Source organism: Neofelis nebulosa, chromosome 12, assembly GCF_028018385.1.
Source record: "Neofelis nebulosa isolate mNeoNeb1 chromosome 12, mNeoNeb1.pri, whole genome shotgun sequence".
Lineage (NCBI taxonomy): Eukaryota > Metazoa > Chordata > Mammalia > Carnivora > Felidae > Neofelis > Neofelis nebulosa.
In genome coordinates, this window is record NC_080793.1 from 69,972,169 (window position 1) to 70,116,347 (window position 144,179).

At 41.6% G+C, this 144,179-nt stretch overlaps 1 protein-coding gene, 1 non-coding gene and 1 pseudogene across 3 annotated transcripts; all 3 read left to right on the top strand.

Moving 5' to 3' along the window:
• LOC131490776 (dual specificity protein phosphatase 5-like) overlaps positions 1 to 8,048 on the top strand; it is an 11,800-nt pseudogene extending 3,752 nt beyond the window's left edge.
• An 8,440-nt stretch (positions 8,049 to 16,488) lies between these two features.
• Positions 16,489 to 74,398, top strand: SLC28A3 (solute carrier family 28 member 3). 2 transcript variants are annotated; one of them, XM_058695576.1, is made up of 18 exons: positions 16,490 to 16,713; positions 37,669 to 37,752; positions 42,555 to 42,637; positions 45,766 to 45,857; positions 47,269 to 47,458; positions 48,547 to 48,691; positions 49,926 to 50,039; positions 51,113 to 51,190; positions 53,355 to 53,435; positions 54,842 to 54,922; positions 57,458 to 57,583; positions 59,163 to 59,293; positions 60,452 to 60,620; positions 60,999 to 61,196; positions 67,311 to 67,392; positions 68,338 to 68,436; positions 68,677 to 68,797; positions 69,899 to 74,398. In XM_058695576.1, exons 1-18 carry the CDS (start codon positions 16,636 to 16,638, stop codon positions 70,023 to 70,025), a joined length of 2,079 nt encoding a protein of 692 aa, XP_058551559.1. In that variant the 5' UTR covers positions 16,490 to 16,635; the 3' UTR covers positions 70,026 to 74,398. The 2 variants fall into 2 exon arrangements, 1 of the variants encoding a protein (XP_058551559.1); XR_009251770.1 differs by lacking the exons at positions 67,311 to 67,392; positions 69,899 to 74,398 and having other exon boundaries at positions 16,489 to 16,713; positions 68,677 to 68,788.
• On the top strand, positions 39,551 to 39,655 carry LOC131492255 (U6 spliceosomal RNA). Its single transcript, XR_009251962.1, has one exon. It is a non-coding gene; the product is annotated as a U6 spliceosomal RNA (small nuclear RNA).
• Positions 74,399 to 144,179: the final 69,781 nt, after the last annotated feature.

The following is a 144,179-nucleotide window of genomic DNA, read 5'->3' on the forward strand; positions in this document are numbered from 1 at the left end:
TGGATGATTTCAGGAGATACCATGCATTGATCTCATCTAAGAAACTGAGTCACGCACCGATGGCAGAGTAAAAGGAACCCAGCCCTAGGGACACCCCAAGGGCGGGTAGGGGAAGGGGAGTCACAAAGGCAACTAAGAGGGAGTGGTGAGGGAGGAGGACCGAGGGAAGGGTGGCCAAAGTGCAGGGCAACTGGGCCAGGGAGGGCAGAGAGCCAGTATCCGGCCAGGGAGGGCCAAGGCTTCACGGATTTGCAAGGAGAAGTCGCTGGTGACATTGGTAAAGATTCTGTAATGTGATGAGGCACAAAGAACTAAGAAGTGACCTGCAGATGAAGTGGGTTTAGTGAGTGTAGACTCTTCTCTCAGCTGGCGTCTGATTAGATCTGAGGTCATTATTCACAGAACGGCACCGAGCACCCTGCACACTAACTGCTTCCACGGGCAACACATGACCGGTAACCAATGTTAATTTCAACAGTTCAAGCCTCTTAGGAAATGAAAGTCAGGTTTAAAGTGAGAATACTTTGAAGAAATAGTGAGGAAACAGAGAGCAGTGAGTGGAGAAGAAAAACAAAAGGTACAAAGAGATATGAGTCACAGAGGGAATTATGACTCAGTCTATGTGCATTCATGAGTATTTTCCCTCTAAAGACTAAAAGCTGAGCTCTTTGCTTTCCTATTCTAAATGTGAAATCAGAAATGAATAAACATGCTTGGAGGTGTCATTGAACTTCAGAGACAATATACAAATAAGATGTAATTTCCTCTCAGCAAAGATAGTAGAAATGCATTTGGTTTACAAACTAATTGAAGGAGGAAAAAACAGCTTCAAGATACACACTCATTTAGAGGCACCTGGGTGGCTCAGTAGGTTAAGCATCTGACTTTGACTCAGGTCATGATCTCAGGGTTCACGAGCTCAAGCCCCGCATTGGGCTCTGTGCTAACAGCTCAGATCCTGGAGTTGGCTTGGGCTTCTCTCTCTCCCTCTCTCTCTCTGCCCCTCCCCTGCTCACACTCTGTCTGTCTCTCTCTCTCTCAAAAATAAATAAAAACTCAAAAAAATTTTTAAGATACACACTCATTTAAATAATCCACATCTGTAGTGAGGCTAATCCACTAATCATCCTTGTATACATAGATGGCAAGGGTGATTACTGAAAGATGGCAGCAAGGAAACAATTGAAAGAAAGAAAGAAAGAAAGAAAGAAAGAAAGAAAGAAAGAAAGAAAGAAAGAAAGAAAGAAAGAAAGAAGAAAAGAAAAAGAAAAGAAGGAAGAGGAAGAAAGGAAGGAAGGAAAGAAGGAAGGAAGGAAGGAAAGGAGGAAAGAGAAGGAAGGAAGGAAGGAAGGAAGGAAGGAAGGAAGGAAGGAAGGAAGGAAGGAAGGAAGGAAGGAGGGAAACTTACTGTATAGAAAGGTATGAAAAAGCCTGTGTCTTGCTTCCTGGAATTCATGCTTCCCGCATATAAATTATTAATTCTTCCTAGAACCGCAAGGAAGGGCTCTTTTTTTTCCGGGATGTCACTGAGGGAATCATGTGAACACTCTGCGCATCCACACAGCAGGTCTCCCCTCTACTCCTTCTTGCTCATGGTCTCACAGTACACTCCACACATGGGCCCACGTTGAGGGAGTCTTGGGAACACGGCAGAACTCCTTTGATCAAGACTGCAAGATTTCTTTGCAATTATAAAATCCTATGAATCTTTTGTTGATTAATTTATAATGACTTATAACTATATTCTTTTTTAAAAAATTTTAATGTTTATTTTTGAGAAAGAGAGGAAGAGAGAATGAGAGTGTGCATGTGCAAGCAGACGAGGGGCAGAGAGGGAGGGAGACAGAAGATCTGAGGCAGACTCCGATCTGACAGCACAGAGCCAGCCCCATGCAGGGCTCCAACTCACAAACCCTGAGATCGAGACCTGAGCCCAAGTCAGACACTTAACCGACTGAGCCACGGAGGGGCCCCTACTTATAACTACATTCTTAATTCTAGGAACAATAACAGCTAACACTTCAATAGCCCTTAGTTATGTGCCAAGCATTCATCTGGGCACTTTCCGTATAACCTCAGCCCAATCTTTATAACATGAAAAAAGAGAGACTGGCTGAGTCACTGGCCAAGGTCACACAGCTAATAAGTAACAGAACTGGAACTGAACCCAGGTAATCTGTTCTTAACCACTACCTCCTGTTCTAATCTATATGCTTACCACACAGAAAGTGCAAAAGTAAAATAATAAACACCCATGTTCCCACCAGCCAGAACTGGCTACTAACATTTAAGCCAGTTGGTACTATAACATTCCTTTTCTAAAGAATCCAAACAGTGGGGTGCCTGGGTGGCTCAGTCGGTTAAGCGTCCAACTTTGGCTCAGGTCATGATCTCACAGTTTGTGAGTTCAAGCCCTGAACTGGGCTCTGTGCTGACAGCTCAGAGCCTGGAGCCTCCTTCGGATTCTGTGTATCCCTCTCTCTCTCTGCCCCTCCCCCACTCATGCTGTCTCTATCTCTCATAAATAAACAAACAAACAAAAATAGAAAGGAAGGAAGAAAGAAAGAATTGAACACACAAACAATTCTGTTGTCAAGGACCCCTTGGCCACTGACCCATCCTTCCTTCTCGTGCTCTGCACTTATTGCCACAAATTTAATTCATATTCTTCCAATCTGATTGGTAGTGGTGCCACGGGCACTTACAGGTGAAATGGTCCCCTTTATTTTCACCCGACTGCTGCCTGTCTATTGCTTAAAGACCACTACACTGCAACCCCTCCCACTCAAAACTCCTGCACTTGGGATTGCATTTGAACCAACCAAAAATGAGAGCCATTCTTGAAGCAAAGATTGAGATCGAACTAAAGTACAAGGACTAATAGATAAGGCTCCATCTGGAGAACAGCTTTTAATGCTGAGACGGATTGTGTGGTAGAACATTCTGGGGGGACAGGGGAAAAGCAAGGAGTCCTTCTACAGATGTTTAAAGAGCTGGACTTCCGTCTCTGCCCTGAAGGCTGCCCACCACAGACTCCCCCATCTCAGGCAACTGTGACTCCATTCAGGAGCTCAGGCAAAATTTTCTGCATGACCTTTCAGCCCTTTGTCTCAAAGTCCATGTCCCACAGTTCAGGTCAGAGATCTTTCTTCGTTTTGCTCGCTGATGCCTGCCAGGGGTCTAGAATGGTGAGTAACTCATGAGTAACTCTGAGTAAATATTCGTTAGGGAGTTGGAGATGTCAAAGGAAGACAGGGAACAGCAGGAAAAGCCCAAGTCTTCAAGGCAGACGGCCTGAGTTGGGTTGTCTGGGAAAAACCCAACCTGCTTGGCGGTGTGACACGTATTACACATACTTACATCAGGCCTCACCCACACTCTTAAATAGCTCTGTTGTTTCCCTGACTCAAAACAGTCTTGGGTGGAGACAAGTGAATATACCCATTTGACAGGCTGCAGACATAAGCCCCATATGTTATAAGAGCAATCAATACCCATGCTAATAACTTAGTAAGGATTTGTGAACAACTAAGATAATATACGCCAAGGACTACCTGTACGCCAGGTACCGCTGTAGGTGTGGGGATGTATGAGCCAGCAAAATAAAGATCTCTGCCTTCGTGGAGGTTACAGTGTAGTAGGGGAAGCAGGCAATCAATGTAGTCCTTGTACTGTTGTATAAGGGGATAAGGGCAAGGGAATTTTTATTCTGGAATAAGAATTATCATTAAAAATTTAAAGGATTTTTCTAATGTTTATTTTATTATTGAAAGAGAGAGACACAGTGCGAGTCGGGGAGGGGCAGAGAGAGAGGGAGACACAGAATCCGAAGCAGGCTCCAAGCTGAGAGCACAGAGCCCGATGCGGGGCTCAGACCCACGAACTGTGAGATCATGACCCGAGCTGAAGTCGGACGACCAACCAACTGAGCCACCCAAGCGCCCCAAATTTAAAGAATTTAGTAAACAAATATTTGTTCACTCAATCCTGGAAGGGATAGAATCAAGGCAGCCCTCAGTTTTATTTTGGAAATTTTAAGAAAAGTAAGGTCAGTGTGCTGTCCCCTGAGTGGGGGAAACATTACATTTTATCTTATATACGTTGCCCCCTGGGTCACGCTGAATAATACCTTCCTACCAGGTTTGCGTCATCTTTCTCCCTCACATGCCACACGCTCAACACATCGTCCACTCTGCCCACCTCTTTTCTAGGCTCATGATGAGGAAACTGAGTGACTCACTCAGGTTCTGCAGGTGGGTTAGTGATGAAAGAATATGGAGCCTGGGTTCTGACATATTTGTAGGTTCTTAAAGTATCCCCTGCTAGAAGTCTAGAATCTCATGGGCGGGACTGGGTTGGGTGAAGGGAGAGGGGAGGTACATAGGTATAGATAGCCATTATGGCTACAGTATTCATTTATTCAGGAAATAATTATTTACAATAATAATAAAGCTAATTTATTGAGTGTTGTAGGGTCCAGCCCTAGTCCAACAATTCCACAAATATACTTTTTTTTAAGTGTATTTATTTAATTTGAGAGAGAGGGAGAGAGAGAGATAGAGCACATGTGCCAGCAGGGGATGGGCAGAGAGAGAGGGAGAGAATCTCAAGCAGGCTCCGCCCTGTCAGCACAGAGCCCTATGCAGGGGTCGAACTCAAAAACCATGAGATCATGACCTGAGCCGAAATCAAGAGTTGGATGCTTAACTGACTGATCCACCCAGGCACTCCTTCACAAATATTCTTATTAGATCTTCACAAAACCCTATGAAGTCTAGGAAACTGAGGCTCTGAGATGTTGCATAAATTGCTCAAGATCCCAACCCAGAAGTGAGAGCATCAGGAGAAAAACCAAGCAGTCTCATTTCAGAGCTCTTGAGAAAAAAAGAAACCGTATGCAAATGCAAATGCAAAAAAAATACATATGCAAAAAGAGAAGTGATAATACACACTTCATATTATCCCACATCAAAGGCTCATAATAGCTGGCAGACCCACTTAAAAAAATGATAGACCCATTTGCATCAAAACTGGCTTGAGCTCGGGGAACCTGGGTGGCTCAGTCGGTTAAGTTTCTGACTTCGACTCAGGTCATGATCTCATGGTTCATGAGTTCAAGCCCCATGCCAGGCTCTGTGCTGACAGCTCAGAGCCTGGAGCTTGCTTCGGATTCTGTGTCTCCCTCTCTCTCTGCCCCTCTCCTGCTCATGCTCTGTCTCTCTCTGCCTCTCAAAAATAAATAAACATTGATTAAAAAAAAAAACTGGCCTGAGCTCTATTCTGCTACTTCATGGTCCCCTGTGCCACTATGTCACCTGCACGTCGAGACTTTGGCTCCATACAATGTCCAGCACTTCACCAACTATCCACCAAATAATTTAATGCCAACTGATCATCCTTACTCAAGGAGTCTCCAGATCACACCTTTTGAATCTTACCATTCCTCTTATATATGATGCCTGCATTGTTATGTAAAGTATAGCTCAGCTGGGCATTTGGTTACTTACCTTGAAATGCAATTCCTGCCAGACAATATAAAGCCTTCCTTTTTCCCTTAACTACTTTCACAGTAAGGAATTAATCCTGCTTAAGTCACAGCAAATATGAGAGGTGTTTTCTAGAGTTTTCTTTTTTAAGAATCATTATGGACTCATGAATTTTCATGTATTTGATGCCTTTCCACTATAAACATTGCTCTTTTTGGTGTTAAAATCGCCTTGACTTGACTTTTTTGGAACCCTTTGCAGCTCACTCCTTTAGACACACCATCAGCCAGGCTTAAAAGCTTCCTTGTTTCCAGCACAAGTTTTAGGTGCACCTGTCAGGTTCCTTTCAGGGGGATAACATAAGGAGTCAAGATCCAGGCCTTCAGAGCTGCTATATAGCTCCTCTCTGCTGCCCCCAGGTTGGGTGCCCGGACAGGGGATTCTATAGTGCAAAAGACGGTCTGAGTCCTCAACTAGAGGTGGGTTACCTAGAGGACTCAGAGGTCTAAGACAACCCACTGGGGAGCTGAGGACCCAGCAATGTGAAAGAACCAGTCCAAGTTCAGGTGAAAATGCTCCAAGACCAGAACAGAGTCCAGAGGGCCTGGAAGATTTGTAAGCAAGGATGAGAATAGAACAAGGACGAGTCAAGGCCCAGGCCCTGTTCCTCCACCAGCGGAAAACAGTGGGGAACAATATCTCAGTGTGTGCAATCCTCAGAAGAGGAAGCAGGGAATAGGATTACTTTTGTTTCAGTTTAGTCATCAAAATCTGCACCGAATGAATGAGTAGAAGTTACCTGGAATTTCTGATAAGTTCTGGATCCTGCTAATGAATGTTAACAAAGCACATGATAAGTAACAGACTAAAGTTAACAGAAAAACTCAGAAACTGAGGTTTTCTCGCCTGAGTTTACATAGTTCTGGCAATTTGTGATTGTGATGGTTTCAATGCATATGTAGAATATAGTCCTTTTCTGCTCATACGTTGTTTCTAGCACAGCAGGTCAAATAGAATAAAATATCAATATTTCACAGTGTCCCCAAATAATAATACAACTTCAGATGTTCTACTACCTGGTTTAAGAGCTTCAATACTATCTCAAGCTTCGCCAATACATGAAATAATTGGGTTGTGATAGGTATGGCTGAAAATGTAATTGAGCTCAAGATGTGATTTAAACATTTACTTTTACACTGAGAGAAAATGTTAGAACAACTTGCATTTGGGCTACCCCCTTAAGTTCTTTAAATTCAATGCCACCAATTTGAAATTTAATGTCACTGTTGGCATTTCTAGAATTATGAGCCATACCACTTGACCAAGTAATGACAAATATTACCATTTCAGGGATATGTTATGTAAGAGGAAACCCCATACCAAAAATCTTAACCTCCATTAATAACTGAATTTTTGATGTTGTCATTAATATGTCTATCCCAGCTCTGAACTAGAATGATAAAATTTGCATGGAATCTGTATTTAACCACATAGGAAGAAATATGCAGGATAATGTATAGATTCAAAGTCTTAAAATATATATATCAGGGCTTCTAGGTGTGGTGAGCAGCTAGTCAGTAGCTGAACATGTCAAGTCTCCTTGGTGTTTCCTTATTTTTTTTTAGTAATCTCTACCCACAACGTGGGGCCCAAACTCATGATCTTGAGATCAAGTGTGGTATGCTCTGCTGACTGAGCCAGCCAGGCACCCCATCCTGTAGCTGAATATGCCAGGCAGCACTGAACTCCATCCGCTGGCTGCAGCCCTGAGGACTTCCTCAAAGTGGGATGTGAGACCTTTTACTCAGAATATCCTCAGTGTTATGTGGATGTTCAGCCCATTTCACAAGAGAAGATTGCAACAAGAGAGACCTCATCAGCCAGTGTGGTCAACATCAGCTGAAGGGCAGCCTACTTGCACTCTTGCCTTTTCCTCAACCTCGAAAGTACCTACCAATGCATCCAAGGGCAAGGTCCTCACCAACCTGCTTAGCATGCATCCAAGTACAAGGTCCACACTAACCTGACTACCATGCCTCCAAATGCAAGGTCCACACCATCCCCCACATCACAGTCTTACTGAATGTCTCACAACAGAGCCCTGAGGCCAGCATGGTCCACCTACACTACAAATGGATCCCTGAGGAAGACAGCTATGTGGCTGACATTAGTTCTCACTTTCAAGAAGCATAGACTTCATTGGACTGTGTTTGGGGAAAGGGAGGCAAGGTTCGTGTCCATTGCAATGCCAGGATCTCCTGTTCACCCAACTCTGCATGGGTTATCTCCTGAAGACCAAGTAACTTGCCTGAAGGAGGCCTTACATTATATCAAGCAGAGAAGTATGATCTCACCCAACTTTGGCCTCATGGGCCAGGTCCTGCAGTATGAATCTGGGATCCTGCCTTCCACAGCCAGCCCCAGGCTCCCTCTTCATTTACAGACCGTTTGCAGTCACTGAGCCCTGACGTGCAGAGTTCCTACTGCACACACCCTACCTCGGTGCTCCACCAGTGCCCACCCACTCAATGGGAGTCCATGGGCACAGACACATCCTGCTAAAGCTAGGATGGGGGGACCAGCCCAGCCTCAAGAGCAACTGTGGTTTTCTTTCTCACTCATGTACATTTCATACCTGTGCAATACTAAAGACCTCACTCTGTTCCCCTGCCCCAGTGGGATAGTGAGCAGTCACCAGGCTTGCAGTCAAACTTCAGACTAACCTCAGGGATAGGTCCTCAAGGCTGAAGGAAGGGCCAAGTCGCTATAAGAGCACAGTGAGCACTGACTCCTGTTCTTCCAGCCCCCTGCATTCTCAGGGCTGCCCAATCTCTGCACCTAAAGTTACCTTCTCACTCCAAGCATAAGGTAGCAAATACCTGCAGCAACAGGGAAGAAAGCAGTTGCTAGACCAGGAGAAAAAAACAGTCACAAGAACAATTCATTCTGAAGGAAGCATAATTTCAATCTCAGTTTTTAAATTTGGCAGCCTCGGTATCAGTCTCTGTTGCTTCAGGACATAACATGATCACCATCCAAGAAAGTAATCCTACAGGGTTTATAGGGACATCATTTATATGCTGATTTGACCCCTCAAATTTTTTGAGATTCCCTTTTGAGTCCAACAGAGGCAGTTGGTTGAAGTAGCAAGACATTGACATGCTGAGTTTCCTTTTCCTTAGAGGCTCTTTCCCGATCTTGAACTTTGGCATAATTCTCATTCACATTTGGGCATTTCTCTTTGCACAACTCCTCAAAGACACTCTTGTGTCATTTGAAGAGCATTCTTCAGACCATAGACCGAAAACGATCCCTTTGAGGTGGCGGCGGTGGATGCCAAGAGAAAAAGGGTACCTACTGTGTATTCCGGGTCAGTGGTGTTGAAGACAGAAATGACAGGTTTCCCCAGCTTATGGTCCTGATGTGCTTGTCCCATCTCCTGTGACACACTTGCTTTCTTCCCTGCCCCTGGGGGTCATCTTCAAGCTACTGACTGCGGCACTCACAGATCTCACAGTGTGGTGCTACTTTTTTGTCTGTGGGCTATTTCTCCAGGGGAAAAGGCAGTCATTTCCTAAAATCCATATGAATGGGAAGAAAAGCACTGTTATTGGTTTTTGTTTTCCATATGCAAAATAAAACTAGTAAAAGAGGAAATATATATATATATATATATATATATATACGTATAAATATATAATTAACCATTTCACTGTCTACATACATAACTGAGGCTAAATTTATACATTTGTATGTATGAATAATTTATAAAACATCTATTTTTTATAACTTTTTACTACTCATCTCAAACTTACAGAAAAGTTGCAAGAATAACAAAAACTCCCATAACTTAATCAGATTCACCATTAACACATTGTCTAATTTGCTTTTTAAAATTTTCTCATATACTCATATATGTTTACCTGTCATTGCTTTTTTTCCTAAGCCCATTCAGGAATAAATTACAGACATCATGCCCTTCTATTCCTAAAGACCCAATGTCTACCTAAAGACATTCTCTTACATGACACAATATAGTTATGAAGATGAAGAAATTTAACACTGACACATGCTGTGACCAAAATTCAAACATGGCCAATTTGTCCCTGTATTGTCCTTTCTAACACTGGTCTAGGACCCACTCTAGGATGATATGTTGCATTTATTCACGCTGTATCTTTGGTATCCTATAATGTGAAATGGCCTCTCTGCCTTCGTTGCCTCCCAAGACCTTAACAATTTTTAAAAATACAGGCCAGTTATTTTGTAAAATATCCTGTGATTGATTATAACATCCTTATTATTAGATTCAAGTTATACATTTGGGGCAGAAGTATCACAGAAGTGATCTGTCTTCTGTGCAGCCTATCAGGAGGCACGTGATGTAGCTTTGTCCCATTCTTCTTTTTTTTTTTTTTTTTTTTTTTTTTTGCTTTGTCCCATTCTTGATGACCATTTGGTTAAGATGGCATCTTTCAGGTGTCACAATTATTAAATTTCAACATTATAAACGCTCTTCTCATCAAAATTTTCCAGCTAGGTTTAACACCTGTTCATGATTCTTGCCATCATGGTTACAAAATGATAAAGAAAACACTTTTGAGTGTTTTCTTTTCCAGAAATTGCAATGTTTCCCCCCCCCACCATAACAGCCTTGTTTAGCTAACCATCCCAAACCACCCGCCATTCCCTCATGAACTGTGTCTTGTTTTCTCACCTGTGAAAAGGGACAGTGAGTGTTTCCCACAAGAGAATGACCAGCACTGTGGTCCTTAGAGAGTGATACCTAAGTGTTCGAACCTTGGGCTGGGTCCATGGACCTTTAAATCACACAAGATCAACTCACCTGATCACATCAAAAGAATGCAGCTGGCACTACCGCCAACCACTCTTATGGGTGAGAACTGGGGAAATTTTACACACAGACCCAGCCCAGTATGAAGCTTTTCTGCAGACCACTCACACAGCTGTGTCTTTCTCTGAACTAACAGAATAAAGGGGAAGATGTTTATCTCTGGAAATCTCAAGACTCAAGAATCCTAGACTCAAGAATGGGCTTCCTGGAGAGCCTTTGGTCATCCACAAGGGCTACGTTGCCATTACCATAACCCAGGCAAAAATCACTGCTTCTTCGTCACTCTCTTAGTTAACCTTATTTAACCACTTACCCTACTAGACACTTAGCAGGCTCTAGAGGTCCACTCTGAGTTGCTTTCTGGGAAGCGACTGGCAAGTTTTCCTTGGAATCTTGAGAATGTACACTCTTACTCTCCAATGTGAACCACTTTCCACAGCAGGCCTGTTGTAAGATAGATAGAACTATAAACCTCATTTTTCAGGTAACCACAGATGTTTAGAGAGATTACTGGTAAGTAACTTGCCTGAACTTCTAGCTAGTTAGTATTAGTAAGAATCAAAGCCTTGGTTGGAAGCTGAACTGAGTCTGGAGTCTGCACTCTATTTTTTTTAATGTTGTATTATTATTATTTTGAGAGACAGAGAGACACAGAGCACAAGTGGGGAGGGGAAGAGAGAGAGACACACACACAGAATCCAAAGCAGGCTCCAGGCTCTGAGCTGTCAGCACAGAGCCTGATGCAGAGCTCGAAGTCATGAGCCATGAGATCATGACCTCAGCCAAAGTCAGATGCTTAACCGACTGAGCCACCCAGGCACACCCAGAGTCTGTACCCTTAACTCCTATGTTATACTAGTCCAAAATAAACTCATAGATTGTTCTTGGAGGGGCCAGAAGCAGGGTGAGCTGAGCAAGGTGCCTAGGATGCCAAATTTAAGAAGGCTGTCACTACTCTCAGGTGCTGATCCTACACTTGCAAGGCACTGAGAGGAGTGCCTTGTTAAACTTTGTACCCTAGGCTCTTTGTTTACCTCACCCCCCTCCCAGCCCTGGTTCTTGGGGAGAGCTGGCCAGTGTGAACTCATCTCGCTAACAACTCATTGTGCAACTCACAAGTATCTCTGGGCTACACGGAATGTAAAGGTTTCAGTTTTCTTCCTTTGAGCAATGGACAAGCTATTTAGCCTTGAGCCTATTCTGTCCCAGAGCACTGAAGAGAGAGCAGGGACTAAGATGGCTAAAGCCCTCCCATAGCTTGTAGCCCAAACATTCATTTCCAGTGGAATCAATATGGCAGGCCAATACTTGGGCCTTCTAACAAATCTCCTCAACTAAGCATTGGCACATTTTTTGAGGATTTCAAAGTACACAGATGGATGAAACTCTGCTATCATGACAACCGTATCATTTTTCCATTTTATTCACTTTTTTGCATTTATCATGGTTGTGGTTTGCTTTCCCCACTGATAGAATGAGCACTTTTGGGTATTAACTCAGTTGTGCTTCCCCTGAGTTTTATTTCTTTACAGAACTTAGAACTCTCGATAGAGGCAGGGTTCAAATTAGACTTTGCCATTTATTAATGTTCTTGGAAAAATCAATTTGTGTCCCTGAGCCTCAGGTGTTTCATCTGTGAAATGGGGATGTTAATACCTCATTTGCAGGGTTGTTCTGAAGACAAAATGGAAACAACATAAGTACTTAAAAGGCACTTGGCAGTGCTCCACAGACACTAGTTCTCTCCCTTTCTTTATTGGTCTGCGCTTGGGCCAAGGTCATCCTTCCCAGGATTTTAACTAAAGTGGTACAGACATGGGCACCTGGCTGGCTCAGTCAGGAGACCATGTGACTCTTGATCTTGGGGTCATGATAGCCCACTTCAGATCCTCTGTCCCCCTCTCTGTGTGCCTCTCCCCCATTCATGCTCTCTATGTCTCTCTTCCTGTCTCTCTTTCTCTCAAGAATAAATAAACATTAAAAAATAAAATACAAATACAAATATAAATTAAAAAATAAAGTGATATAGACAGCCAAACAATCTTAAGTCACAGGTATTACTCAGGTTGCATATCTTCTGACCGATCTCTGACTACTATAAATGCTATGGCTGGCCTCTTCTAGTACCCCGAACAGTGGGAGTGTTGAAAAGCAAAAGGGATTTTTTTGTTGGAAAACGTCCCAAAGTATTTCTTATCTCAAATATACATTATTGTTTTGGGTTTTTTTTTCTCATGAATGATCTGAATAGTTAGAGTCGGTTAATTAGGTCAAGCTTTGTAAGCATCCCAGGATTACATTTTTGGTTTATTAAACTATAAAATGTATAAACAAATGTTAATCTGTAATACATGAAATGTTCCTTGGTGGAGAACAGCAGGGAGCAGATAAAACTCATGCTATAACATATTATACATCATTCTTAACATGGGACAAATGTTACACACGATTTTTAACAATTAATTTTACTCCTTTTGGAAGCACTGTCACCAAAAGAGTGACCTTAGTATAGAATTTCATGCACAAGGCAAGATACATTATCATGTATTTCATTTTCTTTTTACTTTCATTTTTTTTTTAATTTTTAAAAAATATTTATTTATTTTTGAGAGAGAGAGACAGAGCATGAGCAGAGGAGGGGCAAAGAGAGTGGGAGAATCAGAATCTAAAGCAGGCTTCAGGCTCTGAGCTGTCAGCATAGAGCCCAACGTAAGGCTCGAACTCACAGACTGCGAGATCATGACCTGAGCTGAAGTCGGACACTTAACCAACTGAGCCACCCAGGCACCCCATTTTACTTTCATATTTTTAATAAATTTGGAGGAGCTTGAGGTTATTTTCATTTGCTTTTCTTGAATGAGCTTGTCCACACAACCCATGGGTTTTCAGTCTTCGGAAGCCAACTCTTGGGGAATGGAATATAGAAATTATTTGATTAAAAATCCCAGTAATTTGGTCGCTATACAATGATTTCAAAGTTTAAAATTGAGTTTGAGGGACACTACGAAAACAGCTGAGACTCAGAAGAGTTAAGGGATCATTCCTTTGGCCTTTGGCACAACTTATTCCTTACAAATAATGATTCTGCATGACTGGGGAATGATTTAAAATGTGGTCTTGTAAAGTTGAAAGGGTCCTTCACCTCATTTTCTGATCATGATTTCTATGTGCAAATTGGGAAAAATGAGCCATCACTTCTACCAAGGTACCAATCATTTTAAGTGATAGCCCCATAACTCAAGTTAATTCTTAGGCTGCAAAGAAAGTCTGAATTTTCATTAGTTCTTAAAGATCTTAACTATAGGTTTCAGATAGATAGCATTTTAAGTCCAAACTTCCCTGTAACTGACCATCATTTTTATGTTTTAGCATCACAGTTGTATGTATAATTTATTCTAAGTAGGTCTCCATGTTTCCTTTTCACTGGTGTAGATGGAGTATGGAAGGGGCAGGTCACTGTGTCTTTTAATCAACACTATACAGTGCTCTTGCTTGCACAGTGATGTGTTCTCAAATACTCTTGCACTCTTCAAACTAACGGGCTTAACAGCCTAGGGACAGAGAAAACACTGGATTGTGCATTTTAAAAGGTTCATAAAAGCGTATCGGCAGGAATTTCAGGTATTTGAGCCAAGCTTCTGCACTTATAACCGTAAGTGACAATAAACGGGGGTTTTTTCCCCTCCAGAGAGTAAAAATCTTCTGTAAACCTGAACCAGATTGAGTCTTTGAGTTCATGACAGTTCTTGATATCTAACTTCAGCAACTGGCTTTTTCCAACAACTTTACAATGAAAGTTTCCCATATCGGAGCACCTGGATGGCTCAGTCGGATAAGCATCCAACCTCAGCTCAAGTCATGATATTGCAGTCCGTGGGTCCGAGACCCACATCAGGCTCTGTGCTGACAGCTCGGAGCCTGGAGCCTGCTTCAGATTCTCTGTCTCCCTCTATCTCTGCCCTTCCCCTGCTCTCTCTCTCTTTCTCTCAAAAATAAATAAACATTAAAAAAGAACTTTTAAAGAAAGCTTCCCATATTATCTACTTTCTGTTTATCTGCACCCCTCTTGATCACTTCCAATGGGACTTTTTGCATTGGGTTACATGGCAACAACTTATTATGGCATATCACAATTATGGGGGAGAACTGGTAAAAATTCCTAAGTCTCCATTCATCAGTGAGAATCATTAAAGAAGGAAAGCATAAAGAAAGCTCCGATGGTGTTGATAAATGGTGAGAACTTCGACCAGGGTTCCACAAGCACACAGTGAGAAGTCAGAGATCACCTTTTCCATGCTGCCAATATGGTGGGGATTTGGGGAGAGACTGACCTGACCACCAGTCTGGTGGGGGTGCTATGCTTTCCTATGTAGGGGGCAATATATCACCTGCTCAACGACAGGTGTACCTGGCCTCAGGGAGAAATCCTGTCCCTAAAGCACATGCCCACTACTGTTCAGAGATCATTGTGCCTTTTCTTTTTAAGGTTTTAAGATAAACATTACCTTATCACAATTTTATTATGTGCCAGGCACCATTCCATGTGTTTTTAAGTCTATTATCCCATTTTGTCTTCTCAGTAATATACAGTGTGAAACAGAACTATTATGTCCATTTCATAGATGAGGTATTGAGGCACAGAGAACACAGTACCTTGCCCAAATTCAACGTGGTTAGTAAGTCAGGGATCCACACAGATTTTCTGTAAAGAGCCAGGTAGTGAATATCTTGGACTTCCAGCCATGCAGTCTCTGTAACAATCACCCAGCTCTACTCTTGTGGGGCAACAGCAGCCATAAATGATACACAAGGGGATGGGCATGTTCGTGTTCCAACAAAATTTTATTTCTGGGGCCTGCAATTTGCATGTGTTGTATAGTTTGCATGTGTCATGAAATATTCGTTCTTTCGAATTTTCCCAACCACTTAAAAATCTAAAAGCCATTCTTAGCTCTTGGGCTTTATGTTTAAAAATATGTCACTGGCGGGGCACCTGGTGGTTCAGTTGGTTAAGCGTCCGACTTCGGCTCAGGTCATGATCTCCTGGTTCATGAGTTCTGGCCCTGCTGTCCCGGGGCTCTGTGCTGACAGCTCAGAGCCTGAAGCCTGCTACGGATTCTGTGTCTGCCTCTGCCTCTGCCCTTCCCCCGCTTGTGCTCTGTCTCTGTCTCTGTCTCTGTCTCTCTCTCTCAAAAAATAAATATTAAAAAAATTTTTAAAAATAAAAACTAAAAATAAACAGCTGGCTGGGTTTAGCTCTTGAGCTGTGGTAAGTTGTAGATCCAGGATTTGAACCCAGGCAATGTGGTTCCAGTGAGCTTTTAATTATTATATAGTCTATATCATGATAATAATAATAAATCATGGTCTTTATAGAAAACTCAGCAAAGAAAGAGCAAATAAAAACCAGGCATAAAAACCACAACCCAGAAATAATCATAATTACATTTGATATTTTCTTCTATTCTTTTATCTACTGTATGCAGTATTCCATTTATTAATTCTAGCTTTTCACTTATCATTAGCATTTTTCACATTTCCTCAGAGGCCACACAACTATATTCATTTTAAACGTACTAGGGGAAACTGCTATTTGAAAGAATCTTATAGCTAATAATTTCCTAAAGTGAAGAATCCTTTTATTAAGTGAGCAGTTGGTCACGTTCCATTTATCTGCTGCATATTTGCATTTCTAGGAATTGGTTTTTTAAAAGCAAACCGATCTGTAGACAGGGATGTAGTAAAAAGACTTTGAGTTGACTTCTCACTGTCCCTTTATTAGCCAAATGACCCTGAGCAAATTGTTGACTTGACTTTATCACATCTCAGTTTTTGCTTGTCCTGAAGATAAACCAAAACAACCGTATACAAAGTACTGAGCACGGACCTAGCAGAGAATAGTGGTCAATTGGTAGCAGCCAGCCCTTATGTTCCTTGCCACCCCACACCATTCCTAGTCCCCAATACCACCCACAGGAAATAGATTATTTCACTGGTGGCTGTTGAGAAAGTGTCTTTTTCTGCTCTGTGTACTGAGTTTTCCAAAGTAAAAATGGGCCAGCAATCCTAAACGGGAAGATTAATGAGGTGGGTGGACCTGAACTGGAGGCCTCACCCCACCCACCTATCACTCCTGCTCCGCCCCACAGATTGTTAAGTTTTCAAATGTAAGCCGTGCCCAGGTTCCTACAACAGCAGGTGGCATTCTGACATCAGCAGAGGCTGATGTTCCTTCAGGTACGGAGGAAACTCTAGACCAGACACCTGAAAAGAATTCAGAGCCCAACCAATGCCATGAGCAGCGAAGACTTCGTGGAGCTGAAGAGTAGGACGGCCGCCAGAGCGGAGGGCTACAGCAACACTGGCTTCCAGGTGAGCGGAAGTTTTATCTTGTGTTTGAGACCAAGTAAGTGGACACAGTGCTCATTTCTCGCAACCTTGGCAAATTCCCAGACAAAACCAGTGGGGTTCTTGGAACCCAATAAGAGTTTTTCATGACACTCTTTAAACCTATGATTTTTTCCTTTTGGGCTGACAAACCTGAAAAGTCTCTTTTAGTACAACTTGTTTTGATCCCTAACTTGCCCTGTCACTTAGAAACAAGATTGTCTTCTCAGGCTTTTGTTTCAGGTTCACAAGCCCTGCCAATATTTTCCAAAGAGCTGGTAAGAAGGAAAGAATGGAGAGACTCCAGATCCTGGATGTAGGGAGCACTTCAGGCTTTCTTTCTCTTACACCACCTCCCAAAGCACCTGTCAGATGGGAGCCTGGGTGCCCGCCCCAGTGCAGCCGGGTTATGCAAACCAGTCTCATGTCATCAACCAAAACTCACTGAGTGATTAATGCTGCTTAACTTGGAACTGGGTGCTGCAGAGGCCTAGAAAGAGTCCTGTCACAGGGAAACACCAGCCTGTTCTGACTGGCTCTGGGATGAGAGTTTTTCAGGGATGTCCCTAGCTATGCTTCCTTTCCTAAGCTGACTTGGCAGCCCAAACAGGTGTCAGCAATCTGTTGGGATTCAGAATCACCAAAAAGGCAAAACAAACTTTTAGGCACTAACAAAGGAGGGAACAAGGAAGGTAAAAGAGCTTTGGCACAAGTCCTAAATCTTTTACCCACATGTGACTGTAACTTCCTTGAGCTTCAGTTCAGTTGTCTACACAGTGGTCACACTGAACTTCATCTCATAGATCATAAGTGTAAGGGAGGAAAAGTCTTTTCCTCTACCCTCTTAGATTCAGCACCTGAGATCTGCAAATTAAACTGAGAAATGGCAGATTAACCAGAGAAGGCTATACAAATTTTATTAATATTCTTCATTTTATATTCATGCAGCTTCACAGAAAATAAATGAAAAATTCAAAGAAACATTAAGACTCAGGGTCTTATGTACCATTTTAACAAAGGACAAAAAATTGTGGAGCAGTGATTAGACCAAAAAAAGAGAGGTTAAGCTCTTAGGGCCAAGAAATTATGGGAAAGTGATGAGGAAAGACATGGGGGCAGCTAATGGGAGATAAGGTTTGGCAGTGAGGTTTATGCAATCTTAGCACCATCTCTGTTTCCAGTGACAAGTGTTGTTCTCCTCTGCCTGTTATGGGACACCTACACAAGGGAAAGTTCGTCCCTGCTCTAGACAGAGAGAGGAAAAATGAAGAGCTCTTTCTGTGTTTGTTTTTTCTCAGTTGCCTTCAGCTCAAGATAATTCTCATGCCAAAGTGGTAGATTTGGGGGCAGCATGTCCTGATTCCCCTCATAAGGGTTAAATGAGAAAAAAAGCATAAAGCAGAGGGCCTTTTATGGCTCAAAAGAATAGAAGGGCTAGAATGGAATAGAGTCAAAGTGAGTATGACAGCAAGACAAAGATGTCTGCAAGGGAGGTGGGTCCATGTCACCAGCAACTGGTAGCCCAGTCAGTGAGGAGGACACACATCCACCAAAGATAGTCCTCTTTTCTATCCCTCATTCTCTTCCATGAAAAGAAAAGGAAAAGAAAGGAAAGGAAAGGAAAAGAAAGGAAAGGAAAGGAAAAGAAAGGAAAGGAAAGGGAAAAGAAAAGAGAAGAGAAGAGAAGAGAAGAGAAGAGAAGAGAAGAGAAGAGAAGAGAAGAGAAGAAAAGAAAAGAAAAGAAGAGAAGAGAAGAGAAAAGGAAAGAAAAAAGTACTTCTAGGTCTCAGGGTGCAGAACACGGCATCTCAAACCCAGCAGAATACCACATACCACCACCAACGAGCAGAAACAAGGTTATTTCTTCCAATGCCTGCTGCTTGACAAGAATTTCCAGAGACACATATTTACTCAGCAAAACCATTAACTGCCCCCTAGATAAGACCACTGCTGGAAAGGGATACCAATTCAAGAAGGAATAATACACTATTCTTGCCCTCCAGGAACAAGGCAGGCAGAAACCAATAAGCAATTACGTGTGATGTAAAACAAAAACAAAAAACAATGCTGGAAGTTGGCACCAAGTACATTATAAATAAATAAGCAGGTGGAGCTGGGTTGACTGGGGAGTCTCTGAGGTGGGCAGGGATTTCCTGGTTGAACAGGGAGGGGTGTCAGCAGAGCACTGCAAGCAAAGAGAACTGTCTGCACAGGACCAGAGGCCTGAAAGAATATGTATGCTGGGGATAGAGGAGATGAGGAGCAGGGGCTCCAGGGAAGGTACAGGGGACAGGCTGGCCCCAGATCATGGGGCCTCCAAATGGCTAAGGCATCAGGAAAGAATAGATCAGAATTCACACTATCAAGGGGTGCCTGGGTGGTTCAGTCAGTTAAGCATCGGGCTCTTGATCTCAGCTCAGGTCTTGATCTCAGGGTCGTGAGTTGAAGCCCAAGACGGGCATGGGGCCCAACACGGAACCTACTTAAAAAAAATAATAAAAGAATTTACACTATCAAATTATTGATACCCCCATTGAAGGTGGACAAAATGGAAAGAGATTTATGTGTGGTTGGGACGCCATTTAGGAGGTTGGTATGATAATCAGATTGTAGCTTAGAGGTGGTAACAACCAGCACTGGACAGAAGTACCAATACTCGTAGGAGGCCCCCTTGGCCATGCAATTAGCATTGAGTCAGGGTGAGTTAAGAGCTGCTCTGCCGATGAATGTTTCCATTTTCTCCTCTCTAAAGCAGGATAATAATACCATATCCTGGTGTTGAGAGAATTAAGTGAGTTAATACATTTTTTTTTAAGTATGTAATATATGTTTTAAAAAACTACTGTTCGTTCAGGCTGCTATGACAAAATACCACAGACTGAGTGGCTTATAAACAGAAATTTGTTTCTCATTATTCTGAAGCCTGGAAATCCAAGATTGTGACACCAGCAGAACAGTGTCTGGCAAGGGCACACTTCCTCATGGACAGCCATCTTCTTGCTGGGTCCTCACATGGCAGAAGGTGCAAGGGAGATCTTTGGAGTCTCTTTTATAAGGGCACTGATCCCATTCATGAGGGCTCTGCCCTCATGACCTAATCACCTCAAAGGCCCCACCACCTAATACTGTCACATTGTGCATTAGATTTTCCAAACAGGAATTTGGCAGGGGGTGGGAGGGTAGGTAAGGGGACACATTCAGACCATAGCAAGTGCCTAGCATGCAGTGTGAACATAAATAATAGTATGTCTCAGTGCTGGGGCAGATTAAAGAGAGTCAACATTTCTAGCCTGAGATTTCAACTTAGAAGTGATTTTCTTTATGTAGACTGGAAAGACAGAAATAGGGCTGGAGCAAGGAAGACCATGAATTCATTTTGAGGTTGTTGGTTGAAATTAGGGTGATTTCATACCCCTAGAAGAAAATGGAGAGGAGGCAGGAAGCTCTAGGGATAAAGGCACCTGGAATCCCCTGGAGGGAACATCATGCATTTGGGGGCTGATCACACAACAATGAGCCAGTGGCATGGATGACACCAGGAGGAAGGAAACCCAGGAAGCCCCGGTACTTCAGGAACTGGAAAGTTAGAGCAGTCAGAGGTTGGAGCAGAGAGGCCACAAGGAGGGAAAGGGGAGAAGCACCAGGAGAGGGAAGGGTCTGGGGAAGCCAAGGGAAGAGAGAACTACAAGGTTAACAGCAAAGACAGTTCATGTGATTTTTCAACCAGGAGGTCACTGGTGACCAGGGGTGGGATGGGGGGCAGTTTGTGTGATGAGTGGGAGCTGGGAAACTGGGGAAAATGAAGTCAGAGAGGAAGTTCCCCTGGTGGAGAGAAGAGCAGGGAAGAGAGGCTCAGAAGAGGCAAGATTGGGGCTGCAGGCAGGGGGCTTTTTTATTTTTTAAAAATTCATTGTGAAATATAACATGCAGAAAAACACACAAAGCCAACTAGACAGCTTATTATAAAGTGCCAATCCAGATCAAGAAATAGGACATTGCCATCCCTCAGCTCTGACACACCAATCCTGCACATCTGTCACAACTGCCCCTGCCCACAGGGGTGACAATGACCCCAACCTTATGGTAATTACTACCCTGCTTTGCTTTATATCTTAACATATAGTTACGAATCCCCAAGCACTGTTTTTGCCTATTTTTGAACTTTATATAAATAGAAAGTTACAGGAAAATTCTTTGCTTATTTTAAAACATTTATATAGAACTAGGCAAGACAAATCATTTTGTACCTGACTTCTTTTGCTCAGTTTTGTATTGTTGACACTCAGCCATACTGTTGCATGTAAGTGGAGTTCATCCAATTTCACTGATATACGGTGTTCTCCATAAACATTACACAATTTATCTGTTTTCCTGTTCGTGGACATTTGTGCCATTATCCTTGGAGCTTTTAGGAGCTTCTAGAAACAAATGCAACTATGAATACTCTTAGACATGTCTCCTGGTGCATATGTAACAAATTTATTTGGGGTTACATTTAGGAGTGGAATTGCTAGGTCATGGAGAATGCATATATATTTTCAACTTTAGTAATAATGCCAGACTGGTTTCTTAAGTGGTTTTACTAATTTATATTTCCATCCACAGAGTGTAAGTGCCTATTACTCCATAGCCTCACCAATAGTTATCTGGCTTCTTAATTTCAGTGATTCTGGTAGATGTGTAGTGAGTAGTGTAACATTGAGATTTCATTTTAATTTTCCTATGTTATTGGCCACTAGATGCCAACTTTGTGAAATGCTTGTTCATGTCTCTTGCCCGTTTTCTCTACTGGATTCTGTCTTTTTCCTACTGATTTGAAAGAGTTCTTTAAATGTTCTGAATATAAGCCCTTTTCCAATTATATGGTTTACAAATGCCTTCAACCACTGAAACTGTCTTTCACTCTTTAATATTTAGATGCACAAAAGCTAATTATTTGGGGTCCATTTATCAGGGGTTTCTGTTTTATATATCCTGTTTAAGACATCTTTTTCTACTCTGCAAGATCATAAGGATACCCTCCCATATTTTCCAAAAGCTTGTTATTTTCCTTCTACATTGAGGACTCTACTCTCCCTGAAGTTAGTTTTTATGTATAGTGTGAGGCAGGCATCAAGTTTTTGTTTTTGGGGGTGCCTAGCTGGCTCACTCAGTAGTGCATGTGACTCTTGATCTTGGAGTTATGAGTTCAAGCCCCACATTGGGTATAGAGATTACTTAAAAAAATAAAATCTTTAAAAGCAAAAAAAAGTTTGTTTTCTCTACATGGGTATCCAATTATTTCAGTGTTGCTTTAGAAAATATAAATTTTCCCCACTTGACAAATACCACATTTATCAAGTGTCCATATTTAGGGTAAGTCTTTTTAGAATAGGACAACCAAAAGATTTTTGCAAAGTCAAAGGAAGGAGAAGGATCCAGAGAAGAGGAAAAGAGGAAAGCAAGAGAGTCCAAATAAAGCTCAGAATTTCTAAGGGTGAAAATTCAGGCAATTTTTGAAAGAATACTTTTACTAAATGATGTTTCTTAGAATCCCAAATGAAGTTTCCTTCTGCCTATGAGTAAGTATCGATTGTACCACATGTGGCCCTCAGAGCCACAGAACCCATGCTCACTCTTAAGCCAGCTGGGTGTGGACCCACTTACAAAATTTCAAGACAGAACTCGATGGGAAATACGTCTCCACTCTGCACACACACACAGAGAAAAGCTGACCTATTCCAGGAAATGTCTGGTGAGTCAGTGGGGTTTAAAGAGTTTGTTAAATGGAGGTCTCAAAATTTGGGAGGTCATTTAAGTCCAAGAATGTTTGGCCTAGATAATTTGAATAGAGAAATTCAAGGTTGGTAGTGATTATGCAAAGTAAAGAGGAAGAGCATTGTTTCTCTCTAATCCCCTGAGGGAGGTCAACATGAATCACACCAGGTGGGTGAGGGGTTTCCACTAATTCAGGACAAGTTTGGCTACAACTATCTAGATGTGTTTCTTCCACAGGTGAGTTGAAACACAGAAAACACATGACAATAATTGTCTTTGTGAAGAAGGTTAAAAAAAAATTTTCTCCTCTATCCTCAAATCAGGTCATACCTAGACTTATTTCTAACAGCCTAGCTGACTAAGAACTCAAGGCACTTCCATGACATCTTAGAGGGGAAAGATTTAGGGATTTGGTTTCTTCCACAGTCCCTGAATTTATTATTTTTCACGGTGTCTTAACTTAAAATGAAGGTCGTGGCACCAACTGACCCATCTCATCTAGACATTGTTGATGTTGATGAGAAGCTGGCCCTGGACGCTAGCTGAACTGTCATGTGTCAAACTGAAAAAAAAAATCAGAAGTGGGAGTATTTGGACTTTTATACAGAACAGATTATTGTGAGCAGGAGCCCCAAGTTTCTATCGTGCTACAGAAGTTTAGAACTGTGTCTTCAGATTGTAGATTTAGGCAGACGTAGTATATGATTTTCACTCGAAGCCGGGATCTAGATTTGGAGGCATCTAATTCTACTCCACACGTGGGCAAAGGTATTTGACCCAGAAGCCACTTACAGCCTTGGCGTGCCTAATTGTTTCTTCTTTTTCCTGGAAAGGAAAAAAAGTTAAAAAAGAAAGAAAGAAAGAAAGAAAGAAAGAAAGAAAGAAAGAAAGAAAGAAAAGAAAAAGATGACATGCATGCCTTGTGTCTTCTGGAAGTAAATAAAGACAAGTTTCTTAGGAAAACACTATGAGTCACACGGTGAGAGAGCCTCCTGTGGGTGTTCAGGAACAAAGTAGATGATTACCAGGAATGGTTCAGTTGAGAAACAGGGAAATGTAACTGAAGACTTCTCAATGTTCCTTTCAATCCCCTAGTTCTGTGATTTCAAGGCTTTGCTTGCTTTTCCTCCAAGAGCCAAAACCCATTGACATAAAGCATGACATTTATTGACTCAACGAAAATTTATTGACAGTGTGCCAGGCATTATGCAAAAAGCAGGAAATAGCTACCATTTGGTTAAAATTAGTTCACAATGGCAAATCAGCACAACACAGTTTATAAAAAGTGTTACTCATGACACAAGATGGTGGTCTCATCTAGACAGGGAGTTGGGGAATATTTCCCAAATATTCCCAGTGAACACTTCCAGGCTTTAATTCATTAATTCATTCAACGAATATATAGTGAGCACCAACTCAATGGGCGCTAGGCATAAGGAAAATAACCAGTAAGACACAAATAATTCCACAAGCTACCATATCAAAAATTACTTTTTTCCATATGGCACTATGTGGAGAAGTCAAGGCCCCAGATGAGAAGATATGCAACACATGTACAGGGAAACAGAAAAGTAGTAAAGAGAGACAGACAGGAATAGAGGCCAGTTCTGATTCACCTCAAGACTCTTCACTGATTTCAAAATCTTGGTCCCAAGAATCCAAAACCAATGATAAGTTTAGGTTTAAAACTGAATTTCTACTCTCTGCAGATTCGGGAACATTCTACAGTAAACTAGCCAGACAGATGATAAGGGGTTGTAAGCAAAGTAATGGTATAAACTCCTCCATGAAACATTGTCAGAAAATAGCCCATTAATGTGAGGCGAGGCTTTTTGCACCATAAGAAAGTGTCAGTCATAGTTAAACAGAAGCCAGGATAGGCATACCTGCTTCCCTGTGGATTCTCCAGCTGCCTTACTCCCTCCACCTGCTCAACTGTGGGAACATTACATAGTTCCAAACAGCACAATCTATAAAGTTGTGCAGCTGTGCCCCAGTGGGTCCTACTTGCCTCTCAGTGTCCCTCCCTTCTTACAACATTTCTAGCTTTTAAAGTTTTTATTTTTCTATTTTCAAATTACTGTGTCCTAGTTTCTCATACACCTGAATCCGTTGCTTCAGAAAACATTTTGCAAGGAGGAAGCTGATTAGAGGGCACTGGCCTAACTTGTGCAGTAGGAGGATTTGAAATGTAAATTACTTAATTAAGGGCCAGACCCATGCAGATAGAGCAGGTGGGAGCAAAGGTCTTGTTACATGGTATGCTGGATCCAGCAAGGAAGGGAAAAAGAGACAAAGACACACACAAAGCCAACAGAGACATTTCCAGGAGCCAGCAAACATTAGGCTTCCTGTTGACCCAGATGGCTACTTCCTTGTTTCCCTGTAGAACATGAGGTCTTGAGGTCAGAGAAGAGGGAAGAAAGAAGTAAGAGTGCAAGCATTTTGAAAGCACACGTGGAAGAAGACGTGGTCTATCATGGTCCAAGAACTGACTGTACTGCATGTGACTTTGATCTTGGCTGAAGATAACAAGGGGCCCCTTCTTAAGGAGGAAGTGGAGAGGAAAGAGAGAGGTGAGCTTCTGAGAAAAGTCAGACTGGGAAGGGGTGGGGGTTAGCAGGGCACAGGTTAAAAGTCACATAGTGAATCATTATGAGGAGAGTAAAACATAAATTCTTTGGGTGAAGAGTTGAGGCTTCAGAACCAGACTGCCATTAGGCAGTTACCTAACTTCTGCATCTACTTCCCCATTCAAAAATAGGTCCATAACACCCTGCATCAAAGGACTAAGGGGAGATTAGTGGAAAGCACTAGCGCCTAGCAAATGCTCAAGTATCAGCAACCATTAACCAAACCATTTAGTTGGGGATGCTATTTTGGTGCAGGGGTCAAACCAAAATTTGAAACCCATCTATGAAGGCCACCTCTTTGTATAGTAGATACTGGAATCTACTGATGGATAACTATGGAAGACACCAACAGGCAACTCTGAATTGTTTTAATGGCTGTCAAATGTAAATGTCAAGCCCCTTGGGTCCCTGCCAGACTGAGAGACCTTGGCTCCCTCCCAGCATCTGTGTCTCTTCCAAAGGACTTTTATAAAGTTATTTTTCAAATACTTTGGTTCATTATGATTCATATCTTACTTACTCAAATGCATCTCTTAAAAAAAATTTTTATGGGCTCTATCCATGTATTTATAATTAATTTGTATTTATTTAGTCAGTGCTCTTTGGGAAAAGGTGCTTCATGACCAAGGTGATTTTAGGAGTCGCTAAGAAGCAATGTTTTTCCAAACGTAAGCAAATTCAAGTGTCCATGGTGCATGTATCCTCTTTCATGCCTCACTATTAACTATTGTGGCATGAAACAGTCTGGTAAGTCTGATAATGGTCTGATGAGACCAGTACTTAGGAAGTGACCATGACTTCCCAAAATGACACAAGAATAAGGCAGGCCCAAACAAATAAGACTTCATCCTGCAGGTGATTTAGGCTTTGGCATGAAATGCATTTTCATTAAAAAAAAAAATCTATAATAACCTTTGATCCCTTTAGGCAGACTGGCGATTTACCTATGAAAAACAAATCAGAGAAAGAAATGAGAATAAGAAGAATTTTAGTTTCAATTGACAGAGTCAAAGAGATTGTATCTTTGTTTCTTTATTTTTTTTCTCAACTATAGGAAGATGTTTTGCTGTTAAGAACATTTCTGTTTCCCTCATGCATCTTTGGAATTTCAGACACAGCCAAGTTCATTCTAATCAATCTGTAAAAGCATTATAAGGTGCAGGACTTGAACTTTTTAAGTCTTTATCATGATTGTAAGAAAATAATTAATTGTGTTATTATTATGGTTGGCATCTTCTAAATTCCCTGAGAACAGAGACCAGCAACCAGCATAGGAACCATTGCCTAGTCCATAGTAGGTACACAAAAAATATTTGTTAGAGGAGTGAATGAGAATGCCTAAGACAGAGCCCCAAGGAACTATATGTAACATTAAGGGTTGAGTTGAAAGGCTGATATGGTACAGGAAATAGAGAAGAAGTCTGGGTGACAAGAGGAAACTAGCAATGTGTGATATCACAAGTTGGACAAGAGTATTTGAAGGAGGAAACAATCCCTTGTGGATGATGAAAACTGGATTTAAGCACATGAAAGCCATCAAAGACTTGGGCAAGTGTGATTTCCATGGAGTGGTAGGAATGGAATACATATTGGAATGAGTGGGAGACAAAATGTGGCAAGAAAATGGAACTAGTGCCTTTATCTGGGCTGCTATAACAAAATACCACAAGCTGGGAAGCTTATAAACAACAAACATTTATTTCTCACAGTTCTGAAGGCTAGAAGTCCAAGATCAAGGCACCAGCATGGGCCCATTCTAGTGAGGCCCCTCTTCCCAGTTCATAACCAATGCCTTCTCACAGTGTCCTCATATGGTAGAAGGGGTCAGGGATCTCTGTGAGACCTCATTTCTAAGGGCACGATTCCCATTCATGAAGGTTCCACCCTCATGACTTAAACACCATCTCCTAGCCCTGACAGGCATCATCTCCTAATACCATCATCTTTGGAGGTTAGAATTTCAACATGGTGAATTTTAGGGGCACACAAACATTGACCATAGCAGCCAGCAAGTGCAGATGGAAGACTGGTTTTTAGTGGAAGGAGAAAGGATGCTTATCTATGAATTGATAGAGATGCAAATACCAGAGAAGCAAGGGTTAAGTATGGCAGTGTGTGAGGAAGTGCAGAGCACTGTGCCTGGCCCAGTAAGGAAGGAGTCCAGGCATTGTTATATTATTGCTCTAAGAACAGCTTGTCCGGGCTGAAATCACACATTTACCAAACACAAATTATCAACACAAATATCACAGCTACAATAAGAGTGAAAGGCAACCAGGCAGGAGGTCAGTGGTGTCTTGGAATGTACAGTTCTATCTTTATATGACTTTTAGGTAGCTTCAGCTCTGGAAATACTGCATGTAAAAAAGAAATTAAAAATATACATAATGCATTTGTAGAAATTTAACTCCACTGTTGTGGTGATGACCTGGTTAGGATGGTGATGAGCACAGCACTCCATTACCAAGGCATGTTTCCCTCTTTATTAATTAGTAAGTAATCTGTTGGCGGGGTGGTAGGGGGGCGGGGTGACATTTAAGGCTATGTGAATATCCAGGTCCCCAACACATTTCACCCAATGGTTTTTGCATCCATGGATGACCCTTTCCTGAATCAATTAGTACTAGGGAATTGCAAAATGGGAGTTTTCATTTCTTCAATATTCCTTCCCTGACATTCTTCTGAAAAGAATAGACTTATCTTTGATCATATTTCTCTATCTGGATTAACATTCCCTTTCTTTTATTACATATTTTATAATCAATTACCAACATTTTTTGCTTCTTGCAACATTATATAATGATTTTTAAACATATAAGAAAGTTGAAGTGATTTCATAGCAAACACCTATATATCCACCAACTACAGTCCATAATTAATATTTTACCATACTTGCTTTCTCATGTATTTTTTCATCTACACTCTATCCCCCCATTAGTCCATCTTATTTTTTGACACATGTAAGTTGCAGACATTATTCATATTTTCCACTTTTTAGTGCTCAACTTGTCCTAAACTTGGCCAGTGATCGCAGAATGCTTTTTGATAAGGATTCAATTTATTTATTACATACAACCATTCTAGACAATATATGAAGTAAACATTTGTAGTATATAAAATTGTGGCCATGTTTTAGCATATTAATGCTTTTAACAGATGGCCAGAATTAGAAGTGGGGCCAAGCGTTGGCCTTCATGGTACCTGTATCTTACAGCCTTAAGTGGCTCCACCCAGTGGACATTTCATGCAGCAACTGCTAGTGTCTGGCCTACATGAACGTGTCTGGTCTGACACCAGAATTACATTGGAAGCTAATCTGCATTTCATCTTCTAAACATAACCCAAGACTCTAATGAATTCTGATAGAAAAACAACTACTTTTAGAAAAGCATATGACATCAGCCCCGGTTAAGCAGGATACTTAAACATCATTCATTTGCGGCTTATTTCAAAGCAAAGCTTATTTCAAGCCTTTATTCCTGGATATTATTTGATTTCCCCCACTGGTAGATTTTCTGGACGATAATAGGGACAGACCCAGAAGTAAAACCAAGATATCCAAGTGCAAGTAAGAATAAAGGTCCATATTCTCCCAGATGTACTTATGGTTGCTTCATAACTAAGAGATCCACAAGGTGGAAGATGAGTGGGGATGCCTTTTCCGTGGTCCTGACAGAGAAGAATATGCTCCATCACACAGACCAAGAGGAGGTAGAACCGCTTGTTTGAAATGAATGCGAAAGGTGCAAAAGAACCGTCACTACATTGAGTTAATATATACAAGTAGAAAAAAAAGAATTGATATCTGTTTCAAATATCTCCAAATATAATTTACATCCATGGCATTGAAATTAAGGCAGTCATTCACACTTGCCACAGGACCTTGTTGGGTTTTTTTTCTTGTTTTTTAAAGTGTTGAAAAAGATGTTTATACACTATCACAAATTAATTTTAATACTTTAATTACTAGGTTTCAATAAAATTATTTCCTTTTTAATATTATATTTAATTAATATAATAAAGGAGTCCACAGGCTCCATCAACTGTCCTGCTTTGGGACACTTCTGAGAAGCTGCATGTAGCTTCAATCACAGTGGCAGAATTCAACCAGAGCCACAGGGAGGTCAGAAATGTACCTCTATTCTGTGAAATCTCAGGCCCAGCTAAAATTCAGAGCCCTATATTTAAAGGAAATAGAGAAAGATAGATATCAGGGACACCTAGCAGTCTTGGCCACAATATATTTTCTATTGGAGTTATATAATTCAATAGATGCTAATCAGATTCATATTATTTATTGTCATCTTGGTCTTCCTTATTCTTACTTTTGCCCATTTGATCTGTCATAGACTGAAAGAGTTCTATCAACCTCTTTCGAAATGTGTTTCTAGATATTTCTTCCTCGATTCCCTTTACATTAATCTACACCATTTGTACACAGATAGCCAGGCTTCTCAGAGCATTAGATTGTACTCTGACCATTGTTTCTTTTGGAACACCTGAATTGCTTTTTTTTAATCCTGTATTCAGCCTTGGTCAATTACGATCCTGACCACTCCACGTTTTATCTTTCTGAGTCCCTGAGTCATTTCCAGGACAGAATCTCCTCAGTTTATGATGGGATTATGTCCCAATAAATCCATCATAAATTGAAAATATTGTATGTCATGAACGCATTTAATACACCTCATCCACCAAACATAGCTTAGCCTACCTTAAATGTGCTCAGAATCCTTATGTTAGCCCAGAGTTGGGCAAAATCATCTAATACGAAGCCTATTTTATAACAAAGTGTTGAATATCTCCTGTAATGCATTGAATACTGTGAAGTGAGAAACAGTGGTTGAATGGACACAGAATTGATTGTGGACGCTAGTGATCTCATGGCTGACTAGGCAATGCCCAGCATCACGTGTGAGGATCATACTGCATATTGCTAGACCCAGAGGAGGTCAAAATTTAAAGTTCAACGTACAGTTTGTACTGTAGTAAATGCATGTCTCTTATGCACCATCATAAAACTCAAAGACATCAGAAGGTGTCTGTGTGTGGTTACGTGTCCTTATTACCCCCTCTGACTCCATCGAATCCATTGATCTGCCAGATGGGTGTATTTGTTCTTAGCTCCTCTCATCATATTTTATGTTGTGCTTTGTAAAAATCTTTTCACATATGGTTTGCATATTCTTTATTTTTGTTCGTTTTCTTCTGAAGATGTATTTTTTTGTTGTTATCTTAATGGTTCCTTTTATAATGAACTTAAGATTATAAGTAATCACAAAATTAGTATATTTTTCTAATTTCTGGGGGTTTTTTTTCCTTCTCTTCCACCACTTGATTTTAGCGGAATATATATATTTTAGCATTTACCTTTCCAAAACACTGCTGCTTATAATGTCGTTCAGCTCTCAGAAATTAAAAGATAAGAAGATTGGCCTGTTCACCCTATCTTCTACCTTTTCTTTTATTTTCTTTCTTCAGCTAAGTGTTCTGAGTATCTTTTCTACACTGTGAGGGGTTAAAATGTATATAATTTCTTCTGGAATCTTAATCCCTGGATTAAGGTTTTAATTCATTAAATAGATTCACAACATACTGTCACTCCTTTTGCCATAATTTTTCATTAATCTTTTGTTTGGCTGAAGTTTCTCCCCTAGACGTTTCTCTAAGAAAACCGTGGAAGCCATTTCTAGGAGTACTTGCAGGCTTAAATTTATTTTTATAAATCTGATCATTCTAAACCTTCCCCTAATTTTTCTCATTTGGGTACAGAGCCCTGCTTTTCCCTACTTTCCTGTACTCAGGGGTTTCACTAGCTCCTGGCTCACAAAGATCACAAAGGGAGAATGTTATCAATGTTCTGTGGTCCTGCTTCCTTGCACCCAATTCAAAGCCCCCTTCAGATCATTCAGAAGTGACAGAGAATTATGCCAGGGAAATGTGATGACGAACTACAGGCTGAGCAGGCATTTCCCCTCTCGCCGTACTGCTGCTCCTTAATCCAGTCCATAAACCCACACAGGCTGGTGAGAAAAACAGGAACATCTCAGGAAGGAATGGTCTAGCTAGTGCCCATGAACTACATTAAGGATTCTGTAAACCAGAGACTCGAGGCACAAGGCTACCTGAGCCAAAAGGGTCACATGCCATACAATAAGTAAAGATCAAAGACTTCTGGAATACCACCTTTGAAAATGCCATCATTCCAAGGCAAAGCCCATGCAAGTTAGAGGGAACATTATAGAGTAAATGGCCTTAAAATGTTTGACATGAAGTAAAACATAAATAAAGGGGGAGCTATATTCCCAAACAATGAGAAGAGATTAGATTCATGCAACAGATGTTGACTTTTATATGCCGAATTTCAACCATCGAGAGCAAAGTGGCTATAAATGCCCCAGAGAAGCAAGTAGGTAGCAAACTCAACAGTAAAACTAATATAAAAGTCAATTGACAAAAGTCAATTGCTATATATGGCACTAGGTAGGTAATGAATGTTACACTCCTATATGGTGATAAATATGGCTTCAAGACATTAAGCTTGGAGTTGAACCCTGAAATGGCAATGGAACCCAAGCCTTTATCACAATGCAGCACCAATTAGTATAGATAATTTGTCAATATTCCTGAAAGCAGTCGTCTTCAGGTTTTTGGTGAGCTGCTTCCTATGATCTATTTATGTTGCATTTTGGAATTTTAAGTTACTATTTGAAACACTTGCTCCAGCTAGTCCCATTCCATGTTCATAGAAATGGAGACAGAAAAGTTAAATCAGTCACTTGAAACTCAAAAAAAAAAAAAAAATTGGAGGTGTATTTCTGGTACCTTCATTCAGGCATCTCAGGCATAGAATATTAGAACATACAGTAACCTTCTTGGAGAAGTAGAGAAAGCAGTCCCATACCATTTTGTCTCTACTTAGTTGTAGAGACACAATTATAGCTTCACTATAATAAGCCTGTAGGAATATCTTTCCCCAGAAAACAGTCACCAAGCACTTCTGTGCTGCCATTGTGTTATATACATGGTATTCAGCAGAGAACAGGGGACAGAGAATCCGGCTTCTCAGCTTAAAGTCCAATGGGTATAATATAGATTTTTACATATTTACACAGTTCCAAGTTTTCCAAATGACATCCATAGCAATATTTTAAGGCATCAGTCCTCAGAAAGTATCACATTGACTGTTTCTTAGGAAGATTGCTTTAAAGATGTACAGAGATGGGGAGATAGGTAGGATGGATGGATAGATGATAGGTAGATAGACAGATAGATAGATAGATAGATAGGCACACACACATACACACATAACAAAATAAGCAAATCTGATCACCAACCTAAATCTGTTCTGATAGTATAAAGCCTTCCAACCAAGGTATTTTAGCAAACACTTTACAAAACTTGCTGTGAAGTGTCAAGCTCTAGAACCAGTTAAGGCTCTTCATAGTGGGGTGCCTGGGTGGCTCAGTAGGTTAAGCATCCAACTCTTGATTTCAGCTCAGATCATGATCTCACAGAGCCCTGAGTCGGGCTCTGTGCTGATAAGTGCTTGTGATTCTCTTTCTCTCTCTCTGCACCCCAACTCAAAATAAATAAATAAACTTAAAAAAAAAATCTCTTCCGGGGCGCCTGGGTGGCGCAGTCGGTTAAGCGTCCGACTTCAGCCAGGTCACGATCTCGCGGTCCGTGAGTTCGAGCCCCGCGTCAGGCTCTGGGCCGATGGCTCGGAGCCTGGAGGCTGTTTCCAATTCTGTGTCTCCCTCTCTCTCTGCCCCTCCCCCGTTCATGCTCTGTCTCTCTCTGTCCCAAAAATAAATAAAAAACGTTGAAAAAAAAAATTTGAAAAAAAAAAGAAAAAAAAAAAAATCTCTTCCTAGTGACTCCTCAGGGTCCTTATCAACATCATATTTGCCTGATGAGCCATTCCCATCTGTCATTAACCAACATGATGTATGTCCCACCAGAACTCAGGATGAAAGTCTCTCCAGGGATGAAGGTGTCTGTTCTTGCCCCAGGCTCAAGCCCATCAGTGTCCCCCTCAGCAAGACCAACCATACCGTCAGAGCACACCAGGCCAGAGTAGTTTCTGGAAAGAAGGTTGAAGAAAGTCTCCCCTGGCAGAGTGATGTTCAGTCTGCAGCAGAGAAACCCCCCGCCACAAAAACTGAGAAATGGAAGCCACATTGTGCAATCAGGGCCACAGTGGGAGGGAGAGACCAAGTAAGCAAAGCAGACATGGTTGCAAGAGAAAGTGTCAGACTAATCACGGAGACAGACATGTCCACAAATGCAGAAGTGCCCGCTTGTGTATTTAAAGAATAGCATCTACTTAAAACCAGTCTATAGGGTGAGAGGCCCACTATCCTGGGTTGAGAAATGACCACCAAAGCCTAAATATAGTTTAAAAGTGGCCACGAGCATTTCAGGAAACTTTCAGCACCTCTGTCAAGTCTACCTGGTCTTGTCTTTTCTTTTCTTTTCTTTTTCTTTTCTTTTCTTTTCTTTTCTTTTCTTTTCTTTTCTTTTCTTTTCTTTTTTTTTTTTTGAGTATACACAATGTTACACAATGATACACAATGTTACATAAATTTCAGGTATACAACATAGTGATTCTACAAGTTTCTATATTATGCTATGCTCACAGGTGTAACTACCATCTGTCACCATTCAATACTATTATACTACCATTGACTGTATGCTGTACCTTTTATGCACATGACTTATTCATTCCATAACTGGAAGCCTGCGTCTCCCATTCCTCTTCACCCATTTTGCCCAACCCCCCACTCTGCTCCCCTCTAGCAACCATCCGTTTGTTCTCTGTATTTATGGGTTTGATTCTGCTTTTTGTTTATTTACTTATTCATTTGTTTTGTTTTTTAGAGTCCACATATAAGTGAAATCATACAGTTTCTCTTTCTCTGTCTGGCTTATCTCACTTAGCATACTACCCTGTAGGTCCATTCATGTTGTCCCAAATGGCATAATCTCATCCTTTTTATAGCTGCATAATATTCTGTTGGCTATAGATATAGATGACGTCTTCCTTATCCGTTTGTCTATCGATGCACACTTAGATTGCTTCCATGTCTTGACTATTGTAAATAATGCTGCAATAAACATAAGGGTGCATATATCTTTTTGAGTTAGTGTTTTTGTTTTCTTCAGATAAATATCCAGAAGTGGAATTGCTAGATCTTTTTATCTTCATGAGGTCCCAATAGTTCATTTTTGCTTTTAATTCCCTTGCCTTTGGGGATGTGTCAAGTAAGAAATTGCTGCAGCTGAGGTCAGAGAGGTTTTTCCTGCTTTCTCCTCTAGGGTTTACCACTATCTCTTTAGACATTCCCAAGACCAAAGGGTCCTGCCCTGAGGTCTAAACTCTACAGGCATGATAGTCTGGGGCTGGACGGTCTGAGTTCAGATCCCATCTTGGCTATCCTGGTTATATAACCTGAGTCATGCAATGCACTTATGTTTGCCTTAGTTTCTTCATCTGTAAAAATGGAGATCATTGGATCACAGGACTTCAAAGAGTTTAACCTTGTGTCGTGTACCTACTATGTATTATATCAATCCAGGTGCAAATAAAAACAAAACCAAAAGTAACAAGGGAGAAGCTTGTATCCTGCAGATAAAGGTCGGGAAGTAGGTAGTATAGAGCTGGAGTGGAAGCACTACTCTGGGTTTTAGGAACCCAAGAGCCCTACAACTCACTCACTGCTCTAACATCCCCAGGATGGGGCTCTTGTGTTCATGTTCATGGCCTGGCTGGAGCCATCCACACACAAGGCAGCATGATGTAGGAAAAAATGTAAGGGACAAAGAGCACCTGCCAGCCATCTCTTAAGGCATATTCCTGAGCTGCCCCACTCAGGGTACCACATCTATTTGTACTTCATTGGCCAGAATCTAATTATAAGTGGAAATGTCGCCATTTTTCTGGGTGGCTACATGTTCAGCTATAATTCTATAGAAGGGAAATACCTTAAGTAGATGGGGAGGAAATGGTTTCAGTGATTTCTCATGTTTTAGAGGTTGAATGGCTTAGAAACTGAAAGGAATAAATAAATAAATAAATAAATAAATAAATAAATAAATAATTTTAAACATCTCTGTCCATCTGTACTCACTGCAACACCCACTGTGGACCTGTAGTTGTTCGAACAGCATGGAAAGTTCAGGATGGAACCCCAGGCTCAAGGATCTGCCATTCAGAGCATCTCAAGCCAGAATGGAGTACACCCAGCAACTAACCTAACAAGAGAAATTACATGGCATGCTGTAAGCTGCTTACAAATACTCATACACAACACCACAATATTGTCACCCATTCAGTGGAGTGACAAGCTTGCATTTAGAACACAATATTCATTGTAGTTCAGTGTACTAAGATATCTAGTAATCTATACTAATGTATCTAGTAATCTGAATTGCTAAGTAGATGGTCAAAAACAACAGGCCAAGAAGTAATTATGGACCGACCACCCATTCAGGCCCTATGACTGCAATTTGACAAGAAGCAATAAGACAAAGCAAAACAATGTCTTAAGGGTTATTTTTCTAGCGCCAATCAACACCCACAACACCCCCATGGTTTCTGTTGGAAATCCTCAAATGATAGACATTGTTCTTCCTGAAAACGTTAAAAAGCCAAGGCGTACACTTTACCAGAGGTAAAACAATCCATTACATGTTACAGAATACGTCCACAGGTGCCCTTCTCAACACTTACATCTACTCTACCCCACCCCCAAACACAACACACAACCACACACACACACACACACCCCATTTCCTATTTCATCCTTGTGTTCCACAAGTTTCAGATTCTGCCACCAGGTGGCAGGAGTAATCAAGAATTAGCAGGAATTACCAAGAAGGTCCCAGAAAATGTCAGGATTCTGGAAGGGATCATAAGAACACTGAATCAAAACTATGGTATAGATGGGTAAACTGAGGCTGCAAAGCATCACACATGGAATTAGGGACCCCAAGGACCAACACCTTCTGTTACCTGTGCCCTGTATTTCCACCAACTTACACTGGGTTTTATAGTAAAACCTTGGATTGTGAGTAGCTTTTTTTGTGGGTGTTCCACAAGATGAGCAAATATTTCTAATAAATTTTACCTTGATAAACGAGTGATGTCTCGTAATAAAAGTAGTATGTGATGCCAAACATCACATGATCACAACTGAGCCAATGGTTCTTGAAATTTGCTTTGATATACAAGTGCTTTGGATTACAAACATGTTTCCAGAAAGAAAGAATTATGCTCACAAACCAAGGTTTTGCTGTACTTGTAACTTTTCAGCTTTATTTACGTATTCATTTTTATTTTAAAATTTTCAGCATCCATGAAAGTGAGAATAGTAAAATGAGTCCCTGAGTGCCCACTAGCCCACCCCAATCAGCAAGCTTTGTCATCTTTCCATACCATACACAGAGCCCCCTACTATATTTTTTACCAAATACTCAGCTGTATTATGCCATACCAGTTAATGCAACATCAAAATTTCTGTGGTTCATTCATTCAACAACTGATCATTAGCAACAGCAACTAATGATGTGTGGGAGGCACTGGGCTAAAGTAAGATATGCAGCTGTGACACAAAAAGGCACTGAGGCAACCAGGCTTTTATGCATAAATCACATGTACGCTGCAAGTTAGATTTTATCCACATTTTATACACTCTTGTATTTTAATAGGTGGAAAATGCAACACGAGTTGGAATTGTAATTTTTATAGATCCTTGGGGCCAGACAGATCTAAAGTTAATATCAAAGTCATACACTTGTTCTTCTTTCAAAGACAAGGTCACAGCCAACAGGCCAAGCAGGATACATTTCCTGGAAAGCTATGGGGACCTACCTGACACGGTTTATCTACCTTGTTGCCTTACGTGGAACGAATTACCTTATGAAGGCAAGTTGGGATGAGATGGGAGAAAGATTGGACTCCCTCAAAACAGGTAAAAGAGCAATGAGCGAGGGGGTGTCAGTCATATGTCAAAACAGCAGCTCAGGGGTAAGGACACTCCTCCAAGAGAACAGCTGACTCCCATCCAAAATGTAAAATCAAGACAGCTTGACAAAAGAAGGCATTTTCTGATTCTCATTACTAGGAGAGATTGCTTTAAGCTAAACAAAACACATTTTAGCATTTCAAAAATCTAATATCTAAGAAGAAAACTACCTGGCCTACATTTTTCTTTATTTTATAAGTTGGAAACCTGTGGTATGTGATGCCCCCTAGCCTCTTCTCTGCGTATTACAAAGTCACATGATTTAGATGGAGGCACCTGGTCCTCCTTTCTCTCTTCCTCAAGCTGGACCACATCATTCCTTCCATCAGAACAGAACAGAGATCATCTGTTTCTTTATAAGCCTGAGATTCACTGGTCCTTTCTTTTTTCAGCTGACTCATCTAAACACCTCCTCTTTGCTGTCCCATCCCTCAAAATTCTTTTGGTACCATTTTCTGAAAAGAACATTTGAGTTTCTTGATTCTGAAATTGTATTTTTGCAATCTGTACTTTTTCCTTAGAATGAAGATGACTTCGATGAAAAAAAGAACACATCAAGAAACAACAACTCACTAAGGTGTAGAGCTGTGCAAAACACCCAGCAGGTAGGGCGGCGATGATTGAGTGAATCTATTACCATAGTAACTGCTGTGCAACAGGGACGGACAGTGTGGGGACAGAATGCATGTGCTCAGCTGGCACTCGGAGGAATGAATTAACTGGTAATTAGAATGTGTAAGGCAGAGTCGTGAAGAAAACACACGTGCTCAAACAAAGAGATTTTGTTTGTACACCTGTCCCCAGAGTTTTCTGCTGGCGAGAGTACATAGGCTTTCTCGGACACGTCACTATTACAGATGCCAAACTCCCATCGCAAAGCATAAAGCACTGGCTTAAACCAAAGCATCTCGATTTTAAAGTAAGTGAGGCAGATGAAGAAGGTTCTAAGATGTGGTTCTAACACTATCCATCATGCCTCTCGAGTTCCTCAGATGCCTAAGCTTCCAGCAGGCTGAGGCACTCTGTCGCAAGGCTACTTTTATTTCTTTTATATATTGAATTCTGGGTAGGATCTCATTTGGAGAAAGGCTTCTGTTGCTAAAAATCAAGCAGATTATTCATGTAGATCATCATTTTTTGGGTAATTCTGGGTGCCTAATATCAAGCCATCTATTGGAGGGAGTTATTCTCATGATAAAAAGTATAACTTGTTTAAAGTAGAATATGTGGGAAATTATTGCGGCAAAATTTGGAAGACAGAAAAAGTGACCTGTATAATTCCAGGAAAAAATCAGTGCCTAACATCTTAAAACGTGGCCTTTTAGTGCAAATATACATTGCCATGCACATGTCACTTATATTGGGATCATGCTATCCATATTCTTACTGTCTATTTTACTTAATATATTATAAAAAAGTGTCCATTTCCCTATTTATGCAACAAAACAAGAGAAAACAATACTTCTGTCCATATAAAACCTGCACATAGAAGTTTATAGTAACATTATTCATAATTGCCAAAACTTGGAAGCAGTCAAGATGTTCTTCAGCAGGTGAATAGATAAATGAACTGTGGTTCATCCAGACAAGGGAATATTTTTCAGCACTAAAAAGATATGATGAACCCCCAAGCCATGAAAAGACATGGAGGAACATTAAATATGTATTACTCATTAAAAGAGGCAGTCTGAAATGACTACATACTGTATGATCCCAAATATATGACGAAGGAAAAGGGAAGACTGTGGAGACAGTAAAAAGACCAGTGTTTGCCAAGAGGAGAGGGTGGGATACATGGGCAAAGCACAGAGGATTTGGGGGGCAGTGAAACTACTCTATGTGATACTATTATGGTGGATACATGTCATTATGCATTTGTCCAAACCCATAAGATGGACAACACCGAGAGGGATCCCTAATGTAAACTATACATTTTGGGTGATAATGTGTCACTGTAGGTTCATCAATTGCAACAAGAGGCGGTGATCATGGGGGAGGCTATGCATGAGCGGGGGCACAGGTATATGGGGAATTTCTCCTTATCATTCAATTTTGCTGTGAACCTGCTCTTTAAAAAAATGAAGTCTTTTTTTATTGTTTCACAAAACAATCAAAAACAAAAAAATTTAGATAATTTACTGTTATACACAAGAACATAAAGACTGAGGAGGATCCGCCACATTGGGCACCAATGGTCGTTGGGTGATCTTGGCAGAGGCCATCTCAATAGAAGCCTGATCACAATGGACTGAGTGAGTAGGATGTAAGGGTCACTAAAAGTAAAGGCAACTCTCTCCAGCAGTTTGGCTGTGAAGAGAAGGAGGGAGGGTAGATGTCCTATGACTATGGGGTCAAGGAGGTTTTGTTGTTGTTGTTTTCGGTTTGTTTTAAAGATGAGGATGGGTGCTCACTGTGGTAGCACACATATAAAATTGGAATGACAGGAAGAAGACTGGCAGGCCCCTGCACAAGGATGACATGCAAATTCATGAAGCTCCCATATTTTTAACACACACACACACACACACACACAAATCCCACAAAAAAAAAACAACTAAAAAATGGGCAGAAGACATGAACAGACATTTCTCTAAAGACACAGATGGCCAATGAACGTATGAGAAGACACTCAACATCACTCACCATCAGGGAAATGCAAATAAAACCACAATGAGATATCACCTCACACCTGTCAGAATGGCTAACATTAAAAACACAAAAAACAACAAGTGTTGGCGAGGATGTGGAGAAAAAGGAACCCTCATGCACTGTTGGTAGGAATGGAAACTGGTGCAGCCACTCTGGAAAACAGTATGGAGCCTCCTCAAACACTTAAAAATAGAATTACCATATGAGCCAGTAATTACACTACTGGGTATTTGCCCAAAGAATATGAAAACGCTAAATCAAAGGGATACATACACCTCTATGTTTATTGCAGCATTATTTACAAAGCCAAACTATGGAAGCAGCCCACGTGTCCACTGATAGAAGAATGGTTGAAGAAGAGGTGAGATAGATAGATACACAGATACATAGATAGATAATGGAATATTACTCAGCCATAAAAAGAATGAAATCTTGTCATTTGCAGCAACATGGATGGATCTAGAGAGTATAATGCCAACTGAAATAAGTCAGCCAGAGAAAGACAAATACCATATGATTTCACTCATATGTGAAATTTAGCAAGCAAAAGAAATGAACAAAGAAAAAAAGAGACAAGCCAAAAAACATGCTCTTAACTATAGAGAACTGGTAGTTACCAGAGGGGAGGTGGGTGAGGCATGGGTGAAACAGGTGAAGGGAATTAAGACTACACTTACCATGATGAGCACTGGAATTGTTGAATCACTATATTATACACCTGAAATTAATATAACACTGTGTGTTAATTATACTGGAATTACGATTTTTGAAAAAGAAAAAATCTTTACCAATCTGATAGGTAAACATTAATTAAACAAACAAATAAAGATGGGAATGGGTGTGGGAATAAAAGAGAATAGTTAATGCCAGGCATTCCATTGATAGTAGGTAACTTGAGACAATTTCACTGTAAGAAAATAATAATCATGATTAATTAAGTCAAATAATTGTCAAACTTTAACTACTGGCTAAGCTAGGTGTTAGATGGGAATGAAATGAATAAGGCTTATCTCTACCCCTATCCTCAGCAGCTGCAGCTTGGACCCCACTGGTCTCTCCTTCTGTTATCCTTCACCAGAAAATGAAGTTAGTCTAAATGTAAAGTATAATGGAGTTTGGCAGCAAAGGACACCATGATCTTTGAGAATCCTTTCAGCTCAGAGATATGCTTGTGACTTATTTCGAGGAATTCTCTTACAGTCCAGATCAATCAATGGCCACCTGGGCTATGACAGAAAATAAAAGCTGAGATATGACTTTATCTGTCTTACAGCACATTCAAACCGCTCCGCATTTGCATCCTTCTTTGCCACTTTCCCTCACCATTGCTTACGGTAGCTGGACCTATTTGAGATATTATTGCAAAGTGGTGGAAGGCAGGAAATCCTCTATGCTATCCTGAGAACAGGACGGGTCATGGATATTTAAAAGTTCAAACAGTGGGGGGCGGGGGTGGCACCAGGTGGTTCAGTCGGTTAAGTGTCCACCTTTGGCTCTGGTCATGATCTCGCAGCTTGTGAGTTCAAGCCCCATGTCGGGCTCTGTGCTGGCAACTCGGAGCCTGGAGCCTGCTTTGGATTCTGTGTCTCCCTCTCTTTCTCTCTCTCTCTGCCCCTCCCCCACTCGCACTCTGTCTCTCTCTCTGTTTCTCAAAAATAAACATTGAAAAAAAATTTTTTTGAGTTCAAACAGTATCTAGAAAGATAGCCCAGGTATATACTTCATTAATTAGAGCAAGGGTTAGCTAACAAAAGGAAATACTTCCCTTTAGCCCAACTGATAGGACCCTAGTTCCCAAGGGAAAGTTAATCAGTTCTTGATGATACTAGGCTAGTGGTCACATCTGCAGGCCAAGCTTTGGGCTGTCAGGAAAATAAAGCCAGCCTTGGTCTCAGTCCTTTGGAAAACAGGGTTGACAGAGTTTAAAAGGAGATTTATACAGCCTCTGATATAAACTTCATTTAGCACTTGCCTGAGAACAGAGCAGGGGTTGAATGATTACAGTAGAGAAAGGAGCAAAAAGCATAGATATGAGCCTATTCCCTAAAGGAAAGAAGAAAATACCAACAGCTCCTTTGGAAGAAAAAGGAGAGAGAAGTGTGATCCTGTAGTTTTTGTGTAAAGGGAAAAATGCGCAAGTAGATAATAGAAGCTATCTTCTTGCATAATAATTTTAAAAGACCTTTAGAAAGTCCTTTGCCAATGAAAAAGAATGAAATCATGCCATTTGCAGCAACGTGAATGGAACTAGAAGATATTACGCTGAGTGAAATAAGTCAGAGAAAGACAAATATCATATGTTTTCACTCATGTGGATCTTGAGAAATTTAACAGAAGACCATGGGGGAAGGGAAAGGAAAAAAATAGTTACAAACAGAGAGGGAGGGAGGCAAACCATAAGAGACTCTTAAATACAGAGAACAGACTGAGGGTTGATAGGGCTGGGGGGCTGGGGGATAGGGGAAAATGGGTGATGGGAATTGAGGAGGGCACTTGTTGGGTTGAACACTAGGTGTTGTTATGGAAGCGATGAACCATGGGAATCTACCCAAAACCAAGAGCACACTTTACACACTGTATGTTAGCCAATTTGACAATAAATTATATTAAAATAAATAAATATTTAAAATTAAAAAAATAAAATTAAATGCAGTCCATAAAAAAAGTCCTTTGCCAAAATTCTAAGCAAAAAGAGATCAGGGTTCATTATGCCCAGAATTCTCATTATTTCATCTCTGCTGCAATGTTTGATTTCCAGGACGAAGAGCAGGTCACCATTGAGCAGGATTCTTTAAGAAACAAAGAAGATGTGGAGGATGATCCAGAGGCACATCAAAAAGGGTACAGGTTTAAACGGAGAAATAACCATACTGACCTCCTTTTTGGTTTTGCCACTTTGTTTTATCTTCATCTAATTTTAAACATTTATTATTATTTATTGGATATTACCACCACTACCACCCATTTCCCTTCCCCACTACCCGCCCAACACCATTTCCAGAAAAATTAATGGATCTCTATGATAATCACCATGGTAAATTCAAACTGCTAATGTCCTGGGAAGCCAATATCCAGGACAGTCTTCTAATTAAAGGCATAAATTACCAACTAATTGCTCCAGTCCATGCAAAAGTAGTTAATTCATCTTCTCAGTGTCAATCAATAAGCAATTGATTTCTCAAAACCCAATCCACATTAAGTCCCAACAAACTTGCTCTGACTGTAGTATCCTGAAGGTATTCCAAGTTCTTACTGCCCATGAGGTAAGAGAGGCAAATTATTTTTATTTTTTTGACCAGGAAAATGAAGCTCAGAAAAGTGACTTACTCAAGGTTAGCTAGAGAGGAACAAAGATAACTTAATGTCAGCTTCTGATTCCTAGCCCAGGATTGTCTGGTACTCTGTCATAACACTCAAGTATTTATCAAGTTTCTAAATTCCTATTTAAATTTTGTTTAAATTTCTATGTCTCTGAAGAACTTTATTTTTATGCATCAGAAGATATCTCTGGAGTTGGTCAGAATTAAGATTAAAAGCTCTTGTCACATTTACATCATCAAAAATATTTAGTACCTCAGAAACCTGAGCTTTGTTCCATCTTTCATTATGCTTTACGGACCTCTGACTCCAGGGGCTGAGTAATTCTCTTGGGTGGTCAGGTTTCACTACTGTTAATGGGATGGAAGCAATCACCAAGAGGCTGGGAGTTGCCTAGCCATGATAACCAAATGGCCGAAGCCTCTATTTCTAGCTACTTTATTTTATGCAGTGTGAGCTGTCATGGACCACACATATTCCCTGCAATTAAAGAATCTGATCAATCCAACCCAAAGTATATGAATGTGTCCAATGAAATGTCGCCCTCCACCGCTGCCACTTTGAAACACTATCAGAAACTGAAGATGATGCATCATCAACCTTTCCTAAATTAGATGATGAAAATTTAGTCTTTACTGAACTTTGATTCCCTCAATATCTTCTGGATCAGTGTTTCCAATTCTCAGTACATGTATTCACACACATACACAACACCAAAGTTTTCATGAAATAAGACATCATTACTGTGAGTGATATGCTCTTATCAGTCCTATTCTTTCTTATTAAAGATGGGTGTCAGGGCATCTGGGTGGCTCAGTCAGTTAAGCGTCTGACTCTTGATCTCTGCTCAGGTCATGATCTCATGGCTCATGGATTCAAGCCCTGTGTTGGGCTCTGCACTGTCAGTGTGGAGAATCCTTGCTTGGTATTCTCTCTCTCTCTCTCTCTCTCTCTCGCTCTCGCTCTCGCTCTCGCTCTCCCTCCGCCCTCCCCTCTCTGCCCCTGCTCCTCCCTTTCTCTCTCAAAATAAATAAATAAAATTTAAAAAATAATAAAAGCTGTACATTTATTTAAAAAATAAAATAAGGGGCACCTGGGTGGCTCAGTTGGTTAAGCGGCTGACTTCGGCTCAGGTCATGATCTCACAGTCCGTGAGTTCGAGCCCCGTGTCAGGCTCTGTGCTGACAGCTCAGAGCCTGGAGCCTGTTTCAGATTCTGTGTCTCCCTCTCTCTCTGCCCCTCCCCTGTTCATGCTCTCTCTCTGTCTCAAAAATAAATAAATGTTAAAAAAAAGTTTTAAAAAATCAAAAAAAATAAATAAATAAAATAAAATAAAGATGAGTGTCACACACTGTGCCTTCGCAACCCACTAATGGGTCCTAACCCACAGCTGTAGCATACTATTCCAAATAAGCAACACACACTCCCACTTCATTTATCTAGTAATTCAACAAATGCCCATCAAGCACACTAATGTCCAAGGTCCTAGTGCCATTGGGCTCACATCTGCTCTCCAGGAAGTTAGCCAGTCAAGCCTTTATCACAAAATGAAATCAAAGGAGACAGTAGGAGTAAAGCACAGAGGAATGACTCTGTTCAAGGAGATGCAAGAAGGTGTTGTTGGAGCAAGGGGCTTGGGCTGTGCCCTGAAACTTGCACAGGGGCCGAGACTTGGACATGGACGCACAGCTATTGCAAAATGGACAAGTGGAGGCATTTGCAAGTGAGTCCTTTGGAACCCCAGAGATGAGGAATCTCCTACATAGGACTAGAAGTGACCTAGAAGTGGCAATGATTGTGTGAATAAATTCCTTCCTCCATTGGGAGAAGAGGTCTCTGTTAGAAGGGGCAGTGAGAAAAGAGGCAAATGTATGGAAGCCAGACCTCAGGGGAGGCACAGAGGGAACCAGGAGAACCCTGGGAGAAGCAGAGCATGGTCATTGTGGGTATGGGCCTGGGCCCCTCCAAAGTCACTTGCTGATGGCCACCATCCCCCCAGCACAAGTGCCCAGATCCACATATTGCTCACTCACTACCCACCACCCCCTAACAAAGCTCTGGACAGGAACAAAGATGTGCCAACAATGCCAGAACTTTTGAGAAAGCTACCTTACAACTTGCTGGCTAATAGCTCTGAAATCCACAAAATCCTCCTTTATATTTCAAGCACCCAGTGAAATCTGTCAGTCTCCCACTAAAAAACAAGGTGAGCCAGGACAGGGAACCACCAACTTACTCAAACTTTGTGAGACCAAAAGGGATGACAATTCCTTAAATCAACGTTTCATATCCGTGGCTTAAAAGCTATCAGAGGCCCACATAGTCCCGTGAGAAACAGTCTTCTCCTACCATTTATTTCCAGCTTTTGGTTAGTTATCCATCTCTCCTGCTCTGTTTTCAGAAGCATGTTTTCTGCATCTCTGTAAGCCCTCAGGGCTTGGCACATCCACGCAGCAAACATTGATCCAAGCTATGGCTGATTATAGTCTAAAAGGAGATGAGTATCCCATTTCTATTTTGTAGGACATCCACTTCATCCATCTGTTTGTTTGCTTGCTTGATTTACAAAGCCTCATCTAGCTTAGTATGTCAGTTTATTTCATGTTTTTGATGTTACCTCTGCCTGCCTTTTTGCTCTTGTGTTGTTACAGGTATCTGGAAAGGAAGTATGATACAGTTTGTGATTTTTATAAGAAACACAAAACCATCCTTCAGTACATCCTCTGGGGCATCTTAATAGTAGGTAAATAACAAAAGGGGGGTGGGTGCCAGTGTCTTTGTTTGAGAATATTCCAAATAGTAGCTTTCTATAGAAAAAAAATAAATCTTTCTGTTACCCCTGGACCTTGGTGAATCCAGAGAAGTTAATCCAGAAGCTCCTGAGTGGTGGGTCTCAACTGTGGTTGCCTATGCAGATTGTTTCCCTGTTTGGTTTATGTAGCTAGCATCTAATTAGGTTCCCTACTCTTACAGCCTTGGTTGTTGTGATATGGATTTAAGGGCTAGTTCATGCAAATCCAGGTAACTAGAAAACATGGTGATAAACACAAGATGGGGACCTAATCACAGGGGACAATATAAGCAATTAATACTTCATGCAAATGCAATGTGAGCAGGAGCCTAGGGTCATGCAGGTCACCCCTCCTGCCTGAAAGCAAGACCATGCTATCTTCATAGATGAGCAGGTCCCCTATTTTTACTCCCTCCAAAGCAAAGAGTTCTGCAGCCCATTTTGAATAACACCCCTGTCTATAAAATGTGAACCGTTGCACCCAAGTCCATAGATGTTAACCCAAGACTCTTGCACCTCCAAGGTCAGTGGCTTCGTTGGTGCTCAGATATCTGAAACAAGGAAAAGCAGGGTTTAAAGCTTCCTCTACACTGGGCCAGGTAGTATTTTAGGCTTTTCAGGCCATGCGGTGAAAGCCACACAACTCTGTCCTTCTAAAACAAAAGTAAACAGACAGGCGTGATGGTGTTTCCATGCAATTTTATTTGTAGATTCAGACACAAGTATACAAATACAACTGTACTTGCAACCTACAAAGATAAGTGGTAGGCCCAATTTAACCTGCAGACCATGTTGGCTGACCTTTCTAGGACACCCTGTTCTTATCCTAGAATCTCCTCTTCAAAAGCAGACACCTTGGTAATTATCCCTCACCCCTTTCTTTAGAGATTCTTTGGAACTCAGAGATGGTTGGAAGGCCTATTTTCCCACTGAAGCGTAGGCCAAATCTGAGCTGCAAACCAGGAGAATCAATACCTTTTTGACAGTGGTTGCTTCAACACCTAGCCTTTCTCTGATAGAAACTCCCCTGCTGAGTCTGAATAGCCAAAAATAGGAGTTAGTACTGAGAGGCCCAACAATCAAGCATCAAGATTCAAGAACTTGAGGTTCTATGAGAAAACAGACCTAGCACTCTGTCCTTCCTGCATTCATGGTGAGACTGTTAGGGAATTACTGTGAAAAAAACAAAATCCTAAAAATATATAGTACAGATAATTACATGAGTCAATAGCCCTATCAAGAGCAATCCTGCATTCAATGGTTTCTTGATTGAACGTCCCCTTGGCTGAGCCCCATCAGTGCTAGAGGCTGGTCTGCACCTGGTGTTGGTGATGCCCCCTGTCTGTGCTTGCTTTCTCGACAGGTTACCTGGCAATGGTGATTGCAGCTTGTGCGCTGAACTTTCATAGAGCCCTTCCCCTTTTCATGATCACCGTGGCTGTCATCTTCTTTGTTGTCTGGGATTACTTTATGGCCAAATATGAGCATCGAATCAATGAGTACCTATCTCCTGGCAGAAGGCTCCTAAACAGCCATTGGTTCTGGATGAAGTGGTAAACTCACTCCGTTCCCTTGTTGCATTTGAGAGAAATGTTAGTCTTTTCCAACACTGTTTCCAAAAACGTGTTCTGAAATTGGTCCCTCATTTATAGGCTATTGAAACTAGAAATAACCTGGGGAATAATCTGCTATAATACCTTCATTTTACAAACAGGAAATCAAAGCCTAGACAGGGCAATGACTCGTTCAAGATATGTTCAAATGTCCCTGCAAACTGCTTTAATTCCAAGTGCCACTAAATGATAAAATATTGTCCAAAAGAAAGGACAGTTCTTACTTGGGGAGGTGGCTTTCTGATCTGGGCTTGAAGCTGGCCTCTTTGAAAGTAAGACCCTCTGAATATAAAAGTTGACTCTTTCCTATAAGACCCCCTATCCATATCCAATAAGTGACCACTCAGGGCTTTTCTTTCAGCCTTTCTCTTTGGGACCTCCTCTTTCTCCAGGTGACCCTAGTGGATTAGACACAAGACAGGTTCTCCCCAGAATGGCTCTCAAGGGATGTACCTGGAAAGTTCACATATCCTTGACCTAACAATGTAGGATTGTTCAATCCCAACACAGCACACTTTCTGGCTCTGCCATCCAAGCTGTGAGTCAAACTTGTCATGCCCACTAGATCCGCCAAGGAGTCATAACCCTTCCTGAAGTCCAACTTACTCTGTGAGGTTCAGCTGAAGTCCTCCAACTTCAGAGAGCACATTTCAAGTTCTCCCCTAAAGGGCAGAAGGTTACATCTCTCCCATCTCCCAAAATGGACATGAGAACTCACAGAAGATCTCCCAAAGAAACCACTAGACTTCCCTCTCTAAACACCCTTTCTCATCTCTGACCCCTTTGTATGATCTTGAACGAATGAAGAGCCCAAGAGTTTTGGAATGTGCTTAATCCAGTGCTTAATTTTTAGCTATCCTCCTTGATAGCCACAACCAAAGAGGGTTTGTGCCATGTCTAGAAGCATAACTTCCTGGTGCCAGGGTGTTACTCTTAATAAATTTTTTTTTTATTAGTTTAAGTCTGATTTTAAGATTTTCAAGTTAGCAGAGCAAATGATACTGATGCCCCCTTTCCAATTTTCTTAGGGTGATTTGGAGCTTACTGATTCTGGGTGTTATATTCTGGCTCATCTTGGACACCGCCAAACTGGGCCAACAGCAGCTGGTGTCCTTTGGTGGGCTCATAATGTACGTTATCCTGGTATTTATATTTTCCAAGCACCCAACCAAAGTAAGTATGAAATCAATCTTTTTCAACTTTTTCCCTCTTTTTTTCCCTCATGTCTAAATTGCTCAAAATAATGAGTGTGAGAGAATTTCACTGTTACTCAATATTAGTCTTACCTTGTTATGCTCTTTTAAGTGGCTAGGGCACCTTCCTTCCTGAACTTGCTTAGTACTAGTACTCTCTCATTTTTAATTCTCAGTAATTTTCCAGTTACACCACCAGTGAGGTGTTCTCTCCTGTCAAGTCTAATTTCTACTCATGTCCTCCACCTCCCTCCATCAAACATGCTAAGAAAATTCATCTGTTTTGATCCCGATCTCCCCAGACCAGTAAATAATCTAATATTCTACCATTGGATTCTGTAGTTTATCATATTTCCACTTGCAATTTAGGTTATTTTACTGCAAAAATCTGTCCTTAAACAGACCAGATTTGTTCCCACTGAATTCAATCCCTATCCTCATTCTGACAGCCTGTAACCCGTTAAATGGGCAAGAATTTGGAGACATCCAGGCTTTCACACATGACTCAGAATGGCAAACTCCGGAACACTTTACTGGCTGAAAGGTTGGCCCAAGAAGAAGGTCACGTAATAAGATCCAAAGTCCTTGCCCTGCTGGGGTCAGCATCGCTGCTGATTGGTCTGCCTCCAGTTCTTCAGTTCTCGGCAGCCCACTCGTCTCTGCACCAAAAATGAAAGCAGATGATTGTCCATTACTGCTGTACTCCCTGGGTCTGCATTAGAGTTAATTGGTTCCTTTTACAGTGAAATGAGAGCCCCTCAACAGGGAGGAATTTCACTTAATTCACTTACAAATTGTCAGATGAACAAACCTTGGGCACACAGAGAAGTCATGCTCTGCCTTTCCATTTTCCAGACAGGGGAAATAATTATATGTCTCTCACATTTATAGCACAACTAAGAGGGCCAGATCCTTCCTTCCTCCTTTGATTGTCCTTCTAAGACTACTCTTTGTGTCTAAGTCATTTTGTCGTGATATAATGATAATTGCATACCTTCCGGAGACTGAAGTCTTCGAACTCAGGATTGGGATGATGGAATGCAGCCCCAAGATCTGGGGCCGTGATTCTCTGCTCACAAGTGCTTTGGCCTCTCAAAGATGGATCACAGGCCATGCGTGAGAAGCTTCCGAGGAAATAGTAATCCTCTGGGTGTTTATGCTGAGCTTAGCCATTCATTTTCTAGTGACACCTATCTCTTCATCTTTCTGCATAGGTTTACTGGAGGCCTGTCTTTTGGGGAATTGGGTTACAGTTTCTTCTTGGGCTCTTAATCCTAAGGACTGAACCTGGATTTATGGCTTTCGAATGGTTGGGTAAACAAGTTCAAGTAAGTTGGGTTTAAATGAACACCTTGCTTGTAAATTCTTTTTTAACATTTGGATATAATCCTTAAGACATGTCAGAAATAGGTTTATTTAACTGCATTAGTTGACCCACATTTTTGTGTAGAATATGTTAATCTGTCTAGTTTATTAATATTACAGTTGTCCCTCGCCCAATCATCCACTACATCACTCCCCATCCTGATTGCCCCTTCATCCTGGCCCAGGGGTGTCACACTTCTAAGATGGTTCCACAAATAGAGAAACAAGCTTTCTTTGCATGGAGTGATAGCTAGTGTCACCTATGTCCCATCTATGACTTGCTGGAACAAATTGCCACACCTGGTTCCTTCTTGAGTATCCTGGAGTCAGATTAAATGTCACAAGTGACAGGAAATCTGTATGCAGGTATAGTTCAAAAATACACTTCCTAGGGCACCTGGGTGGCTCAGTCACATAAGCATCCGACTCTAAGTTTCAGCTCAGGTCATGATCTCACAGTTCATGAGTTTGAGCCCCGCGTCAGGCTCTATCTCAACAACACAGAGCCTGCTTGGGATTCCGTCTCCCTCTCTCTCTCTGCCCCTCCCCTGCTGGCTCTCTCTCTCTCTCTCTCTCTCTCTCTCAAAAACAAATATATAAACATTTTATTTTTTTTAATTTTTTTAATGTTTATTTATTTTTGAGACAGAAAGAGACAGACCGTGAGCAGGGGAGGGACAGAGAGAGAGGGAGACAGAATCCAAAACAGCCTCTAGGCTCTGTGCTGCCAGCACAGAGCCCAATGTGGGGCTTGAACCCACGAACCGCGAGATCATGACCTGAGCCAAAGTCGGATGCTTAACCGACTGAGCCACCCAGGCGCCCCTTTTACTTTATTTTATTTTTTAAACATTAAAAAAAATACACTTCCATGCCATCCACTGGAGGGGGAGAAAGGTTGTAAAAATTTACTTTCCACCTCTATCCAGCAAGTTTGCTGGGCTCCCCTTCTGCAGAGCCTGGGAGGTCCTGTGGACTGTAACCACCAGTTCCATGGTTGTAATGATCATGTGCTCTTTTCCTTTCTTTAACTCAGACCTTCTTGGAGTATACTAACGCTGGGGCTGAATTTGTCTTTGGTGAGACATATGCAGACCACTTCTTTGCATTTAAGGTAAAGCTAAACCCCTTTTCTAAGTATTACTTCCTTGTCAGTAGCTTCTCAATCTTTGTAGATGTTCCAATAGAATCTGACCCGAAACCAGATATATACCTGCTGGGCATGTCCTACATGGATAGCACATCACCACCTTTTTCGATTTATCTGATTTTATCTGAAGTCAGTGGATTGTAAACATTTTACTTTGTTACTATAGCACTGAGGGAAACATCTAGAAATATACAAAATATACAAAAACTTTTGAGGGGGCTCATAGCATTGCCTGAGATACTTTTGAGAAATCATATGGGGTAACAGCATCTGAAGCATCAGGGAAAAGAACATTTGGTACCTGGCAATGAACAGGCATATGGCCACTGATAGCTTCCAGGCCAGGGATCAGAGATAGCCTTGTGCTCCGGAACCCCGTTTCCCAAAAAGAGACAGTTGCTCACTCGTATCAACCTCTGTTCTTCCAGAGCCATCTCCGTGCTAAACCTTTTGTGTCTTTCCTTCAGTACCGCAAACCTGGAAGCTGGGCCTTCTCCCAACCAAAGGAGGGACATTATTCTCCAAGGGAAAGGCAACCTGGCCTCCCAGTGCTCCCACAAGCCCCAGGAAGCTCACTGTCCCCAGTGAAACCCCTACAAATACTTGTTGATGAGTCAGAAAGATAAATTTGGCTTTGCCTTCAGCATTCTTTGTTGTGGTGTTATTGTTCCTACACATCTAAATTGTTTTCTCACTTAGGGTCTCTAAGTTTACCTCCAAACTACCCCATCTTCAGTTAGGCCAACTTTTATGCTGAATCTTTTTTTTAATTGCTGAGTTTTGTTTTTTTTAAATGCTGATTTGACGCTTTGGTTGCTAAGATGACAAAGCCATCTCCCAAAGGCCAAGTGTTTACAAACTGAGACAGAAATATGCTCATATCATGAATTGAACCCAGAATTGGAAAAAGAAAGTCACAAGGAAGGCATACCTTGATGCCCAGACTACACCAGTGTCTTTAGACTTTACCTACCCACCCACGCACCCACCACCTCCCTCTCCCCCAGAGAGGTGGCCTCTGTCCTCCCAGCCAAAGCAGAATCCCTGTGGGAACATTCAAGAGATAAGCTCCTTGAATTCCCCGAAGCTTTCAGGAAGGCACTACTTGCCCATTAAAGCCAATAAAAGCACAGAAGTGACTGAGCTCTGCATAATGGCACAAAATGTCTTTTGATATATATTATTAATAAATTTTTCTAGATCAGATCCTGTACAAATTGTCCTCAGTCATTCTGTGCCTCTGGTGGCAGTATGTCCCTGGCCATTTAGCTGGGGAACAGAGGAGAAGGGTTACAGAGGGGTAGGAGTGTGGGGGGACCCAGCCCACAGCTCTGTGTGTTCTCTGCAGGGTGGAAACTGCTCACTGTAGAAACAGGCTATCTTGAAGGCACCCAAAGAGCTTCAGGGAAATAGGGTTCAGAAAAAGACGCTTGTGGTATCACGCAATAAACTATTTCCAAAGTTTATTTTTTAGCGGTTCAAAAACTCCGTGAGTACAATAATTATTCTCTTCAGAGCTAAGTGAATGAATGCTTACCCTATGGGAGGCAGTTTGGGTAAGCACCCACCATGCTGTATCTGGTCTGTGCAACTTCTACAAATAAAGATCTGAGGCTGCTCACACTCTGTTTCGACCAGGATTCTCTGCCAATGAGGCTATTTAATATCAGAACTTCAAGAATATCTGCCAGTGGCCCTCAGTGTGTGGATCTAGTTATTACAAACTACCCCCTCATCGAACTTCATTCCTTCTCTGAGAAACTGAAGTAACAGCAGCTCATCATTGCCAAGAAACAAACAAACAAACAAACAAGTCATGCTTCCTATAAAATATCCTCAAGCTGATCCAGAGCAAATTCAAATAAAAGACTGTAGATGGGGAAGCTGCCTGAGAAAAGTGTCATTTAGTTCAAGAGGAGTGAACTAAATGTGTCATTTAGTTCATTCAAGTGTCATTTAGTTCATTTAGTCAAAAGTTCAAGAGGAGTTTCTAGTAGTTTTATGATGTTTCCAGGTGGGGCAGGGTTGGGGAGAGGGAGGCAGAAAAGAGACCTGATCTGAAACTTAACTAACACAACTGAGGCAACATCAACCCTGGATTGCCCTCAAACCCCCATCTCACCCCCAGGTCCTGCCAATCGTGGTTTTCTTCAGCACGGTCATGTCCATGCTCTACTACCTCGGGTTGATGCAGTGGATCATTAGAAAGGTACTGGGTCTTGAAGGGACTGGCTGCTTCTTTCAGGGACAAAGTCTTAGATGCCTTTTATCCAGGATTTTCCAAAGTGCCTTTCTGTTTGTGCCAAGATCCGCCACCACCACCCCTCCACCCCAAGGTATTAGACCCAAACCAAAAAATCTTACATGTAGCCACAGAGCGAATTTTATCTTGGGGATTTCTAATGGGGCTTTGACTTACAGCCAGTGGTTACCGGCTATCTTCATAAAACCTCAGTAATTACTTCTTTAGCCAAATAATTGACTCCAGCAGACCTGACACCTGTGGAGAGAACAGCATCCTTCCTTTGTCCTGGCTGTCTACCCTGTGCCTTACACAGAATCCCTGCTTATCCTCAGGACATTGCAAAAGTGGAGACTCCTGGTCTAGGAGTGGCTACAGGATCAAAGCAAGCCAACTTTTTGTTTCTGAGGAAGCTTTATAAGCACACACACACACACACAAGGTCTGAAAATTTCACCTCATTTCTGCCACCCCAGCGTCAGTTCTACACTTGTGTTAAATTGCAACATGAGGAAATTTGCAAGTTAGTTCAAATGCACACAAACGGGGCAGTGCATACAGAGTTTGGGCACAGCCATTGCCCTCCTTTGATCCTTGTAAATAAATAAAAGAGAGGGAGGTAAGAAGGGAGAGAGAGAGAGAGAGAGAGAGAAAGCAACAGAACACCAGCAGAATCTAGAATATCAGCAAGAGTGTGCCAGGATCCGTGATTTTCTGATTGCTGACCTGAACACACAGCATTATTGTGCTCATGTCTAAGCAGAAAGGAAGGAGAGAATGCAACAGGAAGTTTCCATCCTGAGGTGGGCACCACAGTCTCTAGGTGGAAGGGCCAGTAGAGAAGCAGGACCATAAACCATGTTCATTTGAGAGTTAAGTAGAAAGGGCCAAACCTCATTCCACTACTTATTAGCTGGGTGATCTTAGACAAAACAACTAAACTGTTCTATGCCTCAGATTCCTTTTCTATAAAATGGCCATAATTATAGGACCTCCGTCAAAGGGGTATTATGATAATTAAATGCATTACATGGATCAAGAGCTTAAAACAGTGCTTGGAATGCAGTAAAGCCTGTCAAGAATGTAAGCAATTATTAGAATTTATTATTCTCATACAGTGTTTCAGTACAGATTTGTTTCTATAGTGAATGTATAAATTCAAGGCAAATACAATGACTCAGCCTTATCACTCAAATAGGAGGATTTGATGGGCCTACTCTGTAAACTGTAGATAAGATATACTCACACTTAGCACCATCACTAGCCTGCCAACAATTGTTGAAGGCATTTTCCTCCAAAGATTTTCATCCCTACTTTGAAGTTTTGTGTATACAAGCAACTCTTCACTGACTTTGTCCCTTATCTCTTTTCAGGTTGGATGGGTAATGCTAGTTACTATGGGATCATCTCCTATTGAATCTGTAGTTGCTGCTGGCAATATATTTGTTGGACAGGTAAGTTGTAATCTCAAAACAAAACAAAACACCTGTTGAAATGGATACTCTTACCAGAAATTAGAGTAAAAAATATAATATTATAAATATACTGGTGTTCTTTTTTTTTCATGTGTCAGAAGGGTGTCAAAATAAGGAGCCCTCAGTATTGACAATGTCCAGATTCCAGCGAGAAAAAAGAGTGTACGAGAATGATCCCTCCCAAGTGTCCCAGTGCACTAGTGTAAAATTTGGGTTCTTGAAAGTGTATGGAGAAGCCAAGGGATACAGGAGTACTGATGCATAGGGGCACTTGTACCCCAATGTTTATAGCAGCACTCTCAACAATAGCCAAATTATGGAAAGAGCCTAAATGTCCATCAACTGATGAATGGATAAAGAAATTGTGGTTTATATACACAATGGAATACTACGTGGCAATGAGAAAAAATGAAATATGGCCTTTTGTAGCAATGTGGATGGAACTGGAGAGTGTGATGCTAAGTGAAATAAGCCATACAGAGAAAGACAGATACCATATGGTTTCACTCTTATGTGGATCCTGAGAAACGTAACAGAAACCCATGGGGGAGGGGAAGGAAAAAAAAAAAAAGAGGTTAGAGTGGGAGAGAGCCAAAGCATAAGAGACTGTTAAAAACTGAGAACAAACTGAGGGTTGATGGGGGGTGGGAGGGAGGGCAGGGTGGGTGATGGGTATTGAGGAGGGCACCTTTTGGGATGAGCACTCGGTGTTGTATGGAAACCAATTTGACAGTAAATTTCATATATTAAAAAATAAAAAATAAAAAAACAAACAAAAAAAAAACCAAAATGAAAAAAAAAAAAAAAGAAAGTGTATGGAGAAGAAAGACGGAAAATCATTTTATCGAATTAGCAAAGCACTGGGCTCCTCCCGTTCTCAACCAATCTTTTCTGAATTAATTGAATTGTTGAGGTCTCTGATCCACCCTTCAGAGGCTAACAGGTCACCCACTCCTGTGGAGTTCACCACTTACTCTGAAGCTGCAAACATGTAACAGGGAGCCTCACATTCTGTGGTATAACGCTTGTGGTAATGAAAGAGACCAAGAAAGACTTTCCACCAATAACCCTGCAGCCGTATGAATACTTGAGTTTATTCTCAACTTGTCTGAACTGGCCAACAGTCTGTCTTGGCTGGGCCTGAAGAAAAATGCTGATTAGCAAAAGCATTCTCATCCTTCTGATCCATCACATGGATAAGTGTTTTGCCTGAAGCCCATTTAAGCAAGGAAGTATGCTGCTAGGGGGTGTCCTTCAAAACAGCAGCATTCCTATGGGGAGAATAAGTAAGATATGGTAATCATCCTCAATGCTCAGGGTATGTGGCTTTGGGAAAAATGGAATCAGACACCCAAGAACCAAAGTATGAATGCTTGCCAGCACAGCTACCCAAGGAAATTGGATTTGAAGCAAAAAGCAAGTCACCCAGAGAAGCACATGGCTCCAAGTCTGAGGCTTAGAATTGTTCCAGGCAGGCTGAGCCTTATTGGTAAGCCCAGCGTGCTAGCCTGGAGTATAGTCTTTAGGGCAGGGCCCAGACTTCCTTCCCTAGGAGTTGAAATTATTATAATTATAGTCATAAAATCTCTCAGGACTAATTAGAACACCATCTTGACTTGATTACTCCTACCTGTGGGGTCAGAGAACTCATGTACTGAGTTTCTATTTAGTCCATGAAGTGAAGCTCAATACATTCAATCTTACAGAACAATTACAAATAATGAGGGGAAAATTGTAAAATTGCACACATGCTTCTGTGGTGCTCAATGTTATACTTAATATGCTAAAAGTACAGCTATTATTTTTGGAGAGCCCTACATTGTGGGCTGTCTGTCCTCCTTAATGGGATTCAAGCCTTTACAACTACACCCTCTCTAATTCCTTTCCACCCATGGGGAAGAGTGGGGCCTCTGAATCTCAACTAGGAAAGCGCCTGTGGGCACCTGCCCTTGCTATTGCTCATATTTTTTTTATACTTGTGTCTCTACTTCCCTGTGCTTTAAGCAAAGAGGTTTATGGTCTGTCATAATGAAGCTGGAAGATGGGAGATCACAGTGACTTGGAAATCACCAGTTCAGAAGAGCAGGGCATAGTTACTTGGGCAATAGTGTTCCAACCTTAGAAAAATGTACCTGGCCATAGGACTCCAATCCTAGGTTGGTGGGGGCCATATATGAATTGGCCTTGCAAACTTTGCAAACCTCACACGTAACTCTATATGCACACTGACAGAGTTCAATGACCCAGACATCGATGGTATGGGTTCTCAAATGAGCATGCCTCAGAACCACCTGGAAGGCTTGTTCACACACGATTGCTCGTCCCATTCTCAGCGTTGCTGAAGCGATTGAGTCTGAGAATTTGCATGCCTGACAAGTTCCCAGGTGATGTTGATGGAGCTGGCCTGTGGTTCACTCTTAGAAATACTGCTTTAGAAAATGGAATCTTGAGTAGATTGGCACACCTTCCTAAGGTTTAAAAGGGGACGTTTAACCTGGTCTCACTTTGTTCCAGACAGAGTCTCCGCTGCTGGTCCGACCCTACTTACCACACATCACCAAGTCTGAACTCCATGCAATCATGACTGCTGGGTTCTCTACCATCGCTGGAAGTGTGTTAGGTGCATACATTTCTTTCGGGGTAAGAATGTTTGAAGATAAATTTATGGAAAATTCAACTTCTTCTTTCTTTGCTGCTGTTGTTTCTGTGTTTTCTCTACCACTGCTACTGGATAAGGAGGCCAAAAGAGTGTCCTTTTTGCTGAATATTTGGTCGTGGTTCCTTTGGCACTTGAATGGAGAGACCCTGAGGAGCTTTGTGGCTTCACTTTCAAAACCCTGCCACCTAAACGTGCATTATATCCGAATGTGGCAGAATGAAATCATATTATGAGCTTATTTTGGCTGAACATTCAAATATGTAAAAACAACAACAACAACAAAAAACCTTATTACTGTCTCTAGCAAAGGCAGTGTAGACCAGAGGTCAGCAAGGTATGGCCCCTGGGACAAACTCGATTGCTCCCTTTTTTGGTAACTAAAGTTTGACAGGAAACCAGCTACTTCTCTTCACTTCTCTTTGGCAGCTTTCATGCTACAGAGTTGAGTAGCGTGGCCTGAAAAAGCCAAAAATGTTTACTCTCTGGCCCTTCATAAAGTTTTCTGACCTGTGGCTAGTGCAGTGGGTCTCAAACCTTTCTGCACATTAGAACCATCTGATGCCCAGGCCCATACCACAGAGTAACTAAACCAGAATCTCTTAATATATATTAATATATTAACTATTAATTAATATAATTATTAATATATATTATTGACAGCCAGTTTGAGAGCTAGTGGTCTGTGGCATAGGGCTGCAGAACACAACTGATGCATGTGTCCCAAGCACAGAGCTTATAAGCCATGTGGCTTATAAGTGGAGAAATGGAAGAACATGCAGCTTTGTGACCCAGGTGACTTATACTTCTTATAAGATAGATGGGCTTTTTTTCCTCCATTTCATCCAGGCCTCAGAGAGCCAACCAACAGGGACAGGGAAGAGAAAAAGGGTGAAAGTGATCTTAGAATAGCAGTTCTACTGAATCCCTGGATGGTCCACCCTGCCACAACCGTAAGAATGCTGCCAGCAAAAATGTGCAGGATGGAATAGGAGCGGGGAGGGATGTATGGATTCTAGAATTCTGAAAATACGAGGAAGAGAATGCAAAAACAAAATAACTTACAGATTAAAGGGACTCTGGATAAATGAATCTGGTATAAAGGCACCAAGGATTTCAGGAAGGCAAAAGGAAGACAGAGAGGGATCTATCCATGCCTGCATCCCCAGATATTTCCCCTATCTGCGTTGATGATGTAGTGAAATATGGGCTTTAGGGACTATTTAAACATTCAAAAGGTCAACAGAGAGGTAGAGGAATCTTCTTTGGAAGTTCTTACAACACAGGATTAATTAATCCTATTCTGAAATGATTGGATTTCGGTTTTATGCTTCTCCCCAAAGGATGTGGTCAATTAACACAAATTCCTCCCTTCCCCCTCTGACTCTCCAAGGTCATGCCGACTTGGCTCACTGAGTGTTTCCAAGCCTCCAAAGAAACCCTTTTCTGGCATAGGCTCAATTCCTGCCCTTCTCTTCTCTTGTAAGCCTTTCGGGCCATTTTCATTCTGAACACAACAGAAAGACTACACCTCAGTTGGTCTCCTTTCTCCTGAAATCACAGGTTTCAGCCTCCCACTTGTTAACTGCCTCAGTCATGTCCGCACCTGCATCATTGGCTGTGGCTAAACTCTTTTGGCCTGAGAGGGAAACACCTAAAATAACCCTCCAGAATGCCATGAAAATGGAAAGTGGGTAAGTGGGATGCATTCATCTACTTAATACAAGCTGGGGAGTTGGGGGTGGTGGGGAGGGGGTCCAAATTCAAAATACAGCAAAAAGTTGCTAATCGGAGAGCACAGTGAATTATAGTATTAAAGTGAATTTAATTTCCCAGTATCTATTAGACTTTACTAGACTTCCACAAAAATCTCTTTTCAATTCTTGAAAAACTTCCCAAATATTTGAATGTCAATACATTTCCTTAACTGTGCAATGTAGATATTTCATTTTAAAAATATATGTTTATTGAGCCCAGACTTAAGACCATCGGAAAGACATGGGACAACCATTTCTGGAAGTTTCTTATATAACAAGGAGAATTAAGGTGTGGTATAAGTATCTTTAACCCCTCTTCAATTCATTCTCTTTTGCCCTGTGCAAAAGAAAGAAAAAGGGGTGAAAAAGACAAAGGGATTTAGGATAGTCAAAAGAATTTAATTAAATGACAGAATCCACCAGTGAACATGTTGCTGAGGTTCATTCCTTGTCTGTATGTAGAGACAGTCAGAACCATGAGTGACAAGCAAGTTGTCAAAGAATACACATAGTGAATATGTGTGATTCCACTTATAAAGTTAGCAAATGTGTAAATATACACAGCATATTATTTAGGCATAAAATGATGTAGGAAAAATTAAAAAAAGGGGAATGATGAGCAATTTCTAGGGAGCCAGGTACCTCTGAGATTAAAGAGAAGAGAATGAGATTAAGGAAGCAGAGGCACTCAAAGGTGATGGTGATATTCCATTTCTTAAATGAGGTCATGGATATTCAGGCCTTCCTCGAATTATTAGTTCTTATACTGTGAATATTTTATAAATATTTTCTAGTAGCTACCTTCATACAATTTTTAAATCTACAATATTTTTATCTTTTCACAGATTTTTAACTATAAATCCTCCCCCCATTAACAGAGTAGTATAACAGTTAGACACCCATATACCCATCACCTACATTCAGCAATTATAAATGCCATCATGATTTCATGGAATTTAGAAGAGTATTTTGACCCAGGCCTGAGCCTGAGAGTTTGTCCAAACAAGTGAGCTCTGATCGTGCCATTTCTACAGCTGTGATGTCCGTCTGCTGACAACACCTGGGTAATTCTGGAATTGCTATTTTTTAATAAAGTGATTCAAGGAACCTCCTAGAAGCCGCAACGCAGGGAGCATCCTCATCCATCTCCCTAGTGGCAAACATAGCTGTGAACTTGATTGCCTTCCTGGCCCTGTTGTCTTTTTTGAATGCGGCCCTGTCCTGGTTTGGAAACATGTTTGACTACCCACAACTGAGTTTTGAGGTATAATTCTATCATGTCTCTTCTCCATTTTGTTTCTGCCTATATTTGTTTAAGAATAAAATAGGTTTGTGAATTGCCTTCCCTAACAACCTATAGTATACTCTTACATAATGCACATGCCTGTCATGTATCTGCCACCCCCTATCACCCTCCTTCCCCCAACATACAGCCATTCTCTCCTGACCTCATGCCAGGAATCCAGGTTACCAATGCCGACCTTGACTCCTAATGGATAGAGATAGGTCAGACAATGTGAAGGGATTTCTGTGCTTAAAGGAGACACAGCGGCAGGGGTGGGGGATCTTATCACAAGCGTGACACAGAATAACCAGAAACAAATCAACATTCTAATAAAATATCTATTTTTGGGTTTTATAGATAATATGCTCCTACATCTTCATGCCCTTTTCCTTCATGATGGGAGTGGACTGGCAAGACAGCTTTATGGTTGCCAAGCTCATAGGCTATAAGACATTTTTCAATGAATTTGTGGCTTATGAACACCTTTCAAAATTGATCAACTTAAGAAAAGAGGCTGGACCCAAATTTGTGAATGGTGTGCAGCAATATATGTCAGTGAGTAAATGCTTTGATTTCTCAATACTTCTTCATCACATACATACACTCGTCGAATAGTACTAGTGCTTCTGTGTATCAAGATAGGCACTTGGGGATACAACAGAGGACAAAACAGTCTCTGATCTCATGGGCTCATAGTGAACATAGTACCTCATAATTTTCAATGGCGTTGAACTAATCCATGTGTGTGTGTATGTGTGTGTGTGTGCGTGTGTGTGTGTGTGTGTAGAGAAACACAGCTAATCCTTACGACTGTGATCATTTACTTTTGAGAGCTGTGGATCCGAACATAGAGTCATATGAACTGGGACTGGAATCAATCAATCAACAAATATTTGCCATATGCCTCCTATCTGCAATGCAGCTATGCACTGAGGGAAGGAGTACTAAGGCATCTGCCCTCATGGGCTCATAGTCTAATCATCTTGAAAGTCTCTTCCTTCCAGCTTTTGAAATTCTATGAACTCTGAGAAACTGCCCAAATGCAAGACAGTCCCTGGGCATCTTAAAGAAGTAGTGAGACACAAGTGGATGAGGGAAGAGAAAATCTTGGAAAGTGGTCTGAACTTTGGAGACAAACATCCTGTAATGGTGTCAGGACTTCAGGTCAATAGGCTGTAAGGAGATGGTCATGTCCACTTGGCCTTGGAAGGGCTAAGGGAACTCAGGGGAAGCCATTACTTAGGTCATATTATATAGCCACATCTCCAATGTTTACTTTCCTGAAGAACAGAATTGTCACACACGTGGAAAGTCTTAGGGAAATGGTGGACATTTCTGACCACCACCATTACTCATTGAAACAAGCCACTTGTGGGGCACCTGGCTGGCTCAGTTGGTTGAGCATCCAACTTTGGCTCAGGTCAGGATCTCATGGTTTGTGGGTTCAAGCCCTGATACACGCCCTGTGCTGACAGCTCAGAGCCTGGAGCCTGTTTTGGATTCTGTGTCTCCCACTCTCACTCTGCCTCTCTCTCAAAAATAAGTAAACATTAAAAAACAAAATTAAAAATTTAAAAAGCCACTTGTAATTAAGGTTCTAGGCCTGTATTTGGCTTTAAAAGGAAAGAGGAGGAAAATCATGCTGCCCAAGGCTCTGAAATCGCCTGCCACTGAACAACACTATCATCTTCCCAGCAAAGTACCAAACATGCAAATTTACTCACATATACTACACAAATGGAACTGCCCACTCCAGGGGAGTACTGTTCTGTGTTTTATGGTCCAGGTCGTTTGACCCACACATCGGATACAGTGGCTCTGTAGGTCTCCTGTTTTTCAATGTCTGTTCTTCAACTGGCCATGCAGTGCAGCTTGGCAGAATGTCTTCATTGTTTGGATGCCACCACAAACCAGTGTGCTTCCGCGCCAAAAGTAAACAATAGGCTAAATTAAGTGAATTGCTTTCCATCCCCAACTGTCAGTTGCCAGGAGAAAGTAGTTTTGTTCATGAGCTGAGCAAGCTCACGATCCCAGCAGTGCTGAGCGGGCTTGTGAACAATTAAGAGAACAGAGACACAACAGTAGAGCTGATTTGGGTTGAGGGTGAGCCCCCACCAGAGTCCGACCCACAGGAGAGATCTGGAGACAGGAATTCAGTAGCTTCTGCTACTGTCGAGTCATAATGGCAAAAGCATTTTGTTTTTTCCCATTTCTTATTTCCAGTCGACAAAATGGGGATGAGTCCCTGCAGTTTTTGTTTACCAACCAACAAGCAGTGGGGATGTCACAGCATCTCCTGGAAAAGACAACACATGACTGAAGCATAAGATCTGGATCCCTGAGGCAAAACCCAGTGTTGTCCAGGTCAGAATATGTACATAGCATGTCATCTACAAAATGAGCTCTTCCTTACCCCATCGTCTTTTCTTTCCCAGAATAAAAGTAATACTTTGTGGCATAAAAACAGACACTCAGAGCAGTGGAACAGAATAGAGAACCCAGATATGGACCCACAAACATATGACTAATCTTTGACAAAGCAGGAAAGAATATCCAATGGAATAAAGACAGTCTCTTCAGCAAGTGGTGCTGGGAAAACTGGACAGCGACATGCAGAAGAATGAACCTGGACCACTTTCTTATACCATGCACAAAAATAAACTCAAAATGGATGAAAGACCTAAATGTAAGACAGGAAGCCATCAAAATCCTCGAGGAGAAAGCAGGCAAAAGCCTCTTTGACCTTGGCCCCACAGCAACTTCTTACTCAACCCGTCTCCAGAGGCAAGGGAAACAAAAGCAAAAATGAACTATTAGCACCTCATCAAAATAAAAAGCTTCTGCACAGCGAAGGAAACAATTAGCAAAAGGCAAACAATGGAATAGGAGAAGATATCTGCAAATGACATATCACATAAAGGGTTAGTATCCAAAACCTATAAAGAACTTATCAAACTCAACACCCAAAAAATAAATAATCCAGTGAAGAAATGGGCAAAAGACATGAATAGACACTTCTCCAAAGAAGACATCCAGATGGACAACCGACACATGAAAAAATGCTCAACATCACTCATCATCAGGGAAATACAAATCAAAACCACAATGAGCTACCCCTTCACACCTGTCAGAATGGCTAACATTAACAACTTTGCGCTCCTGGTGGGAATGCAAACTGGTGCAGCCACTCTGGAAAACAGTATGGAGGTTCCTCAAAAAAAGTAAAAATAGAACTACCCTACAACCCAGCAATTGCACTAGTAGGTATTTATCCAAGGGATACAGGTATGCTGTTTCAAAGGGACACATGCACCCCAATGTTTATAGCAGCACTATCAACAATAGCCAAAGTATGGAAAGAGCCCATCCATAGATGAATGAATGGCTAAAGAAGATGTGGTATATATATACAATGGAGTATTACTCGGCAATCAAAAACAATGAAATCTTGCCATTTGTAACTACATGGATGGAACTAGAGGGTATTATGCTAAGCGAAATTAGTCATACAGAGAAAGGCAAATATCATATGACTTCACTCATATGATGAATTTAAGATACAAAACAGACAAACACAAGGGAAGGAAAGCAAAAATAATATAAAAACAGGGAGGGGGATAAAACATAAGAGACTCTTAAATACGGAGAGCAAACAGAGGGTTGCTGGAGGGGTTGTGGGAGAGGGGATGGGCTAAATGGGTAAGAAGCATTAAGGAAATCATTGTTGCATTATATGCTAACTAACTTGGATGTAAATTATAAAAAAATGTTTAAGTAATACTTTGTATATTTATTTATTTACACTTAATTTATACATACCATCATACAGAATTCAAAAGTCACAAAAAGGTGAAAAGGAAAAGGAAGTCACCCCCCTATATCTCTGCCACTCAGCTCTTCTCCCTGTAACCATAACGCTCATTGTTCTTAAACTTGCTCTTTGCACATAATAACCTATCTCAGATCCCTTTCCCCATCAGTGTCTGTGAAATAGTATTCTATGGTATGAACACACCATTATCTAATTTAACCAGTCCCTTGTTGATGGACACTGTTATCCGTTTTCTGCCATTGGAAGTAATGCAATGACTGTCCTTGTACGTATGGTATCTCTGCTCATGTGCAAGAACTGCATGATGCATTATTATTTTCCCAGTGCAGCTCTTCCCATCACGTAATCTTGCACATTTATGGGGGAAGGCAAAGTGGAATCGTTTCAGCCTCCTTTTCCTCTTATTTTAAAACCTTACATGGCCACATCTGTGTATCCCCTTCCCACAGAGCTCCAAAAAGAGGAAAGAGGAATCTCAAGCACTTTGTGCCATCTTCCTCCCCACAGTCTCTTAATAAGCCTGCCTGTTTTTGAAGCTTATTGAACTAAATGAAAAGCACTAGAGAGAGCAGGGAATGACAATGAGCTTTTCCGGAAACAGCGGACTGCTCAAATACTTGAAATATTTTTTCCTGCCTGCAATATGCACACTGATTGAAAATTTCAACAAAGGCATTCTCAGAAACCACGAAAGAGAAGAGGGTCCTTATAATCAACAAAAAATTTACCATGACCACTTGAGTCTTGAAAGTGAGCTTTAAAAAATCCAGTTAGTTGGGGAGGTGGGGGGTGGAGGATAAAAAGGCACCACTACTTTTGAATGTAGTATTTTCCTGGTCTGTTCTTTAAACCAAATCATAGATTTTTCAGGATTTTGGAAAAGAAAATAATTGCCTCAGTTGTTTGGGTGCCTTTGCCAGATTGGGTGACCTTCTGGTGGACCATAGAGTCCACTGAATCTTCTAAGTGTCCTGTGGTCAGTCCCTCAACCTGAGAAAGAATGATCTGTCCTGAGCAGCACCTCCTGGCTATCATAATAGAGCCAGAGGACTATGTTCACGCTTCTAAGAATTTACCTTCCATCTTCCTACTGCCCTGTGAAAGGACTCATTCATTCTCCTACTTCTAAAGGGGCACCTAATATTCCTATGGGATGGTTAGAGCTGGGGACCAAAGAAAGGCAAGCACACTACCACAGCCAGCATGAAAGGAACTCCTAAGATATCTGTGAGTTTCCATTTTATTAATATAATTCCTTTTCACAGAAGTATAATTCACATACCAAAAAAGGCCCTTTTTTGGTGTATATACAAGTTTTGATCAATGTATCATCTGTGTAACCACAACCACAATGAACATATAGAACATTGCTATCACAGCTAGGAATTTTCTCTCCTGGCAAGTTGCAGTCAAAAATACCCCCACCCACCTCCTCATTCCCAGACAGCCTGACCCTTCTTTCACTCTCTATTACTTTTGCTTGTAAAATTTCATACAAATGGATTCGCTTCATCTTGTTTCACGCATCCATTATTTTCCTTCCTACCACAGAGTAGTATTCTGTCTTATGGATATCCATAATTTGTTGATCCACTTGCCTGTTGATCCACTTGAAGCTGCTATGAATACAGCTGCCATAAACACTCACGTACAATCTTCTTGTGGACATATGTTTTTATTTCTCCTGGGAAAATTCCGAAGAGTGTTATTGCTGGGTCATACAGGCTATGCCTATTAACTTGATAGAAACTGCCGAGTATGTTTGTATTTTATAAACAGGCTGTGTCCTGTTACATTCCCACCAACAATGTACAAGATTTCCAATTGTTCCACATCCCCATCAACACTTTGTATTGTCCAATTTTTTTTAGCCATTTTAGTGGTATCTTATTGTTTTGATTTGCATTTCCCTGGTGACTAATGATGTCAAATATCTTCTCGTGCTTTTTGGCCATTTACGTGTCTTTTGTGAAATCTCCTTAACTGTTTTTTATCGGGTTCTTGTCTTCTCATTAAATTATAACAGCTTGGGGTACCAGGGTGGCTCAGCTGGTTGAATGTCCAACTCTGGATCTTGGCTCAGGTCACGATCTCAAGGTTCATGAGTTCAAGCCCCATATTGGACTCTGTGCTGACAGGACAGAGCCTGCTTGGAATTCTCTCTCTCTCTCTCTCTCTCAAAATAAATAAATAAATAATAACAGCTCTTTATACATTCTAAGTAAGTCCTTTGTCTCACAAATGTAATGTGAGTATTTTCTGGGACCAATTTTATATCTTCAGTAGCTAGCACTGTGCCTGGCACATTATAGCAGGTGGCCAGGTCATACTGAACATTAGAAGTTTTCATCAGGGACACCTTGATGGCTCAGTCACTTAAGCTTCCGACTTCGGCTCAAGTCATGATCTCACATTTCACCAGTTCTAGCCCTCCATTGGGCTCCATGCTGATAGTGCGCGGCCTGCTTGAGATCCTCTCTCTCTTTCTCTGACCCTTCTGTGCTCTCTTGCTCTCTCTCTCTCTCTCTCTCTCAAACTAAATAAACTTTAAAAAAAGTTATCATTGGGCAGAAAGTAGCATTTGTAGAGGCCAAGACTACCAATTCCAACTCCTTTATAGAGAGTTTCCGAATCCACACAGCCCCTTTCTCTCTCTCAAAATTCAAGGGGAAATGGAAAAAAAGAGTCTACAAACCAACAGGTGTTTGACATCACGCACTGCACATTTACTCGCCAATATTGATTTCATAGTCAGAAAAGGAAGCCTAGTTAGGATATCAGATTTACTAAGCTGGGTCACACCATGTATACACCTATATGTTTATGCTTATTTACAGATTCGTTCTGAGACAATTGCCACTTATGCTCTCTGTGGCTTTGCTAATTTCGGTTCCCTAGGAATAGTGATCGGCGGACTCAGTAAGTGAAAAGAATATACTTCAACAATGTATGTAACATAAACATACTTTCAATATCCATCTTGTTCTGTAACATTATTTGTGTCAGGGGGAAAAAAGGCCCTGGGACAGGAATAAATCCTTTGGGGTCCATTTTTTATCCCTGCTCTGCAATATAGTTTTCCCATGTATATCCAAGCCAACCTCAGGAAGAATTTGTCCAAATGTACAAGTTCTTCTCCACCCAGGGGTGAGATAGGTTCCACTTTGCATGCCAATTGCAGTAGATTTCTAACGGCCAGGTGAGGAAGGATTCTGAGGCCCAATGAAAGTGGGAAAATGCTGTGAATAGTTAGTGATGTCTGCACAGAAGTAGATGGTGACGATGAGTTGCAGATCTTTGGATCTTTCCTTGAAATTTGTTTGGCCTTGCATGCCATATATACTGTGGTGAAATTTAGGATAAAACTTAGGACTTGTTTCCTCTGTAGAAAATGGAAGAGTCTGGGGTGCCTGGGTGGCTCAGTTAGTTGAGTGTCCAACTCTTGATTTCGGCTCAGGTCATGATCTCACGGTTTGTGAGTTTGAGGCCTGCGTAGGGCTCTGCACTGACAGCCCAGAGACTGGTTGGGATTCTCTCCCTCCTTCTCTCTCTGCATCCCCCTTCCTCTCTCTGTCTCTCTCTCAAAAATAAATAAGTAAACTTAAAAAAAAAAAAAAGAAAATGGAAGCCTCTGGGCCTTCTGGTATGAACAAGTTTCTTCCCTTCCTCCCATGTCAGAGAACTTCTCTGGACATGCAGCTAATTCATCACTAAGCTCTTGAATCTTGATTTTCCCAGCTAACTTGGAAAAAAAGAAAAGTCACTGACCTGACATGCCTAGCCTCAGAACAGTTCTCAGAGTCTGGGAATTTGGAATTCTAATTAACGATCTCAACATTAATCTCATATTTTCATGTTCCCCAGCATCCATGGCTCCTTCCAGAAAGCATGATATCGCCTCAGGGGCAGTGAGAGCTCTGATCGCTGGGACCGTCGCCTGCTTCATGACAGCCTGCATTGCAGGTACCGCCTGCCGTCCTCTGTGTCCTATCTCCCCAAATCCACAGAATGGCAGCTTTTGGTGGGGGGGGGCATGCCTCCAACCCAAATGTGTAGCATATGCCACCGCAGAAAGCTGAGAGGCAGAGCTGCTGTTGAGCATATTGCCAAGTGAAATGTGCAGAGCATGGTGGAGAAGCTAAGAACAGAAGGAAGGCTCGGTAACATTAATTAATAAAATAAATGGCACTTTTCCACTTCCAGGGATGCTCTCCAGCACCCCAGTAGACATCAACTGCCATCTCATTTTGGAGAATGCCTTCAATTCCAGTTTGCCTGCAAACACCACTGAGGTGGTATCTTGTTGTCAAAGTCTATTGAACAGGTAGTGTATTCTTGGTTATAACTTCTGCCATTATTAATAGACATATTAGGCCTAAAGATGCAACCCACTTCTTTTTATAACTTTATAACTGTTTAAAAATGAGAACTTCTGCAGCAATTCTAAACCACCTTTCATTTTGACATTTCTCAGCTAAGACTAGGATCTATAATACTAGCTAGTGCTGCGCAAGCATTTCTTATGCCCCAGCTTTGCGATAGGCACTTTGTATGAATTCTCTCACTTAAACCTTGAAACCACAGCATAAGTTAGGAACTATTGCTCTTTTTAGTGTTTGATAAAATTGGGGCTGGAGAAGGCTCTACCACTTTCCCAAGCAAAATGAATGTAAGCACAATCAAGATACAAAATTTAGGGGCGCCTGGGTGGCGCAGTCGGTTAAGTGTCCGACTTCAGCCAGGTCACGATCTCGCGGTCCGTGAGTTCGAGCCCCGCGTCAGGCTCTGGGCTGATGGCTCGGAGCCTGGAGCCTGTTTCCGATTCTGTGTCTCCCTCTCTCTCTCTGCCCCTCCCCTGTTCATGCTCTGTCTCTCTCTGTCCCAAAAATAAATTAAAAAAAAACAAAAACAAAACAAAAAAAAAAACGTTGAAAAAAAAAAAAAGATACAAAATTTAGGTTTTTCTGCCCACAGAGCCCATGCCCTTGACTAGCTAGCTGGCACTGCCTCTCTTTCAAGGGGATCAAGCCGTGCAGGCTGTCCTGACGACATGGTGACAGTGATGATGTTGGGCTACAGTGCATGACGGACCACCAGTGACCCTTACTGGCCACTCTCACCCTCTATAGTTTCTATCTGCAAAATCAATATCCCTACCCTAGGTGCCCTTCTTAAGGTGCAGGTGTTTTATGAGGATTGATTCTTTGTTTATTCTGGAAGACAGAGGGGGAATCCTTGAGTCCAAACAGGATTTCAGAGTCAAAAACTAATTCTCTGGTGCCTCTGTCCTTAATCCACCCTAACCTGAATGTGAGGGAAGAAATCAGCTTCCTGCCCTTTGCTACTTTTAATGTGTCATCTTCTGCTCATCTACTGTCTCTGTCTTCAAAGACTCAACTAACTGTTTTATTCCACTTTCCACCAGCACTATTGTCAATGGTCCTGGTGACGTCATCCCAGGAGGAAACCACACCTTGACTTCTTTAAGGGGCTGCTGCATATTGCTGACTCCACCAACACTGAACTGCAGTTGGATCCCTAATGCATTTTGAGTTCAGCTACTTCTCCAACAGAACTCTAGGTACAGTTGCTGAATTTTCTACTTTGGGGAGGAAAAGAAAAACTGTTCTTCACAGATGGAAAGTCCCATCATGGAATCAGCTTTCATTGGAAAGAAGAAAAACAGGAATGAACACTGCAGATCTCCAGCATCATCCCCCTCTCCGGCCCTCCCTTCCCCAGACCCTTCCCCACTGACAACCACTATGATATCTCAAGATGTGTCTCCAGTCCCAGAGATGTTTTCTGACCCTAGACTTTTATGATAGTTTGACCAGAATACAGATATAAATGGTTGCTCATGACAACGGGACTATGGCTCAGCCACACCCAGAGTGGCTCACTTCTCAAACATCTCAGGAGAGGTCACTGCATTCACCTGGACCTTGAATCTCACATGGAGAATCGTTTATCACCCAGTCATTGCCTGCCCTGGGGAGGTCCTACAGAAATCAAGAGTGCACCAGGATTACATTTAGACCATTCTAAAACCAGGTTTTAAATCCCATGTGCTTAGTTAGACCAGTCAGCTTACCCCCAAACTATGGTGTAATAACAAATAAGCCAAAAACCGTGGTGACTTACAAGTTTATTTTTCCCCTCACACCATATGCTTATGGAGGGTCGATTTGGGCTGTATTTCATGTTGTCTTCACTTCCAGAACACAGGCTAAAGGAGCAGCCACTATGTGGGGTATACTGGGACAGGGGGGAAAGGTGGCCCTTAAATTTTCTGCTAGGGAGAACCCTTCACTTCTACTACCTTCCATTACCTGAAGTTAATCATATGACAAGCACAATGTCAATGGTTATGGATGAATTATCCTGTCCTCCGGAGGGATAGTGAGTATTTTGAAGAAACAACATGATATACTATGTGGATGCATGATTTCCATGTCTCCCTTCAATGTGTCAACATGTTATAGAGTGTAACTGAAAGCCTACTCATGCATAAATTTGGTTATGTTACTGGTGACAACACTGGAAAATGGCACTACTTTTCATTCAAAAGGCCACTTAAGGACCATTTGAGAAGAGGAATAATTCCTGGTTATTGAAACCCTTCCACCAATACTTCCATTAACCAGGAAAGAATCCGCATCAAAGTCGCTTACTGAGTATCAAAGAAGAACCTTAATGGGTTCTGAGATTTGATGTGTCAGAAGAAGAATCCAGAGTCAATGGCAGGGTGCTCTTTAATGAAATGCTCATTGCCAATTCTCTTAATAGCTCAAAGACCACATTGTGTGAGGAAACACAAATACCAATGACTGAGCCAAAAGGTGATTCACAAGTAAGAAAAAATGCGGGAAAAGGTTTGGGAATACCTGAAGTAATTTATTTTATTTATGCTTTCTTTCTTGTTCATGCACAATTTTTTGAAATATATATGTAAATATCTTGGGGTGTGTGTGTGTGTGTGTGTGTGTGTGTGTGTGTGGCGGTGGTGGTAAAGGATGAAATTAAATACCCAAAGGATTCTTAAATTTTTTTTAATGTTTATTTATTTTTGACAGAGAAAGAGAGAGAGTGTGAGGGGGGGCAGGGGACAGAGAGAGAAGGAGACACAGAATCCGAAGCAGGCTCCAGGCTCCAAGACCTGAGAGAAAGTCAGGCACTTAACCTACTGAACCACCCAGGTGCCCTGAAAAGACTCTTTATCTTAAGTATAATATACTAGGATATTTCTAACTATTGATCATTTGTATCAAATTATTCTTGGAACTCATGTGCCCTTGCAAAATTTAGACTTTATTTTAGGAAAACATATTTGCATGACTTTTCCCTCTGCTCTCTGTGTTTTTTGTGTCACCCTTCATAAAAGCCCGTGATGTAGTATGTCAAGGGTGCCAGTTATTCATATGTTGGTTCTCTCTGGTCTACTATGACTATTGTTTTTCTAACTCTTTTTTTCCTCATTTTAATTCTTTGTATTTTCCTATGTTGTTTTATTCCTGACACTCTCTTCTTATTCCTTCTCAAAGAGATTTGTTGTTTCTAGCGTGCCTCTCTGGCCAACTAATTTGCAAAGTCCGCCTGTTGCCATTATCGTTCTTTGGATGTTGATGGCTCTTCTCCACACTTTTTTATTTCAAGGAAAACTTAATCCTCACTGTCCTGTTTTTTCAAGTCTTCTTTTTTCAAGTGCAGAATGTAATATCCATTTGTAATAAAAAGGGACAAACACACACAGACCTTTCTTCAAACACACATAAGAGTGTTGAGGAGTTGTTGCTTCTACATAGCTAGAATGAGTCTACTTACATATCACCTTCAACTTCTTTTCACTTGGCAATATACTTTGGACATTCCTACCAAGTTATTATATATAGTTCTAGCTCTAGCCTTCCCTTCCCACGTGTGTGTGTGTGTGTGTGTGTGTGTGTGTGTGTGTGTGTGTTTGGTGTGTCTGTGAGAGAGAGAGAGAGAGTTAAATATCTTATTTTCTTTCTCCTTCCCTCCTCTTCCCTGTCTCTGGCCTACCACACATGGGTAACCCTAGTTAGATAACCTGATATATAGCTTTCTGTACTTTCCTTTCACGTTCGGGTCATATTTTATAAACATATCTATCATTGAGGATTTTACCATACTGGAGCTACTCACATTTCTCTATAGTTTACTTTTCTTCTATAATATTTTGTGAATTCAAGTCCACTGGCAAAACTTTAATAATTTTTTTCAAAGGCATCATAATACTCTTTGACATATTATGTATCTGCATTAACCACTCCGTTCAGGACAAGGATCCACTTTGGGGGTTTGATTTTGTTTGAGGACTACTTTGAATCGTATCTGCCCACTTACTTTGCATATTAGTGATTTTATTCTATAGCAGTGTTATCTGACAGAAGTATAATGGAAGTCACATGTGATATAAAATTTTCTAGTGACCACTTTAAAAATGTACAAAGAAACTGGTAAGATTAATTTTAATAATGTATTTGACCCAATATATCCATGATATTATCATTTTAATGAATTATTTTATGTTCTTTTTATTGAACTAAGCCTTTAAAATCTAGTATATATTTTATACCTAGAGCATACACTAAGACACTATATTTTCATTGGCAATACTCGGTCTGTATTTAGATTCCATAAAATTTACAGTTGAAAAGGAAATGCATACACCCAAATTGTTCCAAACACACTCAAAAACTTTCCAATAACTGAAATGAGTATCAGTTGTTAAAGTAAAATTTTAGTTCCTCAGTTCCACATATGAAATAGTTCCACAATTCAATTATTAGTAGCTACCATATTAGACAGTGCAATTCTATAAGATGGTTTTCTAGGTCCACTAAAGTGCCACATATATTTGGTGTTAGTATATGTTGCCAGATTGCTTCTTGGAGAAATATGTTGTCTTGACTTTTACCTGCTTTGTGATATAATCTTTCCAATGTGTTTTATTCATCTACCTCTGTGTGTAGGTGTGATATTTCTTGTCAAATGCTACATGTTCACATAAATCTCATGCGGATTTCTTTTTTAATACTTTCCATCCTTGAACTGAGGAGGGCATATTATTCCTGAGTCATATGAGAAAGAATAATAAGGGTATGGACCAGACGAACGAGTTGGTGACCACTTTGGACTTGTTGCATCCAGAAACCTTATCAATCCCCTGTCCATGTTGAATGGCTCGGGACTGGTTGAAAGTTTCCCTCCTCCCAGTGAAACCACTTCATGGAATTTTTGGTACATGGTGATGTCTCCACTCTTCTTTGGCAAACATAAAAGTTAGAGGGCTGTTTGTTCCTCCTGGTTTGTCCTACACTAACCTACCCATAGTCCTCTAAGATGGCAAAGTTGGGACATCTGTATGCTTCCTATATGTTCATTCAATTGTTGTCTGAGGTCACTCAATGCTGACAGCATGTTGCTGTGAATCTATGCACCCCGAGCTTCTTTCAAGACAAGGCTGTGACATCTATTTTGAAGAATTCTACACTCTGTCTAGTCTGCCCATGAAATTTGAAGTCCCCAGACTTCTCTCTGTGTCTATCTTGACACCAATACAGCTTTCACTAATCTGAAAGCCCTTTTTTTCAAATGTTTTTATTTAGATTTGAGGAGAGAGAGACAGAGAGAGAGAGAGAGAGAGAGAGAGAGAGCAAGTGGGGGAGGGGCAGAGAGAGAGGGAGACAGAATCCAAAGCAGGCTCCAGGCCCTGAGCTGTCAGCACAAAGCCCTATGTGGGGCTTGAACTCATGAGCGGTGAGATCATGACCTAAGCCAAAGCTGGACACTTAACCAACTGAGCCATCCAGGCGCCCCTGAAAGCCCTTTTTTAAACACAGTATTGTGGGTCCAGCTATGAGTATTTCCTACTTTTAATGAAAATGAAAGTTTGCTTTTCTGCTGCTTATTCTCATTTTCCGTCGGTTTGCAAAAGGAGAGGGAACCAGAAATGGCATTTCTCTCACCAATCCAGAAACTATGGTTCCAAACAAATTCTCTGGGCCTGCGGAGGCCTTACAGTCCCAGCAAAGAATAAATTGTAGCCATGGGGTATGGAGAATTTTCTTTGATTTTTTTTATATTCCATTGGTAAAATCAGTATACCCAAGCAGTGAAGTCTGAGTGAGAAGGTCTCCGTAACTACCCAGATTACTAACATGCATTCATTTTGCAAATGCTCCCAACTCATTGCTTTATATTTCTGTAGTTTCATGAGGTTGTTAGGCCACTGTGAAGGGCTTAAAGTGTACACTTGCCCAGTGAGACTGACTTCCAATTACAGAACAATTCCCAAATCAGCCCTGCTTGTAAAGGAGGTATTGACGGACACAGTGTGCCAGGAACTACCCTAAGTGTACTGGAGGCCGGGAAGGGGAGGCAATCATTCACATTTTAAATAGGCAGGAGCACAGGACTTAAGAAATGTCTGGAACAGGTGCACCATATGGTGCTAATGAACCATATGGTCCTGAGAAAAGCTACTTTTTTACAACCTGTTACTTAATTTTGAAAAATGTTTTAAGGTCAGGCAGGAAGGAAAGTATACACTTAGCCCTTCTTTTTCTGGACCTTAAAACAGCATAAGCTTATGATAATTATGTTTCCTTTTATACTACAAGGCACTGTGATTGACCTCTGGATGTAGAGTGATTAATTTCAACCTCAGTCATTAGTGGACTACTTGGCATTTTCATTTCAAGGGACTCTAGAAAATAAACAATGAATCTGCACCAAGCCATCCCCTTTTACACATTATGCCTTTTGCAAAATGGAAGGATAAGTTTCTAATAGTGGGGATACAGCCTGTAATCACAGAAGAGAGAAAAGCATTTAAATGATAACCTCTTAATATAGTCCTCTGGCAATGGACAACCAGCCACTTTACCATGAGAAACCAAGATTAGGGAAAAACCTATGACTTGCAAGCTATGTTAATATGCAGGATCAGCCCTACATCTTCCATGTGCTGGGCATGCTTCCAGTAATTGCCATAAAATAAGAGGATTGTAGAATCCTAAGTCATTCAGAAATGTTTCCATCTCCTCTAGCCACCCCCTACCCCAGTCACATTAGAGTCACCAAACCCGTAGATTATAATGGCTAAGAGGAGAGTTGGGGGCAGTATTCCTTGGTCTAATCTAAGTCCCTTCAACTGCAGACTATCCACCTCATCCCATAATTGTTTGCCCATATGTCTGTCTGTCCACTAGACTATCAATTCCTATGTGTATCTCCAATACCTAGCACCTAGCATCTAGCAGACATTCAATAAATATCTTCTCATGCATTGAATAAACAATGACAAAGGTCAGCCAAATGGCTGACTTTCACATAAGCAGGAACAGTTAATTGGATCACTTTTAAAAACTTTTAAAAATCTCATCAAAAATTCATACTCGTGATAAAAATTGCAAATGGTATGCAAGTGTATAACTGAGAGATTGGAAACTTTCTTCCAACCTCTATGTAGTCCCCATAGTTATCCACAGTTAACACTTTGGTGTCATGGCTAATTTTTCTGTTTATGATAAACTACCGTAAGTTATAACAAACTAAACTGGATAAGTCTTCTTTCAAGCTCAATGCCTGAATCACTTTCATATTCCATCTGTTGGCAACATCAGGTATGTCTTGTTTGCTTGTCTTGTAACACTGTATGGTACGATGATTAGCAAGCCAAGTTCAGGAGCCTGGCCTTCCTGATAACCTGCAAGGCCAGTCTACTATTTACTAATGTTTCCTATGTTGAAGCTAAATGGAATCGTTAAAAGCATCCTAATCCCCGCTTCAAAAAACAAAAATTTTTAGCAAATTTTAAAAAATCCTAATCCCCAATATAAATAGGTGTATTTTAAACAGCCAGATTCCTTGTGCTTAAATGAGCAACTGTTCTGCTATTGGATTTGGAAAAGCTCTTATAGAAAATGGAAAACAACAAGCCAGTTGGTGCTGCTGACAGGGGTGGGAGGGAGTATGTTTCAGCAGCTAAGAATCCACCTCTGGAGCTGAACTGCCAGGGTTCAAACCCTGGCCCTGGACACTTGTTCCATTACCTTAGAAATTCCAATGACCTCTCTATGCCTCATTTTCCCCATCTGTAAAATCAAAATCAACCTATCTCCTCCCCCATATTTTTTATGACAAGTAAATGAGTTAAGTCATGTAAAGCACTTAGAAGAATGCCTCCCTGAGAAAGGCTATAAAATACACTCCTTTTCGTCATTGAAGTATAATATATATATGGTAAATGCACAGATTCTAAGTGTACAGTTTGATGAGTTTTGACAAACGGATGCACCCGTGTGGCTATCATCCCAATCAAGATGGAGCATGTTTCCATGATTTCAGAAAGTTCCCTGGGAATCTACCCGCCCCTCCCAGAAAAGCCAGATTTTCTTTTCCCCCTCCCAAGATTGGTTCAGATAAACAGCTCAGATGGAACTTCATATAAATGGAATCACACAGCAAATGCCTGCTTGTCTCTCGCTTCAGCATAAGGTATTTTAGCTTTATCTAGTGGGCCACTCTTTTATTGTTGTCATTACATCGTATGAATGTACCACTATTATCTGTCCATTCTGCTCCTGATGGACATTTAGGTTGTTTTCAGTTTTTGCAGAATACACATTTTTGGAAAAAAAAAATCTTCCATTTGCCACACATTCTTAGGTGTTTCAAAAGACTTTAAGCTTAGGAAATATAAATTGGAATGTGAAGAAGGCATTGTTTAGCCACATGGGGGTTGGTTTGCTCCTTATCGCCCTTTCTCTCCCTCATAATCTTGCTGAGTCTTTTTATTTATATGTTGTTCTTCACGGGGATTTTCAAGATGGTTGGCTTCAGGTCACAGACTGGAAGATCAGTGATGATGGAGCTTCGGAAGGGAATAACAGGGAAGCTAGAGCACCAAGAGTGACTTCTTGGCTGAAGAAAGTGTTGGTTTGCTTGAGGCTACGCTACATAATGGTACTTTCACCGTGCTGCATTTTGAAAAAATTCACTCGGCTTTTCTAAGTCTCAAATAAAAGTAAAATTTACATTAGCATTTGACCTCATAGAACTATAGTGCTGGAATATGAATTAAAAATACAAATGAGGGGCTCACTCGGTTAAGCATCTGACTCTTGATTTCAGCTCAAGTCATGATCTTATAGTTTGCGAGTTCAAGCCCCATGTGGGGTTCTGCACTGACAGCCCACAGCCGGCCTGGGATTCTCCCTCTCTCACTCTATCTGCCCCTCCCCTGCCTGGGCTCTCTCTCTCTCTCTCTATCTATCTATCTTTCCCTGGTTCTCTCAAAAATAAACTTAAAATTTTTTTAATAAATAAAAAAAAGTATATGTATATGTATATATGTGGGTATATATATGAACTGTAAAAATACCTCATATCTTGAAAGTACGGTAGGAAAGCCTGATGAGCATGCAAGGTGAACTCTGATCATACCATAGCAGATTCTGGCTCCAGCAGCTTGCAAGTTACAGAAGCATCCATCAGCTGACATATTTGTTACTTAGGAGCTATAATAAATTTAATCCCATTGATGGGAAAGGTTGGCGAGCTCTTAAAGCACTTGTGCAAAACAAAGACTCTATTTCTCATTAGAATTCACCCATCAAAATACAATCTGACCTTTCTGAGAAGGACACCACAAAGAGTTAAGAATGATTTGCTCTCTTTGACCGTCCATTCATCAATGCCTGGCCATGGAAACAGGTTATCCAGAAAGTGAAGGTTTCTGTGTCTACTTGGACCAAACAGAACCAAACGGAAGGAAACAATATGTTCTTGGGGACTCAGGAGAGGTCCTCCTGTGGCAATCTGACTTGATTATTGTTTCCATAGCAACGGACTCCAAGGTTCTCAAACAGGCACCATGTGCTCCCAGGAAGCTGCAGCTGGACACTCAAGAAAGTTCTTTCTCAAAAGCTACTGGAGATTTCAGAAAGAATTCAATCGAATTCCACCTGAAATTGGCAGGGGGCTTGCCATCTAGATGACCTGAAAATGAAATAAATTTCTTAAATGTTTTCTCCTCCCACTTAACAGGAATACCAGGAATATGCTTGAGGTGGGGGTGGGTGGATATATTCAGGTTAGAAGTTTTTACAAGTGTCTCTGCTCAGGTGGATGGCACAGACATTTTCCAGACATCAATAGCAAGGAACAGGGCAGAGATCCAGAGAGTTTCCCCAGCAACTGGCCAGTACCCACAAGGGCCTGGAAGGACAAAAAGAGATTCAGATTCTGGAGGTGGGTTCCTGCATCAGACACTGCAGCTGAACCAGAAAAAGCATTCACAGACATTTTTGCATCTATTCATTCTCAAAACATCTTTTATTAGATGCTTTATTGCAAAAGCAATCATATTTGTTTTAGAAAAATATTCATAATCTCAAGAAAAAATAAAAACTTTACCCATATCACAAAAATATAACAAGTGCTAATAATCCGTGGTGTATAGACATTCTGTGTGTGTGTGTGTGTGTGTGTGTGTGCGCGCGCACGTGCGCATGTGTGTGTGTGTGTGTAATACTTTTGAAATGAGATCACTATTGTGATTTATTTTGAGGACAGCTTTTCTCCCCTTAATATATCATGAACACTTTTGAATGTTGTTAACTTTTCTTCTACCTCGTCATTTTTAAATAGCTGCAAGGCATTCCATTATATGACTGTACCATAATTTAATCTATCTCCAATGATTGGCCATAGTGGATGTTGCCCATGTTTCATGATTAGTAACACATTTGCAATGAACATTCTTGTAGTCAAATCTTGGCACAAATTCACAGTGACTGCGTCTCAAGACATACAGAAATGCTACAGACACATAGAGACTTATCTCCCAAAAGAATGCTTCTCATCTTCTGCTAAGCCTCAAGGCAAGGCCAAATGATCAATCTTTGATTGGACAACATATTTTCCATACAAAGCTAGTCTACCTGTAATCAAAATCTCAGATTATGCTAGCAATCGAGAAGGTAGTTGAAACATGAAAGCAAGCCTGGGCTTGTCGGGATTTCATACACTGATCACTGGTACCCACTTTGTAAAAACCCTTGGTGTATGACATACCAGCTTATCTTTATCTGATTAAAGATGAATTTTCCAGTTCCAAATGTGGAACTGAAAGCCATTTCTCTATTTCTTCAGTGGGCTTCTATAAATGCCAACACAGACTAATCGAGTATGAATAAAACAAAAGTAAGTGTGAACGCTAACTCCCAACAATCTTTAGGCCCGCGTCCAGGAGGAACAAGTCTTCATCTACAAAGAATCAAAAAGTATGGCTCTCACCACTACAGGTGGGCACAGGCATGCTGATGGTGAGGGAGAAGGGTGAGCACTGCATGAGTCCCTGAGGATCTAGGTCTGTTCACCCAGGTAGGGGAGGACCAGCAATTTCACCAGCAAAAGCAGGACCAGAATTGTGTGTTCTATCTACTCAAGGTGCCCAGGAGAGCACCTCCTGGATTCTCCATTGCTGGGAGAGGTGTCAACTCCCTGTACTCGTGATTCACAAATGACAGCATACTATGCACACTGTTCTGTACCTAGCTCTTTCTTACTTAATAATATATTCTAAGGGGACACCTGGGTGGCTCAGTCGGTTGAACATCCAATTCTTGATTTCAGCTCAGGTCACCATCTCACAGTTCGCGGGATCAAGTCTCGCGTCAGGCTCTGTGCTGACAGTGGAGCCTGCTTGGAATCTCTCTCTGTCTCTCTCTGCCCCTACCCCACTCAAGCACTCTCTCTCTCTCAAAATAAATAAATACACTTTAAAAATCCTTTAAAAATTAAAAATATATATTCTAGGGCACTTTCTAAATTACTACATACAGATTTCATTCTTTGTACATATCATATGGATACTATAATTTATTCAGTAGTCTTCTATTTATGTTGTATCCCATCTTTTGCAAGAAAAAAAAAGCTGCAGTAAATAGCATCTACATGTGTCACTTAACACAGCATACTCATAGGAGAAATCTCTAGAAATGGAATTGCTGAAACTTGCACATACATTTAAAATTCTGGGGGAGGAGCCAAGATGGCAGAACAGCATGGAAGTTTTTTGTGTGCCTCCCATCCATGAAATACAACCAGATCAACACTAAACTATCCTGCACACCTAGAAAACTGACCTGAGGATTAACACAACAATCTGCACAACCTGAACCACAGAACTCAGCAGGTACTCAGTGAAGAGAGGTGAACTGGGGGAGAGACAAGCCACGGAGGGCAGGGAGCTGTTTTTGCAAGAGGAGAGAGGACTGAGACGGAGCAGGGGAAGAATACGGGAAAGGCACCCCCCCCCCCAAAGTAGCTGGAGAGAAAGTGGAAAAGTGGAACAGCCGCAGGGACTGAACTAAAAAGGGAGAAAAGAGAAAGGAGAGGGTTTAAGTTCCATTAAGACTGTATAAACAGGGGGAGCACAGAGTCTGAAACGCTGCAGCTCAGTACCTGGCGGTGTTCTGGTCGGAAGGGTGAATCCCCAGGAGCAGAGTGGAGTCCGGGGTTCTTCAGGCCACATGGGGAGAGGCAGTTCCCCTGATGAAAGGACACCCGGTAGAGGATGTGTGGATCCCCCAAAGGCAAGGCCCCAGTGGACCCGGGAGAACACCCACATTCACTGGTGCTGGAACAAGGTCCTTAAGGGTGAAGCCTGGTGCCAGATGTGTGTTGTGATTTTCCATAATTCCTGAAACGCTGCTGCCACACAGTCATGTGAACTTTTTCTGGGGCAGGCTGGCACCTGGCCACAATCACTAGGCATCGGCAGCAGCATGGTCCTGCAATGTTCCTGGGTGTGGCCGGCACCTGGCCATTGCTCAGTAAGATCCTCCCACAGAGGGGCAGAACAGGTCAAAGCCGCAGTCCCCCAGAAGTGAGGGGTCGGGAAAAACAGCCGCATTTGAGATAAAACTCAGGAGGGAGGTGCTGCCTGGGGCTTGGTCACAGACTGTGTAAAGGCGGGGAGTGTACAGAACCCAAGGAAAAAGGACGGGTGCGCGATTGCTGATCAGGGAGAGCAGAGTTCTGGTGCTAGAGACTGGGTAGCCGGGTGACACCATTTTCACCACTCCCTCGCATGCGCATAACGCACCTACAAGCGCCACAACAATCTGCCCCAGTAGGCTAGCAGTGCCATCTAGTGGAGACAGGAGATGTTACACTAAGCCCTGCCCAACTGGGCTAACCTCGCTTTTCAGGAACACAAGTCGCTCCACCTGCTTAGTTCACGGACTGTAAAGCAATTCATAGTTTAACTTCTAGGGGAAAGTGAAGTAATTTCAATCATATTTCAGTCTGTTCACCAGTCCATCTATTCAATTTTATTTTTTTTCTCTTTTTCATTTCTTTTCTTTTCCTTGAATACAGAGAGAGAAAAAAATTTTTATTTTCAATTTTTATTAAAAATATTTATCTTTAATTTTTTCTACTATATTTTATACCTTTGTGTAAATTTTTTCAAATTCTATTTTACTTCCATCATTTCATTTTATTCTACTTCAGTGTACTCATTTTTCAAATTTTCAAATGATTTCCTTTTTTTTTTTCTTTCTTTCCCCTTTTTTCTCTAATCTATCAAGCCCCTTTCAACACCCAGACCAAAACACACCTAGGATTAGGATCATTTATTTAATTTGTATGTGTGTGTTGCTTTTAATTTTTTAATTTTAATTTTTTTAATTTTAATTGTTTTACCCCATTAATTCCTTTTCTCCCTTCAAAATGACTAAATAAAGGAATTCACCCCAAAAGAAATAGCAGGAAGAAACAACAACCAGAGACTTAACCAACACAGATACAAGCAAGACGTCTGAACCAGAATTTAGAATCACAACAATAAGAATACTACCTGGAGTCAAAACTAGATTAGAATCCCTTTCTGTGGAGATAAAAGAAGTAAAAGCTAGTCAGGATTAAATAAAAAATGCTATAACTGAGCTGCAATCTCCAATGGATGCCACAGTGGCAAGGATGGATGAGACAGAACAGACAATCAAGATATAGAGGACAAACTTATGGAAAATAATGAAGCAGAAAAAAAAGAGGGAGACTAAGGCAAAAGAGCCGTATTTAAGAATCAGAGAAATCAGTGACTCATTAAAAAAGAACAACGTCAGAATCATAGGGGTCCCAGAAATGGAAGAGTGAGAAAAAGGAGTAGAAGGGTGATGTGAGCAAATCATAGCAGAAAACTTTCCTAACCTGGGGAAAGATACAGACATCAAAATCCAGGAAGCACAGAGGAATCCCAGTAGCTTCAACAAAAACTGACCATCAACAAGGCATATCATAGTCAAATTCACAAAATATTCAGGCAAGGAAAGAATCATGAAAGCAGCAAGGGAAAAAAAGTCCTTAACTTACAAGGGAAGACAGATCAGGTTTCCAGCAGATCTATCCACAGAAACTTGGCAGGCCGGAAAGGAGTGGCAGGATATATTCAATGTGCTGAATCAGAAAAATATGCAGCCAAGAACTCTTTATCCAGCAAGACTGTCATTCAAACTAGAAGGAGAGATTAAAAGTTTCCCAGACAAACAAAAATTAAAGGAGTTTGTGACCACTAAACCAGCCCTGCAAGAAATGTTTAGGGGGACTCTCTGAGGGGAGAAAAAATGAAAAAGTAAATACATACATACATACATACATACATAACAAAAGCAACAGAGACTAGAAAGGACCAGAAACACCACCAGAAACTCCAACTCTGCAAGCAACATAATGGCAATACATACATATGTTTCAGTATTCACTCTAAATTTCAATGGTCTAAATGCTCCAATCAAAAGACATAGGGTAACAGAATGGATAAGAAAACAAGATCCATCTTTCTGCTGTTTACAAGAGACCCACTTTAGACCTAAAGACGCCTTCATATTGAAAGTAAGGAGATGGAGAACCATCTATCATGCTAATGGTCAACAAAAGAAAGCCAGACTAGCCATACTTATATCAGACAATCTAGAATTTAAAATAAAGACTGTATTGGGGCGCCTGGGTGGCACAGTCGGTTAAGCGTCCGACTTCAGCCAGGTCACGATCTCGCGGATCTCGCGCTCCATGAGTTCGAGCCCCGTGTCAGGCTCTGGGCTGATGGCTCGGAGCCTGGAGCCTGTTTCCGATTCTGTGTCTCCCTCTCTCTCTGCCCCTCCCCCGTTCATGCTCTGTCTCTCTCTGTCCCAAAAATAAATAAAAAACGTTGAAAAAAAATTAAAAAAATAAAATAAAATAAAGACTGTATCAAGGGATGCAGAAGGGCATTATATCATAATTAAGGGGTCTATCCACCAAGAAGACCTAACAATTGTAAACATGTATGCTCCAAATGTGGAAGAATGCAAATATACAAATCAATGAATCACATACATAAAGAAACTCATTGATAATAATACCATAATAGTAGGGGACTTCAACACTCTACTTACAACAATGGACAGATCATCTAATCAAAAAATCAACAAGGAAACAGTGGCTTTGAATGACACACTGGACCAGATAGAATTAACAGATATATTCAAAACATTTCATCCTAAAACACCAGAATATACATTCTTCTCCAGTGCACATGGAACGTTCTCCAGAATAGATCACATACTGGGACACAAATCAGCCCTCAGCAAGTACAAAAAGATCAAGACCATAACATGCATCTTTTCAGACCACAACGCTATGAAACTTGAAATCAACCACAAGAAAAAAATTGGAAAGGTAACAAATACTTGGAGACTGAAGAACATCCTACTAAAGAATGAATGGACTAACCAAGCAGTTAAAGAAGAAATTAAAAAGTATATGGAAGTCAATGAAAATGGTAACACCACAACCCAAAACTTCTGGGACGCAGCAAAGGCGGTCATAAGAGGAACGTATATAGCAATCCAGGCCTTCCTAAAGAAGGAAGAAAGATCTCAGATACACAACCTAACCTTACACCTTAAGGAGCTGGAAAAAGAACAGCAAATAAAACCCAAAAGAGCAGAAGACAGGAAATAACAAAGATTACAGCAGAAATTAATGCTATCAAAACCAAAAAAACAATAGAACAAATCAATGAAACCAGAAGCTGGTTCTGTGAAAGAATTAACAAAATTGATAAACCAGTAGCCAGTTTGATCAAAAATAAAAAGGAAAGAACTCAAATAAATAAAATCAAGAATGAAAGAGGAGAGATCAGAACCAACACAGCAGAAACAAAAACAACAATAAAAGAACATTATAAGCAATTATATGCCAATGAAATGGGCAATCTGGAAGAAATGGACAAATACCTAGAAACATATACACTACCAAAACTGAAACAGGAAGAAATAGAAAATTTGAACAGACCCATAACCAGTAAAGAAATCAAATTAGTAATCAAAAATCTCCCAAAAAAACAAGAGTCAGGTCCAGATGGATTTCCAGGGGAATCCTACTAAACATTGAAGGAAGAGTTAACACCTATTCTCTTGAAGCTGTTCCCAAAAATAGAAATGGAAGGAAAACTTCCAAACTCTTTCTATGAAGCCAGCATTACCTGGATTCCAAAACCAGACAGAGACCCCACTAAAAAGGAGAACTATAGACCAATTTCCCTGATGAACATGGATGCAAAAATCCTCAACAAGGTATTAGCCAACCGGATCCAACAATACATTAAAAAAATTATTCACCATGACCAAGTGGGATTTATACCTGGGATGCAGGGCTGGTTCAATATCTGCAAAACACTCAATATAATTCATCATATCAATAAAAGAAAGGACAAGAACCATATGATCCTCTCAATAGATGCAGAGAAAGCATTCGACAAAATACAACATCGTTTCTTAATAAAAACCCTCAAGAAACTAGAGAAAGAAGCATCATACCTTGAGATCATAAAAGCCATATATGAAACCCCAACACTAATATCATCCTCAATGGGGAAAAACTGAGAGCTTTCCCCCTAAGGTCAGAAACAAGACAGGGATGTCCACTCTCACCACTGTTATTCAACATAGTATTGGAAATCTTAGCCTCAGCAGTCAGACAACACAAAGAAATAAAAGGCATCCAAATAAGCCAGGAGGAGGTCAAACTTTCACTCTTTGCAGATGACATGATATTCTATATGGAAAACCTAAAAGATTCCACCAAAAGCTGCTAAAACTGACTCATGAATTCAGCAAAGTTGCAGAATATAAAATCAATGCACAGAAATCGGTTGCATTCCTATACACCAACAATGAAGCAACAGACAGGGAAATGAAGGAATCAATCCCATTTACAGTTGCACCAAAAACCATAAAATACCTAGGAATAAATCTAACCAAAGAGATGAAAAATCTACACACTGAAAACTATAGAAAGCTTATGAAAGAAATTGAAGAAGACACCAACAAATGGAAAAATATTCCATGCTCCTGGATGGGAAGAACAAATATTGTTAAAATTTCAATACTACCCAAAGCAATCTACATGCTCGCTGCAATCCCTATCAAAATAACATCAGCATTCTTCACAGAGCTAGAAAACACAATCCTAAAATTTGTATGGAACCAGAAAAGACCCCAAATAGCCAAAGCAATCTTGAAAAAGAAAACCAAAGCTGGAGGCATCACAATCCCAGACTTCAAACTGTACTACAAAGCTGTAATCATCAAGACAGTATGGTACTGGCACAAAAACAGAAACTCCGATCAATGGAACAGAATAGAGAACCCAGAAATGGACCCACAGACATATGACTAACTAATCTTTGACAAAGCAGGAAAGAATATCCAATGGAAGAAAGACAGTCTCTTCAGCAAGTGGTGCTGGGAAAACTGGACAGCGACATGCAGAAAAATGAACCTGGACCATTTTCTTACACCATACACAAAAATAAACTCAAAATGGATGAAAGACCTCAATGTAAGACAGGAAGCCATCAAAATCCTTGAGGAGAAAACACGTAAAAACCTCTTTGACCTTGGCCACAGCAACTTCTTAATCAACCCATCTCCAGAGGCAAGGGAAAAAAAAGCAAAAATGAACTATTGGGACCTCATCAAAATAAAAAGCTTCTGCACAGCGAAGGAAACTATCAGCAAAACTAAAAGGCAACCAATGGAATGGGAGAAGATATCTGCAAATGACATATCAGATAAAGGGTTAGTAACCAAAAACCTATAAAGAACTTATCAAACTCAACACCCAAAAAACAAATAATCCAGTGAAGAAATGGGCAAAAGACATGAATAGACACTTCTCCAAAGAAGACATCCAGATGGACAACCGACACATGAAAAAATGCTCAACATCACTCATCATGAGGGAAATACAAATCAAAACCACAATGAGATACCACCTCACACCTGTCAGAATGTCTAACAACTCAGGCAACAACAGATGTTGGTGAGGATGCAGAGAAAGAGGATCTCTTTTGCACTGCTGGTGGGAATGCAAGCTGGTGCAGCCACTCTGAAAAACAGTATGGAGGTTCCTCAAAAAATTACAAATAGAGGGGCGCATGGGTGGCTCAGTTGGTTGAGCGACGGACTTCGGCTCAGGTTATGATCTCACGGTTTGGGAGTTCGAACCCCGCGTCGGGCTCTGTGCTGACAGCTCAGAGCCTGGAGCCTGCTTCTGATTCTGTGTCTCCCTCTCTCTCTGCCCCTCCCTGACTCACGCTCTGTCTGTCTCAAAAATAAAATAAAACCAAATAAACATTAAAAAAAATTACAGGGGCCCCTGGGTAGCTCAGTCAGTTAAGCGTCTGACTTTTCAGCTCAGGTCATGATCTCACAGTTAGTGAGTTCGAGCCCCGCATCAGGTTCCATGCTCACAGCTTGGAGCTGCTTCGGCTCCCTCTCTCTCTGTTCCTCCCCTGCTTGCACTCTGTCTCTGTCTCTCTCTCTCAAAAATAAATAAACATTTAAAAAAATTTTTTTTAATTACAAATAGAACTACCCCACGACCCAGCAATTGTGCTACTAGTTATTTATCCAAGGGATACAGGTATGCTGTTTTGAAAGGACGCATGCACCCCAATGTTTACAGCAGTACTATCAACAATAGCCAAAGTATGAAAAGAGCTCAAATGTCCATCGATGGATGAATGGATAAAGAAGATGTGGTATATATATACAATGGAGTATTAATCATCAATCAAAAAGAATGAAATCTTGCCATTTGTAACTACATGGATGGAACTAGAGGGTATTATGCTAAGCAAAATTAGTCAGAGAAAGACAATATCATATGACTTCACTCATATTAGGACTTTAAGACACAGAATAGATGAACACAAGGGAAGGGAAGCAAAAATAATATAAAAACGGGAGGGGAGCAAAACATAAGAGACTCTTAAATATGGAGAACAAACAGAGGGTTACTGGAGAGGTTGTGGGAAGGAGGATGGACTAAATGGGTAAGGGGCATTAAGGAATCTACCCCCTGAAATCATTGTTGCACTGTATGCTAATTTGGATGTAAATTTTAAAAATAAAATTTAAATTAAAAAAAATTAAAAATTAAAAAATAAATTTAAAAAAATAATAAAATTCTGTAAGATACTGGGGCACCTGGGTGGCTCAGTCAGTTGAGCGCCTGACTTTGGCTCAGGCCACAATCTCATAGTTCATGGGTTCGAACCCACGTCGAGCTTTGTGTTGACAGTTCAGGGCCTGGAGCCTGCTTCAGATCTGTGTCTCCCTCCCCTCCCCTGCTTGTTCTGTCTCTCTCTGTCTCTCAGAAATAAATAAACGTTAAATTTTTTTTTTTTAAATTCTGGAAGATACCGACAAAATGCCCTCTTTTGGAGATTAGCCTGATCGATAGTCTCACCAGCCAAACACAATGCACCATTTTATTAAACTTTTGAATTTTTGCATAATGCAAAGAAAAGGGCAACTCAGTGTTGTTTTAATTTACATTTCTCTTGTTAAATGAGGCTGAGTTTCTTTCTGAGTGTTTAAGAGCCATTTGCATTTCCTCTAGAAATGGTCCATTCTTATCCTTCATCCATTTCTCTGTTGGTTAAGTTTCTTTTCCTCAGACATTTGTGGGTGCTTTTTATCTATCAGAGGGCATAACCCTTGTCTGTGATATGAATTGCAAATATTTCCCCAATATTGTCATTCGTATTTTTACTTTTTTGTGGTACTTTTTTGCCATGTGAAACCTTGTCCCAGGGTGCTGGTTAGCTCAGTCAGAGGAGCATGTGACTCTTGATCTCAGGGTTGTGAGTTTGAGCCCTATTCTGGGCTTAGAGATTATTTTTAAAAATGTTCATTTTTGGGGTGCTTGGGTGGCTCAGTCAGTTAAGTGTCCGACTTCAACTCAGGTCGTGATCTCACAGTTCATGAGTTCAAGCCCCACATCGGGCTCTCTGCTGTCAGCACAGAGCCTGGAGACTGCTTCAGATCCTCTGCCTCCCTCTCTCTCTGTCCCTCCCCCACTTGTTCTCTCTCTCTCTCTCTCTCTCTCTCTCTCTCTCCTTTTTCTCTCTCTTTCTTTCAAAATAAATAAACTTTAAAACTTACAATAAAATTACATTAAAATGTTCATATTCTCCATTTATTTGAGATGTCACTTTTATCACATAATGAATCTCCATGTATTGAGGTATACATGGACTTTCTGTTCAGTTCCATTGATCTATTTATTCCAGTGAGGATCAATTGATGCTACCCCTAAAGATGCCACTTTAGTATAAGGACTGTTTTGAACTGAAAGCAATTAGTCTCTGCCCTCTTCCTTGGTGTCTAAAAGCAGGGCATTAATTTCCATTTGTAAAGGTATCTCTCTCTCTGTTTCTCTCTGTGTCTCTCTCACCAGAAGAGGAGCACGACTCAATCACTGAAGATGGCTCTTACCAATGGGGAAGGCACCCACTTAAGTCTATGTAACAAATCTTACTGAATACTGTTTTTCGTCTATTAGTTCCCTGTATATTTACCTTCCCACAATTAACTGCCCCTAGAACTACATTTTATTGCCAATTCACTTCCCACAATCAACCACCTTCCTTTGTCTACTTCTTTCACAATTGATCGCTCTTTGTTAAAATGGTATAATCCCAGGTCTAACCACTTTCTGGCTTTTCACTTCTTTCTTCTGAATCCCCCCTCTCCATGGGAAGTTAACTGTTTCTCTTGTTAATCTATCTTTTATAAGTTTATTCATGGTCTCTGGCCACAGAACCTAACAGGGCAAAGGAAAAGATCTTTCCCTCCCTTACAATCTCGAAAATGGAGATTGTGATATTCCCCCCTAGAATTAGCCTTAAGAATTAAATGAATGTGGAATGTTTTGCCCATAGAAGAACTCGATGATTTCAGCAATGATAATGAGGGAAGAAAAATACTGCCTACTTCACTCTCATGCAAAGAAAGGCAGATATCCAGAGGGCTTGTACATAACAGTAGTCTAAAACTTTTCCATTGTACTCTGTCCTAAAGGCTCCTTTACATGTGGAAAATGATATTATCAATGACCTTGTTACTAGGTTTGAGATGATCTTAGTGAATTTTTCACTGATTCAGTTAAAAGGGATCTCAGGGCTGTTATTCCTCCTGGAATAACCGGCCTGCCAATGCAGAATGTCAGAGAAGACCGGATTTGAACTCTAGCTCAAATTCTAGTTCAGCCACTTGGAGCCATGACTCCATTTCCTGTCATTAAGAGGGATACTTTACCTCCTTCTCATCCTGACAAATAATGAGATGGTAATATAAGAAAAGTAGCTAGCACTGTGCTTACTATACATGTTCAACACTGGTAGTTTTCATCACCATGCTCTTGTTGTAATCGTTAAAGATGGTGGCTTTGGGTGGATGAGGACAAATGAAGGGAGTGGAATAAGACCAGAACTGAAAGAAAAGAAAGGAGGAAGTAATAATCATGATATTAAAATCCAAGCTATCCCCCAAAATAAGAGGTGTTGATTATGGGAAAATTTGCTGTATGTTTAAAAAAGTTTGTATGTTAAAATGTTGGGAAAAACACAAGGCTACCATCCCTCTCCTTTTTTTTTTAAATTTGTATTTATTTATCTTGAGAGAGAACACGAGTGGAGAAGGGGCAGATTGAGAGAGAGAGAGAGAGAGAGAACTCCAAGCAGGTTCTGTGCTGTCAGCACAGAGCTCAATGCAGGGCTGGAACCTACAAACCGAACCGTGAGATCATGACCTGAGCCGAAATCAAGAGTTGACACTTAACTGAGCCACCTAGCTGCCCCATCCCTCTCTCCTTCTAGTCCTGATTTTACCATAACCCCCTACAAACACTCAATGGCAAAGGATGACTGATTTTCCTTGTGTCTGGATATTTCACATAGTGAAAAACTTATAATTCCCTCCCGGCCTAAATTTCAAGCTGTCTTTATGAGTGTGATGTGCTCCCTTCCTCCAAGACTCATACTTCCTATTTCCTGCAGTTCGAGCTGACAGCTCCAATTTACACACATCTGCCACCAATAGCTCATATCTGCAAATCCCCACCCCCGCCCCCCGCACCCTATCTCTGTCAGGTCCCCAATTCCTAGAGTCCAAAGAACTTTGCACCCAGGAAACTGCAGAGAGGAAGAAGTCAGGGCGTGGGACAGACACCCTGTTGCCAGAGCACTTGGAGTGCCAAAATCAACAGCAGCTTCCTCCTGTTGCTATGACACAGGTGACCCTAGAGAGTTGCCAGCTTGGAATCTGACAGACACAGATCAGTGTGTGCTGGTTGCCATGGTGAGGAGGGACTTAAGAGTGCTTTCTCCAAGCCCATTGGTGCCTGGCCTGTCAGGTGCCCAGGGCTGCAAGCCAGTGCTATAGGCCCCTCATCAAATCATTAACATTTAGGCAGGAGTTCAGTTGAGCTCAACCATCTGAGGGTCCTGCTTCACAAAAGAGACTGTGGGTGGGGAGAACTGCTGGTCGCTCTAGATACCTACAAAATTAAGTATTTAAAGCAAACTTCATTTTTAAATGGCTTGTTTTTCAAAGGAAAGTGTAATTACTCCATTTAGAAATGTTTAACTTCTGGACAATCAGCATCCTCTAGCCCAGTATTTGTGAAAATGCTGTCCCCAAGCTATGGACTCAGAATCTCTGGGGGTGGGTCGCAGGTATCTGCACTTTTAACAAAGTCCCTAAGGTCCTGAGCACATTGAAGTTTGAAAGATACTGCTGTAGTGTAGCTGTATAAATTTGAAATTGCCTGACAAGATGGAAATCCTAGCCAGCAGCATCCAAAATCTTTTTTCACTCTTCTGAATCCTTCTGTCATGTTTTTCATCCCCCTTGCACCCCAAGAGCCATGCTGTTTGAAAGATATCTGTCTACCAAACAAGTTGCACGTATTGAATAATTCCCCTCTTTTTTTTTTTAATCAAAGATTTATATAACCCCGAACCTGACTGGCAGAGAGAACCATCTTAAGCTATTACGTTGATAGAAATTAAAAATTCACTTCAAATCAAAGAAAATGTATCTTCCTTTACAGCTTCAGCATGGGTGAATCTATATGGCTCATGAAGCTTTCAGAGATCAAAAGAATAACCTGTGTTCACCTGTGTGACCTCTGTCAACAGTTAGTGATCTGAGCATCCCAAGATAGGATTCACAGAAACTGTTCAGGAACTCCATGGCATCAGAGCCCGTTCTGAGAGTCTGACACCTGTCAAACAGAAACGGTAACAAGATCTGCCCTCCTACTAAGGAATGTAATCTTATGTAATTCTTTCATTTACTTATAACCACCCCTGCCCCAGTATGGAGACAATTTAAATTAATTCACAAAGATCCATTATATAATCTAAATTGCAAATAGATCTACTTAGCACACAGCCTGTTACTTCTTTCCCAAATACCTCATGTCTCCCCTTCCTCATTTTTAACTAAAATACATGGCTAAGGACATTTCCCAGCTGTCTTTACAGCTTGCTGAAGTAATGTACTAAGGTCTGGTCGATTGGACATAAATGGAAGTTGTGCATCTAACTTCCAGGAAGTATCTTTTTTTTAAGGTTTATTTATTTATTTTGAGAGAGAGAGAGAGAGAGAGAGAGAGAGAGAGAGAGATAAAGCATGTGCAGTACAGAGAAGGGAAAGAGAGAGAAGGAGAGAGAGAATCCCAAGCAGGCTCCACACTGTCAGGGCAGACCCCAGTGTGGGGCTCGAGACCACGAACCATAAGATCATGAGCTGAAATCAAGAGTCGGACATTTAAACACACTGAACCACCCCGCTGCCCCTGGAAGTATCTTTTAAAGGGAGGATTGGTTGTGTCCCTTTTCTCTTCTATTCTCCTTCCTGCTGCCTGGATGCAGACATGATGGTAAGAGCCGAGGCAGCTGTATTGTACCATGAGTTGGAAGCTGTGTGTTGAGGGAAGCTAATGAGAGAAACACATTAGCATTCTGGATTCCTGATGATCATGGAGTTGCCATTCCAAACTTGGACCACCTACCCAGAATTTTACTGAAGAGAAAATGAAGCTTCTATCTTGGTTAAGTCACTGGCATTTTGGGTTTTCCATTCCTCAGAACCAAACCTAATTTTTACTACTAGTGTAAATTGAGGTGGAAGAGCAAGGAGTGGGGAGTAAAAACATACTAAGAGTCAGAAATAAACTTAATACAAAAATATATATCATAAAGTCTTTATATTTGCTTTGAATGAGTTGCAAATTTAGCTTCGGGCTTATAGTGGTTAATGTGACAGTAAAACTTTTGAGGACACAATTCTGTGTCATAAGATTTCTTTTTTTAATTGTCCAGGAGAAACACCCCCTGTTCCTGCATGAACTGCATGAACAAATTAATTTATCCTAAGATTCTTCATAAAGAGGATATCCATCATGTAATGTAATTAACAACATTGCAACAACTTCCTTATGGAAGAAACGATGTGTTTCATGACGTTCTCCAATATAGACTGGGAGAACAGACGTGTAGATAATTTGAAATCACCCTGTGTACAGGTTTATGTAGTATACTAGAGTTCCCCTCCCTCACAAACACTAGCTAGGTAGAACTTAGAGAAGTAACTTCCGGGATGTTAAGAAGGCCAAGTTCTTATGCACTTAGCCCATATCCAAGTTGTCTACTGCCATCACCATCACCATCAATGAGAAATAGGCAAAACCGACATGTCCTCCTTTTCGCATACCCCATTCAACCTTTAGTTTTATGATTTATTTTGTCCTTCAATATACCCTTGAAGTTATATAAGTTTAATTCTATAGGTTATGTAAAACCTATTAAAAATTCTGTGTGTGTGTGTGTGTGTGTGTGTGTGTCCTGGGGAGGAATTCAATGTGCATTTTTTTTCTACTTCTAGTCCCTGTAGATCTCTGAATATACAATATAGGTAGATAATAAGATTCAGCTATGCAAGATACTCACATACCCATAAAACATAGGCACCAAAAACATAGATATTTCGCTTGTGGGTCATGGTGTCCCAACTGTGAATACAAAGTGGTGAATGTCAGCAATGTGTATCTACGAAAGGAAACCAAAACGGTTTCCAACATACCATTCCTTTGCCGGGGGGAAGCAAGGAACTCCCGCCTGAAGCCACAGGGATACGTTTTCAAAATCTCTGATGGATCCTCATGTCTGCTCCATCGATTCTACAGCCTATCAAGCAGGATCCTGCCCTCCAAAGACTTCCTAGTCAACCCGGGCCTTTTTCTGCATTTATCCTGTTGAAGGAATGATTTGTGAGAACCGTGTGTGGGTATGTAAGTGGTGAATATGTGCTACCTGAACCAGACGCTTATATACTTTGCACCCAATGTGGTCCCTTTATGCTCTATGGCTGGGTTTAGTTAGTGTATGCTTCCTGATAGCCTTCTCTAACGTTGGCTTAGAGAAAAGAAGGACACATTGCTTTTTGCTTGTTGGGTTTTACTCCGAGCATCACTTATTTTCATGCTACACATACTGCACTTACACTGGTAAAGCAGACTGATGGGTGTGTATGTGCAGGATACCAAGTAAGTCCCAATGACACAGAACACAAAACGATGTCCTCCTTATCCTTTAGAGAGAATGACTACACATCTTTTATTCCTTCCTTTATTTTACATTAACTATCCAATTCACCTAGCAACAGGCCAAAACCTCAGAACTTTATCACACGGTTCTAGTTGTTACCCCCAGTGGTCCAAAGCCAGCCTTTAATTTATATATTGAATTTACAAACAAATTAATTTCCCACAAATGGAATCTCTAATTAGGATCGGCTTCATCTGAAACCATGCAGCAAATGAGAAAAGGAGAGGATTAGAGAACAGCATTAATAGCAACTGCAAACAACTCTTTAATCAATGTGCCTATTTCTCTCCAAGAAGTCACTTTTCTCTTCCATTTAGGAAATAGACAGTCTTTGCCTGCAGTTAGCAATAATTTCAGCAGCATGCATAATAATAGTAATAATGATAATTTTTTAAAATGTCAACTAACATCTGGGGAAGTCTTTTTTCATTACAAAAGTGCTTTCATTTGCATTATCTTTTCCTTTGGTCTTCCATCTGCTTTGTGTGCAGGAAAGTGGGTGTTTTTACTTTGTTTCACAGACACTGGACAGAGGGGTTCAGAGTGGGGACTCATGTTACTTAACTTTGGCTCTCAGTTCTACTTTATGTCACCCGAGTGACCTTGGACAAGTTACTTAGTGTCTCTGAATCTCCATAAAGCTATAAAATGATAAGAATAGTACCTACCACAGACAGATGCTGTGACAGGTGGTCACAGACCTGGGGGAACCCTGGTGAAATGCTGTAGCTGTTAGCTGAGGACGGAGGGTGAGGGGATCTTCCCAAAGGTGGACAGTTTGATCTGAAGAACCAGAACCAAGAAGAATCTGGCCTCTCAACTCCAGATCTGGGACTTACTTGAAGCAAGGATCAATTTAGGAGCAGAACCAAGATCAGAATTTCCAACACTTAACTTCTCTCCTGTTTCTGCCATCCCACCAGCTACATGAGGGTTCTTAAAGAATGAAAGGAATATTGGTTCTATTTGGGGAAGGATGCATTAAAAATATTTGATGATCAGTAAAAGAGTCTATAAATAGTGAACAGAACCCAAAGAATTGGGCTTGGAACCCTGAAGCCTGGAAATGCCTGTCATAAATCGCTTCTCCACCGGGGGCTCAGCCTAGAGGAGCCTGCCCTTAGGGAACAATGCACAATGCTCAAGTCCACAGCTGGGCCACTAGGTGGCAGGATGTCCCCAGCAAGGATACTCAAGCCCAACCTTCATTCTGGAGAAAATATTTGCTGAAGTCCAAACTTCACAGTGGAGCAAATGGGGCCAGGGCCCTGAGTGATGTCTGACGCCCAAGATGACAGACTGAACTATTCTAACTGACATTAGTCCTGAACATACACTAGTGCCCAAATTTCTGCAAATGCCATTCATGTGTCTAAATGCTCCGGTCTGAGTCAAGACATTAAAACAGGCACAACAATCTTCATCCACAAAAAGGAACCTCAAGATGGCCATAAATTTATTCCAGTACAAACGACTACTTCTGTTTCCATGAACCCCAATTTTCAAATGTATAAAGGAATTGAGAAGCTTTAGGTGTCAGAAGCATACTCCAGAATTTCCAGAACCCTCTTATTAAAATATTTTCTTATAAAGATGAAAATATCTCAAAAAGAATAGTCAAATCTAAATGATTTCCATATAACTCAATTACTATATGCATTTTCATACCTGGATTTTCCTACCAACCTATTCCTGAGCTATCTTCTCCCTTACTCCTTACAAAAGTGAATGTTTAAGGATCATAGAATAATTTAGAAAACAACCTGACGACATCCAAGGTTTTACATAGACTCGTATTGTTTTAGAGTCAGATGACTCCATCTGGCAGATTATCTGCTTTTACACCCTCAATTTCCCAAGAAAGAAACTAGTATTGCCAGAAGCTAATAAATTTGCCCAAGACAACACAGAAAGTCCTTTCAGAACTGAGACCACAACTTCTGTGACTTGATTTTCAAGACAGTTTGGACTAATTTTAATCTTTTATTTAACAGTGTCAAGAAAGTCAAGATTTTTCTTTACCCTATAGGACAGAAAAACACCAATGAGGAAAAGCAACAAGGAGAAAAAGTATCAGTCCAGCACATATGTGTGATTAGCAGTTCAGCTGGCTGTGTTAGAAATTCAATAGTGGTTAGGACAGAAACTATCAGAGGAGCATTGTAATTACTACAATAGTAACATCTCCGCCACCACCAAAAAAAGAAAAATAATAAATCCTAATAAGTGATCCAGGGTGAAGTCTCTCTGGAACCTGAAAAAGAGCCTCTCAGGTCACAGCCACTCAAATGGGATATGAAATTGAATTAAATGCAGACAGGAGGAAAAAAAATGCCTCTCTCTGGACTCTGGAGGAGACCCTGAGCCCTGTCTCACAAGGTGTGACTATAAAGTAATGTGTGTGATTTTAAAAGAAACACAACCAGAGCTTTCTAAGTGAGCCCTGTGTCCTCTAAAGCAGTCACTTTGGGCAGCTGCATATTTGTGCCAGGGACGCTGCCACACCGCAAATATTAACTCTTATTTGGGACTTGCCTTCAGAGACTCAGCGTGTTCTGCAAAATATCTACCATGGCATAAATCTCGGTGGCATGAAGAGAGAGGGTGAACATTTCCAGAGTCAACTTAGGGAAAAGGTGGGTGGTCACGGCAGAAAATAACATTTGGGGATAAAACGGAGTTGCATGTGATCATGGAAGTTCATTTCCACTGTGGTTCATCTAGTGGAAAAGATTCACCCTCACGGAAGCCTTCAGAAAAAATCCTTAAGGCTTTACTAATATGTGTGTTCCTGACTTCAAAATAAAGCCTTCTTAAGTCTAGTTCTTAATCATTTTGCATCTATTTATAAGTTACTCTTCTGCCTCCCGACTCACGTTTAAGTTCCTGTAAGCAAAAGGCCACTTATCAGATTGAGTCATATGAAATTGCTGCCTTTTGACCATATTTGACCTACAAAAATCCTATGGTTCAAGCTAACATATCTGTGATCTTAGTATTTTAGCACAGTGGCTAAAGGAATTCAACAGTGCTAATGTTACCTAGCCAATGTGGACAACACCAGCGTATAATGCTGACCCACTTTGCAGGAGGTATACATCACTTTTCTCCCTTGGTAGTTCTCCTTTTTATGCATTTAGAGGTTTTTTTCACTAACTAATTTAAACAGCACATCTTAAGGATGAAAAGAATCTGCCAAGCCCACCAACAAACAGCCTTTCCCAAACAGAGCTTTTCTGAAAGGAATATCAGTCTTATCCTAAGTCATAATGTGCATGTAATAGCCATAATCGAAGGCAGGTTTGTCGACTTGGTACCTCCGGGTCCTAGGACTCAGCTACACAGGGCAGACGATCTGATTTGAACATAATCGATTTTGCTAAGGAACAGAGTGTACCCTTGGCCTTCCCACCTCCCTCCCGCAGGGCAGAGGTGACCCTGCAAATCAGGTTTGAAGCCACTCTGCTATAAGCCATCTTTCCCCTCTGGTTCTTCTGTGCCTCATTGCTGCTTGTGTTTTTCCTTATCCTATATTTACCATCAAAGCATGATCAGAGAAGCCACTCTGTTATTCATTCATTTGAGTATTCAAGAGGTATCATCCAGTATCTCTAACCTGCCTGAGACAAAGGACACATTGGTTACAGCATAGAGGTTTCTGGCTATTATTTCAGTGTAAAATGTCATTTAACATTTGGGCAGAAAACAGTGTGCCATCCATCTGCCTCTTACAGAACCCTCCTCTTAGGAAAAGCCTTGAGTAAGGAAAAATGTCACTGATAAAACCTGGCCCTGAGCAATTTCCCAGGTGATCAACAAAGCTATCAAGATCCTATGCAGAAGAGGCACTTCCCATGTAGAACCAAGCATGTCCTGAGCAGAAGCAGGCTGGCCTCATGGCCCAGATGGTGGAGAGCATGCCCTGTGCCTCAATCCCAATGGCCCCCACGTCTCCAAATCCGTCAGTAGGAAGTCCCTCTGCACTTTCAATTATATTGTGACAAATTTTAAATTGTTCACCTGTGCCTCAAAATGAAACTAGTGGGGGCTACGTGGCTGTAGAATTAGGATCTCTGCTGGGGTCTTCCTGCTAAGTCCCAGGCAGGCAGGGACGTGTTCACATGTCCTTTGTGTCAGCCCACGAGCAACTGAGCCAACCTGGTTTCCAGGTCCCTTTTCATTATTTCTGCCCGGAAAGGTGTTTCTTACTTGTTTTTCTTTTTAGCAATCTTTTGTGATTGCAAAAGTAATATCTTTTCAATATTAAAAGTTAGATCGTTTTGCAAAATATACATATATCAAACCATCACATTGTATACCTTAAAGTTATACAATGTTATAGATCAATTATATCTCAATAAAGCTGGGAGAGGATTAGAAAATATCAAGATTAAAAAAAAGGAAAACTAAAACATTATGTTCTTATCCCCCAAGATTATCACTATTAACACCTATGTGTCTATCCTTCCACACTTACTTTATGCACATATATATGTATCACATATATATCATATGTTTACATACTGATATATATAATCACTCATCTTTCCATGTTTATAAAGTTTCTTCTAATCTAATACCTTTCAGATCCCTGCCCCCCAGCATTGACCCCAAAGTGTGCTGCTTTAGCTAAACCAGCATCCAATCCAAGTCCATGCATTATATCAAGTTGTTATGTTTCCTTACATTTCCTTTCATCTAGAACACTTATCTCTTATTGCACATCACTGAGTTGTTGAAAAGGGCAAACACTTGTCAAGCTAAAGACCTATCTTCTGGATTCCTCTGGATTTATTTGCCTTGTTGCTTCCTTAGGCTATCTGTCATTAATCTTGTTCTCCCATTCCCATGTTACCTGTAAACTGGAAATTAGATCCAAAGGATTCAATTCAAACATTTCCTGGCTAGAATTCATCAGAGGAGATGTGGGATACTTCATATCGTGCCACATCAGGCCACGCACAACACTTAGTCGCCCACCATCGGTGATGCTGGGATTGCCCACTGGATTAGGGGCTTGATCCATCTGGCCAGGAAGTAACTTTTGAGATGTTACTTTGGTAGAGTAGTTTCCAGACTCCAAACCTTTCTAGCCAATGTCTGGATCCCAAAACCATACCATAAGTAGAGAAGAACAGACTGGACTAGTTTGAGACCCACAGCCAGGGAAGGGTAGGTAAGTGGGGAAGACTGCGTAAAGGCAAGATTTTTGCTTAGTACTCAGAGCTGGCAGGAGTATTATGGCATTTTATGCTGCCTCCACTGTCCATAGTAATTGATAGACATTGATGAAACATGGCCTCTCGTCACTAGCCCCGGGGCCTTGGGTGATGCTACACAAGTGGTAAAGCCAGTACTGGGTGTGGTGTAATTTTTTTCCTAAGGAGTTCTTCAGAGGACATCATCCAGGACTCTGATTTCTCTTTGAACAGTCATTAGTCAAAGTTAAAACATTAGGCTCACACGTGCAAGTTCTTCCAAAACAGGAACTGAATTTAATCCTCCCCAGAGGAGACTGATCTAAGTACCTGCTTCAGCTGCAATCTCACGGGCTGGATATTGTCACAGCCACTCGGCAACAGCAGCCTGTGCCCGTCTCCCCACCTGCCTGCTTTTGTTTCACTCTCCATCCTGGGGACAATAACTGTGACAATGACCCCCATTCGATGCGATTGTTGAACCATGGTTGCTGAGACCACAGCTAGAGAGGGGAGATCAAACGGGGCCCTCTCATCCGCATGTATCCCATCAGCACCCACCACCATGGGGAGCAAGGGCAGGGACCCAAACGTGATCTGGTGGTCTTGTTGACCGTGCACAATACATACTGTCCTGCTTGCTTTTTCAAGATGAAGGTGGCACGATATTTAAGACAGCAGGAAAAACCTGAATTTGTCAGTCCTGTAAGCAAGTACAACTGGAAAGTCCCAGAAGGAAGATGTGCTTGAAGATGTTTGTCTCTGTGTCCCTGACCAAAACATTCACGCAGTAACTCAGAGCCGAGGTGGCTCTGTCTGCGACTGCCAGGATGGCCTAATTTCCAGAATAATAACAAAGACATGCAATTAACCTGGATAAGGCACATTGGCCCAGGATGAGAGAGGGAGAGAAAATAAATACCACATACCCCAGAGGCCACACACACACACACACACACACACAGCCAGAATTTGGCCTCAAGCAAATATAATAGATGTCAACGGTCTAGTTCAACTGAAACTCTTTGGATATCTCCAAGGAAGCGTCCCCATCTTCCCGACCATATAGAAGGAAGGCTTGCTACGACTTCTGGGGCCACTTGACGAACATCACACCACAGTGGCCTTCTGAGTGCTCAGAGTTAACCGGGAGTTCTTTGCAGGATTAGCGGACCCACAGCCTGTGGTCAAATGGAGACTCAGTAACTCTGTCTAAATGATCCAACCAGGTACATTTCCTCCTAATGGGCATCAAGTTGAAAATTAAACGGGAAAAAAAGAGCACAGTATTTAGAAAAATGGGTCCTACAGGCTGTTGTACCTGCTGCGTCAACCCCAGGGAGGCTCCCCTAGTCTCTGCTTTTAGTACAAGCTTGTACAACCAGTTCAGCTAGAAGCGTGCCTGCCGTCCTGCTAACAGCCCTCATTAGCTGCCTCTGACCTGTTGAAAAGCTGAAAATAGAACCTTGAGCCATTTTCTGTGCAGCTCCACTCTTAAAATTCTGTCTTTCTAAATATTAGCAGCAGCCCCGTTATGCCATCGCTTTAAGGTACTTGTCCCTTCCTGCCTTTTTGGACACCCTCGACCACCACATTACTTTTCTTTGGGAAAAAGCTTTTTATGTAAAGGGTGACGTGCGTTTCTTTTTATTTGCTCTTCTCCCTGTGTAGCTAGGGATGCTATTTTTCTTCTTGATGGCTTTTATACTTGGTTAAAATCACCTGGAAAAAATCAATAGGGAAGAATAAAGTATTTCCTTAGTTACCCATTAGCCACAGTAACTAAAGTCCACAGAAATCCATTTCCCACTTCCTATTAAAATTTTAGAAGCATTTAAAATATTCACTTGGATGCTGTGTGTTTTTCTTTTGTATCTCAACTGAGCTGTTTTCCACCCTGAAGTCTCAAGCCTGGCTGATTTTCCTCAGTGGCTTTATTCAAAATAAAATTGTTTTTGACTAATAAGTAAACGCCCAATTCTGTTCATTAAACCAGTGACCTTTGAATTTCTAACATGGTTCTGCTCCTAAGCTGGAGCCAATCCTTGACAACGCTTCAGTGGGTGGGCACATGCACATTAAACTCTCTGCCCCAGGATGTATTTTTCTCCCTGATTTAGAAGGATTCATTATATTAAAGGATAGGCTTGCTACAAATCATAACCAAAATTCACCTCAGCTTGCCTTTCCCAGTTTTTTTAAATGTTTCCTTATTTTGGAGAGATAGCATAAGTGGGGGGAGGGGAGGGGCAGAGAGAGAGGGAGACTGAGGGTTTGAAGCAGATTCTGTGCTGTCAGCGGTCAGCCCATCACGGGGCTCAATCCCACGACCCATGAGATCATGACCTAAACCGAAATCTGACACTTAACCCACTGCATCACCCAGGTGCCCCGCCTTTCCCAATTTTAAAGCTGATATGAATGGCCACTCTTGCACATCAGTGGGATATAACTGCTCCAGCCCCCCAACATCACTCTCTAGATCCTTATTTTAAAGGGACCTAACCCCAGCCAGACTGAACACATCTTGCAAACCCTGAGAGGCTCGCAAAAATCAGACTTCTCAATGATCTTACTTAAAACACAGATTTCCAGGCCCCACCTCCCATAGACTCTAATCCAGGAGGTCTTACAGGGGTCTATGAATCTGCCTTTTCAAAAACCTCCTGTCCCCACTCCAGGTAAAGTGACCCTGGAACTCACTTTGACAAACCAGTGACCTCTGAGTCTGTCTCAAAGGCTTTTGATCAATGCTGTGTTCATTCATTTATTCAACAAATAGTGACTTACCATGGCTAAGATGTCACTGAAGAAGCAGATAGATTTCACGTGGGTCCCTACCCTCAAGAAATTTATAGTCTAGTGGGAGAAATGAGACATGAACATACATAACCATCAAAGGGAGTAAGAGATTTGTCATTAGAGAGGAACAGAGTTCAGTGGAAGAAGAGGTAGCATTCAGGGAGGGGACGGGGCTTGGCTTTCTGGAGAGATGACATATGCCTTATACCTGAAATAACACGTAATATTTGGGAACATAGAGGTAGTGAAGAGGAGACACTTGAAACACAGCAGGTGTGAAAGATGGCAGAGTGGAGAAGGATGGCAGCTGTGTGGGGGAGGAGGGTCATTTGATTGACTTCAAGCACGGAGCATAGGAAGGGGTATAGAAGGAAATGAGCTCATAGAAGAGGGATGCGGCCAATCCTGGAGGGCTTTGAATGTCATGGTCACAAGGAAGAGCTTGGGATATACCTGGCAAAGGGGTGGACTATGGGAAGAGTTGTAAAACAGCCTTAAGCTGCCCAAAGCATGTAGCAACATGGTGGCCCTGGGCATTTGCCCAGTGAGGTGGGAAGAAAGTGTACTGAGCTCTTCTCTGTAGGATCGCTCAACTCTGAAGACCAGCCAGGAGCCTCATACATTATTCCTCAGGACAAGATGTCCAGTGTAAGCTCTCACCTTGCCTTGCACTAACCTATTAATGTTCAAAAGGAGCTAGGGCTTTTTTGTCAGTGCATTTTACCACCACCGAGCCTGTAAATGCATCTTGAGATGGAAGGATGAGGAAAAATGTTGAGTGACAGTGTGCCATGCTCTCACACTTTTATCCTCTTGAGAACACCGCTACCTCTCCAGTCACACTGCAACACACACACGAACACACACACACACACACACACACACACACACACACAGTTAAAACTTAAGGGAGTCTGAGCTATTCTCTGCTGGCAAGCTAAAAATAAAAACACAGTGGTATTGAGACTAGACTTTCCCTGGAACTATTTCCCATATCCAGTTTAATGAATTCATTTTATTTATGTATATAGCACTTTGCAGATTTGCAGGGGGGTTGCAAATTCTCTGATATCGGCCCAGGGAAAAGCTTGGCCATAACCATTAAACGTATCATTCTTTCTGCGGTCAAAATAGTTCTACCTCCAGCACACCACTCCCCACCTCAGATAAGGGCCCTCCACTCAGAGGCCAACTGTCCATCTGCATATCAAAAGATTCTGCGAAAATCCATAATTAGAAGGCTAATGCCTCTAAATGCACTTCAGAATCATCAACAGCATAAATTATATGAGCAAATTATATCAATATATTCAGCTGCCACCCTATTTTTCACCTTCTGTGTTTCTAATCAGAAATACAGAACAACATGTGCGAGAGAGAAATGAATTACAATCAGAAGCAGGGACCCAGAAGAAGCAGATGGACGTTAGGATTACTGGCCCAGGTGATGGGTCATTTCTCCAGGAAATCTAATCAGAGGCGAGAATAACATGTACTTTTTCAGGGAAGGGGGAGGGCAGGAGGGGTTTTTCTGCTTGCTTTGTGACAGCAACACCACCATTAGCAAGTGCAATTTGTCTCCTGTGACCTTTTTGCACATCTAATAATATGAAGGTCCCTTATGCGAGGAGTTAAGACTACAGCGCCTGCAACTCTCCGCTGGTTTTCCTCCGGATGTGGAGGCCATGCCAACAAATTAGAGATGCATTAGCCGCCTAGTTGTGTAGCCCCCTGTCCGACGCCCTGGGTAACCTGGTAACTGTGGATCATGCTCTGGGAGAGGCCCGGAAGAATGATCTGAATGCTCACGTCCCCTTCTGTATGAAAGCGTACTGACATGGCCTCAGCTCAAGCTTTCCGTATGTTTCTGCCAGACTTTCACTACATTGTGATGTTTCCCCTCAACCTCATGAAGCACTGGCAGAAAATGCAACCTCTCAGTGTAAACGGGATCCAGTGAAGATTCAGGAGGTTGCTTCCTGCTCTGCCTCCTTGAAACATGATCATTTGTCATTCCTCTTTCAGTCTCTCTATGAAGTGTCAGCACAGCCGTGCTGCAATCCTGGGGCAGCCCCAGTGCAGGTGCAAAGGCAGGCGGACCGAAGAGGAATATGGGACTGTAGTTAATACGGTATTGTGTACTTGAAAGTTGTTCTGAGAGAACAGCTTCAATGTTCTCACCATGACGACAACATCAAAATGGTAATTATGTGAAGTTAGCTAACCTTATTGTGGCAAACATTTCACAATATATATGTGTATCAGAGCATCGTACACCTTAAACGTATTCAATGTTGTAGGTCAATTACATCACAATAAAGCTGGAATAAAAAAATTAATTTAAAAAATGGAATGCAGACCCTCCGCAAGTCAATGCTGGCATCTGCGGAGCTGTGGAAATAGCTGCTGGCCAAGATTGGCAAGACTGGGGCAGTGATAAGGGATCTTTAGCAGGAGATCAATTTGCAGGCTGGTTCCTGCTGGGGGGACATGTAAGACCTGTAAAAAAAAAAGGCCCTTCCCCCCCTCCCCGGGGCACCTGGGATGTCTGCCAAGGCTGCTGGCCCTCACCCACTCCCTCAGGCATAGCATAACTGTTCATGGAAGTAACCCTCACATACACACACATACGGGGAGGGGGGACACACACCCACACATACACAAACTGCCACTTGCTGGAGATAGAGGGCTGGAAACATGGCTCCTCTGGAGGGATGCTCTGCAGATGCCGCAATCCTGGGGCAAAGGGTCTGGAACTATGCTTCTCAGTATGGTAGCCCCTAGTCAGGCATGCTGAGCACCTGAAATGGGGCAAGATCTGAATTGAGATCTGAGCTGGGCTTGAAGTGTAAAATACACGTAAAGCTTAGAGGACTTAGTATGAAAAACAGCAAGTGTAAAATATCTCGTTAATAATTTTTATGTGATTGGGGCGCCCGGGTGGTTCAGTCAGTTAAGCATCAGACTTTGGCTCAGGTCATGATCTCCTGGTTTGTGAGTTCAAGCCCCACATGGGGCTCTGTGCTGACAGCTTGGAGCCCCGAGCCTGCTTCAGATTCTGTATCTCCCTCTCTCTCTGGCCTTTCGCCGCTCTCTCGCGCTCTCTCTCTCTCTCAAGAATAAACATTAAAAAAATTTTGATGTATGAAAGAATAATTTTTATGTGATTAAATGTTGAAATGAGAATATGTTGAATTGTGTTGGTTTCTTATTGCTAGTGTAACAAATCGCTACTAAATTTAGTAGCTTAAAACAACACCAATTTATTATCCTACAGTCTTGCAGGTCAGAAGTCTGAAATGGGTCTCACAGAACTACAATCAAGGTATCAGCAGGACTGTGTTCCTCCAGGCTCTAGGGGGAAATCTTGTTTCCTTGCCTTCCCCAGTTTCCAGTGGCTGCCCACATTCTTCATCTCAGGGCCTCCCTTCTGCATCTTCATAGCTATTGGCAATGTTCCACCTGTCTGACCGTTCTTATGTAGTGACATCTTCCTCAGACCACAACCAAGAAAGGCTTCCAGCTTTTAAGGATCTGAATGATTAGATCAGGCCCAGATAATCCAGAATAACCCAGAACTGCCTTTCCATCTCTTAATTTAATCATGCCTGCAGAGTACCTTTTCTCATGTAGGGTAACACAGCACAGGTCGCAAAAAATTAGGATGTGGACATCTTTGGAGGGCGTTATTCTGCCCACCACGTGGATATGGTATATTAAATACAATATATCATTAAAATCAGTTTTGCTGGTTTCTTTTCATCTCTCTAATGTGTCTACTAGAAAAATTTTAAATTACATATATGTGGCTCCCCTTGCATTTTTATAGGACAGTGCTACTCTAGAGCCTTTTAATCACTGAAGTTCACTACAGAGACCAGTTTAGAGTACTTAGATTCTCTTGAGGGCATGGGGTACAGCCCTCAGGTGACCTCTACTCCTAGAACACAACCACATGGCATATACTCAAGGTTGTATGAGTGTCCTGTGCTTAGGGTGACCCTGTGCCCCTGTTTACAGAGCAGTCCTGGCTTATACAAATGCCCCAGCAGAATTATTCCTAGAAGTCCCACTAACTCTCAAAATATCCTGGTATGGACGATACATTAAATGTGTGCCCTCCTAATGCATCATACGTGAATACGAAGCTCTTCGCCCATCGTCAGTCAAGGGGAACCGCCAATCAGCTTGCTAGCCGTAGTATTGGGTTTGCATTTATCTGCACACCCCACCCCCTGGCCTTTCTCAGTCCTCCCCATGAGCAAGGACTCCGTTGGCAAGCACAGCTGACCAGCACATGTACCTGCAGGCCCCAGCAGACTGATCAGCTGTCAGCTAATCAGCTTCCGGGTTTTAGAGTACACTTTGTTGGTGTTCTGTTATCATTACAAAAATAGCACACCTTATACATACAAATCATGACAATAATCCATAATGTGAAAACGTATGTCTCCTGCAATTATCCACACATGCCCCCACAGCTAAGCACCCTTAACTGTTTGCTGAATACCTCTTCAGGTGTTCTCTTCTCTGGGCCACAGGAGTGGTTGAATAGTCTTGGTTCAGGGAAGAACAAGGGAGAAGTTGGCTCCACTGTTCTCCGACAAGCTCCCCATACCCATTCTGCCTCACAAGGATGGAATGTAGTTCAACCAGTTAAACTCAATCCTGCAGTAGTGGTTAAATCTCCAGTTTCAACTTCCTCTCTCTCTAGTGAAATTCAGGAAGGGTAACTATTGGCAATCAGTTCAAAGTCCCAGTCTTTGTTTCAAGATGCTTGAGGTGGAGAAGGGAATTCTAGACCTACCTCCTCATGTCTCTGAGGAGCCCTCTAGTATCTGTTCCAGCACTGCTCCTAATGGTGTGTGTGTGCACACGTGCACGTGTGTGCATGTTGCACATTTGAAAGGTACAGTCCTCTTTCTGATGGTCACTGCTCCCCTTCTGTGAAGAGGTGACTCTGGAAAGCTGGTGCTGTCTATTGGACAGTTGCTCTCCCAGCTGCGCCCTCCTACACATAACCTATTTTGTGACTACAGGCATCCCTCTTGAGACATATTCCCCTAGTTCTTGGCATTTACATTATTTATACATAATTACTTCAACTGTCAAATAAAATACACAGATGATTCTCAATATTTATGTGATTGCAACCTAAAGGCAAAAAGAAAAAAATCGAAAGAGTAGTGAGAGAAGAAGAAACTAAGGCAATCTTGCATGGATTATCCCCATCATAAACAAGCAAGCCATAGACAACCTGAGGGAGAAGTGACACCCCAGGCCACTCAGGGGCTGTCTGTTGCAGCCCTCAGCTGCTGGCAGGACCAAAACATAAAATAAAATGTATCAGATATGTTAGAAGTGGGAGTCAGGAGAATTACCCAGAGAGAACCAAAAAGAAAAAAAAATGTACTAGAAGAGGTGGGAGATGAGTGCTCTAGAGAAGTCCAGCTCAGGAAGTTCAACATCCAATGAATAGAAGTTCTAACAAGAGAATGGACCAAGTGGAGAAACGCTGTATGGTAGATGTAAGTTTTTTTCCTTTAGACCTTTTGGAATTTTGCTAAGTTTTCTTCGATTAAAATACATTGATTTTCAGGGCACCCGGGTGGCACAGTCAGTTGAGTGTCTGACTTTTGATTTCAGCTTAGGGCATGATCTCATGCTTCATGGGTTCAGGCCCCACCTCGGGTTCTTCCCTGGCAGTGCAGAGCCTGCTTGGGATTCTCTCTCTCCCTCTCTGTCTGCCCCTTCCCTGCTTATACACACTATCTAGCTCCCAAAATAAACAAATTAATTTTAAAAATACATTGATTTTCTAATCAAAAAAAAAGTTTAAGAGAGATTTTTTTAAACAACTTTGGCAATGTATTTGGATTTTAAAACCAGATTCAGATACTAGTTTGATAAAACCAAAAATTTACTTAGAAAAGAAAATACTTAAAAGAGGAAAATTAATTAAGAAATAAGAAGATTGGAAAGGCAAAATGCCCCTGTATTGTATGATAATATTTGATTTTTCTAAGTGACTCAAACCTAACATAACACATTTCAAAAGCATTTATTTCATATGTTTTGTTGTAATGAGACTCTCATCAGATGTTCCTCCAAATGAATGGCCACAGGCTGAGGATTAGAAATCCTTTGTCACCAAGGGCTAGTATCCAAAATCTATAAAGAGCTCACCAAACTCCACACCCGAAAAACAAATAACCCAGTGAAGAAATGGGCAGAAAACATGAATAGACACTTCTCTAAAGAAGACATCCAGGGGCACCTGGGTGGCTCAGTCGGCTAAGCGTCCGACTTCGGCTCAGGTCACGATCTCACTGTCCGTGGGTTCGAGCCCCGCGTCGGGCTCTGTGCTGACAGCTCAGAGCCTGGAGCCTGTTTCGGATTCTGTGTCTCCCTCTCTCTGACCCTCCCCCGTTCATGCTCTGTCTCTCTCTGTCTCAAAAATAAATAAACGTTAAAAAAAAAATTAAAAAAAAAAAAAGACATCCAGATGGCCAACAGGCACATGAAAAGATGCTCAATGTCGCTCCTCATCAGGGAAATACAAATCAAAACCACACTCAGATATCACCTCACACCAGTCAGAGTGGCCAAAATGAACAAATCGGGAGACTATAGATTCTGGAGAGGATGTGGAGAAATGGGAACCCTCTTGCACTATTGGTGGGAAGGCAAATTGGTGCAGCCACTCTGGAAAACAGTGTGGAGGTTCCCCCCAAAATTAAAAATAGATCTCCCCTATGACCCAGCCACAGCACTGCTAGGAATTTACCCAAGGGATACAGGAGTACTGATGCATAGGGGCACTTGTACCCCAACGTTTATAGCAGCACTCTCAACAATAGCCAAATTATGGAAAGAGCCTAAATGTCCATCAACTGATGAATGGATAAAGAAATTGTGGTTTATATACACAATGGAGTACTACATGGCAATGAGAAAGAATGAAATATGGCCCTTTGTAGCAACATGGATGGAACTGGAGAGTGTGATGCTAAGTGAAATAAGCCATACAGAGAAAGACAGATACCATATATTTTCACTCTTATGCGGATCCTGAGAAACTTAACAGAAACCCATGGGGGGGAAAGGAAAAAAAAAAGAGGTTAGAGTGGGAGAGAGCCAAAGTATAAGAGACTGTTAAAAACTGAGAACAAACTGAGGGTTGATGGGGGGTGGGAGGGAGGGGAGGGTGGGTGATGGGTATTGAGGAGGGCACCTTTTGGGATGAGCACTGGGTGTTGTATGGAAACCAATTTGACAATAAATTTCATATATTGGGGAAAAAAAGGAGAAACTGCTTATACAAAAAAAAAAAAAGAAAAAAGAAATCCTTTGTCACCTAGAGACTGCTCAGTGTGATGGTAAGTGCTAGAACATAAAATGGAGAGAAGCACAGGGTTGTCTCCTACCCAATGTACAATTCCAAGAAGAAAGGGAAAGAGAAGAGAGTAAAGTGCTAGCAAAAGTCCTTTTTCTCTGAAACTGTTCCCCGATGAATGTAAGGAAAGCAACCAAGAGGCCCATAAATGCATGGATCTCCACTTCTAGGCTGGAGGCATGGTGATTACTCAAAGCACTGTGCAGTTTCATGTCAGAAGGTGGCTTGATGGAACCCTCTTCCCTCACTGGTAATTTACTTAAATGCCAAAAACCTTAACTCAGCCTGTCAACAGCTCCATGTAACATTTAACACGCATGACCTCACTTGAGTCTCTGACTCTCTTTAAGTACTTTAAAAACACATTATCATCTCATCTCAATTTACAGCAGGGTCTTAAAGAAATGCCATTTCTCGAAATGAAATGTTACATGAATCACAGCTGCAAAGTGCTGTGACAAAGCCCGCCTGATGGCCTGACACCCCACAGCACACTTAAGGCAAGAAATCTTCTGCTCTCAAAACAAAGAGAAGACATGCCTGTCTATTATAGAAGTCCCGGCATCCAAGAGTGGCCTCGAGGGGGGGGGGGGGAATTTCTGTTCAAAAACAGAATGCAGATTTCTGGGTCATCTTGAAATGTTTCCCAAATCACCACACAACCACTTGATCCAAGTTTGGGGAAAGCTTTTAGAACGGCCTGGAATCTGAGGTGTCTTCCAAGGCCATGAGACTGCCTAGGATAGAGGGGTATGGCTTAAAATGTCTCTAGAAAGTCTGGCGAAGTACTCAAGAGCACTGACTCTATCTTTATCTTGGGATAAAGTTCTGAAAGATGGCTGACCTGAGCCTGAAGCAGATTCTCCAGCACTTTCAGGCAAGTTACCCAAGAGGTCTTCAATGATAATCTACAGGGTCTCCAGACAAGAGTAGCCTCTGAGGAACCCTGACACTGGAAGGAACTCTGGCACTGGAAGGGATAGAATGTTTCATGGCACAAGGTATAATAACAGACTCTAGAATAATCTGGTGCTTCCTGGAGGCCATGCCTAGCCCCAGAACTTGTCTTCTACGGTCCCCACATCCAGAACCTTTCCCTGAGTCCTGCCTGTGTCCTAGATGAAACTCAAATGTCTGCCCAAGGGTTTCACTCTCCCACCCATACTCTACCTCCATCCCATTGCCCATTGTACCACCAGATATACCCCCTAATGCTTCAGCCTCGTGACCCAACTCTCCATTAACCAGCTCCCTCCACCACCATTGAGAGTGCTTTCCAAGCTATGTTTTGCCAAACTACAAAGTAGCTTCCAACTAGACTCCCCTTGATTAGGAAGTGCTCACCTATCCACTCTGTCCCCGGGGCTCCATGCAGGAGGGGTGTGAGTGGTGTCACATGTCTTTTATTGCCTAACTGAAATGCAATCCCTTTTAGGCACCCACTCTTCTGACCTGGTGGGAAGTCCAAGTCTGTCCCTTTTCTTTTCTTTTTTTTTTAAATATGTTTTGACTTATTTAATTTACATCCAAGTTAGTTAGCTTATAGTGCAACAATGATTTCAGGGGTAGATTCCTTAATGCCCCTTACCCATTTAGCCCATCCCCCCTCCCACAACCCCTCCAGTAACCCTCAGTTTGTTCTCCATATTTATGAGTCTCTTCCGTTTTATCCCCCTTCCTGCTTTTATATTATTTTTGTTTCCCTTCCCTTACGTTCATCTGTTTTGTCTCTTAAAGTCCTCATATGAGTGAAGTCATATGATATTTGCCTTTCTCTGACTGACTAATTTCGCTTAGCATAATGCCCTCCAGTTCCATCCGCGTAGTTGCAAATGGAAAGTCTTTTCTAATTGCACTTTTCTAATTACACTTCCCTTCCCTCCAGTTATCAGGGGCCTACAGAATCCAGAGGTGGTGGAGAAACTCTTGGCACCCGGTTTCCTGCCTGCCCTTGCTCCTTGCAGAGAGCAAGTGGTCTGCCACTTGGCCACTCTCGTTGTTCTGCCAAGAAAAGGTTTCCTAAACCAGCGTGTGAAACTTTCCACAGGCCCCCAGGCCCAGCCTGTTCCGGAACACTTCTGGTCTCCCCAGGTCCTGCACCCTGGGAGCCAGGCTCAGGGATCTTTGGGATTTGCCACACTTGCCTGAGCTCTGTCCTGTCCAGGTCCTGAAATCCAATCCTATCTTGGGGCCAGCCTGCTTTTCGGACCCTGGGTATACAAAACCTTTATTCCCTCGCTTTTCTTTAATTAAGGGGTTTAATTACCAGCCAGAAGGCATTTGTTTATCCCAAGGGGCAGATCCCGGACCCTAGAATTGGAAAAGGTTGTTTAAATTCAAGAAAGAGAAGAAAAAGAAGAGAGAATAAGATCAGTGTAGATGCACTACAAGAGCAATTTTTAGATGTCACTTCTATAAAATGGGGTTATTTTGTAATGTGTGTGTTTATTCATCAAACTTGGACTTCCCACCAGGTCAGAAGAGTGGGTGCCTAAAAGGGATTCATCAAAGTATATTCATCAAATATAGAGCCTGCTATAGGCCCATTAAAATGCTAGACCTATCCTCAAGGTAGGTTTCTGGAAGCATCTAGAGAACAGCCATCAGCGACCACTCCCATCCACCATGAAGAAAGGCTGTTTATTATCACTTAAAGCCACTTATTATTACTTGTCTGTAGGCACATAGCATAAATTTCCACATCTTAAATTATCTGTTAGTTACTTTGCTTTTTACAGAGTATTGTTGATTAGATTTCCTTAGGATAAAGCCCACTCAAAACCAACAATGCATGAGTTTTCATGGACTTGTGGCTATGAAATGTAAAACTTCACTCACATCACTCGATCCCTCTTACAGAATTACAGGTGGCAAGCTGCAAGTCCTCTCATTACATTTTATCAAGAAAGAGCAGGGGCGCCTGGGTGGCGCAGTCGGTTAAGCGTCCGACTTCAGCCAGGTCACGATCTCGCGGTCCGTGAGTTCGAGCCCCGCGTCAGGCTCTGGGCTGATGGCTCGGAGCCTGGAGCCTGTTTCCGGTTCTGTGTCTCCCTCTCTCTCTGCCCCTCCCCCGTTCATGCTATGTCTCTCTCTGTCCCAAAAATAAAAAAAAATAAAAAAAATAAAAACGTTAAAAAAAAAAAAAAAGAAAGAGCAAAGCTCAGAAGAGTTAGTTAATTTCCAAGGAGCGGGCTAACCCACAGGGAAAGGGCCAGGTATCTAACCAATGACACATCTATATACATAAGCAACCCCCCACCCCCAATTCACAAAATTATACTTTGTTACTAGAAACTGAAAGAAAGCCACAAGCACTGAGCTGTTGGAAGAGTGAGGTTGAAAATTCAGGGGTGGTGTCATCAGAGAGATTTATCATGAAGTTCATAAAGCTTAAGCTTCAGGGCCCTCCACTTGCCCAAGCTCCTTTGGAGGCTTATGATACACAGAAGTAATCCTTCATAGGCATTCCAATTAGGAGACTATAATTTCCCACTTGTTTTAAACTTGTCATCCATTGAATTCTGTTCTCTTGCTTTAAATATTTGAATATTTGTTTGCAAATAAAAATTTGCTGAAATTTTAAAAATTCTTTTCTTTAAATAGTCCCCAAAACTATGTAAGTTCCAAGCAACCTGGCTGGCCCCACGGTTCCATGCTTGCTCAGCAAGAGGAGGGTGGTTACAGGGTACTGAGGCAGAGAGAAGGGGATCTTCACCTCACTCACCCAAAAGGGAAACCCATATGTAAATAGCACTTACAGTTAATTTTAAAAAACACCCATTAATTGACTTCTTACCCATCAAAGAATAGAACAAAGACTACCAGTGCCTAGGGGAAAAAAAATTGCCATGCAAGGCAACACCCACTAGTGAATAAAGTTAACTGAGGAACTCAGAGAAAGGGAAAAGTCAGGGATTTTTAAGTGTAATAAAAGACGCTTCATAGAGGTTGTGCTAATTCATGATTGAGAACTCTTCAGAGATGTGCATTAGTAGTCCATAGGTTTGCATACTGGTTGGTTAAAACGGCCTCATTGTTTATTAATTTGGAAAATCTAGGGATTTTCCAAATTAGGGGTGTCTGAGTGGCTCAAGCTGTTAAGCATGGGACTCTTGATTTCAGCTCAGGTCAAGATCTCACAGTTCATAGGATCGAGTCCCTCATCAGGCTCTGTGCTGCTGCTGCTGGAAGTGGAAAATTTTCTTTTAACATGAAATAAACCAGGAACAATAAAGTACTCCACTTAGGGCTAATCCACCTGACAACTGTGAATGGTAAGTGATTAAATAAACTTCAAATGCTTTCAGCAGTGTCTGCACATAGCAAGCACTACCTTGTCATTTTGCTAATATTATTGTAATCATACACATTTTATAGTTGGACAAACTGGGATCCAAAGAGGTCAAGTAACTTTCTCAACATCACCCAACTAGCAGTGATAGAGCTGGATTCCCAGTTCAGGGCTCCCTGACTTCAGGGGTGGTATTCCTTCCCTAGCCGAACCTGCCTTTTTGCACAGAAATACTGACACACAGAAGTCCCTGGATAAATGTCCAGTTTCCTGCAATCCTATGAAAACTATTCTAGAAAGAGCTCTGAGCATACACATTCACTACCACAGAGGGCTCAGGACACCATTTTGGTCTGTGAAAATTAGGAACAGGAAACCTCACTAAAACGAAGTCCAGAGGTTCCAGCAGAGGGAGTTCACACACACTACCATTTGTAGTCAATCACAGACCCAAAAGGAAGAGACAGACTCGACCTTATGCAGACTTCACCTTGCATGTGGATAGTACTCCACCTACTATTCCAGCTGGAGGAAGAGAAGCTTTTCTTATACCCTTGGACAACAGCTCAGCCAATGAGAAGCTGCCACACTTCAAACTCCTAGTTTACGCCAATTAACCTTTAGTTTATAATAGCCTTCCCAACTTACCCCTTTTCTCCTTAAAAAAGCATACTTCTGAGCCGGGGCGGAGGGGCGGCTCGCCGGCCAAGCAGAGCCCCCGAGTCGCGCTGGCAAAAGCGGAGGGGCCGGACGGACTGTGTTCCGACAGCAAGCGCGACTTAGCGTCTGGGAGGTCATAAGTGAACAGCTCTGCTCAGAAAGCGGGAAGGCTGGAGGACAAAGGGAGGGAGAGCTGCTGAGCCCCCGGACGGCAGAGCTCAGCTTGGCGGGGAACAAAGGCGCTCGCCAGCGCCATCTCCCCCACCCATCCCCCAGCCAAAATCCCAAAGAGAACCAGTTCCTGCCAGGGAACTTGCTCGTTCGCGCAAACACCCAACTCTGTGCTTCTGCGGAGCCAAACCTCTGGCAGTGGATCTGACTCCCTCCCGCTGCCACAGGGCCCCTCCTGAAGTGGATCACCTAAGGAGAAGCGAGCTAAGCCTGCCCCTCCCGCCCCCGTGCACCTTGCCTACCCACCCCAGCTAATACGCCAGATCCCCAGCACCACAAGCCTGGCAGTGTGCAAGTAGCCCAGACGGGCCACGCCACCCCACAGTGAATCCCGCCCCTAGGAGAGGGGAAGGGAAGGCACACACCAGTCTGACTGTGGCCCCAGCGGTGGGCTGGGGGCAGACATCAGGTCAGACTGCGGCCCCGCCCACCAACTCCAGTTATACACCACAGCACGGGGGAAGTGCCCTGCAGGTCCTCACCGCTCCAGGGACTATCCAAAATGACCAAACGGAAGAATTCCCCTCAGAAGAATCTCCAGGAAATAACAACAGCTAATGAACTGATCAAAAAGGATTTAAATAATATAACAGAAAGTGAATTTAGAATAATAGTCATAAAATTAATCGCTGGGCTTGAAAACAGTATACAGAACAGCAGAGAATCTCTTGCTACAGAGATCAAGGGACTAAGGAACAGTCACGAGGAGCTGAAAAACGCTTTAAACGAAATGCAAAACAAAATGGAAACCACGACGGCTCAGATTGAAGAGGCAGAGGAGAGAATAGGTGAACTAGAAGATAAAGTTATGGAGAAAGAGGAAGCTGAAAGAAAGAGAGATAAAAAAAATCCAGGAGTATGAGGGGAAAATTAGAGAACTAAGTGATACACTAAAAAGAAATAATATATGCATAATTGGTATCCCAGAGGAGGAAGAGAGAGGGAAAGGTGCTGAAGGGGTACTTGAAGAAATTATAGCTGAGAACTTCCCTGAACTGGGGAAGGAAAAAGGCATTGAAATCCAAGAGGCACAGAGAAGTCCCTTCAGACGTAACTTGAATCGATCTTCTGCACGACATATCATAGTGAAACTGGCAAAATACAAGGATAAAGAGAAAATTCTGAAAGCAGCAAGGGATAAACGTGCCCTCACATATAAAGGGAGACCTATAAGACTCGTGACTGATCTCTCCTTTGAAACTTGGCAGGCCAGAAAGGCTTGGCACGATATCTTCAGTGTGCTAAACAGAAAAAATATGCAGCCGAGAATCCTTTATCCAGCAAGTCTGTCATTTAGAATAGAAGGAGAGATAAAGGTCTTCCCAAACAAACAAAAACTGAAGGAATTTGTCACCACTAAACCAGCCCTACAAGAGATCCTAAGGGGGATCCTGTGAGACAAAGTACCAGAGACATCACTACAAGCATAAAACATACAGACATCACAATGACTCTAAACCCGTATCTTTCTATAATAACACTGAATGTAAATGGATTAAATGCGCCAACCAAAAGACACAGGGTATCAGAATGGATAAAAAAACAAGACCCATCTATTTGCTGTCTACAAGAGACTCATTTTAGATCTGAGGACACCTTTAGATTGAGAGTGAGGGGATGGAGAACTATTTATCATGCTACTGGAAGCCAAAAGAAAGCTGGAGTAGCCATACTTATATCAGACAAACTAGACTTTAAATTAAAGGCTGTAACAAGAGATGAAGAAGGGCATTATATAATAAGTACAGGGTCTATCCATCAGGAAGAGCTAACAATTATAAATGTCTATGCGCCAAATACCGGAGCCCCCAGAAATATAAAACAGTTACTCATAAACATAAGCAACCTTATTGATAAGAATGTGGTCATTGCAGGGGACTTTAACACCCCACTTACAGAAATGGATAGATCATCTAGACACACGGTCAATAAAGAAACAAGGGCCCTGAATGATACATTGGATCAGATGGACTTGACAGATATATTTAGAACTCTGCATCCCAAAGCAACAGAATATACTTTCTTCTCGAGTGCACATGGAACATTCTCCAAGATAGATCATATACTGGGTCACAAAACAGCCCTTCATAAGTTTACAAGAATTGAAATTATACCATGCATACTTTCAGACCACAATGCTATGAAGCTTGAAATCAACCACAGGAAAAAGTCTGGAAAACCTCCAAAAGCAGGGAGGTTAAAGAACACCCTACTAACGAATGAGTGGGTCAACCAGGCAATTAGAGAAGAAATTAAAAAATATATGGAAACAAACGAAAATGAAAATACAACAATCCAAACGCTTTGGGACACAGCGAAGGCAGTCCTGAGAGGAAAATACATTGCAATCCAGGCCTATCTCAAGAAACAAGAAAAATCCCAAATACAAAATCTAACAGCACACCTAAAGGAAATAGAAGCAGAACAGCAAAGGCAGCCTAAACCCAGCAGAAGAAGAGAAATCATAAAGATCAGAGCAGAAATAAACAATATAGAATCTAAAAAAACTGTAGAGCAGATCAACGAAACCAAGAGTTGGTTTTTTGAAAAAATAAACACAATTGACAAACCTCTAGCCAGGCTTCTCAAAAAGAAAAGGGAGATGACCCAAATAGATAAAATCATGAATGAAAATGGAATTATTACAACCAATCCCTCAGAGATACAAACAATTATCAGGGAATACTATGAAAAATTATATGCCAACAAATTGGACAACCTGGAAGAAATGGACAAATTCCTAAACACCCACACTCTTCCAAAACTCAATCAGGAGGAAATAGAAAGGTTGAACAGACCCATAACCAGCGAAGAAATTGAATCGGTTATCAAAAATCTCCCAACAAATAAGAGTCCAGGACCAGATGGCTTCCCAGGGGAGTTCTACCAGACGTTTAAAGCAGAGATAATACCTATCCTTCTCAAGCTATTCCAAGAAATAGAAAGGGAAGGAAAACTTCCAGACTCATTCTATGAAGCCAGTATTACTTTGATTCCTAAACCAGACAGAGACCCAGTAAAAAAAGAGAACTACAGGCCAATATCCCTGATGAATATGGATGCCAAAATTCTCAATAAGATACTAGCAAATCGAATTCAACAGCATATAAAAAGAATTATTCACCATGATCAAGTGGGATTCATTCCTGGGATGCAGGGCTGGTTCAACATTCGCAAATCGATCAACGTGATACATCACATTAACAAAAAAAAAGAGAAGAACCATATGATCCTGTCAATTGATGCAGAAAAGGCCTTTGACAAAATCCAGCACCCTTTCTTAATAAAAACCCTTGAGAAAGTCGGGATAGAAGGAACATACTTAAAGATCATAAAAGCCATTTATGAAAAGCCCACAGCTAACATCATCCTCAATGGGGAAAAACTGAGAGCTTTTTCCCTGAGATCAGGAACACGACAGGGATGCCCACTCTCACCGCTGTTGTTTAATATAGTGCTGGAAGTTCTAGCATCAGCAATCAGACAACAAAAGGAAATCAAAGGCATCCAAATTGGCAAAGATGAAGTCAAGCTTTCGCTTTTTGCAGATGGCATGATATTATACATGGAAAATCCGATAGACTCCACCAAAAGTCTGCTAGAACTGATACATGAATTCAGCAAAGTTGCAGGATACAAAATCAATGTACAGAAATCAGTTGCATTCTTATACACTAACAATGAAGCAACAGAAAGACAAATAAAGAAACTGATCCCATTCACAATTGCACCAAGAAGCATAAAATACCTAGGAATAAATCTAATCAAAGATGTAAAAGATCTGTATGCTGAAAACTATAGAAAGCTTATGCAGGTAATTGAAGAAGATATAAAGAAATGGAAAGACATTCCCTGCTCATGGATTGGAAGAATAAATATTGTCAAAATGTCAATACTACCCAAAGCTATCTACACATTCAATGCAATCCCAATCAAAATTGCACCAGCATTCTTCTCGAAACTAGAACAAGCAATCCTAAAATTCATATGGAACCACAAAAGGCCCCGAATAGCCAAAGTAATTTTGAAGAAGAAGACCAAAGCGGGAGGCATCACAATCCCAGACTTTAGCCTCTACTACAAAGCTGTCATCATCAAGACAGCATGGTATTGGCATAAAAACAGACACATAGACCAATGGAATCGAATAGAAACCCCAGAACTAGACCCACAAACGTATGGCCAACTCATTTTTGACAAAGCAGGAAAGAACATCCAATGGAAAAAAGACAGTCTCTTTAACAAATGGTGCTGGGAGAACTGGACAGCAACATGCAGAAGGTTGAAACTAGACCACTTTCTCACACCATTCACCAAAATAAACTCAAAATGGATAAAGGACCTGAATGTGAGACAGGAAACCATCAAAACCTTAGAGGAGAAAGCAGGAAAAGACCTCTCTGACCTCTGCCGTAGCAATCTCTTACTCGGCACATCCCCAGAGGCAAGGGAATTAAAAGCAAAAGTGAATTACTGGGACCTTATGAAGATAAAAAGCTTCTGCACAGCAAAGGAAACAACCAACAAAACTAAAAGGCAACCAACGGAATGGGAAAAGATATTTGCAAATGACACATCGGACAAAGGGCTAGTATCCAAAATCTATAAAGAGCTCATCAAACTCCACACCCGAAAAACAAATAACCCAGTGAAGAAATGGGCAGAAAACATGAATAGACACTTCTCTAAAGAAGACATCCGGATGGCCAACAGGCACATGAAAAGATGTTCAACGTCGCTCCTCATCAGGGAAATACAAATCAAAACCACACTCAGATACCACCTCACGCCAGTCAGAGTGGCCAAAATGAAGAAATCAGGAGACTATAGATGCTGGAGAGGATGTGGAGAGACGGGAACCCTCTTGCACTGTTGGTGGGAATGCAAATTGGTGCAGCCGCTCTGGAAAGCAGTGTGGAGGTTCCTCAGAAAATTAAAAATAGACCTACCCTATGACCCAGCAATAGCACTGCTAGGAATTTATCCAAGGGATACAGGAGTACTGATGCATGGGGGCACTTGTACCCCAATGTTTATAGCAGCACTCTCAACAATAGCCAAATTATGGAAAGAGCCTAAATGTCCATCAACTGATGAATGGATAAAGAAATTGTGGTTTATATACACAATGGAATACTACGTGGCAATGAGAAAAAAGGAAATATGGCCTTTTGTAGCAACGTGGATGGAACTGGAGAGTGTGATGCTAAGTGAAATAAGCCATACAGAGAAAGACAGATACCATATGGTTTCACTCTTATGTGGATCCTGAGAAACGTAACAGAAACCCATGGGGGAGGGGAAGGGAAAAAAAAAAAAAAAAGAGGTTAGAGTGGGAGAGAGCCAAAGCATAAGAGACTGTTAAAAACTGAAAACAAACTGAGGGCTGATGGGGGGTGGGAGGGAGGGCAGGGTGGGTGATGGGTATTGAGGAGGGCACCTTTTGGGATGAGCACTGGGTGTTGTATGGAAACCAATTTGACAGTAAATTTCATATATTAAAAAATAAATAAATAAATAAATAAATTTAAAAAAAAACCTATATGATCAAAACTGAAAAGCTTTACTGAAAAATAGTGTTATAACAATTTTATTTCAAATTTAAACATGTAAATGTAAAACAAATAAATAAATAAAAGCAATGCCTGCAAAAAAAAAAAAAAAAAAAAAAAAAGCATACTTCTCCTCTGTTCCCAGGACTTGCCTGTGGTTTCAGCACAGCTTCTTTGTCCCAGATTGCAATTCTCCTGTATTCTCCAATAAACCCACCTTTTCTTGGTAAAATAACTGGCAGTTTCTGTGTTGAAGGTTAACATTACTTGGGACGTAGTGGGATCCAGAAGAGACCCCTGAGGGCTCCAGGGCTGGCGAGTAAACAGGGGTGGCACCCACAGCGCTATATGGGCTCACTTCTTTCTCGCCAATGCTGAGGTTTGAGGGTAAGCTTTCTCCTGAATTTCACACCCCACCGCTTTGTTTCTGAGCTCTAGGCTTTATTTGGGATCTATTTTAAGGTCTTGGTTTTTCTTATCTCTGAGAATAATCATTTGGCCTTTGGTTCGCTTCTGTTGGAATCTGTTCTGTTGGAACTGTGTCAGCTGGAATTGTATAGGCCTTCAGTCCAACTTCTTTCAGGATCAAATTGTTCCTGTTGGAATTGTGCTAGCCTTCCATGCAAGTTCTGTTTGGGACTGGACTGTTCTTCCTAGAACTATGCTGGTCTTTGGTCTGATTGCTTCTGGAACCAGGCTGTTCCTAAAAAAAAACACTAAGAAATGGCATCCCAGTCATCAGAATGCATTGAGGGTGCCTTCCCTACTGGAACTCTAGCCAGTTTTATGCTTAAAACTGATGGTCCCTCCACTATGCATTTATAAATAAATGGACTGACTTAACCAGAAGTAATTTAAAACTTCAATGGCCATTATGGGGAACTTTCAATCCTCCCAAATTTAATTTTCTCAAAGCCAAATTGGACAATCATGGTTTTAAAATTGACAAAACTGATTGGGAGTCCTATCTTAACTGGTATTTTGAAGCTTCCAAACGCTATCAGGAATTTAAATTGGCTCTCCTCATTACAGTTTATAAACTAAACAAGGTAAACAAACAATTTAAAAAGGGGAGGGGGTAGCTTCAAGGCCTTGTCTTCCCCTCCCCCACCTTCTTTGTCTGCTGACAGGTGGCAGCCATCTTGTGCTTTGCCTTGGGTGCCATCTTCCTCTGCTCTCTCTTCTCCTTCCTCATCTCCTCTACACCTTCATTCCAGTCCTTTTACAGAACCTTGATTTTCCTCAGAAGTTCCCTCCACACCCAACTCTCCTGAATCTGTTAAGACCTGCCCCTTTAAAGTTAAATCTTCTGAGGATCCAAACAGAACCAAAGTTTCTTATGTTCCCAGGACTAAGGCTGAATTGGGGGCCATAGTTAAAGAGCTTCCTGAAATGACTGAGGGGCCCCCATCAGTTTGCTGAAGAATTTAACATGGTTATTCAAACTTACCAAGCTGTTTTCTCAGATTTATAGCAATTGATCCACATCCTCGTCGCTGAGGGCCAGGCCAAACATTGGATTAAAGTTGCCCAATGGGAAAATCTTGAACAGGATTTAGAGAAACAGACCTCTGAGTTTTGGCAAGATGCTAGAAAACTCTCTGGAAATTTCCATGGATCAATTATAATGGCTTTTCCTAAGCCTGCTGATTGGAACAAAATTCAGGCTTGTACACAAAAGCCTGATGAATCTGTTCATGATTATTACAATTGACTCTAAATTGTCCTTAAAGAAAATTCTGGTCTTCCTTTAGATATTGAATCCACCTGAGTAACATTTAACTCTATGTTTATTCATGGACTTATCCAGGATCTTTACCTGGATAGCAGAAGGACCAGGATAGGATGGGAAATTATGTCCACTACAGATTTAATTAACCTGGCACACCAGCCTGCTCACATCCTAGAGGAGGGACCGCTAAAATTTTCAGTGCTCAACTCTAGCAAATGAAGGCCCCTAAACAAAACCGAAGCCTAGTTTCTGTTGTTGTTACAAGGAACCAAGACATTGGAAAGAAGGTCGTTATAAATTTAAGCACTTCAGATACCTTCAGCCCTCTGGCTAACTTTGCCATGTCCTCCTAATTCCCAATGACAAGGCTCTGAGGAACTACAGGGACTCTTCCAAATCCTCCCTCTTAATCGGCTTGGAGAAACTATACTCCAGATTAGGAATGAATCTCGTTATGTCTTTAATAACACCGCAGCTACACTCTCAGTGCTTAACCCCACTACTATAAAACAAACCCTGCCTTAGAGTATTAAACAGTTCAAACAGTAGGGTGTTCCTGTCTCTGTACCTATTCTCTTTTGTCTAGGTCCTTTAAGAGATACTCATCCTCTTCTCCTTAGTTTCACTGTCCCTATTCATTTACTGGGCTGAGATTTCTCAGAAAAATATCCTGCTGGAATTTCTTTCTCCCAAAAAGGGAAAATAACTCTAGAATTTGACAGTAGTAACCAAAATAGTGAACAAGGGGAAATAAATGACCCTTTGTCATCTTTTCTATGCTCTGTCTCTGATGGCCTTAGCTGAGTTGGGGGGTAGTCATTATTTATTCCTATTGGATCAACTCTCCCTAGAATTAATCAATACCCTATAGATAAAGAATTCTTTCAAGGCATCAAGCCCATACTAGGAGATTATAAGGCTCAAGGCCTCATTATCCTCTGCACTAGTTCCTATAACACCCCTATTTTACCAGCAAAAAACAAAAAACAATAAAACCAACAGCCTAGGATGGAGATTTGTCCAGGACCTCTGAGAACTAAATAACATTGTGATCCCTCAGCACCCTGTCATTCCCAACCATCATCCACTACTGACATCCATTCCCAGTGAAAGCAAAGTTTTCACTGTACATGACCTATATAGTATTGCTTCTTGTCCTTTTGGCTGAGATCAAGTGTAAATGACCTATCTAGTACATTTTTGTAGTATTCTAGTTGATAAGGATAGCCAATATCTTTTTGTCTTCACTTGGGAAGAACGTCAATACACTTGGACAGTAATGCCCACAGAGTCTTTCCTATTTCTCACAAGCCCTAAATTCTGATTTGGATAATATAAAGTTTTCTTCAGGCTCTACTTTGTTGCAATTCATAGGCAATTTGCTTCTCTGCTCCTCTTCTCAAACCTCTTCACAGGAACACAGCATCCCCCTGTTAAAACTTTTGGCTTTAAAGGGACATAAAGTCTCCAAAGAAAAACTACTGTTTGCTCAAACTCAGATTCAATATTTAGGGCATCTGTCTCATAACAAGGACTAGATTTGGATCCAGGTAGACTTCAAGGCATCCTGAATTGCCCAAAACCTAAAACTAAATGCCAATTAAGAAACTTTCATAGACTGGCTAACTATTGTCAAAATTGAGTTCCAGACTTCTTTCTATGGCTCAGCCTCTCTATGTTTTACTAAAAAAACGATAAACCTAACTCTATTATTTGGAAAGAGGGGGATGACATAGTCTTTGAGACTTTTTTTTTTATTTTCTTAAGTTTATTTAGTTTGGGGGGGTGGGTGGGCAGGGGAGAGGCAGTGAGAGAGGGAGAAAGAGAAATCCCAAGCAAGCTCCTCGCTATCAGCACAGAACCCAATGTGGGGCTCAAACTCATGAACCATGAGATCATGACCTGAACTGAACCCAAGACTTAGACGTTTAACCAACTGAGCCACCCAGGTGCCCCATACTTGAGACTTTAAAGGAAAGTCTAACATAACCCCTTGCCCTTGGACATACTAATTATCAACTTCCCTTTTTCCTCTTTGCATGTGAGAGGGCAGGTAATGCCCTGTTAGCTCCCTGAAATACAGGGGATCCTCATTGCCCCATAGTGTATTATAGCCAACACCTAGACCTGTGGCTCGGGGGTATCCCCTGGGCCTCAGAGTCATTCCTGCCACTGCCCTCTTAGTTAAGACCACTGAAGAAATAGTCATGGGGTCCCCTTAAGCATCCTTGCACCCCATGTGGTAGACACTCACCTAAATTTTCATGACACTCAACCCTTTTCAGCCAGTTCCTCACCTCCTGTGAATTTCTCCTGTTAACTTCTCATATAATTCTTCCTTGTAGCAATAGCCTTAACCCTGCTGCCCTTCTCCCTACTTCACGAGTGAAACCCCTCATAACTGCTTAACACTGAGAGATCACCTTTTGACTCACCATGACAATTTACAAGAAACTCCTCCAGGGGTGCCTGGTGGCTCAGTCAGTTAAGCTTCTGACTTAGGCTCAGATCAGGTTCTCGCGGTTCGTGAGTTCGAGCCCAGCGTTGGGCTCTGTGCTAACAGCTCAGAGCCTGGAACCTGTTTCGGATTCTGTGTCTCCATCTCTCTTGCCCTCCCCTGCTCACACTCTGTCTCTCTCTCTCTCAAAAATAAACATTAAAAAAAGAAGAAGAAAGAAGAAAGAAACTCCTCTAACCAATGAAGACTTTTCATGGTTTACTGCTGCTCCTTATTTAAAGGATAAAAATGGTCAATTTCATGTTGGGTAGACTACTGCAACTCCCTTTGAAGTCACTGAGGCAGCAACTTTACCTTTGGCTACTTCAGCCCAATAGGCTGAATTATACAGACTTCCTCAGGCTTATATGTTAGCCCAGGGCAAAACTGCAAATACTTATACTGATAGTTAATATGCTTTTGGGGTAGCTCATGATTTTGGAATGTTATGGAAACGACAAGATCTCCCTACCTTCAAAAGGGATATGATTAAAAAGGGCACCTGTGTCTAAAATGTATTAGATGCCATACTTTTGCTGTGGCTCTAGCTATTACTAAGTTTCCTGGGCATTCCAGGACTAATAGACACACCTCTGTCCTGTTCCAAAGAGTTTTCTCCCAAATAACAATTTAGAAAAATTGACCAGAGATACCCAACAACTGGCCCCAGAAAAGGAGAAACAATATTGGAAATCTAATAATTACTAAGATTTCCAATATTGGAAATCTAATAATTGATAAGAAGAGCAAACTCTGATTTGGACCAAATAACAATCTGACCTTACCAGAAATTCTAAAATTCCCACTACTTACAAGTACATGCATTAAACCATTGGTCTGCTGACAAGTGATAGTGTTCATGAACCAGTATTGGTGGGGAAATACCAAGAAGGCTGAAAAAAGTATCTACCTTGCTTATCTCATTTGTCCAAAATATAATCCTGGGAAACCTGTCCATACCACCCCACCCCTGGGCATTTTAAATTGCCCAATGGACCATTTGACATTTGGCAAATGGATTTCATGCAGCAGCTCCCCCCGTCTTATAGATATAAGTATGTTTTAATCATAGTTTGTGTTTTCTCGTTGGACCAAAGCTTTCCCTCATAGACAGGCCAATGCCTCTTCCGTAGCTAAAATTCTGTTTGAAAAGATTATCCCTACCTTGGGAACCCCTCTTAAACTATATCAGAGAAACCATTTTACTCATCAGTTGCTTCACAAGTCCGTGCTGTTTGTCTAGTTTAACAATACTTTCACTATGAATGACATCCTCAATCCTCAGGGTTGGTCAAATGCACTAAGGGCATTATTAAGATTCAATTGGAAAAACTCCTAGAGATTCTCCAAATACCTTGGCTGAAGGAATTGCCATTTGTCCCTCTAAATCTCAGATTTAGTCCCTCACTCCCTGAGGAACTCACAGACTCTCATTCTTGGAGATGGTCACAGGACATCCAATGCATTCGGTTGTTGCCTCTTTTGACCCACAGTTGACAAAAAGAGATATATCTCAATATTGTAAGGGCCCAGTTGCTTCTACTAAAAATAACCATGCTTTTGTAGAGCAATCTTTCCACAGTGTGCTCCCAGGGGACAATGGCCTTAAGCATCACACTTCATTAACTGGAGATTTTTTCTATTGGAAAAGATACCTCTAGAAAGACTCTCTTCAACCTTGCTGGAAAGGCCCTTATAAGGTACTGCTAACCAACCATTGTGCCACCAAACTCCAGGAAATAGACTTTTGGAGTCACATGACACATCCTTTAGATGTGCACCAAACACTGGCTGGACCTGCACACTGTCTGATGACCTGAGAGTAAAGATTTCCCAGAGTTAAAACAACATCTGGGGAGACAGCTTTCCAAGATGTCTGGACCAGGCCTGTATACCTTTTCTCACTTTTACTTCTACCTGTCTTTGGAAAGAAAATGCCCTTTATCTGCATTTTCCCAATCTCTTGCAAAAGGGGAAACCTCCTTTGATTATGATCTTTTCGGAACCAGCCTCATTATGATCTCGTGAACATTTCTGAAGGGTTTAGAAGTTTTGGAATTCACAAAAGTCTTTCTTTTATCCAAACTATTAACTGACTCTGAATTCTTATCCAAAGTCATGGTTTCCGAATTTATAACTTGACAGACTGTATTATTTGATAACGTTTATTCTTTTGAGCTAACAATATTTTTTTCTTTAATACATCTTTGAAGTTTGCTATTCTTGGAAAAAAGCTCATTAACTACTGCTTCATGTTTGTACTTGTACTGGATCTTCCCCAAGGCACTCAGTTATTTCATTCAGTGTAATCTCACGGCATCTCACCACATTAAGAGGAGACTTCCAGGAGACATACATGCCTCTGGATTTGCCTTCATAGGGAGAAACCTTTCTTCCCTAAGTTCAAATAAGTGCCAATAAATATTTTCAGACCAAGGGTCCTGGCTTAAAACCAACATACACTTTAGAATTGTCATGTTGCTTTTGATTCTGTACTTGTCTGTCAGTTGTTTGCAGAAAGGATGCACCCAGCAAAATGATGCTGGCTCAGTGCTCACAATCTTGAGAAGATATAGACTTCAGATGGGACGCACCTGAGAGTTCTCCCTTCTGGCCCTCCCCATTACTCAAATATGGCACAAGTGGTTTCCAACTGCTATGGACTTTCCCTCCGATGTGAAATAAGACAACAAGGAAAGGTCCTTCTTGGTACTGAGAGACAAAACCATTAAATATAAAGAACCCGACTACAGGGGTGCCTGGGTGGCTCAGTCAGTTAAGTATCTGACTCTTGATTTCGGCTGAGGTAATGATCTCACGCTTCGTGAGTTCGAGCCCCAGGTTGGGCTCTGTGCTGACAGTGCAGAGCCTGCTTGGGATTCTCTCTCCCTCTCTCTCTGCCCCTCCCCCAGTTGTTCTCTCTCTCTCAAAATTAATAACAAAATAAACTTTAAAAAAAGAGAGAACCTGACTATTGATCAGTGATGCTTTTGAGGAAAGATCTTGATCAAAATGGGGAGTTGCGAAAAATCAGCAACAGGAAACATCACTAAAATGGAGTCAGGACATTTTGACAGAGGAAGTTCTTATGCTTTACCACTCATAGTCAATTGGAGGCCAAACAGGAAGAGACAAACTTGAGCTTACACAGACTTGAGCTTGCATGTGGATACTATTCTACTATTTCAGCTGGAGGGAGAGACGCTTTCCTTATCCCCACTAGGCAACAGCTCAGCCAATGAGAAGCCTCTATTTTTTTGAAATCCCAGTTTACTCCAATGGACTTTTAGTCAGTGGCAGAACTGAGACTTGAACCCAGCACTCTATTTGAAAAACACAAGATGAAAACAGTAAAAAGTAGTTCTGCTTCATGAAGCAAGTAATCAACTTACAGACTCCACCAACACAAAGTAATTCAAACTGATCATAAGTTAAAATAAATGAAAGAATAAATCACTTCGGAGACAGCAGGATATATAGGATTGAATGGACACTAAAATATCTGGAGATCATATTCCTAAAACCTACACTGATATTAAAGAAGGATATCTTTTTTTTTTTTTTTTTTTTAAAGATAACTAATCTTTTTTTTTTTTTTTTTAATTTTTTTTTTTTCAACGTTTTTTATTTATTTTTGGGACAGAGAGAGACAGAGCACGAACGGGGGAGGGGCAGAGAGAGAGGGAGACACAGAATCGGAAACAGGCTCCAGGCTCCGAGCCATCAGCCCAGAGCCCGACGCGGGGCTCGAACTCACAGACCGCGAGATCGTGACCTGGCTGAAGTCGGACGCTTAACCGACTGCGCCACCCAGGCGCCCCAAGAAGGATATCTTTTATGCCTCCATTGTACATTTTTTTAGGCAATAAGTTGACTAATTTCAGCCAACAGGAAAATAACTGTTTTATTTAGAACCATCTTGGGTTTTGCCTTTCTCTAACAAAGGGCTTTTAACTGTTTTGAGAGATGATCATCCATGGACATCTAATGATTCTGCACAGCTTATGATCAAGACATCGATCATCTTTGTTCTGGACTGTCTTTTCAGGGATGACTGTCTAGTGAACAGCCTTAGAAGACAGAGACAGTACCCTCCTCTGAAGCAAAGGGCAGACATGCTTACTGCCCATTATAAAAGATTTATGTTCCCTAAACTCAGGGTTCCTCTCTTTCAATCCAAACACTGCACGTGCAGACATCTATCCGGGCTCATCTGTGCCACCCTCATGGGACTTGGGACCAAGGGGCACTAATGCAATATGCTGCTAATGCTGCTTTCTGTGCTATGAGTAGTGATGTCCTTTATCACTAATCCAGGAGACTTGTGTCTTCTGCCACTATCCATGACACTGTGGCAGGCTAACTTGTTAGGTTGCAAGGAGGGTAAAGTCTCAGACCCTTTACAAATTTGATACTCTTTCTTTTTGTGTTGGAAATGAGGCCAGATGAACAATAAAAGAACAGAGATTTTCAGCTGGAAAGAATGTTTACATTCATTAATGGGAATAATGAACCCCAGAAAGTGTTAACCTCCCATTTTAGGGTCTGACAAACTTGCAAGTACTTTCCTTCTCTGGGATAAGCTGTACCTCAACCTCAATTCTTTCAAATCCAATAGGGCCGAAATCTCAGAACACTAAAGATGGAGACCAACAGAGGAGGTTCTACCAAGAAGCCCATGAAGGTTAAGCTCTGGTGGTCTCACTGTCCAGGCCTTTCCAAGGCCTACAGGAGCTCTAACAATGTGTTCACATGGTCATGTATTTTGTAAAGTTTGCAAAAATAAGATTTCAAACCTCCATTGGTCAATTCCACTGTCGACTTTTCTTCCATCATTCGTCCCTTCACATAGAGTGGTTTTGTAGTGGCCATGGGTATTTTGGAATACCAATAAAAGAAATTGGGTGATACATGTAGCTTGAGTTTAGCCCGGGACATAGCTACATATTTCATAGTCACCTCTGTTCCTAAATAGGGATGGCTTCCAGGAATATTCCTACTGCCCCCCGTGCCAACACCAAACATCATGGTATGAATTCCCCGGCCAGAGGCTGGATTAGAAAATGGAAGGGCCCCACAGCACTTGGCACTGCAAAGATAAGGATAAAAGAGAAAAAAAGAAGGACTGAAATGCATTCCTCCAGAACCAGTCGGTGGGAAATTCTTCCAATCATCAGAAGTGTAAAACTAGGGGTGGGGTAGAGAGAAGAAGAAGAAGAAGAAGAAGACGAAGACGAAGACGAAGACGAAGAAGGAGGAGGAGGAGGAGGAGGAGGAGGAGGAGGAGAAGGAGGTGGAGGAGGAGGAGGAGGAGGAGAAGGAGGTGGAGGAGGAGGAGGAGGAGGAGAAGAAGAGGAGGAAAAAGAAAAGGGAAGGGAAGGGGGAGGGGAAGGGGAAAGGGAAAGGAAAGGGGAAGTGGAAGGAGAAGGAGGAGAACGAGAAGGAGAAGGAGAAGGAGGAGGAAGAGGAGAAGGAGAAAAATGTAAGCAGAGGACTCCTGGTCAAAATTCCTCTAATTAGGAATACTTGATGCAAGAGATATGATAATAAACCTACCATACAATTTTTTCACGTTGTTGGAAATTTTGCAAAATGAAATTTATCAGAATTCCTGTGTGTATAGGGCACAAATAGTAGTATAAACAGTTGCTGTGTGTGGTCTCATGTTTTATGCATCCCAAGGTGTCAGATTGCATCTTAGCACATCAGATGCATCATATCCTGACAAAGTCTGGTGGTTCCTGATGAGACAGCACATAATATTGCCAGCAATGCTCAGAAATGGCCTGGAAAAGACAACAACCTGTGCTCCTGTGACAAAATCCCTATACATATTTACCAATAGGTCAACAGATGTAATTTAAATGTACTTTGATTACCTGACTATATAACACAATTCAACTTGGTGACAATTTCAAAATGCATACAGATTGTATATATGCACCTTATTTTCAGATTAATTTTATGCACTGTTTTCAGAATTTCTGATTGTACCAAAATAAATATGATTAGGAAGGAACTATCCTGATAGAAGCCATGACTGTAAATCAAAAAGTGAAAATTAGCAGAACTTCAAAGTGTCAGAAGCTGTCTTGCTATTAGAAGATAATGGAACCTAAAACTTTTGATGGTCAAAATCATAAAGATAGAAGGAAAAAAGAATCACAATAACCAATCAAATGTAGATGAAATTCAAATAGAAAAGCTGAAGATGATTAGACAATTAGGACACTCTAGTACAGGAAAGAAAAGGAAAAATGGACAGTATGGAAAATGCAGTTTGTGCAGACAATGAGCAAGCTTGAGACACAAAGCTGCTTCATTTTAATGATTTGGTGACTTTGCTACATGTCCTTTACGTGTTCTTTTTTATTTAGCCATAAACATTGGGGGAAAGTATTCTACAGATTTGTCAGGTACACAATTAACAGCCTGTTATGCTTTTTTCTGCACTTTGTGAACTTTCTGATGTTTGCTTTTTAAAATTTGTAGGTTGTTGTGATTTCCAATTCAAAGTATTCCCTTTGATGATTAATTTTTTTTTGTAATTTTGCACTACTTTTCTTCAAGAAAGTCCCTGAATTGTATGAGCTTCAGGCTCTACTAACCACAGATCTGGCTCTGGAGACGGGTCATGTGGTTTTATCCCCTGTCAATCAGTGTCAGACAATATTCAGACATTATTCTCTGCCCGAAGGAGAGAAGACTCAATTGTCTAAAAGGTTCTGGCCTAGAGACAGATCCAGATGGCCTAGAGGTTCACTTTCTCCCTGTTTTGGGAGGTTCACTTTCTCCCTGCTTTAGTTAAAAGGCCAACCAGGGTCATAGCTTAGGGAGAAAAATAGAGTATGTTGGCAAGTGTGCCTGCTGTATGTACCTTTCAGGAAGATTCAACTATAAACTGAATTCAGGCTAAGGCTAACCAGTTTGAAAGCAGAAAGGCAGGGAAATAGAGCTATGCCAAGCCAGGCACCTGGCTTTTCTACTGATGCCATTAATCTAAGTTGGCCAAGTTGACTCCCAGAGTTGAAAAAGCCAACTGCTAAATAGTTACCATGTATAATATGACCAAGTGAATGAATAAATAAGTGAATGAAAAAGCCAACTGCTCCTCTAAACAGATTCTGGTGCCAATTGCTGTAATTACCCATAGCCCCTGTTGCAGGTGGCAGCATCTGCCTTAAGTAGTTTTAATACAGAAAGGGTGTTAAGGATGTAGAGAGCTCATGGAATTGTTGAAAAGGCTAGAGAAACAGGCTGCTGCTGGAGGGTAGCTTCCTCAATCAGCGATTCCCAAGGAAGACAGCAGCTCTCTTGGTGGCTCAATTTTGTGGTGTGGTTTTGAAAGGCACCCTTGAATCTCAGTCTAGGGTCATTTTCTGCAGAACTCTGGCCAGTACACCTCACTTAACAGTAGTGGTGACAGGGGTACCTGGGTAACTCAGTTGGTTAAGTGTCTGGCTCTTGATTTCATCTCACAGTTCATGGGATCAAGCTCCATGTCAGATTCCTCGCTGACAGCAAGGATCCTGCTTGGGATTCTCTCTTTCCCTCTCTCTCTCTGCCCCTCCCTCGTGCATGCACACTCTTCCTCTCTCTCAAAATAAATAAATGAACTTAAAAAAAAAAGAGTGGTGGGGCGCCTGGGTGGCGCAGTCGGTTAAGCGTCTGACTTCAGCCAGGTCACGATCTCGCGGTCCGTGAGTTCGAGCCCCGCGTCAGGCTCTGGGCTGATGGCTCAGAGCCTGGAGCCTGCTTCCGATTCTGTGTCTCCCTCTCTCTCTGCCCCTCCCCCGTTCATGCTCTGTCTCTCTCTGTCCCAAAAATAAATTTAAAAACGTTGAAAAAAAAATTAAAAAAAAAAAAAAAAGAGTGGTGGTGATAATCTAGAGGTCCTCTCTCTTGCTGCGAGAATAAAAAAGATCTTTCCAGAGCTGTACCAATAATGGCTGACTCCTTCAGGGGATTTTCTCAAGGACTCCCCATGATAAAACTCAGTACTATCGAGCAAAATGATGTTTGAGAAAACATCAAAGAATCAGGCAGTGCTTTAGGCAGGAATACCTGTCTTTACTGATACTAGAAGTAGTATGGGACCTAACCTCCATAGTAAGAAAAAGGATGCAAGACGGAGTCGTTTTAAATTCTACCACCTATATTATTCTAGTTCTGTCTTTCCACCCCTTTCTATCACACTGCCTCTACCACCACTGTCAAGGACAATTCTGAAAATTTTTGTGTTTACCACTGGAAGTCTCTTCCAAAGCAGGAATATTTAGTAGTGCACAATTTTGAATTCTTTAATATTATAAAGCAGACTTTTTGTTGCTTATGTTTGGAGCAAATGACAAATATCCTATGACACCAATGAATACAGCAGGTTCTCAGGATGGTGGGAGGAACTGCTATTATAGACAAGTTAAACTCATAACTGTATAAATTCTTCATGATATAACAGCTTAGTATAATCAACAGCTTCTTATTACTGATAGGAGATATTTTCTTTTATATAGACATCCATACATAGATTAGTTCAGGATACTTACTAAGTCTGTTTCAGGGTAATGATACAAATGCATGGTCTTTCTATGTATGCTTGGCTCTTCAATACCTCTGGCAACAGACCTGAGAATCTTTGGTTCAGTAATTCCTTTTTGGACTCAGAAGTATAACATTTCTCTGCAGGATTTTGTCCTCAGTGCAGATATTGTTTTGACTTCTGGAAAACTTTATCTTACAGAAAAATCCATCAGTTGAGCTTTTTGACTTTGCTAGCCCTTACCCCGGCCCATCTCTAAACTTCCCCGGGCAATAGTAAATACTTGCCAGATCCCCTAGATTCACTTTTCCATCCTGGCACCACTGAGTCTCCAAGCACTATTTGTGGTCATTTTACTCTGTGTCAACTTAGCCAAGCTAGAACTATGCTTCCCGAAAGTCCTTTCCCCATGCAGTTCCAAGCTAGGATTGCACACAAGAGGAATTTGCATGAGATTTAGAAGTCACAAGTTAAACAGCAGCCATTAGGCTTGGAAGATGAATGACCAGGTCATGGCGGCTGGTATAGGTTCGCACATCCTGCTGATCTGTTGGCTCATCTCTTTAGCCTGGGACAGTGGTAGGGCATGCGTCCCTTTCAGCTCCTGCAGCTTCTCCTGGTCTTGGGTCAGGCCTGTGTATAGCTCCATAGCAAAAGGCACCCACTTCTACAGGTTCCCAGCATCAATGGAGTTAGATGCAAGAAAAGACAAATACAGTGTGTCCTCATATGTTCTACTTGTCCATTTTCCTCTGCTTTGTGACCAGCTTTTCTTCCCAAGTGCCTGCCCTACTGACCTACAGCAACTTCAGGCCACCCTTTAGACAGCTGCCCAGCAAGGTCCCTGCTTGGTGACTTCTCTCTGATCCTCCAACCTATCTCCTTCCAGATCTTGACCTTCTTAGGTCTTCCACAACTTCATAGTCTAATCCCTGTCACAAATCCCTTTTTCTGTACCACTCACAGTGGTTCCATACTGACTGAACTCTGACTGGTGCACTACTGCTGAGAAAGCTGGTAGCAAACAGAGTGACAGATGAACCCGAGAAACAGGACTCCGAATCTGTGCTTGTTAATTACCTCAGTCAAGCCAGCATTCACTCAGGAGCCCCAGCAGAAAGCAAATCAACACTTCTGATTCCTAGCAGTCATCAAAAGTCTTCGCATTTTTTATGCTCTCTGATATAGTCATTCCATCCCTAAGAATTTATCTCAAGGACATAGTTATGGATTGTATAATACTTTGATAAATCATTTGGTGAAACTTTCAAGGGACATATTTCAGTGAAAATAGATGGCCCATGAATTGCTGTCTCAAGATGGTTATTTCTGCTGACGGCAGAACTTTTTGCCTTGCTGAGGGAGTGTGCAGAGATGAATAACTCTAAATTCTGGACATCATAGGGGACATTTGGAAACGATGTCCAGGTAAGAAAAGGAAGAGAGAAGAGGCTACTGTCTGGAAAGAAGAATGGAGGGAAAAAAACACAAATATCAAATGGCTAAAGATCTTGAGTTTCCACTGTGTTGTGCGTGCTGGGCACCTCCCTGTGGGAACACTTGTGTCTGATCATCACAAGTGGGGTTGGTTCTTTTTGGAGACAAGTCAAAGTGCTGAGTCCTTCTTCAAAATGAGCATAAGGGGAAAGAGAAGAAATAGGGAAATTTTGGAAATAGTCTAAGTGTTGAAAATTGGAAATTATTTAAATGAATTATGTCATTTGCAGACAACAAAATACCAAGCCACCATCCAAAACTATATTGTTAAAGAATGTTTAATAATATGAAAAATGTCTTAAATGAATACAGAACATTTCGATAGAATGTAGAGTATTAACAAAGAAAAAAGGCTGAAAGAGTAAACACCAAATACTGACAGCTATGGTAGGTTAGGCCGATGTTATTTTCTCCCTTTTATTTATTTGCAATGTCTTAAATTTCTAAAATAAACATGTATTCCTGTTGTAACCAAATGAAAACAGCAGATGTATATAGGTTTTCATAAACTGGGTGAGTCTTATACCCCCAAAAAAGGGTTCAAAGGCGGGAAAACAAATAATAGGCACATCAAGGCAAGTATTCATGTTCCAGAAATGGTGGATCTGATCCATCTGCATGTTATCACAGTTACATCATTCTCAGGAGTATGGACACGGACCCACACATTCCTCTTCCCCGCGCCGGACAGAGTCTTACCATGAAGGTGTAAGAAAGGCCCAACACAGAGATGGACTCACTGTCTGCAAAGACAGGCCTTCTGACTGGACTCTGTCAAAAGCTGCCCTTGACTCTGGGCAGCAACCTCACGCTATCCAGTAGGGCTGAAGCTGCAATTCTAAGTTTATACCCTGAAGAAACTCACATACGTGCATAAGGAATTATGCGCCTGAATGTTTGTTTCAGTATTGCATCCTTCTCATTCATTTTTTTTCCTATGGAAAATTTCTAACATACACAAAACTTTATAGGGAAGTTTAATAAACCCCATATACCTGGCACTCGGCTTCAATAATAATCAATTCATGGCCAATTCATGGGATTAGCTCATCCCACCTGCTCACTGCCACTCCTATATTATTTTAAAGCACATCCCAGACATCATATCATTTCGTTCGTATTTCAGTACAGATATATCATATACACTGAATACATGCATATATATATGAATACATATGTATATTCTTTTAAAAATAATCCCAACTCCCAACCATAACATCTTATTACATCTAAAACAAAATAATCAATTCTCAATATCTTTAATTATCAGGTCAGAGTTCAATTTTTTTTTCATAAATATGATCATTCTTTAGACAATTAAGACTCTGGAAAGGATGGAATATTTAATCATATTTTAAAACTATTATTAAATTTTTTAGATGCAATAAAGGTTTTGTTTTTTAAGTCTTATGCTGAAATATTTATGGATAAAGCGATATGTTACCTGGAATTTGCTTCAAAATGGGGTGGTGAGTAGAAATGAAACAAAATTGGCTGTGAGTTGGTCATTGTTGAAGCTGAGAGATGGGTACATGGGGCTTATTGTACTATTTCCTTTGATTTTTTTACGTATTTGAAAATTTCCACAAAACAGTGAAAAAAGAAAAGCATATCTAAAAAATGTATTGTTTATGCATAGAAAGAAAGATAGGAAGACAGAACAAAAAAAGGGTGGGGAGGGGAAAGGGAAAAATAAACACAAAACTAAGGATGTAGTTGCCTTGGGAAGGGGAACAGAGGGTAGTTGAGATTATCAGAAATTTCTTGGTTACAAGTGACCATATATTATTTTTAAATTAAAATACTAAATGATGGATAAAATAAAGGAGTGCTATTCAGGTACCAGTGCCAATATGTGGTGTCACAAACCAAGAATTAGAATTAGTCGAATTTGGTGCAGTTGAGCACCAAAAACAGGAAAAAAAATTCATGGTGACCAGCACACACACACACACACACACACACACACACACACCTCTGAAACAATAGCTTCAGCAACAATAATAATAATAATAATAATTACCCTTACTATATACAATACTCTGAAGTCTTCTAGTTCACTTTTTTTTAATGCTGGTCAGGATACAATAAAGTGATTTCCAGATCATCCATGAGCTGGCTGTGGAAAACACAGGTCCATGCGATGAGCAGTGTCTCTTTGAATTCTCAAACTCTAAGAGGCTAAAGTTGGGCTACTCAGTAGGCACAGGCCCTGATTACAAATACCTGTAGTAAAAAGGGGCTTCTGCTCTATTTGTGTTTAAGAAAACACAGGGAACTGCTCTCTTTTGCTAGATCCTCCTCGTCTTATGGATCTGTAAATGGTGGATGGCCCTGGAGCTCCGTCCTCAAGCTCTTTTCCTCCCTCCCTATACCCAAGCCCAAGTGATATCATCCGATTCCCGGATTTTACATTCCAGCAACATGCTAGTGACTCCCAAATTTTCATTCCAGCCCAGATCTTTCCTCTGAATTCCAGACCCCCTTATTCAACCACCCATATGACATCTCCACTAGGATATCCCATACTCTGGGTTCTTCTCCAAATCTTTTCAGTCCAGTAAATAACCATCACTGATCCAGACATGCAGACCAAAAGCCGTACTGTCACCCTTGACTCTTCTCTTTCTCTCACATCCCACACGGGATCTATCAGCAAATCCTCTAGTCTCTACCTTTGAGGCACATCCCAGATCTGACCATTACTGACTACTTCCTACCGACCACTGTTGCCACCTTAGTCCACCCTACTGATTCTCTGAGTTCCTGGAAGGAACTTATCTTCCTAGGTCTTCCTTTCACAGCTAGAGTGTTTCTCTACCCTCCTGATCTCATTTTGTACCACTTACAACTCCAAAACAGGAGCATGTGCCTCTGCTCCCTAGCAGGGCACAAATGGACACCCCCAAAATCTTCAGGAGATTCTATCTTCTCCCCTCATCCGGACCCTTATGACTCAGGCCTCCTGTCTTCCTTTTCCTTGTCTACTTACCATTGAGCTAATTCCCTCCATTATTCAGGAGGGATATCCTTCACACATCTCTTACAATTTTGTGAAAGTTGTGTGATTACCCGGTTTCTTTCAGAGGGCTTCATTTTCCTGCTGAACTTCCCTTAAAGAAGAGACTGCATGTAAAATCTATAAGAATCCAGACACTTCTGCAAGCTTAAGAGAATATTCACTCAGCATCAAAAAAGCTGAAGCCTCAAGAACACCTTTTTGCCTCCCTTCCCCAATCCTTGGCTGTACCTCCCATGTTTCCCACGCTGGGGTCTCCTCACCCTCTCCCCATTCCTCTGGGAAAGGCTGTTGGGTGGAAAATCTATTTCATGCTCTGTAGCTCTCGTTCACCATAGCCACCACTTCTCTCCCCACAGGTCCACAGCGGGCCCCCATCATGACCTCTGGTTTCCTCCACCCTCACCCTTGGCCTTGCTTTCTGCAGAAGCCTCCCCCAGTTCTTTCAGAGTCAGCTGCCATCATGGTTTATGATATTCCAGTGATATTGTCTCCTCTTCCAAACGGAGACCCAAAAAACTGGACTGAAGAAACCTGCCCAAGACACAGGGTCACCTGCCACCTGAATTTCACCCTCACACTTCCTAATTCATTGGCCATTGAAAGGCCTGGGATTAGAGCACCCTGCTTTGCTCACCACTTCCCCAGCTGACTCAGGGCACTTTTGTGTCAGGCCACTTACCCCCCAGCTACCACTGTCCGTGAAACGGCACAAAGAACCCAAAGCAATGCACTGAACCTTTGTTCAGTCCTGCCTTAAATACACACTGTGTGTAGACAGCCACACAGCAGCAGGCTGTAGAAATGTTCTTTGTATTTTGTGTCCTGACCATGGGCCTTGGCGCTGGTCCCAAACTTGGCTTTGTCAGAAAAAGAACCCTCTGCTCACCAGATAGCACTACGGGAGCCACTTGCTCCATTTCTGAGTTAAGATCTGAGGCCACAGAGACAGACTGACTCTGTCCCCCACAGTCACCTGACTTGCCACACATGTTACACTAACAGGGGGAAAGGGTACAAAATAAACTAACCAGATTCTGTCAGCCTGCTCGGTTTTGTCTTTGAAAAGTCTCCCATCCTGTCCCTTCCCTGCCTTGGGCATGTCCACACTGAGGGTGTCCACACTGAGGGTGTCCCCAAGTTGAGCGGCACAGCTTTGGCTTCCAGGAAATTGCAGCCCCCAGGCCAGGGAGCCCCTTATGAAGACCGGTTGACTCTTCTCCAATTAGAGCCAAGAGTGGCTGAGACTTTGCTCTATGCCAGACATGATGTTAGCACCTGTCATGCCAGCTCCACCAAATCAGTCTGAGCAGGGGCCCCCACCCCTGAGAAGCTTCTAGAGTCTACTGGGAGTGATCACACACACATATACACCTCACCCTAAGGGATATAAGAAAAGTAAGTAGCCAGGGAAATTTAGAGGCAAAAAATCACACTTCATTTAAGAAATACTTCATCTGTAGGATAGGTCTATTTTTTTTGTGACTTCTGTATAAACAGAGGACAACATTCATGACACATAATCACTTTTTCAATTGAAATATAATTAAGAGGTGCCTGGGTGGCTCAGTCAGTAAAGCATACGACTCCTGATTTTGGCTCAGGTCATGATCCCAGGGTGTGGGACTGAACCCTGCTTTGGGCTCTTTACTGAGCATGGAGCCTGGTGAAGACTCTCTCCCTCCCTCTCCCTCTGCCCTTCCTCTGCTTGCACCATCTGTCTCTCTCTAAAATTAAATTTTTTTAATTTTAAAAATTTTGTAAAAAGAAATATAATTGACATAACATTATATTAGTTTCAGGTATACAACATAATGGTTTGATATTCGTATATATTGCAAAATGATCACTACAGAAAGTGTAGGTAACATCCATAACCACACAGTTACAAATTTCTTTTTCTTGTGATGAGAACTTTCAAGATTAACTTTTGCAGCAACTTTCAAATATACTATACTGTATTTATAGTCACCACGCTGTACGTTACATCCCTTGGACTTATTTATTTTGTAACTGGGAGTTAACAAAATAAAGTTATAAATAAAAAATAAAGTTATTTATTTTATAAATAACACTTTGAAATATAAAATTTCAAAAGTTATACCTTTTGACCCCCCTTCACCCAATTCACCCACCCCTACCCCTGGAAACCACTAATCTGTTCTCTGTATCTAGGAGGTCAATTTGTTTTTTGTTTTTTGTTTTAGATTCTATATGTGAGGTCATACAGTATTTGTCTTTCCCTGTCTGACTTATTTTACTTAGCATAATGCCCTCAAGGTCCATCCATGTTGTGGCAAATGGTAGGACTTCTTTCTTTTTTGATGGCCAAATAACATTCCGTTATATACACCATAGCTTCTTTATCTATTCATCTCTCAGTGGACATTTGGGCTGTTTCTATGTCTTGACTATTGTAAACAATGCTACAAGGAACATGAAGATGTAGGTATCTTTTTGAGTCAGTGTTTTTGTTTCCCTCAGATAAATAACCAGAACTGGAATCACTGGATAATATGGTAGTTCTATTTTTAATATTTGGAGGACCTTCCATGACACATAATCATTTTTATTTTTTTATAATTTTTTTTAACATTTATTTATTTTTGAGAGACAGAGAGAGACAGGGCGTGAATTGGGGAGGGGCAGAGAGAGAGGGGGACACAGAATCCGAGGCAGGCTCCAGGCTCTGAGCTGTCAGCACAGAGCCCGACGCGGGGCTCGAACACAGGAACCGTGAGATCATGACCTGAGCCGATCAGACGCTTAACCGACTGAGCCACCCAGGCGCCCCTCATTTTTATTTTTTTAATGTTTACTTATTTTGGGGACAGAAAGAGAGAGAGCGGGAGCGGGGAAGGGGCAGGGAGAGGGAGACACAGAATCCAAAGCAGGCTCCAGGCTCCGAGCTGTCAGCATAGAGCCCAGTGCAGGGTTCGAACTCACGAACCCCAAGATCATGACCTGAGCTGAAGTTGGATGCTTAACCAACTGAGCCACCCAGGTGCCCTGACACATAATCATTGTTAAAAATTTATTCTCCCATGTTGAGTATGCCCATTACATGGGTTATCCTGAGGAAATGTCCTTGAGTTTCCCAAGTTGATGTGAATCACATACTGCATTTCTTAGCTGAAGTGCTTCAGTCAGTTTGATGAGAATGATACAGAGGACATGGGTCCTAGCCACAGGCCACCAGGGAATGAATGCATTGACTAATCTCTATTTCTTGTTTTACTTGACAAACACAGTATTTTCTACATTCTAGGTACTGTTCTAAGCACTTTGAAAATAATAACTGATTTAATTCTCACAAGCATCTAAGAGGTGCCACTTTTCCCATTTAATAAACGATGAAACTGAGGCACAGATCAATTATATAACTTGCCCAAGGTCATCTAACTAATGTAACTAAAATCCTAGTTAATAGGGTTCAAACTCATGCGATGGATGGTCTTGGCCACTGCACAGCTTATTGACTTAATTGTAACAGTCCTCTCAGTTTGATCTATGATGGAGACAATTTGCCATGGATCTCTCATGTTTCTGCATATCTTTGAATAGTCAACAGCCTTTAGAAGATATATTGTCTCCCTCCAGAGCAATAGACACATACTGCCTACTGAAAATGATTCAGGCTTCTTGAGCTCAATGTTCCTCTCCTATAATGCAATCAATAGGTGATATTTTGCCTTCTTCACATTTCCCTGTAGGAATCAGGGCTCAGGGATCAGATGACAACACTCTGGCTACCAGATTACTGTAAGTAATAAAGTCCTTTGTCTCTGATCCCAGAGTCTCCTGTCTTCTGCCAGCATCCATGAAACTGTGTTAGGCTAACTGTTAGTTTGCAAGTAGTATAAAATCTCAGATCCTTCACAGTCTGGACAATATACATCTTCATTTTAAAAACAGATATGCTTCACAAAAGACCCGTTAGAGGAGGCAATGTTTGAGCCATGTCTTAAAGGAAGCAATGGAGGGGCGCCTGTGTGGCTCAGTTGGTTAGGTGTCTGACTTTGGCTCAGGTCATGATCTCATGGTTTGTGGGTTCGAGCTCCACATTGGGCCCTGCGCTGACATTGCAGAGCCTGCTTCAGATTCTCTGTCTCCCTCTCTCTCTCTGCCCCTCCCCTGCTCATGCTCACTCTCTCGCTCTCAAAAATAAAATAAACATTTTAAAAAGAGATATTGAGGCACCTGGGTGGTTCAGCCAGTTAAGCGTCGGACTTCGGCTCAGGTCATGATCTCATGGTTGGTGAGTTCGACCCCCATGTTGGGCCCTGTGCTGACAGCTCAGAGCCTGGAGCCTGTTTTGGATTCTTTGTCTCCCTCTCTCTCTGCCCCTCCCCCCCCCCAAAAAGAAACATTAAAAAAAATTTTAAAGACATATTAATGAAAAAGAAAGTGATGAAGGTGAAGGGCTTGGTGGCAGGAGAATGACAAGCAAAGTCTGGAAACAGGGGTATGCATGATACCACAGGCTGGCTACACCTGGTGGCTCCAAGTTTCAGCCCCTCTAGCAAGCTAGAGTAGTGATCTTTAGATAAATCCACTGGGAAATGAACTGATTCTTAGCTAAGTCCCCATCCATACCCCCCAACTTCTCTTTAGAAGCTGCAACATGGTTTTCTCTTCCCACTTTGTCAAGTTGGCCACCCATGAGCTGAGAAAACCACGTGATGAAAGTTCATTCTTTCTCAAACACATCTGATTGCTTTGGCCCCTCAGAATCAGGCTTCATGAAGATAAACATCTGGAATCAGCAAGAGCTGAAAGAAGTCAGTGACAGCTTGGGTCCATGGGCAGAATCCTGTTCATCAGGAGTCCTTTCTCTTCACACCATCTGGGCCTGCTGTTGGACTACTTTTTGTGTCCTGTGTTACAAGTTTTACCCCCAATGTTTCCTATAGTGAAACATCTTGGGGCTTACCTGATGACAACCCCTGATGGTAATGCCCATACATAGATGCTGTATCTTTGTGAATAAAAAAGAATCCTAAAGATTATAATGGAGGACTTAGTTTACTCCAGCCATATATAAATGTCTGACATTGGGTTACCCCCAGAAGCAGAGCCTGAGACAAGGATTCAAATGTGAATAGTTTAGTCCTGCTGAGAAAATCCTGGGAGCCAATGTACTACACATGCCTCAGAGTTCTCCCTCCTGGGAATGAAAGAATTGGAGTACTTGTGTACTAGTCATTTGGTCTTTGGTTGAAGCCTATTGGTGGGATAGTAGGAATCAGGATGAGAGAGCAGTCTATTCCCTGGCACTGCTGCTCTTTAGGCGAAGGGATTTGGACACTGACAAGTGGAGGCCAGCCAGTGCCCACAGCAGTGGTGATCTCTAAGGATACAAGAAAGAGGCTGTTCTAGACTGAAAGTCCTGGTTGCTAAGCAAAGGACACTGATTCACCCCTCCCTAGAAAAAAAGTTTTAAGAAAAAAAAATCACCTTCTAACGGAATGGCTAAAAACCCAGGCCTCAAAACTGTACAATATGTATAAAGTTTTCTGGAAGGATCATTGCTACAGAAGTTATGAAAAGAAAAGGTATCTCTGGCTAGCCATTTGCCCCACAGCAGCTGTTTGAGCAGCATGCCCAGCTGTGCAGGGGGAAGAAGGAGGTGCTCGAGAGGTTTGTCTCCTTGTTCTGCCTGGGGCTGATTCGCCAATGCTTTTAACTTGTGTCTGAAGCAGGCACAGTACATGAGTGCCTATCCTTCAGTCAGAGAAGCAGCTGGCCCCCAGGAGACAGGAGGGCAAATGAGCTGTGTCACTCCTGGGGTCTGCACACAGGAGTCCTACCTTGCTGATATGGCAGACCTGAATGATCAAGTAAGGGGACACAGCTTGGCCACTATGACTGGGGGCCGCCTGGGGCGGGGGTGTTTGCACCTAAATCGGGATGAAGTTACCCAGAATGTCACTTACTTCCTCCCATAAGCAAAACAGAGCAAGCATAAGCCCGTGGTGATCAGCAGGGAACAAAGGGGGAACGTGAAGACAGCTAGTGGCCTTCAAAACGCAACTCTATGAGAGAAGTGCTCCATGGAATGATCGCCATCCTTTGCCTATTGAAGGCCCACAGCATCCAGAAATGCAGACATTACCTTTGTGGGCAAAATAACAGCCATTGCCCTCCCTCCCCAACCTTCGTGTGCCCAGCTTCCTTCACCCGCTGACCAACTCACTCAGTTCTCGTCATACCTACAGACTCTTCCCATGTCAGCCTCATGATTTGGGC

Bases quoted from the DNA above. Each gene is read 5' to 3' on its own strand.
- SLC28A3 (XM_058695576.1), top strand. From the start codon at position 16,636: ATGAGCAGCGAAGACTTCGTGGAGCTGAAGAGTAGGACGGCCGCCAGA. The intron at 48,692-49,925 runs GTAAGTATGAAA...CTTTCTGCATAG, and splicing joins TTTCCAAGCACCCAACCAAA to GTTTACTGGAGGCCTGTCTT. The intron at 57,584-59,162 runs GTAAGAATGTTT...CTGAAATCACAG, and splicing joins GTGCATACATTTCTTTCGGG to GTTTCAGCCTCCCACTTGTT.